Below are 139,471 nucleotides of genomic sequence, written 5' to 3' on the forward strand. Positions count from 1 at the left end.
TTTAACTTAGTGGACTTTGAAAGCGAATAGGGGTGCCTGGAAGAGGATTGCAGCTTCTCTCTCGTATCTCCCCGTATTCCCCTGAACCCAGCTGGCGCTCTGACCTGCCAGGCTGCTGGACAAAACACCCAGGTTTTAGTAGACACGGGGGCCCGCAGGTCCAGCCTCCAAGTGTCGTCTTTCCCTGTTCCCCTTTCTGGCCAGGCGGTTAACGCCGTCGGCATTTCTGATCAAGTCGTACCTCACCCTGTCTCTGAACCCGTCTCCCCTGTACTGGGCCCGTTTCAGAGCAGGGCTCTTTCCTTCTCCGTCCTGCTCCCCCGGAAATCTATTCGGAAGGGATCTCCGGTGCGGGTCGCGCTGCACCATTTTCTGTGCTCCAGATGGGGTTTATCACGAAGTTCCTGCACAGCCAGGAGAGGAGGTGGAAGACCCCCTGCGGGATCCCACCGCCTCCCTCGTGCCTTCTATTCCCCAGCCAGATGCTGATCTTTTGGCCCAGGCACCCAACTGCTTGTGGGCCACCACCCCAAACGAGGTGGGCAGAATATCAGCAGATCCCCTGTACATTTCGGTTAACCCTACTAAGCCCTTGCCCCCTGTTCCTCAGTACCCGCTGAATCCTGCGGCTGGGGCAGGAATTCAACCTGTCATTTCTGACCTCCTGGCCCAGGGGATTCTCACCCCCTGCTCAAGTCCTTGCAACACCCCCATACTGCCCTGAAAGAAACCGCGGAGGGACACCTGCCTTTGAGCGATCAGCTCCCTCGTTATCTCTCAATTGCCTATTACTCCCGACCCAGCCACAATTCTTTCCCCTAGTCCACCAGATTCCACCCACTTGACTGTGTTGCCCTCTCCTCTGCCTTCTCCAGTGTTCCGCTCCATGCCGACTGCCAATGCCTGGCAGCTTTTACTTATAAAGGGCAGCGATACTGCTGGACTCTTCTGCCACAAGGGTTGAGCGATTCTCCCACCTATTTTTCACAGATCCTACATAGGGGCCTTGCTGAGATCACTTTCCCCTCTGGCTCTGCTCTCATTCAGGATGGAGATGATTTGCTTCTGTGCAGCCCGTCCCTCGAGGCAGGCAGAGCAGACTCGCTTCCACTTCTCATTGCCCCAGCCAAAAAAGGGCACAAGGTGTCCAAACGAAAACTTCAACTGTGTCAGCCAAAAGTCAGGTATTTGGGGCAGGATCTCTCAGCAGGCAGCCGTCAGCTCTCTGATAACAGAATCCAGACGACCCTTTCTGCCCCTAGACCTACTACCCCTTCGCAAATCCCTTCTTTCTTAGGCATGGCTGCTATTGTAGGCAATGGATGCCTCACTTTTCTCAACTCACCAAACCGCTCAAGGAGCTTACTCGAAATGCCACCCCCACTCCCATTCCTTGGGGCCCCCAGCAAGGCACTGCTTTCGCCTCCTTAAAACAAGCATTAGCGTCTGCTCCTGCTTTGGGTTTACCTGATTATTCCCAGCCTTTCACTTTGTTCTGTCATGCAAAGGAAGGATGTGCTGTGGGTGTGCTGGTTCAGAGCCATGGTGAGAAATGCGGCCCTCTTGCTGATCATGGTACCTATCTTGATTCTGTGGCTGCTTCTTTTTCTCCTCGCCTTTGTGCAGTTGCAGCTGCAGCACGAATTTTAGAGCCAGCAGAGCCTTTGGTTTTACAATGTCCCTTAACGTTGGCTGTTCCTCACTCAGTGTCTGCGTTGCTCCTGAAAGGAAAAACTCAGCACCGTTCCAATGCTCGTCCTGTTAAATATGAACGGCTCCTTTTTGCCTCTCCTAACGTTTCAGAGGTTCATTGTGCTTCTTTAAATCCCCCTACATGGCTCCCTGCACCCCTCGAGGGGGAGCCACGTGATTGCTTGAAAGTTGTTCAGGCTGTCACTGCTCCTCCACCTGATCTCTCTGGAACCCCCTGGGACAATTCTGACTTTATACTGTATACAGATGGTTCTTGCGTTTATAATCCTTCTGGTACCTCAGTAGCAGGCTCTGCACTTTGTACTGTTTATGATGTTGTGGAATCTGCTCCTCTGCCTTCTGTCTCGTCTGCACAGGTGGCAGAGCTCGTAGCTCTCCCTCGCGCCTGTCGTATCGCAGCAGGGGTTTCTGCCGCTGTCTGTACTGACTCCCGGTGCGCTTTTGGTGGAGTTCATGATTTGGGCAGGCGATGGAAACAGCGAGGTTTTCTCACCTCCTCTGGACACGCTATAAAGAAAGGCCCTTATGTCGCTGCTCTCCTAGATGCTGTACTTTTACCGTCTGCTCTGGCTGTTGTTAAGTGCACAGCTCATTCTGCTTCCTCTGATGAAGCTGCAATAGGGAATGATACGGCCGCTCGGGCTGCCAGGGCAGCTGCCCTATGTCCTCCTCGGGCTGAAGCATTGTACCCCTCCCTTCCGATGCCATCTCCCGCGCCCTCCCTGTCGGAACCGGCCCTCCTGCAAGACCAAGCCCCTGAATCGGGAAAGCGGGAGTGGAGATTGGCAGGGTGCACCTTGCACCCAGACCACTTGTGGCGCAGCTTTGACGGCCACATTGTTGCCCCAGTGGTCCTGTTACCTCACCTGGCTTCCGTGCTCCATGGGCTCTTGCACCTTAACAAAGGGGGGATGGTCGCAACTCTACCACAAAACTGGTTTGCTCCCAAATTCTCCCAAGTAGCCCAAGAGTACAGTCTGGCTTTCCCTGTCGGCCAAGCCCACAACGTGGGCAAACCTGTACAGACAGTTCCGGCAACCAGACCCCCGCCTTTGGGGCCGTTCCTGAATTTGCAGATGGACTTCGTTCAATTGCCTCAACGTAAATCCTTTGAATATGTGCTGGTTATTGTTTGTTTGTTTTCAGGGTGGGTAGAAGCCGATCCACGCAGGAAAGCTGATGCCATCACAGTGGCTAAAAATCTTCTAAATCACCTCATCCCATCCTGGCGAATACCCCTTGTGATCTCCCGTGATGGCGGTACTCACTTCACTGGGCAAGTCATTCAGAACGTGGCAAAGTACCGCTCCATCCGACAGGCGCTACCCTGTCTGCCACACCCGGAGAGCGCGGGAGCAGTGGAAAGACGAAATGGGATTGTAAAGAATCAACTCACCAAAATACGTGAGGACTCTGGTTTAACTTCGGTAGAAGCTTCTCCCGATTGCCCTAATGAATACGAGAGCCGCTCCTAACCGAAAACCTGGGCTGAGTCCAAATGAGATGGTGTGTGGTCGGCCTATGAGACAGCTGAGCAGCCCAGAGATTGACCAGGCTGACATCACACTTGTCAAAGGAAGCACAGTTAGGTAGTGTCAGGAACTGATGAGTTGTGTGCAGTCCTGTCATTCACAGGTCAAGGACGCTTTCCTGGAGGCCCCGACTGAGCCGTGCCATAAACTGCAACCAGGAGATTGGGTCTGTGTCAAGGTCCACCAGCGTAAGACGGCCCTGGAACCCAGGTAGAAGGGCCCCTACCAAGTCCTTTTGACCACCCATACCGCTGTGAAGTGCAAGGTACTGCCCACCTGGATCCACACCTCCCACTGCAAACCAGTTCCAGCTCCTGCAGAGGTTAGTCCTGAAGAGGAGCCCCACAGACCTGGTACCAGCCATCCAGGTCCAGAAGCAGACGAGGATCAGCGCAGGCCTGGTACCAGCAATCCAGGTCCAGAAGCAGACGAACCTGAGGGACCAAGACTACGGTATCAAGGACGACCCAGGAAACCTGCCACAGACAGGTGAAGAAAGCTACCAAGTCCTGAAGAACAGCCAGATGGGGCTGGCCAAACAAATCCTGCTGAACTTATGTTTAGTTTTGTTTTTAATACCTAGCAGCTATAGCCGATGTGGCTTAAATATGGTTCATTAAAAGCATAAACCAAGTTTCCCTAGAATTTAATACGTCAGATTGTTGAATATGTTCTCATAGTTCTGTACATTCAGAAGGAGGGGTCCCAATGATTCCAGCCCTACTAAATAACACTCAGATGAATGGCACATGGTTTGATGAATTGGGTCAGAATGGCACACGGTATGATAAAGAGTTTAACGGCCTAGGGCATGTCTACCTGGCCATAACCTCAGTTGGAGAATACTGCTGGACATGCAGTGGCACAGGAGCCCACAGAATCATGGAGCTGGAAGGGACCTCAGGAGGTGATCTAGTCCAGCCCCCTCTTTCAAACAAGATCAACCCCCACTAAGTCATCCCAGCCAGGACCTTGTCCAGCCAGGACTTAAAAACCTCAAGGGATGGGGAATCCACCACCTCTCTAGGCAACGCATTCCAGTGCTTCACCACCCACCTGGTGAAGTAGTTTTTCCTAATATCTAACCTATACCTCTCCCTCTTCACCTTCAGACCATTACTCCTTGTTCTGCCATCTGACACCACTGAGAACAGTTTCTCACCCTCCTCTTTAGAGCTCCCCTTCAGGAAGTTGAAGGCTGCTATTAAATCACTTCTAAGTCTTCTCTACTGTAAACTGAACAAGCCCAAATCCCTCAGTCTCTCCTCATAGGTCTTGTGCTCCAGCCCCTTAATCATTTTTGTTGCCCTTCGCTGAACCTGCTCCAGCAAATCCACATCCTTTTTATACTGGGGGGCCCAAAACTGGACACAATATTCCAGATGTGGCCTCACCAGTGCCGAATAAAGAGGAATAATTCTCTAAATCTGAGAGTGGGGAAAAGCAAGTGTGAGATAAGCACTGTCCAAAATGGGGTTTGGTGTAAAATTAACACCTGGGAAAAAAATAAAGGCATCTTTGGGTACTACAAGCAGTGGATGATGAAACCCCAATGCGATGAAGCCTTAACAGCTCAGGTCAGCCATTATTTCAAATGTGGCTGAAGAGCATATAAACTCTGTCTACACATTGGAGTGGAACCTGCTATACTGGGGCAGCCTTCTCAGCCATTTGGGTAGTAGACCATCTTCCCGGTGGAAGGGTCTGAAACTACCGAGAGAGAACAAGGGAAACGTATTGGGGAGTCACGACCCCAGGTTTGGGTGTCGCCTTTGCGCTGAAGGAAATCTGGAGGAAGCTTTCGAGAAAGTAGCCAATGCTACAACCAAAGCCCTCCCAGCCATTGATAAGGAATTAGGAGAAGTTAGGCAAATGTTCCTCCAAAACCGAATGGCCCAAGATTACATCCTAGGGAGTAAGGGCGGGGTTTGTGCCGTGGTGGGAAAGGAATGCTGTGTGTATATTACAGACACCGGCAATAAAGTAGAGGAAGATGCCTCAGAAATTGAAAAGGCTGTGATGAGCCTGAAGCAGGAGGAAAGTTGGACCCTCTGGGGTTGGTTGGGAGGTTGGATTGGACATGTGGGAACTTAATTTTGCAAGGAATAGCATTAGTATTAGCAATAATCCTTTGTGTTTATTTCTGTTTCTTGCTGATCAAATGCTGTATTTCCTGTGCTCTAAAAGGAGCCGAGCAGGCTCCTTACCAGCAGGGAAGTGGAGCTAATGATTTTAAGGCATGATGAGCAAAGGAAAGAACAAGAGGTGTATGTAAATACTTTAATGAACATGTATCTATGAAATGGTTTCTGAGATAGCCTTTTTAAAGCTAAAAGGAGAGAGTTGTGGAAACCATCTTGTATAGAAGCCATTTCACATCCCTTACTTCTGCATGCGCAGAAGAGCCTGTACTTTCCTTGACCTGTTTGGGAATGGCGGGGGGCTCTATGGAATGCGTTAACGGACTGTTTGGAGTCAAGACTCCAGCTCCCCGGTACCTGTTTCTCTTTGCTGACAACGGTTTCTCTTTGAGAAGTGATTTAAATTGCCTCTGACACTGGGCTTTGTTTGTGTGACGGTAAAAAAAACAAGCGTGAGCTGCATCAAGCAGCCTTGCTGGACTTGGTTTTACTAGTGTCCAGTTTGGCTCATCCGTTGCCTTACTGAATTCAATAAAGCTGAATGTTCGCCACCTAAACACAGAGAAGTCTTGTACTTCAACAGGCTCCTCAAGGAAGTCATTTTGTGGCACTTGGAGGAGGGGAGAGTGATCAGGAATAGTCAGCATGGATTCATGAAGGGCAAGTCATGCCTGACCAATCTGATTAGTTTCTACGATGAGAAAACTGGCTCCGTGGATAGGGGAAAATCAATGGATGTGATTTATCTTGACTTTAGCAAAGCTTTTGATATGGGCTTCCTCAATATTCTTGTCAGCAAGTTAAGGAATGTGGATTGGATAAATGGACGGTAAGATGGATAGAAAGCTGGCCAGAAGGTCGGGTCCAGTGGGTAGTGATCAACGGCTTGATGTCAGGATGGCGGTCGGTTTCTAGTGGAGTTCCCCAACGTTCGGTTCTGGGTCTGTTCTGTTCAACATATTTATCAATGACCTGGATGAGGGGTTGGACTGCACCCTCAGCAAATTTGCGGATGACACTAAGCTAGGGGGAGAGGTAGATAGGCTGGAGGGTAGGGACAGGGTCCACAGTGACTTAGATAAACTGGAAGACTGGGCCACAAGAAATCTGATGAGGTTCAATAAGGACAAGTCAGAGTCCTGCACTTGGGCCGGAAGAATCCCAAGCATTGTTACAGGCTGGGGTCAGACTGGCTTAGTAGTAGCTCTGCAGAAAAGGACCGGGGAGTTGTCGTGGATGAGAAGCTGGACATGAGTCAACACTGTGCTGCTGTAGCCAAGAAGGCGAATGGCATCAAGAGGAGCGTTGCCAGTAGATCCAGAGAAGTGATTATTCCTCTTTATTTGGCTTTGGTGAGGCCACATCTGCAGTACTGTGTCCTGTTCTGGGCCCCAAAATATAGGAAGGATGTGGACACACTGGAGAGTCCAGCAAAGGGTGACCAAAATAATTAGGGGGCTGGAGCGTATGACCTGTGAAGAAAGGTTGAGGCAGTTGGGTCTGTTTAGTCCGCAGAAGAGAAGACGAAGGGGGAACTTGATAACAGCCTTCAACTTACTGAAGGGAGGCTGAAAAGAGGCTGGAGAGAGGCTGTTCCCCATGGTCACCGATGGCAGAACATGGATCAATGGTCTTAAGTAGTGGTTGGGAAGGTCCAGGTTGAACATCAGGAAAAACTTTTTCACTAGGAGGGTGGTGAAGCATTGGAATCGTCTACGCAGGCAAGTAGTGGAGTCTCCATCCCTGGAGGTGTTTGAGTCTCGGCTCAACAGAGCCCTGGCTGGGCTGATCTGATGGGCTTGGTCCTACCTTGGGCAGGGGGCTGGACTTGTTGTCTTTTTAGGTCTCTTCCAGCTCTATTGTTCTTTGATTCTATGACCACACAGAAAACAGACAACCACCACACAAGAAAGGGGTTGGCTGGGGATGCACCCTCACCCCCACCCCCACCCAGGCCTGTCCCAGCCATGAGCATCCCACCTCCACGTGCCCTTGGGGACAGCTGCAGCTGCCTCCCCCCTAAGTTCATACAGGGACATGGTTGGCTGTTCCCCTCCATCAGGGAGTGAGGAGAAAGTGCACATTTGCTGCATTCCTCTCTGGCTGGGCAGTGCAGCGGACCGGACCGATGACCCTGGCCCTGCCCCAGGTGGGGGACATACACCGGTCCCCGGGTGTTCCTGCTGGAGCTGCCGCAGCCAAGTAGAGATGGATCTCATTTTGGCCCAAAGCTGCTGCAGTGACAGTGGGCTAGGACAATGGTCTCTCTCCAGAGTCCCCATGCACTGACCCCCTCCTCTCCAGACACACCTGGAGCAACAACTCAAGTGAAGCATTTTCAATTTATTTAATAAAAAAAAAAGACACCAAAAATTAATCAAGTTGAGGTTCTGAACAAATACCAGTGTGTCTAGTTCTTTTATAAAAGGAGCATGGGTTAACGTAGGAAGGAGTAGACTTTATTTTAGTTCCTTGAATGTCTCCATAACATCACACCCTTGAGGAATGGAAAGCAGTGGCCGTGTCTACACAAGCCCCAAACTAATAAAGCGGTGAAATGCATATTCAGTGCTTCATTAGCATTCGAGCGGCCGTGGCACTTTGAAATTGATGCGCTTTGCAGCCGCACGGCTTGTCCGAACGGGGCTCCTTTTTCAAAGGACCCCACCTACTTCAAAGGGGACTCTGAAGTAGGAGGGGTCCTTTCAGAAAGGAGCCCCGTCGGGACAAGCCGCACGGCAGCGAGGCATGTCAATTTCAAAGTGCTGCGGCCGCTCGAATGCTAATGAAGTTCTGAATATGCATGTCAGTGCTTCATTAGTAAACTTCGAAATGGCCATTTGCGTGGCCATTTCAACGTGTGGGGCTAGTGTAGACGTAGCCAGTATGTTAGTTAATGTGGTTCTCACTGACTTTTTTTGCGCAGTGGCCCAGCTTCAAAAATTGTGACAAAGAGAGAGTTACCGGACTTCTCTCCTGTGTGAATTCTCTGGTGATCAATAATGTCCAAGCAGCCACTGAAAGTTACCCACGTGAGTGCAATCATTTGGTTTCTCTCTTCTGTGAGCTCTCTGATGATTGACAAGAGGCGAGCGTTTCCGAAACTTGTCCCACACACAGAACAGCTGAAAGGTTCCTCTCTGCTGTGGGTTCTCTGATCTGTAAGATTTTAGTGCTGACGAAAGCTTTTCCCACAGTCAGATCAGCTGAAAGGTTTCTCTGATGATGAACAAGATTTGAGAGCTGACAAAAGATTTTCCCACAGTTGGAGCAGGTGAAGGGTTTCTATCCTGTGTGGGTTCTCCTATGTTTAACAAGGTTTGACCTCTGTGTGAACTTTTTCCCCACAGTCACAGCAGCTATAAGGTCTCTCTCCTGTGTGGATTCTGCAATGACTTTTAAGGCTTGAGGACCATGAGAAGCTTTTCCCACAGTCAGAGCAGCGGAAGGGTTTGTCCCCGGTGTGGGTTTTCTGATGCTGAACAAGATATGAGCGTTGACTGAAGCTTTTCCCGCAATCAGAGCAGAGAAAGGGTTTTCCCCGGGTGTGGATTCTCAGATGTTGATCAAGGCCAGAAATGTCACTAAAGCATCTCCCGCACTCAGAGCAGTTGAAGGGTTTCTCCTCTCTGTGGATACTCTGATGGGTGACCAGGTTTGCACTCCTGCAGAAGCTTTTCCCACACTCAGAGCAGTGGAAGGGTTTCTCTCCAGTGTGGGTTCTCTGATGATCAATAAGAGTTGAGCGCTGACGAAAGCTTTTCCCACACTCAGAGCAGTGGAAGGGTCTCTCTCCTGTGTGGATTCTCCTATGATTAACAAGATGTGACCTGTGTCTGAACCTCTTCCCACAATCAGAACAGTTATAAGGTCTCTCTCCTGTGTGGATTCTGCAATGACTTTTAAGACTTGAGGAGCATGAGAACCGTTTCCCGCACTCAGAGCAGTGGAAGGGTTTCTCTCCAGTGTGGGTTCTCTGATGATTAATAAGACCTGAGAGCAGCTGGAAGCTTCTCCCGCAGTCAGGGCAGATATTGGGCTTCTCTCCTGTGTGGATGGTACAATGACTGTTAAGACTGAAGCTTTTCCCACAGCTTTTCTGTTGTTCGCTCTCTTTAGTGTTTCTCACGCTTCTGCTTCCATGGCTGGAGTTATCCTGCCCCTCCCCTGCATGGTTTCCCTGCTGCCTTTCTGGGCTACGCTGACTCTCACAGGTCTCTCTGTGCTCAGGACTCCGAGAAACACGACCTTCAGATCTTCCCAGGAACATCCCACAGGAGGCCACTTGCTCTGGTTCTTCCAGCTGAAGATTCTCCTCGTCATTCTTGAGCAGCATCACCTCATCTGCTGGGACACAGAGAGAACCAGACAGTGTCACTCTCTGTGCTGAGCTGAAAGGAAAACTCTGAAAGGGAACAGAAAAGCTGGAGCTGATGACAGGCTGAAGGCTCCGTCCGTCTGGATGAAAAGGCCCAAGTGACATGTAGGAGGACACAGAAATCGGTTTCTGAGTCTCTTGAGCTCACTGCTCACCTGTGTGGGGGTGGCTGATGATCTCCCCTTTCTCAGCGCCCTGGAGATCTGGGACCCCCAGCGCCTCCCCTCGCTCCACCCAGGAGATCACATCAGCTTTGGGAGCTGGAAATCCTGCTTGGGGAGCAATTAACCAAGTGCTGATCTTGTTCAGGAAGGCCCAGGCCATTACTTCTTCCAGCCCCAGGATCTGAGCCGCCCACCCAGAGAGGCTCCTTCCCCACCTGGCACAGGCCGGGCTCTGGATGGTACAAGATCCCATGACACACACACCTGGAGTACAGGTGCCTCACCCCTGCCTTGGGAATGGCCCAGCTCATTCCTGGGGGAGCCGAGTGCTCTGCCGCACTCTCTAGGGTAGAACTCAGCCTCCCTCTTGACCTGTTCCACCCCCACCATCCCAGGGCAGGACAGGACCACTCAGCTCAAACAAGTCACTCGATTTGGTGTTGTTTTTGTGGATAAAACTAACACAGCTACGCCCAATGCCTGGCACCAGGCAGGCCCCGAATTTAGCCACATGGAGGGGGAACCCATCAAACCCATGAAAAAACCTGCACAGATACCGACACCATCTTCCTCACCAAGTGCAAATGGATGGACGTCCCACCCAACGGGCTGAAAGTGAAACACTCACTGCAACCGACACACTGCAGGGACTGTGTCGAGAGATTGGTCACACACTCCCACAGACCTGAGGAACCACCTGTTCAGCATCCAGTGCAGCAAACAGGGAAACATCACAAGGAGCTCTCAAGTCTGGAGCCTCTCCTAAAAAACAGCCTCCCACACAAACGCCCATGTGGCTGGACTTTACTGAAAGGAGACAGGAGAGTCACAACACCCACTGCTCTTCTCCACAGGACTGTAAACTCTCTCACCTCCGACTTGCCGCATGGGGCCACAGTAGTGGTACCCGTAACTCACCCGGCAACATTGTCAATCTATCCAACCACACACTCAGCCCAGCAGAGGAGTCTGTCCTATCTCGGGGACTCTCTTTGTGCCCCACTACCCCCACAAACATGACACAGTTCTGTGGGGATCTGGAACCCTGCCCCAGTTTTGCCAGGAATACTTTCCAGGAGCACTTTTCACAAGACTCTGAACAGCCCTACAGGCACCATCACACCTAGAGTACAAGAAGAAGAATTCTGTGTGGAATCCTTCCTGGCAGTCAAAACGACAGACTGGATCGATACCTAGAGCGCTTCCGCTTCTGTGCACAGGCAGAAATTGTGGCAAAGTGACATTGCTTGTCCCACGACCTCAGCTGTGTGGAATGCAGTGTCACCCACAGCCTCAGAAACAGCTCTGGCGTTGTCATCCAAGAGGCTGACAAAGGAGCTGCTGTTGTCATCATGAATACGTCAGACCATGAAAAGGAGACTCCCAGGCAGCTCTCCAATACCACCTTCTACAGGCTACTGTCCTCTGATCCCCCTGAGCAGCACACACAGAAACTGCACCGTCTGCTCAAGACACTCCTGACAAAAGCGCAGGAACAGATCTGCACAGACACACCCCCAGAGCCCCAAGACCCATAAATCTAGACATTCTGGAGGCACCATCAGCTCAGGCATTGGCACTCTCATTGCAGCCTTGTCCAGCTATGGGGACTCTCGACTCAGACCTTATGTTACCAGCACTCCGAGCTATCTTTGAAACACCACCAACTTCCTCAGGAAACTGCTGTGCACTGGTGATCTTCCTGAAAACACCATGCTGGCCACCATGGATGTAGAGATCCCTTTTCACAAAAAACCCACGTGAAGATGGACTTCAAGCTGTCAGGAACAGTTTCCCTGATGATGCCACAGCACAAGTGGTGGTGGAGCTTTGTGAATTTGTCCTCACCCACAAGTACTTCAGATGTGGGGACAATTTATACCTTCAAATCAGTGGCACTGCAATGGGCACCCGCGTGGCCCCCCAGTATCCAACATTTTTATGGCTGACCTGGAACAACTTCCTCAGCTCTCGACCCCTGGCGCCCTCCTCTACTTCAGCTACATTGACATCATCATCATCATCTGGACCCATAAGAAAGAGGCTCTTGAAGAGTTCACTGTGATTTCAACAGTTTCCACACCATCATCAACCTCAGCCTGGAATGGTCCACACAAGAGATCCACTTCCTGGACACTACTGTGCACATAAGTGATGGTCAGATAAACACAACCGTACACCAGAAACCCCAGGACCGCTGTGCTACCTCCATGCCTCCAGCTTCCATCCCGGGCACACCACACGATCCACTGTTTACAGCCAAGCACTAAAGGCACAACCACATTTGCTCCAACCCCTCAGACAGAGACAAACACCTTCAAGACCTTTACCAGGCTCTCCTGAAACTACAATACCCCCCTTAGGAAGTGAAGAAACAGATTGACAGAGCCAGATGTGTACCCAGAAGCCACCTGCTACAAGACAGGCCCAGCAAAGAAAACAACAGAACACCACTGGCCATCAGCTATCGCCTCCAACGTACCATCTGTGCTCTACAACCCACCCTGGACAACGATCCTTCGCTCTCACAGACCTTGGGAGGCAGGGCCTGTCCTCGCCTACAGCCAGCCCACCAACCTGAAACAAATCCTCACCAGCAAGTATAGACCACAACACTGTAACTCACAAACCAAACCTTTCGACAAACCTCGGTGCCAACTCTACCCACCAATGACACCACCACACCTGCTAAACCTGGGGTTGAGTGTTCAATCCTTGAGGAGACCATTTAGGGACTGGGGCAAATAGATGACAGGGTGGTGCGTGGTCCTGCCAAGAGGGCAGGGGACTGGAGTAGATGAACTCCCGAGGTCCCTTCCAGTTCTAGGAGATGTGTATCTCCACTTTTTTTTTTTAATTTTACTTTAACCAGCGGGGCTTATTCGCCTGCACATGTAAACTGGACAGTCTCCATGTAAAAGAATAAATGGATCCAAATCAGATACCAGGAATGGTAACATACAAAACCTCCCGGGATGCTCATGAGCAGATTTAAAAGTAGCCATCCTGCAATGCAAAAATGTCAAAAGCAGACCTCAAAGAGCAACTGCAGAGCTGCAGTTCATTTGCAAATGTGACACCATCCATTTAGGACTGAACAAAGACCAGCAACGGCTGGCCAAGTACAAAAGCAGTTTCTCTGCTCTGGCTGTTCACATCGTCACATCAGCTGCTGGAAGTGGGCCACATCCTCCATGACTGAATTGCTCTCATTTACTCCAGCCTTCTTCTTGAGTGGGACTCCCTCCTTTTCTTGTGCCTGTATATTTCTACTTGCCTCTGGAATTCCTGCTCCAGACATCTGACGAATTGGGCTTTTGCTCACAAAAGCTGATGCTTCAGAAAATCTATTAGTCTATAAGGTGCCACAGGACTTCTATGTGTTTTTGCTCGACTCAAAACGCGAGCTCTGTGAGGGCTGGCAGGGCCAAAACCGAGGCCCCCAGGCAGGGCTCAGACTGCAACTGTCACGTGGCAGGTCACTAGAACTTGGAGAGAAAGGCTCTGGCAGAGCTCTGGCTCCCCAAAGGCTCTGTCCACAAAGCTCCTGGCTGGGGCCTGGTTCCTCTGGCTCTTTGGCTCTGATGCGCTGCTTGAACCAGCAGGACGCAGAGGAAGTTGTCTGAGCAGCGAGGTGAGTCCTGGGCTGGCTGCTTCAGATTCTGCCCAGGCTCCTGCTCTGCGGCCCCTGCCTGCCTCGTCTGGGTGGGCCCTACCAGCAACTCACAAGAGCTGCTGCTCCTGCAGCCGGCCATGGTGGTGTTTGGCTGTGCTGCTCTCTGGGGGATGTGGCTGTTGTTGCAGCTGGGCTCCCCCTCAGCTGCCTCAGTTCTACTCTGCCAGCAGCAGCTTCTCTGCCTGGTTTACCACATTCCTCCTGCAGCACAGGCTTGTTGCTGACTCACTTTCCAGCCGCACCCAGTGCGTTTCCCTCAGTGCGGGAAGGAGACTGGCAGAAGTGCGGCTGGAGGGTGCTAGTTACAGCCCCCGTCTCCGCCTCCCCCACAACCTCCTGCTGAGATTCTAGCTGCATTTTTGCCTTCATAGTTTTACTTCCCACTGCCCAGGTTTGGCCCCACTAGGTGTCACATGACCTAACTGGGCACCTCCCAACCATCTTCAAAAACCCCCATTATGAATGAAGGCCGAGGACACTGGATGAGGTGTGTTATGAGACCTACGGGGAGTGACATTGCATCCAAACTGGGGCACAGGTTTCGCATAACCGGTTTGTCCTGTGTCTGGCACCCACCAGTGACTCCTAAGAAAGCAAACTACTGTACGTGGGAGAGCTGGTACTTCCGTCTGGGAGTTTGTGTTTGATTATTCAAGAACTCCCCCTTAATGGTAAGAGCTAGCAGGGGTGCAGCATGCTGGCCCCAGGGGTACCCTGCAGGCACTGAGAGCAGCCGGACCCAGCCCCACAGCTCTGGTACCCGCCATTCCTGCCTGCACCCCTCCACTCACACCTCTAGCCAAGGAAGATAGTGGGGAAGCACATGTAGACCTGGGCTGTGGGAAGAATCATAGAACACGAGGACTGGAAGGGACCTTGAGAGGCCATCGACTCCAGCTCCCTGCCCCAATGGCAGGACCAAGTACTATTTAAACCATCCCTGAGAGACGTCTATCAAACCTGTTCTTAAATATCTCCAGCGATGGAGATTCCACAACCTCCCTTGGCAATTTATTCCACTGTTTGACCACTCTGACAGTTAGGAACTTTTTCCTAATATGCAACCTAAACCTCCCTTGCTGCAGTTTAAGTCCATTGCCTCTTGTTCTATCCTCAGAGGCCAAGAAGAACAAGTTTTCTCCTTCCTCCTTATGACTCCCATTTAGATACCTGAAAACCGCTATCATGTCTCCTCTCTATCTTCTCTTTTCCAAACTAAACAAGCCCAATTCTTTCAACCTTCTTTCATAGGTCACATTCTCTTGACCTTTAATCATTCTTGTTGCTGTTCTCTGGACCCTCTCTAGTTTCTCGATATCTTTTTTGAACTGCGGTGCCCAGAACTGGACACAACGCTCCAGCTGAGGCCTAATCAGTGCAGAGTAGAGCGGAAGAATGACTTCTCCTGTCTTGTTCACAACACACCTTTTAAGGCATCCCAGAATCATGTTTGCTTTTTTTGCAACAGCATCACACTGTTGATTCGTATTTAGCTTGTTGTCCACTATAATCCCTAGATCCCTTTCTGCTGTACTCATTCCGAGACAGTCTCTCCCCATTCTGTATGTGTGAAACTGATTGTTCCCTCCTAAGTGGAGCACTTTGCATTTGTCCTTATTAAACTTCATCCTGTTTACCTCAGACAATTTCTCCAGTTTATCCAGATCATTTTGAATTATGACCGTACCCTCCAAAGCTGCTGCAACCCCTCCCAACTTGGTATCACCTGCAAACTTAATAAGCGTACTTTCTATGCCAATATCTAAATCATTGATGAAGACATTGAACAGAACCGGTCCTAACACTGACCCCTGCGGAACCCCACTTGTTATACTTTTCCAGCAGGATTGAGAACCATTAAGAACTACTCTCTGGGTATGGTTAAGCAGCCAGTTATGCACCCACCTTTTTGTAGCCTCATCTAAATTGTATTTGCCTAGTTTTTTGATAAGACTATCATGAGAGACCGAATCACAATGCTATCAAAGAACTGCCATGTTCCTGAACCTGCTTCCCCTGGGAGGGGCCGTGGAGGGGACAGTCTCTCACAGGGGAGCCAGTGATTCCTGGGGCTGACACTCCTGACACTGGGGACAGGGGCAGGGAGGGTCCCTGAACCAAAGCCAACCCAGCTGCTGCAGAGCCCACACAGCCTCTGACACCCCCAGGGACAGGACTCCTCACCCAGCCAGCGCACGGTCTGGTAATTGTCCTGCATCACCTCCCTGTAGAGGGCTCTCTGCCCTGGGGCCAGCAGTCCCCATTCCTCCTCAGAGAAACACACAGACACCTCCTCCAAGGTCACCAGCTCCGCCGCCACGGCCATGTCCTTGCTCTGTCTCTGCAGGGCCGGGGCTGCTCTGGAGCCAGACGTGGGGGCTCTGGGCCTGGCAAGGGAGAAGAACAACGGAGACATTTCAGACGGGGCTGGAAGCCGCTCCGCATCCCCCGGCTCCCCACACGCGCTCCCTGGGGCACACGTGCTGCACACGCACATTTGGGGAAACACTCGAGTCTCACAGAACCACCTCGCACAAGTCAGATCCCAAATCCGTCCTCGTTTCTCTCCGGACACGGCCTGAGCCCCAGCACTGCTGCGCACTGGAGTGTGTCCCACAGACACGTCACGTGGTTAGTGACACCCCACGGGGACAAGCCCGGAGGAAGGGAGCAGCTGAAGGGACAATGAGGATCACTGAACTGCACCGCGGGGGAGCACCGGCACCGTGCGACGAGCGCCCGGCCCCACTGGGGAACCGGGGGTGGGGGACACAAGCCCACCCAGAGCTCTCGGATCCCCTGCGGGGGGGGGGGGGTGCAATGGACTCAGGGCCCCAAATCACTGAGGGTAGAGAAAAGAGAAGAAAACCAGGGGGGGGCAGAGGCCCTGGGGCGAAAACAAGGGAGCTGGGGGAGAACCGAGCACAGAGCCCCCAGCACCCACTGGTCCCTGCGGGGTGCAGAGCCCGCGGGCGCCGCCCAGAGACTCCGCCTGGAGGTGCGAGTGGAGCCAGGAGCGAAAACCGGCCCCGAGTCACAGCCCCCGCGGCCGCCTCCGCCCCCCTCCCTTCCGCGGGCGCCCCGGAGCCGGGCGGGGGCGAGTGCGGGGCGCTGGGGCGGCGCCTCTTTGCTCCCCGCGGGGCCCAGCGCCGCGAGTCGCCCGCAGCACGAGGCGAACCAGGCGCCGCTGCCGGGGGGCGGGGCCGCGCGGGCGGCAGGACGAGGCGCAGCGGCCGGAGAACGGGGCGGCCCGGCCGGGACCAGGGGGAGGCGCTGGCGCAGGGGGGGCCCCGCACGGAGCGTCCGAGCGACAAACGGGGGCGGGGGGCGGAGTCAGTTCCCGGCCCGGCCGGGCCCCCCCTCACCCGGCGGCGGCTCCCTGCGGGGGGGCGGGGGGGTGCGATGCCCTCAGGACCCCAAATCACTGAGGGGGGAGAACAGAGAAGAAAAGCGGGGGGGGGGGCAGAGGTGCAGGGAGGGGAACAGCCCTCCGGCCCCGCCCCCCGGGAGAGGCGGGAACCAGACACTGAGCTCCGCCCCCAGCCTCGGGCTCCAGCGCCACGGGGGGGGGCGGGGCGTTTGTCCCCCTCAGCTCAACCCCCCCGCCCGGCCATTCCCGCGGCAGCGCCTCGTGCGGTCAATGGCCCCGCCCAGCTCCTCCCTCGCCCAGCGCGGGCCCGGCCCGGGGGCCAACCGACACCCTCACCGCAACCAGCGTCCTCTGCTGCAGCCCCGCCCCGCTCCCCCATTGGCCGTCACCCTGTCTCCCCGATCCGCCATTGGTCGGTTGGATAACCAATCCCCTTCCGATTTTGACCAGTTAGGATGAGCCTTCGCTGCCATTGGTCGCCCCTTCTGATCCCGCCCTCTGGACAAGAATGTCAATCCAGGCAATTCTCACGACCATTGGCTAGACCGAGTTAATCTCGTTTCCTCATTGGCCAAAACCCCTAATCTCTCTCGCTATTGGCCGTTAGCCACAAGAGTCCGCCTTCGTCTCAGCTCCTGCTCAATCCCTGGAGGGACCCTTCTGCTGGCGTCGGTAGCCCGGGCTCAGGACAGGTTTGGGGGCGGGGCTGTGAGAGCTCTGGATGGGGACACAGGCTGCGGGCGGGGCCGGGCTCAGGACAGGTTTGGGGGCGGGGCTGTGAGAGCTCTGGGTGGGGACACAGGCTGTGGGCGGGGCTGGGCTCGGGACAGGTTAGGGGGCGGGGCGGTGAGAGCTCTGGGTGGGGACACAGGCTGCGGGCGGGGCCGGGCTCAGGACAGGTTTGGGGGCGGGGCTGTGAGAGCTCTGGGTGGGGACACAGGCTGTGGGCGGGGCTGGGCTCGGGACAGGTTAGGGGGCGGGGCTGTGAGAGCTCTGGGTGGGGACACAGGCTGTGGGCGGGGCTGGGCTCGGGACAGGTTAGGGGGCGGGGCAGTGAGAGCTCCGGGCGGGGACACAGGCTGTGGGCGGGGCCGGGCTCGGGACAGGTTTGGGGGCGGGGCTATGAGAGCTCTGGGTGGGGACACAGGCTGTGGGCGGGGCCGGGCTCAGGACAGGTTTGGGGGGTGGGAGCTCCGGGACTCCTGTGATTTCTAGTCATTTCCTTTCCCAGCTGGGCGCTTGTCCGGGGCTTGTCCGGCCGCGGCGTTGCCGGGATTTCCGTGTGTGCGATTCCTGCCCGGCCCCTTGTGGGACCTGGTTGTGCTGGTGACTAGAAGACAACAGGCACCGTCCTGGGCACCTCAGAGACTAACAGACAATTTGGAGCAGGAGCTTTGGTGGCAAAGACCTGCCTGGTCAGGTACATGAATGGGGGGGGGCGTAGAGGAGGATTTAAAGGGGGGTCCCAGTAAAAGGAAGGGGCAGAGCTCACAAGTGTCCTTCCGATAATGGGTCATTTCCACCCTGACTGAATAGATCTTGTCAGCTCTGCCCCTCCCAGGGTGAGTTGGGGGTCTCAGCCCTCACCATGGGGTAAGGAATGGAGAGATGTCGGGGCTGTCCCTGCCCCCAGCTCCCTGATGGGTGGGGGTGTCATGGGGGCCAGGACATGGCACTGGCCTCAGCCCCAGCTCTGGAGTTTGGGGGCCCAACCCAGGTTCAGACTGGGGGGCTGGACCCGGCCCTGCAACAACCTGAGCTTTTTGGGGGAGAGGGTGTGCTGTGGGGTAGCCCCAGCTCTGGGGGAGGGAGGGAGAAGTGCTGCCTTGGGGACATCCCTTCCCCTGAAGCTGGGGTCAGCCCCATGGCACCCCTCCCCCCCAGCTCAGGCCCCAGCCCAGCCCCAAAGCCCTGTGAGCCCCCCACAGCTGGGGACAAGGTCATCCCTTGTCTGGGGCTGGCGCTGGGGTGGGTTCTGAGACAGGCCATGGCCTCTCTGCCCCACCCCGGGCATTCAGGCCATGGCCCAGCCCCAGCTGCAGGGACCTCCCACGACTGAGCCTGGGCTGGGGCTGGGAGCAGGGTGGGCCGCAGCATCCTAGGTACCACCCCCCACAGCTGGGGCCACCCCCCGACTCACCACATTGGTGCTGGGCCCAGCCCTCTATGGTCTGAGCTCCCAGCGGGAGGTGGTGCTGGGGCCCCAGGAGCAGCCCTGGCCTCAGTCCTGGCTTTCGGAGGAGGGGGCAGGGCTGCCATGTGGCTGTGCTGGGCCATGGCCTGAACCCCCCGAGTGGGGCAGGGAGGCTGGGGCCAGGCCCTGTCCTGTGCTCTCTGACCCTCTGTCGGAGGCGGCCGGAAGGCCCTGCTCGGGGTGGGGGCTGGGCTCCTGGCGCAGGCGTCTCTCTCTGCACAGGAGGCCCCTGAGCCACCCTGCCCGGCTCCCCTCCTGGGCTGGGTCCCGCCCGCAGAGGCGCAAGATGGGCCAGCTCCACCCGGCACTCACCGCCGCCTCTCCCGCCTCGGCGCCTGCACCGGCAGCGGGTTGCCTCCGCCAGCAGCTCAGGCAATCGCAGCTCCTGGCCTGCCTGGGAGCTGCCTCCCCGCCCGCGGGGACGGAGGAGCTGCTCTGCTCCTGGGGAAGGCGGCGGCTGGTTCCCGCAGGCTCTGGCTCTGGAGCCACCTTCAGAGCTTTCCTCCTGAGCACCCGCAGGAGCCCGGCCGGCCTGGAACCCAGCAGGGAGCAGGGGTGAGGCTGGGTCAGGGCACCCCTCACTGACGGGCCTTCTCGGTCCCTCCTCATCCCTGCCCCGGCCACAGCAGCCCCTCGGCCCCCCACAGGGGTGGGGAGCGCCACTGCCAGCCTGGCAGGAGTCCATTGCATGGGTGCTCCCAGCCTCCCCCGGCCGCTGCTGCTGCTTCTTCTTCCAGTGAAGTTCAGAATTCCTCGTGACTCAACACCCTGAACCCCCGTTTGTCCGTCACAGAGGGCAGCTGAGCCCCTCCCCCCAGCGTTAGTGACACAGGGGGACCCCAAGGGACAGAGAAGGGAAGCAACCCCAGGGGCCAATCCAGCAGCTGACGGAAGAGCCAGAGAGAGCAGCCGCCAGGCCTGACTTCTCTCCTACCTGAGGCGGAGGAGCTCCGGAGGCAGGGACAGCGCCCAGGAAACCAGAGGGTGGGGACGTTTCCATGGAACCTGTTTTCTGTCCCCAAACCCCATTCCCACAAACCAGTTTGTGACGTCAAACCCCAGCAAGGGTGAAAATTGTTTGCCAAATGTCTTGTGGCCGCACAGAAGCGTCTCCCCTTTGTCACAGGAGAAGAGAAACCGAACAGGAGAGAGCCCCACGGCCCCGGCGGTGCCAAGGGACGAAGCCCCAGGTGGGGGGGACATTCTGCCGCCTTAGCCGAGTGCTCGCCAGGCCGCGCATCCAGCCGGCCCCAGGTGGAGCAGACTGAGCAGGTTCCGGCCCCTCGGAGGCTCTTACCTGCTCGACGGGGACGTCCGCTTGGTCAGGGACAGGAACAATCAAGAACCAATCAGGCGCCGGAGCGGAGCGAGCTCGGCAGAGGCTCCTCCAGGCGCTCGCGGGCGCCACCCAGAGAGCTCTCAGCCCTCGCAGAGACACCTCGAGGGGGAGACTTGCTGAAGCAAAAGCCACAGGGGTCTCCGAGCTCATCCCGGCCTCGCACCTCTTCTCTGCCTGGCTGATGTCACAGTCTCTCTGTGACGTCACCACGCCCCCGCCCAGCTTCCCCTAATGTGCTATGGTCCTGCCCCAGGCCTGTGTGATGTCACTGCCACAGCCACCGCCTCCCTGCAGGGCTGATGTCCTGCCCCTGGCCAGCCCCGCTGGAGGTTTGAGCTATTCCCTGGGGTCGCCCCGCTCAGGGACTGCTCAGTCTAGAATCACAGAACGACATGTCCCCTGTCCCAGGGGTACCAGAACTGAACTTCCAAAACAGAGGGCACCCCTGAGAGGGTGTGTGCCTGTATCTGCACCCACCCGCTCAGGTTGTGCGTGTGACCTTTCTAGCAATGGGAGGCGATTGCCAGAAGCGCTGGGTCCAGTTCCTAGGGGTTTCCATCAATAATGCAACCTGACCAGCTGGAGCCCCTGCCCGGTAACTTGGGACAATCCCACCCTATCTGCTGGGTGCCTGTAAGGGCAGTTCGTCCCCTCACCCAAGCACAGAGTCGGAGCTAGACACAGCGTGTTTGACCCCAGCAGTCTGACATGAATTCACACAGCGATACGTGCAGTACTGCTAACCAAAGGAGAGGAGAACCCCACTGAGCCAGGCACTGTCCACAGAGTCTGCCGAGCCGAGTCCCTGGCTGAGAGTTCTTTACCCCCACGCCGATAAGGCGAGAACGCTGCGTTTGCTGGGAATACAGCACTAGCATGTTATGTGAATGTAACTGTGATAGCACGGGGTTTCTGGGCACAGCTAGAGAAATCAATCCAGGGCACCTTTGCTTAAAATCCAGGAGACTTACAGCCCCTGGCTGGGATTCCCTTCTCGCTAAGGCAAATCCTGCCAGCCACAACCGCACCTCTGCCAGCCCCACTGGCCAGCCAGACGCCACACAAGCAAACCCACAGACTTCCCAGCAGCTGTACCAGCCCAGCCCAGCAACCCCCAACTTAAGGTGAGAGGCTCTTAAGCCTGTTTCACCCAACAAGGCACAGATCCTTCTAGACCCCAAAGGGCCCAGCCCAGACCCTGGTCAATACACACTTGGATCTTACCCAAAGAACACGCTCACCAATTCATTAGATCTAATCTCTTAAGATTTCTCAATACAAGAGGAAGAACAGTGGTAGCGAGAAGACTTGTTGGAGCAATACTTGACACACATCAGCCATAGCTACTGGTGCAGCCAGAGATGTTATCTGCTGATTCCTGAAAGTCTCTGAAAGTTCACTGCAGGTTCCATAGGTGCAGCTGTCAAAGCACTGGAGATCCACCTGGCTGGGGTCCACCTGCTCCACATGGCCCCTTGGAGACCAAAAGACAAAGGATCCAAGATGGACACTGCTACGCCCACAGCCTGGGTCTCTCTCGTGTTGTCTCTCCTGTCCTCTCTCAATGCAGGGACAAAAGCCCGTTCTGCTCCCCGTAGTGCCTTGAGGGCCTCCCCCGCCTGACTCAGGTGGCTGTTGTGGCAAACTGCCATTGGACGAGTCCCAAGAGACAGTTTCAGAGTTCGGAAATGGACCTGTTCCTTCCTTTCAGCCCAGCTCACTTGACCCTCGGGCTGCATCTGTTGGCATGTCCCAAGCATCTGGAATGTGGGTTTGGTGTCTGAGCACCTGGCTTCCGCCCTATTGTTCAGCCCAATGTCCCGGCTGGGGCTGAGCTCACACCTCCGATTGTGAAGCTCAGCACTGAAATATTTTCTAATACAGCTACACATCTAAAATCTTATTACTTTACCTACGTACATGGTACAGACGTGAGAAGCATACAGAGATTCAGGGCATCATAAGCTTTCATTAGACACCTTATATGGTCCCCTTGGCACAAGACTGGGGACCAATAGCCACCCTGGGCATTAAAACAGAAAAGCAGTCAAGTAGCACTTTAAAGACTAACAAAATAATGGATTAGGTGATGAGCTTCCATGGGACAGACCCACTTCTTCAGATCGTAGCCATACCAGAACAGACTCAGTATCTGAAGCACAGAGGTCCAAAAATTATCAGGGTTGACAAATGAGAAAAATTGTTATCAAGGCTGGCAAATCAGAAGAGCAGATGGGCAGTAGGAGGGGACCATGGGGTGGGGAAGTCAAGAGTTAGATAAACCAAAGTATGTAAAAGAGTCCTTATAATGGGCCAGGTAATTGCTCTCCCAGTTCAAACTGTGTGTTAATGTGTCAAATTTGAATATAAAGGAGAGTTGTGAGCACTCGCTCTGAAAACAATTGTTAAAAGTTCCTTTCCAGTAAAACACAGACTTTCACGTCATTAACAGAATGGCCCACTCCATTAAAGTGCTGGCTGACAGGCTTGTGAGTTCAGAGTTTTTTGATGTCTGTTTAACGTCCAGGATCAGAGAGGTAGCCAAAATCCTGTGGCACCTTATAGACTAACAGATATTTGAGAGCATAAGCTTTCTTGGGCAAAGACCCACTTCGTCAGATGCATCCACTAAAGCTCATGCTCCAAAATATCTGTTAGTCTGGAAGGTGCCACAGGACTTCTTGTTGTTTTTTGTCCATTCATTCTTTGTCGAAGAGTGTTACAGTCTGTTCTGCATACATGGTGTGTGGGCATTGCTGGCACATGTTCGCATATAGGATGTTAGTTGAGGAACAGGACAATGTGCCTGTGATTACATGAATAACATGGTCAGGTCCAGTGATGGTATCTCCAGAATAGGTATGTGGACAAAAGTTAACAATGGGTCTTGTTGGAAGGAAAAGTTCCAGGATTGTTGTTATTCTGGTTTAGCCTGTGGTTGCTGGTGAGAATTCACATAAGGTTGGGAGGTTGTCTATAGGAGAGAACAGGCCTGTCACCTAGGGCCTGCTGGAGTGTGGCACCCTGATTAAGGACAGGTTGAAGGTGTTTAATGATGTGTTGCAGTGGTTTGAGTTAGGAGTTGTAGGGAATGACCACTGGTGTCCTGTTGTTGGGGTTTTTTTGGGTCTAACTTGGAGTCGTTGGTTTTTGTGTATTTGTCTGGCCCCGTCGATTTGTTTTTTTACTTCTCCCGGTGGGTAATTCAGGTTTATGAATGTTTGGTAGAAATCTTGTAGTTTTTCTCTCAGACAGTAGGAGCAGAGGAGATGTGATTGTACCTAAGGGCTTGACTGCAAAGGATGGTGTTGTGTGTGCAGGGTGGAAGCTAGAAGCGTGTAAGTATAGTGGTCAGTGGGTTTCCTGTAGAGTGTGGTACTGATCAGGCCATCATTGATTTGGACTGCAGTGTCCAGGAAATATATCTCTCACATGGATTGGCTGAGGCATAACTTGATGGTGGGGTTTGTTTGGAGATTGTTAGAATCTCTGTGGAATTCTTCTAGAGCCTCTTTACTCTGGGTCCAAAAGATAAAGATATCCTCCATGTAAGTGAAAGGAGGGGTAATGGAGATACGATCACTGGACCAAACCATGTTATTCACAGAATCAGGGGCGAGAGTGCTCAGAAGTCCCATTAACATTCAAATTCACCACCCCACACCTCTCTGCTCTTCTGAGTTGCCAACCTTGATAATTTTTCTGATTTGTCCCCCACCTCCTGCCACAGTTTTCATGTGGCAAACATGGCACAGACAGGAAAGGACAGCACCAAAATGCCACAAGTGGAAATCACAGTTGAGAACTGAACACTAACGGTTGGTTTCAAATTTCCCAGCAGTCGCAGGACTTAATGCCTGTTCGCAGGTCAGCTGCTTCCAGAGAGCCATCTACTGGCTGGGGCAGGGCAGAACTACCTGCCTCAGTCGCCCCCCGGAAGTGATTCACAGAGGCTGACGGCCAGTAACAACCTGCTCCTGAGGACAGGGTTGTTATATATGAAATAACCCCAAAGTTAAGTCTCTTTCCTCCAAGCCTCTTCCTGGGCAGAGATCCCCCTCCCTATGCTCTGGGTGTCTCAGGCCTGGCTTCTGTGGCCCGTGCTCTGTCCTGTGGGTGTACAGCACATCCTGGCTACATCTACACGTGCAGCCAACATGGAAATAGCTTATTTCGATGTTGCGACATCGAAATAGTCTATTTCGATGAATAACGTCTACACGTCCTCCAGGGCCGGCAACGTCGATGTTCAACTTCGACGTTGCTCAGCCCAACATCGAAATAGGCGCAGCGAGGGAACGTCTACACGTCAAAGTAGCACACATCGAAATAGGGATGCCAGGCACAGCTGCAGACAGGGTCACAGGGCGGACTCAACAGCCAGCCGCTCCCTTAAAGGGCCCCTCCCAGACACAGTTGCACTAAACAACACAAGATACACAGAGCTGACAACTGGTTGCAGACCCGGTGCCTGCAGCATAGATCCCCAGCTGCCGCAGAAGCAGCCAGAATCCCTGGGCTAAGGGCTGCTGCCCACGGTGACCATAGAGCCCCGCAGGGGCTGGAGAGAGAGCATCTCTCAACCCCCCAGCTGATGGCCGCCATGGAGGACCCAGCAATTTCGACGATGCGGGACGCGGATCGTCTACACGGTCCCTACTTCGACGTTGAACGTCGAAGTAGGGCGCTATTCCTATCTCCTCATGAGGTTAGCGACTTCGACGTCTCGCCGCCTAACGTCGAAGTTAACTTCGAAATAGCGCCCGACGCGTGTAGACGCGACGGGCGCTATTTCGAAGTTGGTGCCGCTACTTCGAAGTAGCGTGCACGTGTAGATGCAGCTCCTATGGCCCAGAGGGAGACCTCAGGCCCTGGCGCTTTCCCTCATGCCCAGCTCGGGCCTGCTAACCTGGCACAGGTGTGCTGTCTCTTCCCGCTTAGAGGGCCAGCCAAGAAAAAGCAAACACACTCCTCCCATGCAGGGTTTATCACCTGGGAGTTAAGCCAGACGGGTCCCTTGCTCTTCTGTAACCCCTTAGCAAGGACACAGAAGTGTGACTGCAAACAGAATTAGGTGCACAGTTAGTTCTCGATCTCACTCACCCATATAAGTTGCTTTGCACTTAACACTATTGAAACTTTGAGGCACACGATGTAAGAAGTCCTCACACTCAAGTCATTACATTGTTTAGAAAATGGAAAATTAGCGTTACCCTCCCAGCCTCCTCTGTGACTCTGCTCTGTCTCACACTGCACGAGGTAAAAATGGCCAAAAATGATGCCAACGTGGGTGCACAAGCGCTGCTGATGTTGACATCTCTTGACTTGGTGCAGAGCTTCCAGGATTTAATACGTTCCAATTCAGCTTTGGGTGTACTGACAGACTTCAGCAGATTGTTCCCAACAGCAAATCCTACTGCCCCGAGGCAGCGTTCCTCTGAACTCAACCCTTCCAGAAGAAAGGGCAGATGGTTTCTTTGCCTGACCCAGCATCTGCCAGACTGGCTTCCTGGAGAGCAGCGCTGTCGACATTTCATTTGTGCAACTGTTGATCTGTGGCAGCTGTTTTGCGTATTGAGTCTGTGTTCGAAAGGACAGGGGCAGATTCAAGTCCCGGACAGATGGTCTGCACATTCCAGTGTCAGGGTAGCCATGCCTGTCTGCTGCAAAGCAGCTCCGGCCACGTGGCGGGGCACCCATAGCTGTGCAGCCAGGCAACTCCAGTCACGCTCCACAGCTTCCCCTGCATCTCTGGCCTGTTCCCAACATTTCCTTGGCCCGCAGTTCCCCCCGCACCCTCCAGCCCAGCCTGCTCCCAACACCGACCCCGCCTGGCTCCCCAAAACCCCCAGCCCACCCTCCCCCAGCTACTGCTGGAACCTCCTCCACTGGAGCCCCCAACTAGCTAGTAGAAGTTTAGTGAAAAAGAGCAGAAATTCCCCACATCGAACATAAAAGCTCAGCAGCTGAAAGGTGATTTTCAAAACAAGCCAGGACCATCTGGCTTCCCTCCTGTGTGAATTCTCATGATCAATAATGTCCAAGCAGCCACTGAAGGTTACCCACGTCAGTGCAGTCATTGGGGTTCTGTCTTCTGTGAACTCTCTGATGATTGACAAGGTGTGAGCGTTCCCGGAACTTGCCCCACAGACAGAACAGCCGAAAGGTTTCTCTCTGCTGTGGGTTCCCTGATCTGTAAGATTTTAGTGCTGACAAAAGCTTTTCCCACAGTCAGATCAGCTGAAAGGTTTCTCTCCAGTGTGGGTTCTCTGATGACAAGTAAGACTTGAGCGCTGACGAAAGCTTTTCCCACAGTCAAAGCAGCTGAAGGGTCTCTCTCCTGTGTGGATTCTCTGATGAGCAACAAGGTTTGGCCTCCGACTGAAGCTTTTCCCACACTCAGAGCAGCTGAAGGGTTTCTCTCCTGTATGGACTGCCCTATGTTTAACCAAGTCTGACCTCTGAAAGAACATTTTCCCACAGTCAGAGCAGCTATAAGGTCTCTCTCCTGTGTGGATTCTGCAATGACTTTTAAGACTTGAGGAGCATGAGAAGCGTTTCCCACAGTCAGAACAGCGGAAGGGTTTCTCTCCAGTGTGGGTTCTCCGATGATGAATAAGACTTGAGTGCTGAGAAAAGCTTTTCCCACACTCAGAGCAGTTGAAGGGTTTCTCTCCTGTGTGGATTCTCCTATGATTAACAAGGTTTGACCTGTGTCTGAACCTTTTTCCACAATCAGGGCAGGTATAAGGTGTCTCTCCTGTGTGGATTCTGCAATGACTTTTAAGCTTTGAGTGCCGCAAGAAGCTTTTGCCACAGTCAGAGCAGCGGAAGGGTTTGTCCCCGGTGTGGGTTTTCTTGTGACTCACAAGATTTGAGCGTCGACTGAAGCTTTTCCCACAGTCAGAGCAGTTGAAGGGTTTCTCCCCTCTGTGGATACTCTGATGTCTGACCAGGTTTGCACTCCCACTGAAGCTTTTCCCACAGGCAGGGTAGTGATAGGGTTTCTCTCTCATGCAAATTTTCTGATGAGTGAGAAGATGTGAATGTTGCCGAAAGCTCTTCTCACAGTCAGTGCAGTGGAAGGGTTTATCTCCAGTGTGGGTTCTATGATGATCAATAAGAGCTGAGCGCTGACGAAAGCTTTTCCCACACTCAGAGCAGTTGAAGGGTCTCTCTCCTGTGTGGATTCTCTGATGAGCAACAAGGCTTGTCCTCTGGCGGAAGCTCTTCCCACACTCAGAGCAGCTGAAGGGTTTCTCTCCTGTGTGGAGTCTCCTATGATTAACAAGGTGTGACCTGTGTCTGAACCTTTTCCCACAGTCAGGGCAGTTATAAGGTCTCTCTCCTGTGTGGGTGCTGCAGTGACGTTTAAGACTTGAGGACCATGAGAAGCTTTTCCCGCACTCAGAGCAGTGGAAGGGTTTCTCTCCAGTGTGGGTTCCCTGGTGATCAATAAGACCTGAGTGCAGCTGGAAGCTTCTCCCGGAGTCAGGGCAGATATTGGGCTTCTCTCCTGTGCGGATGCTACAATGACTGTTAAGACTGAAGTTTTTCCCGCACGTTTTCTGTTGTTCGCTCTCTTTAGTGTTTTTCACACCTCTGCTTCCATGGCTGGGGTTATCCTGCCCCTCCCCTGCATGGTTTCCCTGCTGTCTTTCTGGGCTACGCTGACTCTCACAGGTCTCTCTGTGCTCAGGACTCTGAGACACACGACCTTCAGAGCTTCCCAGGAACATCCCACAGGAGGCCACTTGCTCTGGTTCTTCCAGCTGAAGATTCTCCTCGTTGCTCTTCAGCAGCATCACCTCACCTGCTGGGACACAGAGAGAACCAAACAGCTGAAAAGAAAACTCTGAAGGGGAAACGCAGCCAACGGCTGATGGAAAGATTGAAATCACATGAACTGAGCTGGCTCCTCCTTCCTCACAACCCTTCCCCAGAGGAGGGACCCCAGCCCTGCCCCCACCCTCTGGCTAAGGCTGATGACAGGCTGAAGGCTCAGTCAGTCTGGATGAAAAGCCCCAAGTGACATCTAGGAGGACACAGAAATCGGTTTCTGAGTCTCTTTAGCTCACTGCTCACCTGTGTGGGGGTCGCTGATGATCTCCCCTTTCTCAGCACCCTGGAGATCTGGGACCCCCAGCGCCTCCCCTCGCTCCACCCAGGAGATCACATCAGCTTTGGGAACCTGAAATCCTGCTTGGGGAGCAATTAACCAAGTGCTGATCTTGTTCAGGAAGGTCCAGGCCATTACTTCTTCCAGCCCCAGGATCTGAGCCGCCCACCCAGAGAGGCTCCTTCCCCACCTGGCACAGGCCGGGCTCTGGATGGTACAAGATCCCATGACACACTCACCTGGGGTACAGGTGCCTCACCCCTGCCTCGGGAATGGCCCAGCTCATTCCTGGGGGAGCCCAGTGCTCTGCTGCACTCTCTAGGGTACAACTCAGCCTCCCTCTTGACCTGTTCCACCCCCCCACCCATCCCAGGGCAGGACAGCACCACTCAGCTCAAACAAGTCACTCAATTTGTTGTTGTTTTTGTGGATAAAACTTACACAGCTACGCCCAATGCCTGGCACCAGGCAGGCCCCGAATTTAGCCACATGGAGGGGGAACCCATCAAACCCATGAAAAAACCTGCACAGATACAGACACCATCTTCCTTGCCAACGGGCTGAAGGTGAAACACTCACTGCAACCAACACACTGCAGGGACTGCGTCGAGAGATTGGTCACACACTCCCACAGACCTGAGGAACCACCTGTTCAGCTTCCTGTGCAGCAAACAGGGAAACATCACAAGGAGCTCTCAAGTCTGGAGCCTCTCCTAAAAAACAACCTTCCACACAAACGTCCACGTGGCTGGACTTTACTGAAAGGAGACAGGAGAGTTACAATGCCCACTGCTCTTCTCTACAGGACTGTAAACTCTCTAACCTCCTACTTGCCGCATGGGGCCACAGTAGTGGTACCCGTAACTCACCCGGCAACATTGTCAATCTATCCAACTACACACACAGCCTGGCAGAGGAGTCTGTGCTATCTCGGGGACTCTCTTTGTGCCCCGCCACCCCCACAAATATGACACAGCTCTGTGGGGATCTGGAACCCTGCCCCAGTTTTGCCAGGAATACTTTCAACAAGACTCAGAACAGCCCTACAGGCACCATCACCCCTAGAGTACAAGAAGAAGAATTCTGCATGGAATCCTTCCTGGCAATCAAAACGACAGACTGTGCGCAGGCAGAAATTGTGGCAAAGTGACATTGCTTATCCCATGACCTCAGCCGTGTGGAATGCAATGTCACCCACAGCCTCAGAAACAGCTCTGGCGTTGTCATCCAAGAGGCTGGCAAAGGAGCTGCTGTTGTCATCATGAATAGGTCAGACCATGAAAAGGAGACTCCCAGGCAGCTCTCCAATACCACCTTCTACAGGCTACTGTCCTCTGATCCCACTGAGCAGCGCACACAGAAACTGCACCGTCTGCTCAAGACACTCCTGACAAAAGCGCAGGAACAGATCTGCACAGACACACCCCCAGAGCCCCAAGATCCATAAATCTAGACATTCTGGAGGCACCATCAGCTCAGGCATTGGCACTCTCATTGCAGCCTTGTCCAGCTGTGGGGACTCTCTACTCAGACCTTATGTTACCAGCACTCCGAGCTATCTTTGAAACATCACTGACTTCCTCAGGAAACTGCTAGGCACTGGTGATCTTCCTGAAAACACCATCCTGGTCACCATGGATGTCGAGATCCCTTACACAAAAAAACTCACGTGAAGATGGACTTCAAGCAGGCCTGTTCTTGCCTGCGGCCAGCCTGCCAACCTTAAACAAATTCTCACCAGCAAGTATAGACCACAACACTGTAAATCACAAACCAAACCTTTCGACGAACCTCAGCACCAACTCTACCCACCAATGACACCACCACACCTGCTAAACCGGGGTTGTGAGTTCAATCCTTGACGAGGCTATTTAGCAATTGGGGAAATAGATGCCACAGACAGTGCTTGGTCCTGCCAAGAGGGCAGGGGACTGGACTTAGATAACCTCTCGAGGTCCCTTCCAGTTCTAGGAGATGTGTATCTCCACTTATATTTTAATTTTATTTGAACCAGCGGGGCTTATTTGCCTGCACATCTAAACTGGACAGTCCCTACGTAAAAGAATAAATGGATACAAATAAGACACCAGGAACGGTAACATAAAAAACCTCCCGGGACGCTCAGGAGCAGATTTAAAAGTAGCCATCCTGCAACGCAAAAATGTCAAAAGCAGACCTCAAAGAGCAACTGCAGAGCTGCAGTTCACTTGCAAATGTGACACCATCCATTTAAGACTGAACAAAGACCAGGACCAGCTGGCCAAGTTGAAAAGGAGTTTCTCTACTCTGGCTGTTCACATCGCCACATCCTCCATGACTGAATTGCTCTCACTGACTCCAGCCTTCTTCTTGAGTGGGATTCCCTCCTTTTCTTGTGCCTGTATATTTTTACTGACCTCTGGAATTTCCACGTGGTGCACGTGGTGAATTGGGCCTTTGCCCACAAAAGCTGATGCCCCAGAAAATCCCTTAGTCTATAAGGTGCCACAGGACTTCTCTGTGTTTTTGCTCGACTCAAAATGTGAGCTCTGTGAGGGCTGGTAGGGCTGAAACCGAGGCCCCAGGCAGGGCTCAGACTGCAGCTGCCACATGGCAGGTCACTGTAACTTGTGGAGAAAGGCTCTGGCAGAGCTCTGGCTCCCCAAGGGCTCTGTCCACAAAGCTCCTGGCTGGGGCCTGGTTCCTCCAGCTCTTTGGCTCTGATGCGCTGCTTGAATCAGCAGGAGGCAGAAGAAGTTGTCTGAGCAGTGAGGTGAGTCCTGGGCTGGCTGCTTCAGACACTGCCCAGGCTCCTGCTCTGCGGCCCCTGCCTGCCTCTGACTGGGTGGGCCCTGCCAGCGACCCACAAGAGCTGTTGCTCCTGCAGCCGGCCATGGTGCTGTTTGGCTTTGCTGCTCTCTGGGGGATGTGGCTGTTGTTGCAGTTGGGCTCCCCCTCAGCTGCCTCAGTTCTACTCTGCCAGCAGCAGCTTCTCTGTGTGGTTTACCACTTTCCTCCTGCATCTCGGGCTTGTTGCTGACTCACGTTCCAGCCGCACCCAGTGCGTTTCCCTCGGTGCGGGAAGGAGACTGGCAGAAGTGCAGCTGGAGGGGGTTTGTTACAGCCCCCGTCTCCGCCTCCCCCACAACCTCCTGCTGAGATTCTAGCTGCACTTTTGCCTTCACAACTTTACTACTCACTGCCCAGGTTTGGCCCCACCAGGTGTCACATGACCTAACTGGGCACCTCCCAACCATCTTCAAAACCCCCCCAGTATCGATGAAGGCCGAGGACGCTGGATGAGGTGTGTTACGAGGCCTACGGGGAGTGACACTGAATCCCAACTCCGGCACATGTTACTCATAACCAGTTTGTCCTGTGTCTGGTTCCCACCAGTGACTCCTAAGAAAGCAATCTACTGTACATGGGAGAGCTGGTGCCACTGTCTGGGAGTTTGTGTTTCATTATTCAAGAACTCCCCCTAAACGGTAAGAGCCAGCAGGGGTGCAGCACGCTGGCCCCAGGGGTACCCTGCAGGCATGAAGAACAACCAGCCCCAGCCCCACAGCTCTGGTACCTGCCGTTCCTGCCAGCGCCCCTCCACTGACACCTCCAGACAAGGCAGATGGTGGGAAGCACGTGGAGACCTGGGCTGTGGGAAGAGCAGCACCACTACCATGTTCCTGAATCTGCTTCCCCTGCGAGGGGCTGTGGAGGGGACAGTCTCTCACAGGGGACCCAGTGATTCCTGCAGCTCACACTCCTGACACTGGGGACAGGGGCAGGGAGGGACCCTGAACCAAAGCCAACCCAACCTCTGACACCCCCGGGGACAGGACTCCTCACCCAGCCAGTGCACGGTTTGGTAATTCTCCTCCATCACCTCCCTGTAGAGGGCTCTCTGCCCCGGGGCCAGCAGCCCCCATTCCTCCTGGGAGAAACACACAGACACCTCCTCCAAGGTCACCAGCTCCGCCGCCACTGCCATGTCCTCGCTCTGTCTCTGCAGGTCCAGGGCTGCTCTGGAGCCAGATATGGGGGCTCTGTACCTGGCAGGGGAAAAGGGCAATGAGGGGACACTTCAGACGGGGCTGGAAGCCGCTCCCCATCCCCCGGCTCCCCCACGCTCGCTCCCTGGGGCACACGCGCTGCACACGCACATTTGGGGAAACGCTCGAGTCTCACAGAAGCACCTCGCACAAGTCAGATCCCAAATCCGTCCTCGTTTCTCTCCGGACGCGGCCTGAGCTCCAGCACTGCTGCGCACTGGAGTGTGTCCCACGGAAACGTCACGTGGTTAGTGACACCCCACGGGGACAAGCCCGGAGGAAGGGAGCAGCTGAAGGGACAATGAGGATCACTGAACTGCACCGCGGGGGAGCACAGGCACCGTGCGACGAGCGCCCGGCCCCACTGGGGAACCGGGGGTGGGGGACACAAGCCCACCCAGAGCTCTCGGATCCCCTGCGGGGGGGAGGTGCAATGGACTCAGGACCCCAAATCACTGAGGGGGACAAGGGAGAAGAAAACCAGGGGGGTGCAGAGGCCCTGGGAGGAAAAAAGGGAGCTGGGGGAGAACCGAGCACAGAGCCCCCAGCACCCACTGGTCCCTGCGGGGTGCAGAGCCCGCGGGCGCCGCCCGGAGACTCCGCCTGGAGGTGCGAGTGGAGCCAGGAGCGAAAACCGGCCCCGAGTCACAGCCCCCCCGGCCGCCTCCGCCCCCATCCCCCTCCCCTCTCCTCCCCTCCCCTCCCCTCCCCGGGCGCCCCGGAGCCGGGCGGGGGCGAGTGCGGGGCGCTGGGGCGGCGCCTCTTTGCTCCCCGCGGGGCCCAGCGCCGCGAGCCGCCCGCAGCACTAGGCGAACCAGGCGCCGCTGCGAGGGGGGGGGGCGGGGGCGCGCGGGCGGCAGGACGAGGCGCAGCGGCCGGAGAACGGGGCGGCCCGGCCGGGACCAGGGGAAGGCGCTGGCGCGGGGGAGGGGGGGCCCCGCACGGAGGGTCCGAGACACAAACGGGGGGTGGGTGGAGTCACTTCCCGGCCCGGCCGGGCCCCCCCTCACCTGGCGGCGGCTCGGGGGGCTCCGGGCAGCCGCAGGACGTTCCCGCCGGACCCCGGTTAACCCCTCCGCTGCCGGAGCCGCACACGCGGCCGGCGAGTCCCAGCGCGGCTCCCCCGGACCCCGCCCGCCTCCCGCAGGAGCTGCGCCGGCCAGGCTGAGCGCGGGGGCGGGGCCAGGGCCAGTGGAGAGGAAGTGACGTAATCGGCAGAGAGGCCGGAGGGGGGAGAAACCCCCCGGCTCGCGGGCTGGGTCGGGGCACGTGGGGGCGGAGCGGCGGCTGCTCCTGCTGGGTCTGGACAGGAGCTGCAGTAACGCCCCTTCCGCGCCCGGCCCGGGGGGGGGGGGGGGTCTCTGCGGGTGGGACCGGCCCGTGGGGGAGGGGCAGCGCCGGGCTCTGCTCACACCCACCCCCGCGGGCGGGGCCGCTCCAGCGCCGCCGGGAACGTTCTGGGGCGCGGAGGGGAACAACCTTCCGGCCCCGCCCCCCGGGAGAGGCGGGAACCAGACACTGAGCTCCGCCCCCAGCCTCGGGCTCCAGCGCCACGGGGGGGGGGGGGGGGGGGGGGCGGGGCGTTTGTCCCCCTCAGCTCAGCCCCCCCGCCCGGGCATTCCCGCGGCAGCGCCTCGTGCGGTCAATGGCCCCGCCCAGCTCCTCCCTCGCCCAGCGCGGGCCCGGCCCGGGGGCCAACCGACATCCCCTCCCCTGCGGCAGCGCCTCACCGCAACCAGCGTTCTCTGCTGCAGCCCAGTCCCGCGCGCCTTCGAATTGCCCCGCCCCGCTCCCCCATTGGCCGTCATCCTGCCTCCCCGATCTGCCATTGGTCGGTAGGATAACCAATCCCCTTCCGATTTTGACCAGTTGGCTCAGCCCTCCCTGCCATTGGTCGCCCGTTCTGATCCCGCCCTCTGGACTAGAATGTCAATCCAGGCAATATTCACGACCATTGGCTAGACCGAGCTAATCTCGTTTCCTCATTGGCCAAAAAATCCTAACCTGTCTCGCTATTGGCCGTTAGCCACAAGAGTCCGCCTCCTGGAGGGACCCTTCTGCTGGCGTCGGTTGCCCGGGCTCAGGACAGGTTTGGGGGCGGGGCTGTGAGAGCTCTGGGTGGGGATACAGGCTGTGGGCGGGGCCGGGCTCAGGACAGGTTTGGGGGCGGGGCTGTGAGAGCTCTGGGTGCGGACCAGGCTGTGGGCGGGGCCGGGCTCGGGACAGGTTTGGGGGCGGGGCTGTGACAGCCTGGGTGGGGACACAGGCTGTGGGCGGGGCCGGGCTCGGGACAGGTTTGGGGGCGGGGCTGTGAGAGCTCTGGGTGTGGACACAGGCTGTGGGAGGGGCCGGGCTCAGGACAGGTTTGGGGGCGGGGCTGTGAGAGTCTGTGTGGGGACACGGGCTGTGGGCGGGGCCGGGCTGAGGACAGGTTTGGGGGGTGGGAGCTCCGGGACTCCTGTGATTTCTAGTCATTTCCTTTCCCAGCTGGGCGTGCTCTTTCGTACACATTTGCAAATGACTTACAAGGCGCACAGAATGATTCGCACTGCACTGGCTCACCATTGTGCTGTTCTGGAGAAACCAATGCTTGTGCAGACCGGCGCTTGACCTTTTCACCAGGGAATGGTCTCTCAGAAGCATCAAAGTTACCATCCATGTGCTGACTTTGATTTACCCCTTTCATGCAAAAGTATTCACACAAACCTACCCACACATTCCACTGTCCTAGATCAGCGGGAAACTTCAGCTTCCCAGATTGTTCAACGCAGGTTTCTTCTTAGGTTCCCCACTGGCAATGTCACTGCTGCCTACTAATTCTCAGGTGTCACTTGCCTCTGAAGCCGGGATCACAGTCACCAATGTATCCGTATCCTTTGCAGTGCCCCTGCCTTCACTTCTTGTTTGCCAAGAACAAAAGTCCGTACGTCTCTTTGTCGTAGCTAGCAAAGTCTTCCCTTGATTCTCTTCCTCTTTCTTCGCTTTCACCTTCTCCCACCTACATTTTGGTTTCTTCATTTTACCCTGCATGGGGCAAATAGATTTATGAGTCTCCATCCATGTTTGATATGAAATAATACTATGAGACTACTCGGTATTATATTACTAGCTATTTTGTTAAAACTTTGAAAAAAATCTATCAGATTTTTATATTTAAATGAGACTTTTGTAGGTTAGAATAAGATAATTCCCGTGACAATGTGACCCTTGATGACAATTTATAGCTAAAATGATGACAAATGAATATTTAATATTGTTCTCTTATATATAGTTTAATTTTAAAAAGGACGATTGATCGAAGTGGTAATGATGGACACTCTAGAAAATCTTATCATTCGTAAGACTGTAAAACAGATGACAGATCCAGTGCTTGTTTGGAATGTGATCTTTCTGTTAAACACCAACTTATCTCCATAGCTTATCTTGGTACAAGTTTTCATACACAATCACAGCCTTCCTACTGACATTTACGCTACAGACAATTGAAGGCAATTTGTTCAGAATTGTAAATGCTACACAAATCTGCAGTAATTTACAGGGCTGAGCTAGCAACTATTTTTGCAACCTGTTGTGGATAGAGTATTAAAGTTAACCTACTTATTGAATCAGGTGGCTGCAGAAAAATGCACGAATCTTATAAACGTGCTGTGCAGACTGAACTCGGTTGCGGGTGTTGCGGGTAGAGTCAAAGATTCTCTTAGTAAGAGTTAAAAATTCCCCTACTGCCCACCACTGCCCTGGTGCCATCTATTGAGGTGAAGGGGCAGTAAACGGCCGCGTCTTTAACATGACTTGGGCTCTCTGGAAACACCATCTACCGACAATTGTTCATTATTTTAAACTGAAGGTGTCATTTGGCAACCCCGGGAGCTGGTGATTCCCTGTACATCTGCTGCCCTCAACACACCCACTAGCGAAGGGAGCCGCAGTGGGGCGGAGTACAAGGAATGCCATGATGGAGCGGACTGTTAATGACCAGCCCTTGTATCCCATCATGCACCAGGTTATGGGCAAAGGAGCATTTAATCATGCAAATTCCACCTCCTTGTGGAAACATGGGAATAAATGGCCATCGTCCGACTAGCAGAGCAGGGGCGGCCGCCCGAAGTACATCGGAACTTGGTTTATAAGTGTGAAGCGCAAATTCGCTGCTGGTTGTCCTGTCAGGGCATTTACCCACCATAAGCGACCCAGGCCCGATTCCCACTGGTCCCAACTAGCGGTGATGCTCATTAGTTGGATTCTGAGACAGCACTGGGAATGTCTCGTACAAAAATGGTGCCTGAAGAGTCAAGTGCTGCGCCGCAGAGCAATAGCCCAGCTGTGCCCCTAAGATGTGTGTCCTTCAAAATCAGCTACAAGTTCTCTGCCCCTTCGCAGAGTAACAGAGATTTTGGAGCAGGTACTTTACGTGTCTCTAAAAGAAATTCTACTTGAATGGTTCTGGGCCCGGAACTTCAGTCCCCTCCTTAATAGGGCCCTGGGCACGTCCAGCGCCCTCTCCCCTGCAGCAGCTCCAGCGCCGGCTGCTGACACGTCCCCTCCAGCTGTGTGTTGAGGGCGCCGGGCCTGGAAATCTTCTCCCCCAGCCGGGTGGCATTTTCCTCCCTCCTCCGCCCGATCTCCGGGGCCACCTCTCCCAGCCGGGCCAGCAGGAGGCGCTCTTGTTCAGCCAGGAACTCCCACGCCACCAGCTGCCTCTCCACCTCCCCGCGAGCGCCAGGCCCGGCCGGGTGGGGGTTTTCCTGGACTACGAGGCGGGCGAGGTCTCATTTTACAATGTGACTGACAGGTCCCATCTCTGCACTTTCACCCGCACCTTCTCCGGGCCCCCCCCCACCCTTATTTCTGCCCTGGTACCAACCCCGGGGGGACAAACGCGGCTCCCCTGACAATCTGCCCCCTCCCAGCGCAGCCGCAGGGAATCTCTGTCCCTGGCAGTGACCCCGCGGCACAGACTGACCCCTCCCAGCGCTGCCGCTCCCTCGCCCCAGCCCATGTCGGTGCCGGTCGCTGCTGGTGCCTGGACTTTGGGCGCTGACTGGACACCGCCAGTTTCCTTTTCAACCAGAGGCTCCAGCTCAAAACCGGCGCCCGGGCAGCAGCTCACTCAGGCCCAGAGCTTCCAGGGGGGTTTAAAGTCTAAAGCTGCAGATGGGGCCCAGTGGGATTTCCAGAGGTGCCGGGCGCCAAACCCCCCCGGGAGTGAGGCAGGAGGGGGTTGTCCCGGCCCTTCCCCAGGCTGTGGGGGGATCACATGGTCGTTGGGCCCCCAGGCCCCTCTCACCAGTCACCTCGGCTGCTCGCCTGGAGCAAAGCGATCGCCCAGCGCGAGCACCTGTGCGCAGCTGTCAGGCAGGTGTGTGATGCCGAAGAAAAGCCCCCGCTGGGCTGCAGTACAAGGCTGGGGAGCCTGAGCAGGTGAGGGGCCCAGCCTGGACTGGGCCCAGTGCTGGGAGCCGTGTGGCTGTTCCCCTCCCAGCGCACACGCCAGCACCCAGCAGTCACCCAGATAACAGGCTGCTTCTCCGCGGAGCTCCAAGGCCTTGGGGCCCATCGCGGCGGCTTTACACCCATAAGTGCGGGGGGATCGCCGGGCCCAGAGCTCGTAGAACTCAGCTCTGTGTGTCCGACAGCGAGGACGACGCTTCACCCCCAGCATCACTCCAGACGTTACCGGTGTGGAGCTAGCGCCGGCCGGGTACCCTGGGAGAGCGGCTTCCCCTCGGCTCCCCGGGAGCGACGCCCGTCACTGGCCATTGCAGAGCCGGGATGCTTTAGCTCTGGCCTCTGTGGGCGCAGAGCGGCCGGGGGGAGAGCGATGGCCCATTCCCAAGGCAGGCGGGACGGTCTGTGGGCAGTGCCGGGAGCTGCACACAAAAGGGGGTTCAGATTCCAGCTGCACGTTCTGATTCGCTCCCCCATGTGCGCGTGAGGGCCGCGGCCGGACCCAGGGGTGGGGGCTGAGGCGCACAGACGGGCTGCGGCTCCACCGCTCAGCAAGGGCTCGAGCACAAACCGGAATCGGCTGCGGCGATGCTCCCGGGGACGCCTGTGCCTCCCGCTGAGCCCTAGGGCGGAGCATGTGCAGGGGCAGGACCAGCTGCTGAGCCGGGGAGGAGGGACTGGGCGGAGCGCTGGGCGGTCCCTGGGGGGCGGAGCTGCCTCGTGCTCACAGCTTCGCTTTCCCCTGGGCTTGTGCTGTGACTCTGCAAAGCCCTGGGGATTGTTTTAAATGCGCAGATTGTGCAAAGGCCCCGACTGCTCCTTCGGAACGGACTTTTCATTGGTGTTTAATAGTAACAACCGCCCATAGGTGGGGGGTGCGGCGGCGGGAACGCAACGCTGCTGCAGGCTGGGAGGGGCGTGTCCGCCAGAGCTCATCTGCATGGGGATGCAAAGGGCGCGTGTGTGACACCTGCCAGGCAAAGCCGCGTGGGGAGCGAGTCAGCCCTGAGATCTGCTCCCTTGTAAACACCTCGTTGTGAAACCACAATTTATGGTGACCCTCAGTGTGGGAGCTGTGAGACCTCCCCAAGGCTCTGGGTTGCTGTGGGGGACCGGGCAGTCGCCATCGCTGCATCAGACATTGATTACACGGGGCTCCCTCGTGTAAAACATTCCGGTTGTAGTGATGTTGGTTCCTGTAGTGAGTCAGTTTGGCCTCCTGCACCTATTGGTGTTCCTGGGGGAGGTGTGGGCAGGCATGTCCTGCCCACGGCTGAAAGGCCCCTCTCACAGTGAGGGGGGGCCCACTAAAAACACCCAGTCACCAAATGAATACGGGGGACAACGAAGGAAAAAAACAGGGACGGGAGTGAGGGTCAAAGGTTTAGAACGAGGGAGCCGGAAGGGGATACCGAGCAGAGGGCCCCGGACAGCGCCCACCGCTCCTCGAAGGTGTCCAGGGAGTTGGTGGACGCCGCCCAGAGGAACTCCGCTCGGATTCGTGAGCGAAGGGAGGAACGGAAGTAGGCCCCACAGTCGCAGGTCGCCCCCTCCGCCAGCCTCCTCTCCCTGGTTTTGTAGATGGCCATTTTGGCCGTGGCCAGGAGGAGGCAGACGAGGAGGTCCCGCGACTTTGTGGGGCCGCGGATAGGGTGTGACAGGATAAGGAGGTGCGGGGAAAAGTGCAGCCAGAACCTCAAGAGGAGGTTCTGGAGGAGCCGGAAGAGGGGCTGCAGCCTGGCGCACTCAACGTAGATGTGCGCCAGGTTCTCCCTCATGCCGCAGAAGGTGCAGGTGTCTGGGATGGGGGTGAACCGCGCCAGGTACACGCCCGTGCTCACCGCTCCATGGAGGATTCTCCAGCTGACGTCCCCGGTGGGCCGCGGGACCAGGGTGGAGTAGAGGCTGGCCCACCGGGGCTCCCCACCCTCCGATGGCGGCAAGAGGTCCCGCCACTTGTGGTCGGGGCGGGACACGAGGGTGGGGAAGTGGAGCGTGTGAAGCACGAGCGCGTACAGAAAATGCCTAGGCGCGGTTCGGAAGGGGACCGGCTGCATGGTATGCAGCCGGCTGAGGTGGTGGAGGGGAGGGGGGCGGGCAGGATCGCGAAGCCGGGGGCCCACGGAGAGGTCCGGAGGGCTAGGAGTGAGAGGGGGGCGGGGTGCACCCTCTCGCAGGACCCGGCCGAGGTAAACGTGAGCAGTGGGCGGCAGGGCGGCCTTCACCTCCTCGAGTACGCGACGGGGGGAACGTAGGCTGGAGAGCCCCATGCGCTGGGCGAGCGCCGGGGCCTCCATCCAGTCTCCCCGGTCGTAGTCCAGGAGGTCTCCGACCCTGGTGATTCCACCTAGGACCAACCTCCGGCGCACCACGGGAGACTCCGCCACCTGCACACGAAGGTGGGGGTTGTGTAGCAGGGGCTCCGCGAGGAGGTCTTCCCCCGTGGTGGCCCCTAAAGACCTGGAGGCTGCGAGCAGCCGCCAAGTGCGGAGGAGGTCCTGGTAGAAGGCCGGCAGCTCCGAGAGGCCTCGCGGACGGTCTCTCCAAGATAAATAAAGGAGCTGCCGGTCGTATCGGAGCCCTCGGTGACGGCGGAGGAAAGCATGCGCCAGCGTACTCCATGCCGGACTATCTGCACTGTTGGTGTTGGCGTTGAGAAGTCCCTGCAGGGCCCGGAGGCGGAGGACATGGACCTGAGTGCGCATGCAAGTCAGGCCCTGTCCTCCCTCCTCCGGGGGGAGGTGGAGTACCCCTGCAGAGACCCAGTGCAGTCCTGGCCAGAAAAACTCCAGGATTAACTTCTGGAGCTGGTCCAGGAACTTCGGGGGTGGGACCAGGGTGCTGAGGCGGTACCAGAGCATGGACAGGACGAGTTGGTTCAGCACCAGTGCTCTCCCCCGCAGGGAGAGGCACTGGAGCAGCCCTGTCCACCTCCGTAACCGCTCAGCGACCCTGCCCTCTAAACCCTGCCAGTTTTCCGGCGGAGAGGGATGCGTGGCGGATAGAAAGACGCCTAGATAGAGCAGCGGACCCGCGCTCCACCGGATGGCCTGAAGCGCGGGCGGGAGGCGGCTCGTCTGCCATCCAGTCCCGACCACCAGGCCAGAGCTCTTGACCCAGTTGACCCGGGCGGAGGAGGCCGCCGAGTAGATAGCTTGGCAAGCCTCCAGACGCGCCAGGTCTCCCGGGTCCTGAACCACGAGGAGCACGTCGTCGGCGTACGCCGACAGGACTAGCCGCAGCCCTGCCTCTGGAAGCACCATCCCCATCAACCGTCGACGAAGGAGACAGAGGAAGGGCTCGATGGCCAGAGCGTACAGCTGTCCTGAGAGCGGGCAGCCTTGTCGTACTCCCCGTCCGAAGCTGACCGGAGCGGTCAGGGTCCAGTTGAGCTTGACCATGCACTCCGAGGCAGCGTACAGCACCCGGAGAAACCCGACGAAGCGGGGTCCGAAGCCGAAGGCCTGCAGGGTGCCCAGGAGATACCCGTGGTCCACCCTGTCGAACGCCTTCTCCTGATCCAAGGACAGGAGGGCGAACGACAGGCCGTCCCTACACCCAAGCTCTAAGAGATCCCGGACCAAGGACAGATTATGGAGGATGGTACGGCCCGGGACGGTGTAGGTCTGGTCGGGGTGGACCACGTCCTGCAGCACGGACCCCAAGCGACGGGAGATGGCTTTAGCGATGATCTTGTAGTCCGTGCTGAGGAGCGAGATGGGACGCCAGTTCCTGAGGTCGCGGGGGTCCCCCTTCTTGGGCAGCAGGGCGAGGACGGCACGCCTGCATGACAGGGGGAGGACCCCGCTTTGCAAGGCCTCGGCCCAGACGCTGAGCAGGTCTGGGCCGAGGACGTCCCAAAACACGCGGTAAAACTCCACGGTCAGCCCGTCCATGCCCGGGGATTTGTTGGTGGGCATGAGGCGGAGGGCTTCCGAGAGCTCGGCCAGAGTGAGAGGAAGCTCTAGCCGGTCCCGGTCGCCCGTGCTGACCGACGGCAGTTGGTCCCAGAGCACCCTGCAGGCGTCGGCGTCGGTCGGATCCGGGGAGAAAAGGGTGGCGTAGAAGGCGCGGGCCCTCTCGCGCATCTCCACCGGATCCGTAAGAGGGGTGCCGTCCTCCGCAAGAAGGCAGAGGATGTGTTTTTCGGCACCCCTCTTTTTCTCCAAGGCGTAGAAGAAGCGGGAGCCGCGGTCCATCTCCCGGAGGAGTTGGATTCGCGACCTCACCAAGGCCCCCTGTGCCCGGAGGGCGTCGAGGGCCCTGAGCTCGTCCCTCTTCTCCTGGTACGTGCCGCAGAGGGATGGATCGCTGGGGCTGGCGGCTAGACGCCTCTCCAGCTCAAGAACCTCCCGTTCCAGCTGCCCTATCAGCGCATCCCGCCGCCGGCTGGCCCCCCGAGTATAGTCGCGGCAGAAAAGCCGCGCGCGCACCTTTCCTAGATCCCACCACCGCCGTGCCGAGGGAAAGGCACGCCGTTGCTCGCGCCAGGCCAGCCAGAACTCCCGGAAGGACGCCTCGAAGCCCACGTCCTCCAGCAGGCTGTTATTGAAGTGCCAGTAGGCCGACCCCCGCTTCCCCAGCGAGAGGGAAGCCTTCACGGCCACTAGGTGGTGGTCCGAGAAGGGGGCCGGCCGCACGCTGGAGGCGTGGGCCCGGGAGAGATGGTGCCGTGAGATGTAAATGCGGTCCAACCGGGAGTGTACAGATTTATGGCCCACCACTCGGACGCAGGTGAAACCAGCGTCGTCGTCCGAGTGGTGGCTGCGCCAGACGTCCACCAGGGAGCGATGGATGAGAAGCTCCCTGAGGACGCCCGCGGCGGCCTGGCCATGCTCGGTCCCCGTGCGGTCCCGCTCCTCGAGGGTGCAGTTGAAATCCCCGCCGAGGACCAGGCACTCGCGAGGATCGATGGTGTCGAGGAAGGCCGCCGCCTGCCGGAAGAAGGGAGTTCTCTCCGGGTGGCGTGTCGGGGCATAGACATTAACGAGATGGAGAGGCAGCCCCTCCACCCGCACCCGGAGATACAGCAGGCGGCCGGGCACAACCTCGACGCTCCCCAGCACCTCGGGCCGCAGGTCTGGGGAGAACAGGGTCGCCACCCCGGCCCGGTGGGCCGAAAGGTGACTAAAGTGGACCCCGTCTCCCCACTCCAGCCGCCACTTCGCTTCGGCGGCTGGGGTAGTGTAGGTCTCCTGTAGGAAGGTGACCGAGTACCCCCCCTCCCGAAGGAAGGAGAGCACTCGGCACCTACGGAGACCCGACCCGCAGCCCCTGGCGTTTAAAGTGGCAAAGATGATCGGCGCCATTTGGAGGGCTGGGGAGGATCCTCGCCGGAGGGAGTACCGACGGCTCCGGTGGGGCCACGCAGCAAACCGTGACCAACCCCGAAGGCGACGAGGGCGTCACGGAAGCTGCGGGCCCGTTGGTAAGCCGAGGCATCCCTCCTCCCGGTCCCCTTGCCCTCCTTAAGAAGGGCCCTCACGGATTTCAGGATGGTGTGGAAGTCCCCCCAGCGCTGGAGGGCGAGAGCAACCTTGTTCTTGGAGCCACGAATGTCCTCCAAGAACCGGCGCATCTCTCCCACCAGCGCATGGGGTGCCGAGGCCTCGGGGTCTCCAGTACCCGTCGGCCTCGTGTACCCTTGGGCCCCACGGCCAGAGAAAGGATTGGGGTGGGGACTGGGGTCTGGTTTTGGGGGGGATGAGGGCGGCGGAGGGAGAGCAGCCCCGGAAGTGCTGGGAGAGGGCGATGTAGGGGGGGCCTCCTGAAGGATTACGGTTTCGGGGGCAGGTATGAGTGGGCAGGGGTCGAGGGGAGGGGTAGGAGGAGGGGGGGTGGGGGGGAGGGCAGGGGGGATGGGACTCATCAAGGGAGGGGAAGGTTCATGAGGGGGAGGGAGGGGGGGCAGTGGGGGAGGGGGAGGAGGAAGTGGAGGGGGAGGAGGGTCTGGAGGGGGTAGGATTGCAGGTTCTGGGGCGGGGTGTTGGCTGGGAGAAGGTGCGGGGATAATGGCGGGTGGTGGGGCTAAGATGGGAGCAGGAGCGGGGATATGGAGAGAAGGTGTCTCGGGAGGAGGGGCTTCCTCGGATGGTGGGGCGGGGGAGGGGGATAGGGGCGAGGTGCCGACATACTCGGCAGGAAGTGCCAACTGGTCGAGGGGGTGGGTGTTGGGGTCCTCGGTTTCGGGGCCAAAGGTGGGGGGCATGGGGAACTCTGCTTCCCCCAGGGTGCCCAGGGGCTGGCCAACTCCCGTGGGGAGGTCATCTCTGATTAAGGGGGGGGTCGCCTCCTGCGACGTCCCAAGGCAGAGGGAGGCGGTGGTTGAGGGATCACTGGTAGACGGTGAGGGGGAGAATGGAGGGGGTGGGGGTGAGTGGATGGACGGCCCACAGGCCTCCAGTAGGAGGCTGTCCACGTCCAGGGCCACCGGGGTGAGGCCTAGGGCCTCGACCTCCTGCGAGAGGAGGGCGAGGCCGGGGCTCACCTCCTCCGGACGCTCCACAGCAGTAGTCTGGGTCGCGGCCGGAGGGGTGTCAGGGGAGGGCGCGGGTGTGCAAAAAACCCTCTCAGCTTCCTGAGGCTCTGGCTCCGGGGCGGAGGGGGTGTTGCCGTTCTCAGCCGCCACCGCGGCAGCCCCCGTCGCCCCCGGCAGATGATCGGCAGCCGGGGGTTCGGCAGGTGGGTCTGGGCTGGCGGCTCTTTTTAGCGCTTTGCGCGGCGCCTCCACCCCGTCCTCCGACAGGGTGGGGCGCCGGGTGCGCGCACTTGTTTTCTTTCGTTTCCCCCCCACCAGCACCCAGCCCTCCGAGGAGGCGGGCTGGGCAGTAGAGGAGGAGGGGCCAGGGGACAGGGCCGACGAGGAGGAAGGGAGGTAAGAAGGGGGCGGGGCGGCAAGGGGGGGGGACGACCCGCCCCGGGACGGGCCCTCTTCTGGTCCTGCCGCCGGCCCCTCCTCCCTCTCCTCCGCAGGCCCGGCTCTTGTGCCCGCTCGGGCGCCAGCGCCTGCTTCTTCTTGCCCGGCACCATGCGGCCGGGCATCCTCCGACGCCCGAGCGGCGATGGATCCGTCCGGGACGAGAGGAGGAGGGTCGGTCCCGGGGCCTGTCGCGGTCGGGGCGCCGCCGATCTCGTGGCTGACGCCCCCCGGGTCGGAGGAGGTCCCGGGCTCCCCTTCGTGCCGGGCCAGGGGGCAATCCCTCCGGACGTGCCCCGCCGCCCGGCACATAAAGCACCGGGCCTCCCCCAGGGTGTAAAAGACCCGGTACTGGGCCCCTTGATGGGGCACCAGTATAGTCCCCTCCTGGGCCACCCCGCCCCGTGCTGCCGCCGGCGGCAGTTGGACCCGGGCCTGCCGGCGGAAGGAGAGCACGTGCCGGAGGGCGGGGTCTTTACAGCCTAGGGGGAGGGGACTCAGGACCGTCAAAGGCCGGCCCAGGGCAGTGAGGAAAGGCAGAAGGGCAGAGTTGGGAAGGAAGGGTGGGACAGAAGAAAAAACCACCCGCACGCCCAGGTCCTCCAGCGGCTCCAGGGGCACGTGCACGCCCCCAACCGCCAGGCCCCTCTCCACCGCCTCCTGGGCGGCGGCCTCCGAAGCCAGGAAGAACACGATCTTCCCGAACATCCGGGAGGCCGCCACCACGGCCGCGGGCCCCACCACCCGTGCCAACGCCCGCACGTAGGTCTCCACGTGGGGCGAGGCAGCCACCAGGAGGCAGCGGACTCCGTGCCTCCTGGTGAGCGCGGGGAAGGGGCCGCGACCGTTGGGGATGGTAGTCCCGGCAGAGGCGGCAGGAGTAGGGTACGAGGCGGCGGCCGCCGCCTGGGCGTACGACCTGGGGGCCGAGAGGTCGGGGCCCCCAGGAGCGGTGGAGGGAACAGGGGGAAGGGGAGAAGGGGAGGCTGCACTGGATGTTTGGGCAGCCTGGGGGAGAGTCCCCGCCACGGGAGGTTTGGCCTTCCGGGCGGGGCTCTTGCCCTTTCTTTTCCCCTGGCCCCTCCTGCCCTTTTGGGGGGGGGGGTTTGGGGCTGGGTCGCCAGGGGGCGCCGCGGCGGAGGCAGTAGGAGCCCCGGAGCCTGCGCCCGCGCCCTCAGCCGACGTGGTTGTGATGTTCTGGGCAGCCCTGGACGAGTGGGCCGCCATTTCGGGGATAGGAGGGGTGACAGTGGAGGGGAGAGGGAGGGAGGGGTCACCAGATGACCCTCCAGTGGGCGTGGGGGCCATATTGGTGGGTTTGAGGGGGAAAAAGTTCATTGGGGGCGGGGGCCTTTAAGAGAAAGCGGGGGAGGGGGAGGAGAGTGGAAGGGAAGGAAGGAGTGAGGCGTGGCTGCCCCTCCCCCACCGGCCGGGCTGAGGACCCAGTCAGATGGGGGAAGGGCAGGGCAAGGGCAGCAAGGTCAGGGAAAGGGAGACACAAAAGAAAGACCACAACTCCCAGCACAAGAGGGTAAGATGGCTCCTGTTTCTGCACTGGGGTGTGGAGGGAGTCAAAGTTTGTGTGTGTGTGTGTGTGTGGGTTGTGGGGGGGCCTCAGGCGCTTGAGTAAACAGAAAAAGGGGGGGGGAAGGGGCGTGGGCACGTGGGGGGGCAGGGAGGAGGCACAGCCCGCTTAAGGGGGATGGCGGGGTTAATGGGGGGAGGGGTGTGCCCACGTGCGCCTGAGGGGTGGGCCCGTAGCAGCTGCTGCTGCAGAGCCTCGAGATGGCAGGGGAGAAGGCAGGGGCAGCTGATTGGAGGGGCCCAGGTGGAGGGGCCCCAGCGGCAGCTGGGTGTGGGGGGGGCAGTAGGAGGGGGGGGGTGGCTGCAGGGGTGGGGCAGGGGCCACGCCCTAACACCCCACCCCTGGCTATGCAGCTCCCCCCCGGAGCCCCGGTGGAGAGGGGCCCTGCCCAAGCTCACCCCTCCCCAAGCCACTCCACAGGAGGCTGTGTGGAGGGAGCCCAACCGCCGCTTTGAGAGAGCCCCCTACCTTCTCCAGGTGGTGAGGATGCAGCAGCTGCTGGATGGAAGGTGGGCCCAAATGGGGGCCAGCAGTGTCTCCCCCAAAAGATGGAAGAAGGGGGGGGGGGGGCCCCTGCTGTAGGGCAGGGGGCAAGAAGCCCCCACCCTCCACCCACTCAGCAGTTCCTAAAAGGACTGGGTGAGGGTTGGGGGGAGAAGATAGACCCTGCCTGCCCGAGGCAGGAGGGAGGCTGACCCCAGAAAGGGGGGGGGGGGGAAGGCAGCCCTGTGGGGGCTTCAGCCAGCCAAGGCCCGCCAGCCCCCAGATGCTCGCCTTCCAGCCGTGGGAGAGGGTCCCACGGCGGCGGCGGCAGCGGCAGCAGCAGCAGCAGCCCTGCAGGAGCACCTGCAGCTGGCCTCCTGCACCTATTGGTGTTCCTGGGGGGAGAGGTGTGGGCAGGCATGTCCTGCCCACGGCTAAAAGGCCCCTCTCACAGTGAGGGGGGGCCCACTAAAAACCCAGTCACCAAATAAATACGGGGGACAACAAAGGAAAAAAACAGGGATGGGAGTGAGGGTCAAAGGTTTAGAACGAGGGAGCCGGAAGGGGATACCGAGCAGAGGGCCCCGGACAGCGCCCACCGCTCCCTGAAGGTGTCCAGGGAGTTGGTGGACGCCGCCCAGAGGAACTCCGCTCGGATTCGTGAGCGAAGGGAGGAACGGAAGTAGGCCCCACAGTCGCAGGTCGCCCCCTCTGCCAGCCTCCTCTCCCTGGTTTTGTAGATGGCCATTTTGGCCGTGGCCAGGAGGAGGCAGACGAGGAGGTCCCGCGACTTTGTGGGGCCGCGGATAGGGTGTGACAGGATAAGGAGGTGCGGGGAGAAGTGCAGCCAGAACCTCAAGAGGAGGTTCTGGAGGAGCCGGAAGAGGGGCTGCAGCCTGGCGCACTCAACGTAGATGTGCGCCAGGTTCTCCCTCATGCCGCAGAAGGTGCAGGTGTCTGGGATGGGGGTGAACCGCGCCAGGTACACGCCCGTGCTCACCGCTCCATGGAGGATTCTCCAGCTGATGTCCCCGGTGGGCCGCGGGACCAGGGTGGAATAGAGGCTGGCCCACCGGGGCTCCCCACCCTCCGATGGCGGCAAGAGGTCCCGCCACTTGTGGTCGGGGCGGGACACGAGGGTGGGGAAGTGGAGCGTGTGAAGCACGAGCGCGTACAAAAGGTGTCTAGGCGCGGTTCGGAAGGGGACCGGCTGCAAGGTTTGCAGCCGGCTGGGGTGGTGGAGGGGAGGGGGGCGGGCAGGATCGCGAAGCCGGGGGCCCACGGAGAGGTCCGGAGGGCTAGGAGTGAGAGGGGGGCGGGGCGCACCCTCTCGCAGGACCCGGCCGAGGTAGACGTGAGCAGTGGGCGGCAGGGCGGCCTTCACCTCCTCGAGTACGCGACGGGGGGAGCGTAGGCAGGAGAGCCCCATGCGCTGGGCGAGCGCCGGGGCCTCCATCCAGTCTCCCCGGTCGTAGTCCAGGAGGTCTCCGACCCTGGTGATTCCACCTAGGACCAACCTCCGGCGCACCACGGGAGACTCCGCCGCCTGCACACGAAGGTGGGGGTTGTGTAGCAGGGGCTCCGCGAGGAGGTCTTCCCCCGGGGTGGCCCCTAAGGACCTGGAGGCTGCGAGCAGCCGCCAAGTGCGGAGGAGGTCCTGGTAGAAGGCCGGCAGCTCCGAGAGGCCTCGCGGACGGTCTCTCCAAGATAAATAAAAGAGCTGCCGGTCGTATCGGAGCCCTCGGTGACGGCGGAGGAAAGCGTGCGCCAGCGTACTCCATGCCGGACTATCTGCACTGTTGGTGTTGGCGTTGAGAAGTCCCTGCAGGGCCCGGAGGCGGAAGACATGGACCTGAGTGCGCATGCAGGTCAGGCCCTGTCCTCCCTCCTCCGGGGGGAGGTGGAGTACCCCTGCAGAGACCCAGTGCAGTTCTGGCCAGAAAAACTCCAGGATTAACTTCTGGAGCTGGTCCAGGAACTTCGGGGGTGGGACCAGGGTGCTGAGGCGGTACCAGAGCATGGACAGGACGAGTTGGTTCAGCACCAGTGCTCTCCCCCGTAGGGAGAGACACCGGAGCAGCCCTGTCCACCTCCGTAACCGCTCAGCGACCCTGCCCTCTAAACCCTGCCAGTTTTCCGGCGGAGAGGGGTGCGTGGCAGATAGAAAGACGCCTAGATAGAGCAGCGGACCCGCGCTCCACCGGATGGCCTGAAGCGCGGGCGGGAGGCGGCTCGTCTGCCATCCAGTCCCGACCACCAGGCCAGAGCTCTTGACCCAGTTGACCCGGGCGGAGGAGGCTGCCGAGTAGATAGCTTGGCAGGCCTCCAGACGCGCCAGGTCTCCCGGGTCCTGAACCACAAGGAGCACGTCGTCGGCGTACGCCGACAGGACTAGCCGCAGCCCTGCCTCTGGAAGCACCAACCCCATCAACCGTCGACGAAGGAGACAGAGGAAGGGCTCGATGGCCAGAGCGTACAGCTGTCCTGAGAGCGGGCAGCCTTGTCGTACTCCCCGTCCGAAGCTGACCGGAGCGGTCAGGGTCCAGTTGAGCTTGACCATGCACTCCGAGGCAGCGTACAGCACCCGGAGAAACCCGACGAAGCGGGGTCCGAAGCCGAAGGCCCGCAGGGTGCCCAGGAGATACCCGTGGTCCACCCTGTCGAACGCCTTCTCCTGATCCAAGGAGAGGAGGGCGAACGACAGGCCGTCCCTACACCCAAGCTCTAGGAGATCCCGGACCAAGGACAGATTATGGAGGATGGTGCGGCCCGGGACGGTGTAGGTCTGGTCGGGGTGGACCACGTCCTGCAGCACGGACCCCAAGCGACGGGAGATGGCTTTGGCGATGATCTTGTAGTCCGTGCTGAGGAGCGAGATGGGACGCCAGTTCCTGAGGTCGCGGGGGTCCCCCTTCTTGGGCAGCAGGGCAAGGACGGCACGCCTGCATGACAGGGGGAGGACCCCGCTTTGCAAGGCCTCGGCCCAGACGCTGAGCAGGTCTGGGCCGAGGACGTCCCAAAACACGCGGTAAAACTCCACGGTCAGCCCGTCCATGCCCGGGGATTTGTTGGTGGGCATGAGGCGGAGGGCTTCCGAGAGCTCGGCCAGAGTGAGAGGGAGCTCCAGCCGGTCCCGGTCGCCCGTGCTGACCGACGGCAGTCGGTCCCAGAGCACCCTGCAGGCGTCAGCGTCGGTCGGATCCGGGGAGAAAAGGGTGGCATAGAAGGCGCGGGCCCTCTCGCGCATCTCCACCGGATCCGTAAGAGGGGTGCCGTCCTCCGCAAGAAGGCAGAGGATGTGTTTTTCGGCACCCCTCTTTTTCTCCAAGGCGTAGAAGAAGCGGGAGCCGCGGTCCATCTCCCGGAGGAGTTGGATTCGCGACCTCACCAAGGCCCCCTGTGCCCGGAGGGCGTCGAGGGCCCTGAGCTCGTCCCTCTTCTCCTGGTACGTGCCACAGAGGGATGGATCGTTGGGGCTGGCGGCTAGACGCCTCTCCAGCTCAAGAACCTCCCGTTCCAGCTGCCCTATCAGCGCATCCCGCCGCCGGCTGGCCCCCCGAGTATAGTCGCGGCAGAAGAGCCGCGCGCGCACCTTTCCCAGATCCCACCACCGCCGCGCCGAGGGAAAGGCACGCCGTTGCTCGCGCCAGGCCAGCCAGAACTCCCGGAAGGACGCCACGAAGCCCACGTCCTCCAGCAGGCTGTTATTGAAGTGCCAGTAGGCCGACCCCCGCTTCCCCAGCGAGAGGGAAGCCTTCACGGCCACCAGGTGGTGGTCCGAGAAGGGGGCCGGCCGCACGCTGGAGGCGTGGGCCCGGAAGAGATGGTGCCGTGAGATGTAAATGCGGTCCAACCGGGAGTGTACAGATGTATGGCCCACCACTCGGACGCAGGTGAAACCAGCGTCGTCGTCCGAGTGGTGGCTGCGCCAGACGTCCACCAGGGAGCGATGGATGAGAAGCTCCCTGAGGACGCCCGCAGCGGCCTGGCCATGCTCGGTCCCCGTGCGGTCCCGCTCCTCGAGGGTGCAGTTGAAATCCCCGCCGAGGACCAGGCACTCGCGAGGATCGATGGTGTCGAGGAAGGCCGCCGCCTGCCGGAAGAAGGGGGTTCTCTCCGGGCGGCGTGTCGGGGCATAGACATTAACGAGATGGAGAGGCAGCCCCTCCACCCGCACCCGGAGATACAGCAGGCGGCCGGGCACAACCTCGACGCTCCCCAGCACCTCGGGCCGCAGGTCTGGGGAGAACAGGGTCGCCACCCCGGCCCGGTGGGCCGAGAGGTGACTGAAGTGGACCCCGTCTCCCCACTCCAGCCGCCACTTCGCTTCGGCGGCTGGGGTAGTGTAGGTCTCCTGTAGGAAGGTGACCGAGTACCCCCCCTCCCGAAGGAAGGAGAGCACTCGGCACCTACGGAGACCCGACCCGCAGCCCCTGGCATTTAAAGTGGCAAAGATGATCGGCGCCATTTGGAGGGCTGGGGAGGATCCTCGCCGGAGGGAGTACCGACGGCTCCGGTGGGGCCACGCAGCAAACCGTGACCAACCCCGAAGGCGACGAGGGCGTCACGGAAGCTGCGGGCCCGTTGGTAAGCCGAGGCATCCCTCCTCCCGGTCCCCTTGCCCTCCTTAAGAAGGGCCCTCACGGATTTCAGGATGGTGTGGAAGTCCCCCCAGCGCTGGAGGGCGAGAGCAACCTTGTTCTTGGAGCCACGAATGTCCTCCAAGAACCGGCGCATCTCTCCCACCAGCGCATGGGGTACCGAGGCCTCGGGGTCTCCAGTACCCATCGGCCTCGTGTACCCTTGGGCCCCACGGCCAGAGAAAGGATTGGGGTGGGGACTGGGGTCTGGTTTTAGGGGGGATGAGGGCGGCGGAGGGAGAGCAGCCCCGGAAGTGCTGGGAGAGGGCGATGTAGGGGGGGCCTCCCGAAGGATTACGGTTTCGGGGGCAGGTATGAGTGGGCAGGGGTCGAGGGGAGGGGTAGGAGGAGGGGGGGTGGGGGGGAGGGCAGGGGGGATGGGACTCATCAAGGGAGGGGAAGGTTCATGAGGGGGAGGGAGGGGGGGCAGTGGGGGAGGGGGGGGAGGAAGTGGAGGGGGAGGAGGGTCTGGAGGGGGTAGGATTGCAGGTTCTGGGACGGGGTGTTGGCTGGGAGAAGGTGCGGGGATAATGGCGGGTGGTGGGGCTAAGATGGGAGCAGGAGCGGGGATATGGAGAGAAGGTGTCTCGGGAGGAGGGGCTTCCTCGGATGGTGGGGCGGGGGAGGGGGATAGGGGCGAGGTGCCGACATACTCGGCAGGAAGTGCCAACTGGTCGAGGGGGTGGGTGTTGGGGTCCTCGGTTTCGGGGCCAATGGTGGGGGGCATGGGGAACTCTGCTTCCCCCAGGGTGCCCAGGGGCTGGCCAACTCCCGTGGGGAGGTCATCTCTGATTAAGGGGGGGGTCGCCTCCTGCGACGTCCCAAGGCAGAGGGAGGCGGTGGTTGAGGGATCACTGGTAGACGGTGAGGGGGAGAATGGAGGGGGTGGGGGTGAGTGGATGGACGGCCCACAGGCCTCCAGTAGGAGGCTGTCCACGTCCAGGGCCACCGGGGTGAGGCCTAGGGCCTCGACCTCCTGCGAGAGGAGGGCGAGGCCGGGGCTCACCTCCTCCGGACGCTCCACAGCAGTAGTCTGGGTCGCGGCCGGAGGGGTGTCAGGGGAGGGCGCGGGTGTGCAAAAAACCCTCTCAGCTTCCTGAGGCTCTGGCTCCGGGGCGGAGGGGGTGTTGCCGTTCTCAGCCGCCACCGCGGCAGCCCCCGTCGCCCCCGGCAGACGATCGGCAGCCGGGGGTTCGGCAGGTGGGTCTGGGCTGGCGGCTCTTTTTAGCGCTTTGCGCGGCGCCTCCACCCCGTCCTCCGACAGGGTGGGGGTGCCGGGTGCGCGCACTTTTTTCTTTCGTTTCCCCCCCACCAGCACCCAGCCCTCCGAGGAGGCGGGCTGGGCAGTAGAGGAGGAGGGGCCAGGGGACAGGGCCGACGAGGAGGAAGGGAGGTAAGAAGGGGGCGGGGCGGCAAGGGGGGGGGACGACCCGCCCCGGGACGGGCCCTCTTCTGGTCCTGCCGCCGGCCCCTCCTCCCTCTCCTCCGCAGGCCCGGCTCTTGTGCCCGCTCGGGCGCCAGCGCCTGCTTCTTCTTGCCCGGCACCATGCGGCCGGGCATCCTCCGACGCCCGAGCGGCGATGGATCCGTCCGGGACGAGAGGAGGAGGGTCGGTCCCGGGGCCTGTCGCGGTCGGGGCGCCGCCGATCTCGTGGCTGACGCCCCCCGGGTCGGAGGAGGTCCCGGGCTCCCCTTCGTGCCGGGCCAGGGGGCAATCCCTCCGGACATGCCCCGCCGCCCGGCACATAAAGCACCGGGCCTCCCCCAGGGTGTAAAAGACCCGGTACTGGGCCCCTTGATGGGGCACCAGTATAGTCCCCTCCTGGGCCACCCCGCCCCGTGCTGCCGCCGGCGGCAGTTGGACCCGGGCCTGCCGGCGGAAGGAGAGCACGTGTCGGAGGGCGGGGTCTTTACAGCCTAGGGGGAGGGGACTCAGGACCGTCAAAGGCCGGCCCAGGGCGGTGAGGAAGGGCAGAAGGGCAGAGTTGGGAAGGAAGGGTGGAACAGAAGAAAAAACCACCCGCACGCCCAGGTCTTCCAGCGGCTCCAGGGGCACGTGCACGCCCCCAACCGCCAGGCCCCTCTCCACCGCCTCCTGGGCGGCGGCCTCCGAAGCCAGGAAGAAAACGATCTTCCCGAACATCCGGGAGGCCGCCACCACGGCCGCGGGCCCCACCACCCGTGCCAACGCCCGCACGTAGGTCTCCACGTGGGGCGAGGCAGCCACCAGGAGGCAGCGGACTCCGTGCCTCCTGGTGAGCGCGGGGAAGGGGCCGCGACCGTTGGGGATGGTAGTCCCGGCGGAGGCAGCAGGAGCAGGGTGCGAGGCGGCGGCCGCCGCCTGGGCGTATGACCTGGGGGCCGAGAGATCGGGGCCCCCAGGAGCGGTGGAGGGAACAGGGGGAAGGGGAGAAGGGGAGGCTGCACTGGATGTTTGGGCAGCCTGGGGGAGAGTCCCCGCCACGGGAGGTTTGGCCTTCCGGGCGGGGCTCTTGCCCTTTCTTTTCCCCTGGCCCCTCCTGCCCTTTTGGGGGGGGGGGTTTGGGGCTGGGTCGCCAGGGGGCGCCGCGGCGGAGGCAGTAGGAGCCCCGGAGCCTGCGCCCGCGCCCTCAGCCGACGTGGTTGTGATGTTCTGGGCAGCCCTGGACGAGTGGGCCGCCATTTCGGGGATAGGAGGGGTGACAGTGGAGGGGAGAGGGAGGGAGGAGTCACCAGATGACCCTCCAGTGGGCGTGGGGGCCATATTGGTGGGTCTGGAGAGGGATAAAGTTTATTGGGGGTGGGGGCCTTTAAGAGAAAGCGGGGGAGGGGGAGGAGAGTGGAAGGGAAGGAAGGAGTGAGGCGTGGCTGCCCCTCCCCCACCGGCTGGGCTGAGGACCCAGTCAGACGGGGGAAGGGCAGGGCAAGGGGAGTGAGGGTAGGGAAAGGGAGACACAAAAGAAAGACCACAACTCCCAGCACAAGAGGGTAAGATGGCTCCTGTTTCTGCACTGGGGTATGGGGGGAGTCAAAGTTTGTGTGTGTGTGTGTGTGTGGGTTGTGGGGGGGCCTCAGGCGCTTGAGTAAACAGAAAAAGGGGGGGGGAAGGGGCGTGGGCACGTGGGGGGGCAGGGAGGAGGCACAGCCCACTTAAGGGGGATGGCGGGGTTAATGAGGGGAAGGGTGTGCCCACGTGCGCCTGAGGGGTGGGCCCGTAGCAGCTGCTGCTGCAGAGCCTCGAGATGGCAGGGGAGAAGGCAGGGGCAGCTGATTGGAGGGGCCCAGGTGGAGGGGCCCCAGCGGCAGCTGGGTGTGGGGGGGGCAGTAGGAGGGGGGGGTGGCTGCAGGGGTGGGGCAGGGGCCACGCCCTAACACCCCACCCCTGGCTATGCAGCTCCCCCCCGGAGCCCCGGTGGAGAGGGGCCCTGCCCAAGCTCACCCCTCCCCAAGCCACTCCACAGGAGGCTGTGTGGAGGGAGCCCAACCGCCGCTTTGAGAGAGCCCCCTACCTTCTCCAGGTGGTGAGGATGCAGCAGCTGCTGGATGGAAGGTGGGCCCAAATGGGGGGCCAGCAGTTTCTCCCCCAAAAGATGGAAGAAGGGGGGGGGGGGCCCCCTGCTGTAGGGCAGGGGGCAAGAGGCCCCCACCCTCCACCCACTCAGCAGTTCCTAAAAGGACTGGGTGGGGGTTGGGGGGAGAAGATAGACCCTGCCTGCCCGAGGCAGGAGGGAGGCTGACCCCAGAAAGGGGGGGGGGGGGGGAAGGCAGCCCTGTGGGGGCTTCAGCCAGCCAAGGCCCGCCAGCCCCCAGATGCTCGCCTTCCAGCCGTGGGAGAGGGTCCCGCGGCGGCGGCGGTAGCAGCAGCAGCAGCCCTGCAGGAGCACCTGCAGCTGGCCTCCTGCACCTATTGGTGTTCCTGGGAGGGAGGTGTGGGCAGGCATGTCCTGCCCACGGCTAAAAGGCCCCTCTCACAGTGAGGGGGGGCCCACTAAAAACACCCAGTCACCAAATAAATACGGGGGACAACAAAGGAAAAAAACAGGGATGGGAGTGAGGGTCAAAGGTTTAGAACGAGGGAGCCGGAAGGGGATACCGAGCAGAGGGCCCCGGACAGCGCCCACCGCTCCTCGAAGGTGTCCAGGGAGTTGGTGGACGCCGCCCAGAGGAACTCCGCTCGGATTCGTGAGCGAAGGGAGGAACGGAAGTAGGCCCCACAGTCGCAGGTCGCCCCCTCTGCCAGCCTCCTCTCCCTGGTTTTGTAGATGGCCATTTTGGCCGTGGCCAGGAGGAGGCAGACGAGGAGGTCCCGCGACTTTGTGGGGCCGCGGATAGGGTGTGACAGGATAAGGAGGTGCGGGGAGAAGTGCAGCCAGAACCTCAAGAGGAGGTTCTGGAGGAGCCGGAAGAGGGGCTGCAGCCTGGCGCACTCAACGTAGATGTGCGCCAGGTTCTCCCTCATACCGCAAAAGGTGCAAGTGTCTGGGATGGGGGTGAACCGCGCCAGGTACACGCCCGTGCTCACCGTTCCATGGAGGATTCTCCAGCTGATATCCCCGGTGGGCCGCGGGACCAGGGTGGAATAGAGGCTGGCCCACCGGGGCTCCCCACCCTCCGATGGCGGCAAGAGGTCCCGCCACTTGTGGTCGGGGCGGGACACGAGGGTGGGGAAGTGGAGCGTGTGAAGCACGAGCGCGTACAGAAAATGCCTAGGCGCGGTTCGGAAGGGGACCGGCTGCATGGTATGCAGCCGGCTGAGGTGGTGGAGGGGAGGGGGGCGGGCAGGATCGCGAAGCCGGGGGCCCACGGAGAGGTCCGGAGGGCTAGGAGTGAGAGGGGGGCGGGGCGCACCCTCTCGCAGGACCCGGCCGAGGTAAACATGAGCAGTGGGCGGCAGGGCGGCCTTCACCTCCTCGAGTACGCGACGGGGGGAGCGTAGGCAGGAGAGCCCCATGCGCTGGGCGAGCGCCGGGGCCTCCATCCAGTCTCCCCGGTCGTAGTCCAGGAGGTCTCCGACCCTGGTGATTCCACCTAGGACCAACCTCCGGCGCACCACGGGAGACTCCGCCGCCTGCACACGAAGGTGGGGGTTGTGTAGCAGGGGCTCCGCGAGGAGGTCTTCCCCCGTGGTGGCCCCTAAAGACCTGGAGGCTGCGAGCAGCCGCCAAGTGCGGAGGAGGTCCTGGTAGAAGGCCGGCAGCTCCGAGAGGCCTCGCGGACGGTCTCTCCAAGATAAATAAAGGAGCTGCCGGTCGTATCGGAGCCCTCGGTGACGGCGGAGGAAAGCATGCGCCAGCGTACTCCATGCCGGACTATCTGCACTGTTGGTGTTGGCGTTGAGAAGTCCCTGCAGGGCCCGGAGGCGGAGGACATGGACCTGAGTGCGCATGCAAGTCAGGCCCTGTCCTCCCTCCTCCGGGGGGAGGTGGAGTACCCCTGCAGAGACCCAGTGCAGTCCTGGCCAGAAAAACTCCAGGATTAACTTCTGGAGCTGGTCCAGGAACTTCGGGGGTGGGACCAGGGTGCTGAGGCGGTACCAGAGCATGGACAGGACGAGTTGGTTCAGCACCAGTGCTCTCCCCCGCAGGGAGAGGCACCGGAGCAGCCCTGTCCACCTCCGTAACCGCTCAGCGACCCTGCCCTCTAAACCCTGCCAGTTTTCCGGCGGAGAGGGATGCGTGGCGGATAGAAAGACGCCTAGATAGAGCAGCGGACCCGCGCTCCACCGGATGGCCTGAAGCGCGGGCGGGAGGCGGCTCGTCTGCCATCCAGTCCCGACCACCAGGCCAGAGCTCTTGACCCAGTTGACCCGGGCGGAGGAGGCCGCCGAGTAGATAGCTCGGCAAGCCTCCAGACGCGCCAGGTCTCCCGGGTCCTGAACCACGAGGAGCACGTCGTCGGCGTACGCCGACAGGACTAGCCGCAGCCCTGCCTCTGGAAGCACCATCCCCATCAACCGTCGACGAAGGAGACAGAGGAAGGGCTCGATGGCCAGAGCGTACAGCTGTCCTGAGAGCGGGCAGCCTTGTCGTACTCCCCGTCCGAAGCTGACCGGAGCGGTCAGGGTCCAGTTGAGCTTGACCATGCACTCCGAGGCAGCGTACAGCACCCGGAGAAACCCGACGAAGCGGGGTCCGAAGCCGAAGGCCTGCAGGGTGCCCAGGAGATACCCGTGGTCCACCCTGTCGAACGCCTTCTCCTGATCCAAGGACAGGAGGGCGAACGACAGGCCGTCCCTACACCCAAGCTCTAAGAGATCCCGGACCAAGGACAGATTATGGAGGATGGTACGGCCCGGGACGGTGTAGGTCTGGTCGGGGTGGACCACGTCCTGCAGCACGGACCCCAAGCGACGGGAGATGGCTTTAGCGATGATCTTGTAGTCCGTGCTGAGGAGCGAGATGGGACGCCAGTTCCTGAGGTCGCGGGGGTCCCCCTTCTTGGGCAGCAGGGCGAGGACGGCACGCCTGCATGACAGGGGGAGGACCCCGCTTTGCAAGGCCTCGGCCCAGACGCTGAGCAGGTCTGGGCCGAGGACGTCCCAAAACACGCGGTAAAACTCCACGGTCAGCCCGTCCATGCCCGGGGATTTGTTGGTGGGCATGAGGCGGAGGGCTTCCGAGAGCTCGGCCAGAGTGAGAGGAAGCTCTAGCCGGTCCCGGTCGCCCGTGCTGACCGACGGCAGTTGGTCCCAGAGCACCCTGCAGGCGTCGGCGTCGGTCGGATCCGGGGAGAAAAGGGTGGCGTAGAAGGCGCGGGCCCTCTCGCGCATCTCCACCGGATCCGTAAGAGGGGTGCCGTCCTCCGCAAGAAGGCAGAGGATGTATTTTTCGGCACCCCTCTTTTTCTCCAAGGCGTAGAAGAAGCGGGAGCCGCGGTCCATCTCCCGGAGGAGTTGGATTCGCGACCTCACCAAGGCCCCCTGTGCCCGGAGGGCGTCGAGGGCCCTGAGCTCGTCCCTCTTCTCCTGGTACGTGCCACAGAGGGATGGATCGTTGGGGCTGGCGGCTAGACGCCTCTCCAGCTCAAGAACCTCCCGTTCCAGCTGCCCTATCAGCGCATCCCGCCGCCGGCTGGCCCCCCGAGTATAGTCGCGGCAGAAGAGCCGCGCGCGCACCTTTCCCAGATCCCACCACCGCCGCGCCGAGGGAAAGGCACGCCATTGCTCGCGCCAGGCCAGCCAGAACTCCCGGAAGGACGCCACGAAGCCCACGTCCTCCAGCAGGCTGTTATTGAAGTGCCAGTAGGCCGACCCCCGCTTCCCCAGCGAGAGGGAAGCCTTCACGGCCACCAGGTGGTGGTCCGAGAAGGGGGCCGGCCGCACGCTGGAGGCGTGGGCCCGGAAGAGATGGTGCCGTGAGATGTAAATGCGGTCCAACCGGGAGTGTACAGATGTATGGCCCACCACTCGGACGCAGGTGAAACCAGCGTCGTCGTCCGAGTGGTGGCTGCGCCAGACGTCCACCAGGGAGCGATGGATGAGAAGCTCCCTGAGGACGCCCGCAGCGGCCTGGCCATGCTCGGTCCCCGTGCGGTCCCGCTCCTCGAGGGTGCAGTTGAAATCCCCGCCGAGGACCAGGCACTCGCGAGGATCGATGGTGTCGAGGAAGGCCGCCGCCTGCCGGAAGAAGAGGGTTCTCTCCGGGCGGCGTGTTGGGGCATAGACATTAACGAGATGGAGAGGCAGCCCCTCCACCCGCACCCGGAGATACAGCAGGCGGCCGGGCACAACCTCGACGCTCCCCAGCACCTCGGGCCGCAGGTCTGGGGAGAACAGGGTCGCCACCCCGGCCCGGTGGGCCGAGAGGTGACTGAGGTGGACCCCGTCTCCCCACTCCAGCCGCCACTTCGCTTCGGCGGCTGGGGTAGTGTAGGTCTCCTGTAGGAAGGTGACCGAGTACCCCCCCTCCCGAAGGAAGGAGAGCACTCGGCACCTACGGAGACCCGACCCGCAGCCCCTGGCATTTAAAGTGGCAAAGATGATCGGCGCCATTTGGAGGGCTGGGGAGGATCCTCGCCGGAGGGAGTACCGACGGCTCCGGTGGGGCCACGCAGCAAACCGTGACCAACCCCGAAGGCGACGAGGGCGTCACGGAAGCTGCGGGCCCGTTGGTAAGCCGAGGCATCCCTCCTCCCGGTCCCCTTGCCCTCCTTGAGAAGGGCCCTCACGGATTCCAGGATGGTGTGGAAGTCCCCCCAGCGCTGGAGGGCGAGAGCAACCTTGTTCTTGGAGCCACGAATGTCCTCCAAGAACCGGCGCATCTCTCCCACCAGCGCATGGGGTGCCGAGGCCTCGGGGTCTCCAGTACCCATCGGCCTCGTGTACCCTTGGGCCCCACGGCCAGAGAAAGGATTGGGGTGGGGACTGGGGTCTGGTTTTGGGGGGGATGAGGGCGGCGGAGGGAGAGCAGCCCCGGAAGTGCTGGGAGAGGGCGATGTAGGGGGGGCCTCCCGAAGGATTACGGTTTCGGGGGCAGGTATGAGTGGGCAGGGGTCGAGGGGAGGGGTAGGAGGAGGGGGGGTGGGGGGGAGGGCAGGGGGGATGGGACTCATCAAGGGAGGGGAAGGTTCATGAGGGGGAGGGAGGGGGGGCAGTGGGGGAGGGGGAGGAGGAAGTGGAGGGGGAGGAGGGTCTGGAGGGGGTAGGATTGCAGGTTCTGGGGCGGGGTGTTGGCTGGGAGAAGGTGCGGGGATAATGGCGGGTGGTGGGGCTAAGATGGGAGCAGGAGCGGGGATATGGAGAGAAGGTGTCTCGGGAGGAGGGGCTTCCTCGGATGGTGGGGCGGGGGAGGGGGATAGGGGCGAGGTGCCGACATACTCGGCAGGAAGTGCCAACTGGTCGAGGGGGTGGGTGTTGGGGTCCTCGGTTTCGGGGCCAAAAGTGGGGGGCATGGGGAACTCTGCTTCCCCCAGGGTGCCCAGGGGCTGGCCAACTCCCGTGGGGAGGTCATCTCTGATTAAGGGGGGGGTCGCCTCCTGCGACGTCCCAAGGCAGAGGGAGGCGGTGGTTGAGGGATCACTGGTAGACGGTGAGGGGGAGAATGGAGGGGGTGGGGGTGAGTGGATGGACGGCCCACAGGCCTCCAGTAGGAGGCTGTCCACGTCCAGGGCCACCGGGGTGAGGCCTAGGGCCTCGACCTCCTGCGAGAGGAGGGCGAGGCCGGGGCTCACCTCCTCCGGACGCTCCACAGCAGTAGTCTGGGTCGCGGCCGGAGGGGTGTCAGGGGAGGGCGCGGGTGTGCAAAAAACCCTCTCAGCTTCCTGAGGCTCTGGCTCCGGGGCGGAGGGGGTGTTGCCGTTCTCAGCCGCCACCGCGGCAGCCCCCGTCGCCCCCGGCAGATGATCGGCAGCCGGGGGTTCGGCAGGTGGGTCTGGGCTGGCGGCTCTTTTTAGCGCTTTGCGCGGCGCCTCCACCCCGTCCTCCGACAGGGTGGGGTGCCGGGTGCGCGCACTTCTTTTCTTTCGTTTCCCCCCCACCAGCACCCAGCCCTCCGAGGAGGCGGGCTGGGCAGTAGAGGAGGAGGGGCCAGGGGACAGGGCCGACGAGGAGGAAGGGAGGTAAGAAGGGGGCGGGGCGGCAAGGGGGGGGGACGACCCGCCCCGGGACGGGCCCTCTTCTGGTCCTGCCGCCGGCCCCTCCTCCCTCTCCTCCGCAGGCCCGGCTCTTGTGCCCGCTCGGGCGCCAGCGCCTGCTTCTTCTTGCCCGGCACCATGCGGCCGGGCATCCTCCGACGCCCGAGCGGCGATGGATCCGTCCGGGACGAGAGGAGGAGGGTCGGTCCCGGGGCCTGTCGCGGTCGGGGCGCCGCCGATCTCGTGGCTGACGCCCCCCGGGTCGGAGGAGGTCCCGGGCTCCCCTTCGTGCCGGGCCAGGGGGCAATCCCTCCGGACGTGCCCCGCCGCCCGGCACATAAAGCACCGGGCCTCCCCCAGGGTGTAAAAGACCCGGTACTGGGCCCCTTGATGGGGCACCAGTATAGTCCCCTCCTGGGCCACCCCGCCCCGTGCTGCCGCCGGCGGCAGTTGGACCCGGGCCTGCCGGCGGAAGGAAAGCACGTGCCGGAGGGCGGGGTCTTTGCAGCCTAGGGGGAGGGGACTCAGGACCGTCAAAGGCCGGCCCAGGGCAGTGAGGAAAGGCAGAAGGGCAGAGTTGGGAAGGAAGGGTGGGACAGAAGAAAAAACCACCCGCACGCCCAGGTCCTCCAGCGGCTCCAGGGGCACGTGCACACCCCCAACCGCCAGGCCCCTCTCCACCGCCTCCTGGGCGGCGGCCTCCGAAGCCAGGAAGAACACGATCTTCCCGAACATCCGGGAGGCCGCCACCACGGCCGCGGGCCCCACCACCCGTGCCAACGCCCGCACGTAGGTCTCCACGTGGGGCGAGGCAGCCACCAGGAGGCAGCGGACTCCGTGCCTCCTGGTGAGCGCGGGGAAGGGGCCGCGACCGTTGGGGATGGTAGTCCCGGCAGAGGCGGCAGGAGTAGGGTGCGAGGCGGCGGCCGCCGCCTGGGCGTACGACCTGGGGGCCGAGAGGTCGGGGCCCCCAGGAGCGGTGGAGGGAACAGGGGGAAGGGGAGAAGGGGAGGCTGCACTGGATGTTTGGGCAGCCTGGGGGAGAGTCCCCGCCACGGGAGGTTTGGCCTTCCGGGCGGGGCTCTTGCCCTTTCTTTTCCCCTGGCCCCTCCTGCCCTTTTGGGGGGGGGGGTTTGGGGCTGGGTCGCCAGGGGGCGCCGCGGCGGAGGCAGTAGGAGCCCCGGAGCCTGCGCCCGCGCCCTCAGCCGACGTGGTTGTGATGTCCTGGGCAGCCCTGGACGAGTGGGCCGCCATTTCGGGGATAGGAGGGGTGACAGTGGAGGGGAGAGGGAGGGAGGGGTCACCAGATGACCCTCCAGTGGGCGTGGGGGCCATATTGGTGGGTTTGAGGGGGAAAAAGTTCATTGGGGGTGGGGGCCTTTAAGAGAAAGCGGGGGAGGGGGAGGAGAGTGGAAGGGAAGGAAGGAGTGAGGCGTGGCTGCCCCTCCCCCACCGGCTGGGCTGAGGACCCAGTCAGATGGGGGAAGGGCAGGGCAAGGGGAGTGAGGGCAGGGAAAGGGAGACACAAAAGAAAGACCACAACTCCCAGCACAAGAGGGTAAGATGGCTCCTGTTTCTGCACTGGGGTGTGGAGGGAGTCAAAGTTTGTGTGTGTGTGTGTGTGTGGGTTGTGGGGGGGGCCTCAGGCGCTTGAGTAAACAGAAGAAGGGGGGGGAAGGGGCGTGGGCACGTGGGGGGGCAGGGAGGAGGCACAGCCCACTTAAGGGGGATGGCGGGGTTAATGGGGGGAGGGGTGTGCCCACGTGCGCCTGAGGGGTGGGCCCGTAGCAGCTGCTGCTGCAGAGCCTCGAGATGGCAGGGGAGAAGGCAGGGGCAGCTGATTGGAGGGGCCCAGGCGGAGGGGGCCCCAGCGGCAGCTGGGTGTGGGGGGGGCAGTAGGAGGGGGGGGTGGCTGCAGGGGTGGGGCAGGGGCCACGCCCTAACACCCCACCCCTGGCTATGCAGCTCCCCCCCGGAGCCCCGGTGGAGAGGGGCCCTGCCCAAGCTCACCCCTCCCCAAGCCACTCCACAGGAGGCTGTGTGGAGGGAGCCCAACCGCCGCTTTGAGAGAGCCCCCTACCTTCTCCAGGTGGTGAGGATGCAGCAGCTGCTGGATGGAAGGTGGGCCCAAATGGGGGGCCAGCAGTTTCTCCCCCAAAAGATGGAAGAAGGGGGGGGGCCCCCCGCTGTAGGGCAGGGGGCAAGAGGCCCCCACCCTCCACCCACTCAGCAGTTCCTAAAAGGACTGGGTGAGGGTTGGGGGGAGAAGATAGACCCTGCCTGCCCGAGGCAGGAGGGAGGCTGACCCCAGAAAGGGGGGGGGGGTGGGGAAGGCAGCCCTGTGGGGGCTTCAGCCAGCCAAGGCCCACCAGCCCCCAGATGCTCGCCTTCCAGCCGTGGGAGAGGGTCCCACGGCGGCGGCGGCGGCAGCAGCAGCAGCAGCAGCCCTGCAGGAGCACCTGCAGCTGGCCTCCTGCACCTATTGGTGTTCCTGGGGGAGAGGTGTGGGCAGGCATGTCCTGCCCACGGCTAAAAGGCCCCTCTCACAGTGAGGGGGGGCCCACTAAAAACCCAGTCACCAAATAAATACGGGGGACAACAAAGGAAAAAAAACAGGGATGGGAGTGAGGGTCAAAGGTTTAGAACGAGGGAGCCGGAAGGGGATACCGAGCAGAGGGCCCCGGACAGCGCCCACCGCTCCTCGAAGGTGTCCAGGGAGTTGGTGGACGCCGCCCAGAGGAACTCCGCTCGGATTCGTGAGCGAAGGGAGGAACGGAAGTAGGCCCCACAGTCGCAGGTCGCCCCCTCTGCCAGCCTCCTCTCCCTGGTTTTGTAGATGGCCATTTTGGCCGTGGCCAGGAGGAGGCAGACGAGGAGGTCCCGCGACTTTGTGGGGCCGCGGACAGGGTGTGACAGGATAAGGAGGTGCGGGGAGAAGTGCAGCCAGAACCTCAAGAGGAGGTTCTGGAGGAGCCGGAAGAGGGGCTGCAGCCTGGCGCACTCAACGTAGATGTGCGCCAGGTTCTCCCTCATGCCGCAGAAGGTGCAGGTGTCTGGGATGGGGGTGAACCGTGCCAGGTACACGCCCGTGCTCACCGCTCCATGGAGGATTCTCCAGCTGATGTCCCCGGTGGGCCGCGGGACCAGGGTGGAATAGAGGCTGGCCCACCGGGGCTCCCCACCCTCCGATGGCGGCAAGAGGTCCCGCCACTTGTGGTCGGGGCGGGACACGAGGGTGGGGAAGTGGAGCGTGTGAAGCACGAGCGCGTACAGAAGGTGTCTAGGCGCGGTTCGGAAGGGGACCGGCTGCAAGGTATGCAGCCGGCTGGGGTGGTGGAGGGGAGGGGGGCGGGCAGGATCGCGAAGCCGGGGGCCCACGGAGAGGTCCGGAGGGCTAGGAGTGAGAGGGGGGCGGGGCGCACCCTCTCGCAGGACCCGGCCGAGGTAGACGTGAGCAGTGGGCGGCAGGGCGGCCTTCACCTCCTCGAGTACGCGACGGGGAGAGCGTAGGCAGGAGAGCCCCATGCGCTGAGCGAGCGCCGGGGCCTCCATCCAGTCTCTCCGGTCGTAGTCCAGGAGGTCTCCGACCCTGGTGATTCCACCTAGGACCAACCTCCGGCGCACCACGGGAGACTCCGCCGCCTGCACACGAAGGTGGGGGTTGTGTAGCAGGGGCTCCGCGAGGAGGTCTTCCCCCGTGGTGGCCCCTAAAGACCTGGAGGCTGCGAGCAGCCGCCAAGTGCGGAGGAGGTCCTGGTAGAAGGCCGGCAGCTCCGAGAGGCCTCGCGGACGGTCTCTCCAAGATAAATAAAGGAGCTGCCGGTCGTATCGGAGCCCTCGGTGACGGCGGAGGAAAGCATGCGCCAGCGTACTCCATGCCGGACTATCTGCACTGTTGGTGTTGGCGTTGAGAAGTCCCTGCAGGGCCCGGAGGCGGAGGACATGGACCTGAGTGCGCATGCAAGTCAGGCCCTGTCCTCCCTCCTCCGGGGGGAGGTGGAGTACCCCTGCAGAGACCCAGTGCAGTCCTGGCCAGAAAAACTCCAGGATTAACTTCTGGAGCTGGTCCAGGAACTTCGGGGGTGGGACCAGGGTGCTGAGGCGGTACCAGAGCATGGACAGGACGAGTTGGTTCAGCACCAGTGCTCTCCCCCGCAGGGAGAGGCACTGGAGCAGCCCTGTCCACCTCCGTAACCGCTCAGCGACCCTGCCCTCTAAACCCTGCCAGTTTTCCGGCGGAGAGGGATGCGTGGCGGATAGAAAGACGCCTAGATAGAGCAGCGGACCCGCGCTCCACCGGATGGCCTGAAGCGCGGGCGGGAGGCGGCTCGTCTGCCATCCAGTCCCGACCACCAGGCCAGAGCTCTTGACCCAGTTGACCCGGGCGGAGGAGGCCGCCGAGTAGATAGCTTGGCAAGCCTCCAGACGCGCCAGGTCTCCCGGGTCCTGAACCACGAGGAGCACGTCGTCGGCGTACGCCGACAGGACTAGCCGCAGCCCTGCCTCTGGAAGCACCATCCCCATCAACCGTCGACGAAGGAGACAGAGGAAGGGCTCGATGGCCAGAGCGTACAGCTGTCCTGAGAGCGGGCAGCCTTGTCGTACTCCCCGTCCGAAGCTGACCGGAGCGGTCAGGGTCCAGTTGAGCTTGACCATGCACTCCGAGGCAGCGTACAGCACCCGGAGAAACCCGACGAAGCGGGGTCCGAAGCCGAAGGCCTGCAGGGTGCCCAGGAGATACCCGTGGTCCACCCTGTCGAACGCCTTCTCCTGATCCAAGGACAGGAGGGCGAACGACAGGCCGTCCCTACACCCAAGCTCTAAGAGATCCCGGACCAAGGACAGATTATGGAGGATGGTACGGCCCGGGACGGTGTAGGTCTGGTCGGGGTGGACCACGTCCTGCAGCACGGACCCCAAGCGACGGGAGATGGCTTTAGCGATGATCTTGTAGTCCGTGCTGAGGAGCGAGATGGGACGCCAGTTCCTGAGGTCGCGGGGGTCCCCCTTCTTGGGCAGCAGGGCGAGGACGGCACGCCTGCATGACAGGGGGAGGACCCCGCTTTGCAAGGCCTCGGCCCAGACGCTGAGCAGGTCTGGGCCGAGGACGTCCCAAAACACGCGGTAAAACTCCACGGTCAGCCCGTCCATGCCCGGGGATTTGTTGGTGGGCATGAGGCGGAGGGCTTCCGAGAGCTCGGCCAGAGTGAGAGGAAGCTCTAGCCGGTCCCGGTCGCCCGTGCTGACCGACGGCAGTTGGTCCCAGAGCACCCTGCAGGCGTCGGCGTCGGTCGGATCCGGGGAGAAAAGGGTGGCGTAGAAGGCGCGGGCCCTCTCGCGCATCTCCACCGGATCCGTAAGAGGGGTGCCGTCCTCCGCAAGAAGGCAGAGGATGTATTTTTCGGCACCCCTCTTTTTCTCCAGGGCGTAGAAGAAGCGGGAGCCGCGGTCCATCTCCCGGAGGAGTTGGATTCGCGACCTCACCAAGGCCCCCTGTGCCCGGAGGGCGTCGAGGGCCCTGAGCTCGTCCCTCTTCTCCTGGTACGTGCCGCAGAGGGATGGATCGCTGGGGCTGGCGGCTAGACGCCTCTCCAGCTCAAGAACCTCCCGTTCCAGCTGCCCTATCAGCGCATCCCGCCGCCGGCTGGCCCCCCGAGTATAGTCGCGGCAGAAAAGCCGCGCGCGCACCTTTCCCAGATCCCACCACCGCCGTGCCGAGGGAAAGGCACGCCGTTGCTCGCGCCAGGCCAGCCAGAACTCCCGGAAGGACGCCACGAAGCCCACGTCCTCCAGCAGGCTGTTATTGAAGTGCCAGTAGGCCGACCCCCGCTTCCCCAGCGAGAGGGAAGCCTTCACGGCCACCAGGTGGTGGTCCGAGAAGGGGGCCGGCCGCACGCTGGAGGCGTGGGCCCGGAAGAGATGGTGCCGTGAGATGTAAATGCGGTCCAACCGGGAGTGTACAGATGTATGGCCCACCACTCGGACGCAGGTGAAACCAGCGTCGTCGTCCGAGTGGTGGCTGCGCCAGACGTCCACCAGGGAGCGATGGATGAGAAGCTCCCTGAGGACGCCCGCGGCGGCCTGGCCATGCTCGGTCCCCGTGCGGTCCCGCTCCTCGAGGGTGCAGTTGAAATCCCCGCCGAGGACCAGGCACTCGCGAGGATCGATGGTGTCGAGGAAGGCTGCCGCCTGCCGGAAGAAGGGAGTTCTCTCCGGGTGGCGTGTCGGGGCATAGACATTGACGAGATGGAGAGGCAGCCCCTCCACCCGCACCCGGAGATACAGCAGGCGGCCGGGCACAACCTCGACGCTCCCCAGCACCTCGGGCCGCAGGTCTGGGGAGAACAGGGTCGCCACCCCGGCCCGGTGGGCCGAAAGGTGACTAAAGTGGACCCCGTCTCCCCACTCCAGCCGCCACTTAGCTTCGGCGGCTGGGGTAGTGTAGGTCTCCTGTAGGAAGGTGACCGAGTACCCCCCCTCCCGAAGGAAGGAGAGCACTCGGCACCTACGGAGACCCGACCCGCAGCCCCTGGCATTTAAAGTGGCAAAGATGATCGGCGCCATTTGGAGGGCTGGGGAGGATCCTCGCCGGAGGGAGTACCGACGGCTCCGGTAGGGCCACGCAGCAAACCGTGACCAACCCCGAAGGCGACGAGGGCGTCACGGAAGCTGCGGGCCCGTTGGTAAGCCGAGGCATCCCTCCTCCCGGTCCCCTTGCCCTCCTTAAGAAGGGCCCTCACGGATTTCAGGATGGTGTGGAAGTCCCCCCAGCGCTGGAGGGCGAGAGCAACCTTGTTCTTGGAGCCACGAATGTCCTCCAAGAACCGGCGCATCTCTCCCACCAGCGCATGGGGTGCCGAGGCCTCGGGGTCTCCAGTACCCATCGGCCTCGTGTACCCTTGGGCCCCACGGCCAGAGAAAGGATTGGGGTGGGGACTGGGGTCTGGTTTTGGGGGGGATGAGGGCGGCGGAGGGAGAGCAGCCCCGGAAGTGCTGGGAGAGGGCGATGTAGGGGGGGCCTCCCGAAGGATTACGGTTTCGGGGGCAGGTATGAGTGGGCAGGGGTCGAGGGGAGGGGTAGGAGGAGGGGGGGTGGGACTCATCAAGGGAGGGGAAGGTTCATGAGGGGGAGGGAGGGGGGGCAGTGGGGGAGGGGGAGGAGGAAGTGGAGGGGGAGGAGGGTCTGGAGGGGGTAGGATTGCAGGTTCTGGGGCGGGGTGTTGGCTGGGAGAAGGTGCGGGGATAATGGCGGGTGGTGGGGCTAAGATGGGAGCAGGAGCGGGGATATGGAGAGAAGGTGTCTCGGGAGGAGGGGCTTCCTCGGATGGTGGGGCGGGGGAGGGGGATAGGGGCGAGGTGCCGACATACTCGGCAGGAAGTGCCAACTGGTCGAGGGGGTGGGTGTTGGGGTCCTCGGGTTCGGGGCCAAAGGTGGGGGGCATGGGGAACTCTGCTTCCCCCAGGGTGCCCAGGGGCTGGCCAACTCCCGTGGGGAGGTCATCTCTGATTAAGGGGGGGGTCGCCTCCTGCGACGTCCCAAGGCAGAGGGAGGCGGTGGTTGAGGGATCACTGGTAGACGGTGAGGGGGAGAATGGAGGGGGTGGGGGTGAGTGGATGGACGGCCCACAGGCCTCCAGTAGGAGGCTGTCCACGTCCAGGGCCACCGGGGTGAGGCCTAGGGCCTCGACCTCCTGCGAGAGGAGGGCGAGGCCGGGGCTCACCTCCTCCGGACGCTCCACAGCAGTAGTCTGGGTCGCGGCCGGAGGGGTGTCAGGGGAGGGCGCGGGTGTGCAAAAAACCCTCTCAGCTTCCTGAGGCTCTGGCTCCGGGGCGGAGGGGGTGTTGCCGTTCTCAGCCGCCACCGCGGCAGCCCCCGTCGCCCCCGGCAGAGGATCGGCAGCCGGGGGTTCGGCAGGTGGGTCTGGGCTGGCGGCTCTTTTTAGCGCTTTGCGCGGCGCCTCCACCCCGTCCTCCGACAGGGTGGGGGTGCCGGGTGCGCGCACTTTTTTCTTTCGTTTCCCCCTCACCAGCACCCAGCCCTCCGAGGAGGCGGGCTGGGCAGTAGAGGAGGAGGGGCCAGGGGACAGGGCCGACGAGGAGGAAGGGAGGTAAGAAGGGGGCGGGGCGGCAAGGGGGGGGGACGACCCGCCCCGGGACGGGCCCTCTTCTGGTCCTGCCGCCGGCCCCTCCTCCCTCTCCTCCGCAGGCCCGGCTCTTGTGCCCGCTCGGGCGCCAGCGCCTGCTTCTTCTTGCCCGGCACCATGCGGCCGGGCATCCTCCGACGCCCGAGCGGCGATGGATCCGTCCGGGACGAGAGGAGGAGGGTCGGTCCCGGGGCCTGTCGCGGTCGGGGCGCCGCCGATCTCGTGGCTGACGCCCCCCGGGTCGGAGGAGGTCCCGGGCTCCCCTTCGTGCCGGGCCAGGGGGCAATCCCTCCGGACGTGCCCCGCCGCCCGGCACATAAAGCACCGGGCCTCCCCCAGGGTGTAAAAGACCCGGTACTGGGCCCCTTGATGGGGCACCAGTATAGTCCCCTCCTGGGCCACCCCGCCCCGTGCTGCCGCCGGCGGCAGTTGGACCCGGGCCTGCCGGCGGAAGGAGAGCACGTGCCGGAGGGCGGGGTCTTTACAGCCTAGGGGGAGGGGACTCAGGACCGTCAAAGGCCGGCCCAGGGCAGTGAGGAAAGGCAGAAGGGCAGAGTTGGGAAGGAAGGGTGGGACAGAAGAAAAAACCACCCGCACGCCCAGGTCTTCCAGCGGCTCCAGGGGCACGTGCACGCCCCCAACCGCCAGGCCCCTCTCCACCGCCTCCTGGGCGGCGGCCTCCGAAGCCAGGAAGAACACGATCTTCCCGAACATCCGGGAGGCCGCCACCACGGCCGCGGGCCCCACCACCCGTGCCAACGCCCGCACGTAGGTCTCCACGTGGGGCGAGGCAGCCACCAGGAGGCAGCGGACTCCGTGCCTCCTGGTGAGCGCGGGGAAGGGGCCGCGACCGTTGGGGATGGTAGTCCCGGCGGAGGCGGCAGGAGTAGGGTGCGAGGCGGCGGCCGCCGCCTGGGCGTACGACCTGGGGGCCGAGAGGTCGGGGCCCCCAGGAGCGGTGGAGGGAACAGGGGGAAGGGGAGAAGGGGAGGCTGCACTGGATGTTTGGGCAGCCTGGGGGAGAGTCCCCGCCACGGGAGGTTTGGCCTTCCGGGCGGGGCTCTTGCCCTTTCTTTTCCCCTGGCCCCTCCTGCCCTTTTGGGGGGGGGGGTTTGGGGCTGGGTCGCCAGGGGGCGCCGCGGCGGAGGCAGTAGGAGCCCCGGAGCCTGCGCCCGCGCCCTCAGCCGACGTGGTTGTGATGTTCTGGGCAGCCCTGGACGAGTGGGCCGCCATTTCGGGGATAGGAGGGGTGACAGTGGAGGGGAGAGGGAGGGAGGGGTCACCAGATGACCCTCCAGTGGGCGTGGGGGCCATATTGGTGGGTTTGAGGGGGAAAAAGTTCATTGGGGGTGGGGGCCTTTAAGAGAAAGCGGGGGAGGGGGAGGAGAGTGGAAGGGAAGGAAGGAGTGAGGCGTGGCTGCCCCTCCCCCACCGGCTGGGCTGAGGACCCAGTCAGATGGGGGAAGGGCAGGGCAAGGGGAGTGAGGGCAGGGAAAAGGAGACACAGAAGAGAGACCACAACTCCCAGCACAAGAGGGTAAGATGGCTCCTGTTTCTGCACTGGGGTGTGGAGGGAGTCAAAGTTTGTGTGTGTGTGTGTGGGTTGTGGGGGGGCCTCAGGCGCTTGAGTAAACAGAAAAAGGGGGGGGGAAGGGGCGTGGGCGCGTGGGGGGGCAGGGAGGAGGCACAGCCCGCTTAAGGGGGATGGCGGGGTTAATGGGGGGAGGGGTGTGCCCACGTGCGCCTGAGGGGTGGGCCCGTAGCAGCTGCTGCTGCAGAGCCTCGAGATGGCAGGGGAGAAGGCAGGGGCAGCTGATTGGAGGGGCCCAGGTGGAGGGGCCCCAGCGGCAGCTGGGTGTGGGGGGGGCAGTAGGAGGGGGGGGTGGCTGCAGGGGTGGGGCAGGGGCCACGCCCTAACACCCCACCCCCGGCTATGCAGCTCCCCCCCGGAGCCCCGGCGGAGAGGGGCCCTGCCCAAGCTCACCCCTCCCCAAGCCACTCCACAGGAGGCTGTGTGGAGGGAGCCCAACCGCCGCTTTGAGAGAGCCCCCTACCTTCTCCAGGTGGTGAGGATGCAGCAGCTGCTGGATGGAAGGTGGGCCCAAATGGGGGCCAGCAGTTTCTCCCCCAAAAGATGGAAGAAGGGGGGGTTGCCCCCTGCTGTAGGGCAGGGGGCAAGAGGCCCCCACCCTCCACCCACTCAGCAGTTCCTAAAAGGACTGGGTGAGGGTTGGGGGGAGAAGATAGACCCTGCCCGCCCGAGGCAGGAGGGAGGCTGACCCCAGAAAGGGGAGGGGGGTGGGGAAGGCAGCCCTGTGGGGGCTTCAGCCAGCCAAGGCCCGCCAGCCCCCAGATGCTCGCCTTCCAGCCGTGGGAGAGGGTCCCACGGCGGCGGCGGCGGCAGCAGCAGCAGCAGCAGCCCTGCAGGAGCACCTGCAGCTGGCCTCCTGCACCTATTGGTGTTCCTGGGGGGGAGGTGTGGGCAGGCATGTCCTGCCCACGGCTAAAAGGCCCCTCTCACAGTGAGGGGGGGCCCACTAAAAACACCCAGTCACCAAATAAATACGGGGGACAACAAAGGAAAAAAACAGGGATGGGAGTGAGGGTCAAAGGTTTAGAACGAGGGAGCCGGAAGGGGATACCGAGCAGAGGGCCCCGGACAGCGCCCACCGCTCCTCGAAGGTGTCCAGGGAGTTGGTGGACGCCGCCCAGAGGAACTCCGCTCGGATTCGTGAGCGAAGGGAGGAACGGAAGTAGGCCCCACAGTCGCAGGTCGCCCCCTCTGCCAGCCTCCTCTCCCTGGTTTTGTAGATGGCCATTTTGGCCGTGGCCAGGAGGAGGCAGACGAGGAGGTCCCGCGACTTTGTGGGGCCGCGGATAGGGTGTGACAGGATAAGGAGGTGCGGGGAGAAGTGCAGCCAGAACCTCAAGAGGAGGTTCTGGAGGAGCCGGAAGAGGGGCTGCAGCCTGGCGCACTCAACGTAGATGTGCGCCAGGTTCTCCCTCATGCCGCAAAAGGTGCAAGTGTCTGGGATGGGGGTGAACCGCGCCAGGTACACGCCCGTGCTCACCGCTCCATGGAGGATTCTCCAGCTGATATCCCCGGTGGGCCGCGGGACCAGGGTGGAATAGAGGCTGGCCCACCGGGGCTCCCCACCCTCCGATGGCGGCAAGAGGTCCCGCCACTTGTGATCGGGGCGGGACACGAGGGTGGGGAAGTGGAGCGTGTGAAGCACGAGCGCGTACAGAAGGTGTCTAGGCGCGGTTCGGAAGGGGACCGGCTGCAAGGTATGCAGCCGGCTGGGGTGGTGGAGGGGAGGGGGGCGGGCAGGATCGCGAAGCCGGGGGCCCACGGAGAGGTCCGGAGGGCTAGGAGTGAGAGGGGGGCGGGGCGCACCCTCTCGCAGGACCCGGCCGAGGTAGACGTGAGCAGTGGGCGGCAGGGCGGCCTTCACCTCCTCGAGTACGCGACGGGGGGAGCGTAGGCAGGAGAGCCCCATGCGCTGGGCGAGCGCCGGGGCCTCCATCCAGTCTCCCCGGTCGTAGTCCAGGAGGTCTCCGACCCTGGTGATTCCACCTAGGACCAACCTCCGGCGCACCACGGGAGACTCCGCCGCCTGCACACGAAGGTGGGGGTTGTGTAGCAGGGGCTCCGCGAGGAGGTCTTCCCCCGGGGTGGCCCCTAAGGACCTGGAGGCTGCGAGCAGCCGCCAAGTGCGGAGGAGGTCCTGGTAGAAGGCCGGCAGCTCCGAGAGGCCTCGCGGACGGTCTCTCCAAGATAAATAAAAGAGCTGCCGGTCGTATCGGAGCCCTCGGTGACGGCGGAGGAAAGCGTGCGCCAGCGTACTCCATGCCGGACTATCTGCACTGTTGGTGTTGGCGTTGAGAAGTCCCTGCAGGGCCCGGAGGCGGAAGACATGGACCTGAGTGCGCATGCAGGTCAGGCCCTGTCCTCCCTCCTCCGGGGGGAGGTGGAGTACCCCTGCAGAGACCCAGTGCAGTCCTGGCCAGAAAAACTCCAGGATTAACTTCTGGAGCTGGTCCAGGAACTTCGGGGGTGGGACCAGGGTGCTGAGGCGGTACCAGAGCATGGACAGGACGAGTTGGTTCAGCACCAGTGCTCTCCCCCGTAGGGAGAGACACCGGAGCAGCCCTGTCCACCTCCGTAACCGCTCAGCGACCCTGCCCTCTAAACCCTGCCAGTTTTCCGGCGGAGAGGGGTGCGTGGCAGATAGAAAGACGCCTAGATAGAGCAGCGGACCCGCGCTCCACCGGATGGCCTGAAGCGCGGGCGGGAGGCGGCTCGTCTGCCATCCAGTCCCGACCACCAGGCCAGAGCTCTTGACCCAGTTGACCCGGGCGGAGGAGGCTGCCGAGTAGATAGCTTGGCAGGCCTCCAGACGCGCCAGGTCTCCCGGGTCCTGAACCACGAGGAGCACGTCGTCGGCGTACGCCGACAGGACTAGCCGCAGCCCTGCCTCTGGAAGCACCAACCCCATCAACCGTCGACGAAGGAGACAGAGGAAGGGCTCGATGGCCAGAGCGTACAGCTGTCCTGAGAGCGGGCAGCCTTGTCGTACTCCCCGTCCGAAGCTGACCGGAGCGGTCAGGGTCCAGTTGAGCTTGACCATGCACTCCGAGGCAGCGTACAGCACCCGGAGAAACCCGACGAAGCGGGGTCCGAAGCCGAAGGCCCGCAGGGTGCCCAGGAGATACCCGTGGTCCACCCTGTCGAACGCCTTCTCCTGATCCAAGGAGAGGAGGGCGAACGACAGGCCGTCCCTACACCCAAGCTCTAGGAGATCCCGGACCAAGGACAGATTATGGAGGATGGTGCGGCCCGGGACGGTGTAGGTCTGGTCGGGGTGGACCACGTCCTGCAGCACGGACCCCAAGCGACGGGAGATGGCTTTGGCGATGATCTTGTAGTCCGTGCTGAGGAGCGAGATGGGACGCCAGTTCCTGAGGTCGCGGGGGTCCCCCTTCTTGGACAGCAGGGCAAGGACGGCACGCCTGCATGACAGGGGGAGGACCCCGCTTTGCAAGGCCTCGGCCCAGACGCTGAGCAGGTCTGGGCCGAGGACGTCCCAAAACACGCGGTAAAACTCCACGGTCAGCCCGTCCATGCCCGGGGATTTGTTGGTGGGCATGAGGCGGAGGGCTTCCGAGAGCTCGGCCAGAGTGAGAGGGAGCTCCAGCCGGTCCCGGTCGCCCGTGCTGACCGACGGCAGTCGGTCCCAGAGCACCCTGCAGGCGTCAGCGTCGGTCGGATCCGGGGAGAAAAGGGTGGCGTAGAAGGCGCGGGCCCTCTCGCGCATCTCCACCGGATCCGTAAGAGGGGTGCCGTCCTCCGCAAGAAGGCAGAGGATGTGTTTTTCGGCACCCCTCTTTTTCTCCAGGGCGTAGAAGAAGCGGGAGCCGCGGTCCATCTCCCGGAGGAGTTGGATTCGCGACCTCACCAAGGCCCCCTGTGCCCGGAGGGCGTCGAGGGCCCTGAGCTCGTCCCTCTTCTCCTGGTACGTGCCGCAGAGGGATGGATCGCTGGGGCTGGCGGCTAGACGCCTCTCCAGCTCAAGAACCTCCCGTTCCAGCTGCCCTATCAGCGCATCCCGCCGCCGGCTGGCCCCCCGAGTATAGTCGCGGCAGAAAAGCCGCGCGCGCACCTTTCCCAGATCCCACCACCGCCGTGCCGAGGGAAAGGCACGCCGTTGCTCGCGCCAGGCCAGCCAGAACTCCCGGAAGGACGCCTCGAAGCCCACGTCCCCCAGCAGGCTGTTATTGAAGTGCCAGTAGGCCGACCCCCGCTTCCCCAGCGAGAGGGAAGCCTTCACGGCCACCAGGTGGTGGTCCGAGAAGGGGGCCGGCCGCACGCTGGAGGCGTGGGCCCGGGAGAGATGGTGCCGTGAGATGTAAATGCGGTCCAACCGGGAGTGTACAGATTTATGGCCCACCACTCGGACGCAGGTGAAACCAGCGTCGTCGTCCGAGTGGTGGCTGCGCCAGACGTCCACCAGGGAGCGATGGATGAGAAGCTCCCTGAGGACGCCCGCGGCGGCCTGGCCATGCTCGGTCCCCGTGCGGTCCCGCTCCTCGAGGGTGCAGTTGAAATCCCCGCCGAGGACCAGGCACTCGCGAGGATCGATGGTGTCGAGGAAGGCTGCCGCCTGCCGGAAGAAGGGAGTTCTCTCCGGGTGGCGTGTCGGGGCATAGACATTGACGAGATGGAGAGGCAGCCCCTCCACCCGCACCCGGAGATACAGCAGGCGGCCGGGCACAACCTCGACGCTCCCCAGCACCTCGGGCCGCAGGTCTGGGGAGAACAGGGTCGCCACCCCGGCCCGGTGGGCCGAAAGGTGACTAAAGTGGACCCCGTCTCCCCACTCCAGCCGCCACTTAGCTTCGGCGGCTGGGGTAGTGTAGGTCTCCTGTAGGAAGGTGACCGAGTACCCCCCCTCCCGAAGGAAGGAGAGCACTCGGCACCTACGGAGACCCGACCCGCAGCCCCTGGCATTTACAGTGGCAAAGAGGATCGGCGCCATTTGGAGGGCTGGGGAGGATCCTCGCCGGAGGGAGTACCGACGGTTCCCGTGGGGCCACGCAGCAAACCGTGACCAACCCCGAAGGCGACGAGGGCGTCACGGAAGCTGCGGGCCCGTTGGTAAGCCGAGGCGTCCCTCCTCCCGGTCCCCCTGCCCTCCTTGAGAAGGGCCCTCACGGATTCCAGGATGGTGTGGAAGTCCCCCCAGCGCTGGAGGGCGAGAGCAACCTTGTTCTTGGAGCCACGAATGTCCTCCAAGAACCGGCGCATCTCTCCCACCAGCGCATGGGGTGCCGAGGCCTCGGGGTCTCCAGTACCCATCGGCCTCGTGTACCCTTGGGCCCCACGGCCAGAGAAAGGATTGGGGTGGGGACTGGGGTCTGGTTTTGGGGGGGATGAGGGCGGCGGAGGGAGAGCAGCCCCGGAAGTGCTGGGAGAGGGCGATGTAGGGGGGGCCTCCCGAAGGATTACGGTTTCGGGGGCAGGTATGAGTGGGCAGGGGTCGAGGGGAGGGGTAGGAGGAGGGGGGGTGGGGGGGAGGGCAGGGGGGATGGGACTCATCAAGGGAGGGGAAGGTTCATGAGGGGGAGGGAGGGGGGGCAGTGGGGGAGGGGGAGGAGGAAGTGGAGGGGGAGGAGGGTCTGGAGGGGGTAGGATTGCAGGTTCTGGGGCGGGGTGTTGGCTGGGAGAAGGTGCGGGGATAATGGCGGGTGGTGGGGCTAAGATGGGAGCAGGAGCGGGGATATGGAGAGAAGGTGTCTCGGGAGGAGGGGCTTCCTCGGATGGTGGGGCGGGGGGGGGGGATAGGGGCGAGGTGCCGACATACTCGGCAGGAAGTGCCAACTGGTCGAGGGGGTAGGTGTTGGGGTCCTCGGTTTCGGGGCCAAAGGTGGGGGGCATGGGGAACTCTGCTTCCCCCAGGGTGCCCAGGGGCTGGCCAACTCCCGTGGGGAGGTCATCTCTGATTAAGGGGGGGGTCGCCTCCTGCGACGTCCCAAGGCAGAGGGAGGCGGTGGTTGAAGGATCACTGGTAGACGGTGAGGGGGAGAATGGAGGGGGTGGGGGTGAGTGGATGGACGGCCCACAGGCCTCCAGTAGGAGGCTGTCCACGTCCAGGGCCACCGGGGTGAGGCCTAGGGCCTCGACCTCCTGCGAGAGGAGGGCGAGGCCGGGGCTCACCTCCTCCGGACGCTCCACAGCAGTAGTCTGGGTCGCGGCCGGAGGGGTGTCAGGGGAGGGCGCGGGTGTGCAAAAAACCCTCTCAGCTTCCTGAGGCTCTGGCTCCGGGGCGGAGGGGGTGTTGCCGTTCTCAGCCGCCACCGCGGCAGCCCCCGTCGCCCCCGGCAGATGATCGGCAGCCGGGGGTTCGGCAGGTGGGTCTGGGCTGGCGGCTCTTTTTAGCGCTTTGCGCGGCGCCTCCACCCCGTCCTCCGACAGGGTGGGGGTGCCGGGTGCGCGCACTTTTTTCTTTCGTTTCCCCCTCACCAGCACCCAGCCCTCCGAGGAGGCGGGCTGGGCAGTAGAGGAGGAGGGGCCAGGGGACAGGGCCGACGAGGAGGAAGGGAGGTAAGAAGGGGGCGGGGCGGCAAGGGGGGGGGACGACCCGCCCCGGGACGGGCCCTCTTCTGGTCCTGCCGCCGGCCCCTCCTCCCTCTCCTCCGCAGGCCCGGCTCTTGTGCCCGCTCGGGCGCCAGCGCCTGCTTCTTCTTGCCCGGCACCATGCGGCCGGGCATCCTCCGACGCCCGAGCGGCGATGGATCCGTCCGGGACGAGAGGAGGAGGGTCGGTCCCGGGGCCTGTCGCGGTCGGGGCGCCGCCGATCTCGTGGCTGACGCCCCCCGGGTCGGAGGAGGTCCCGGGCTCCCCTTCGTGCCGGGCCAGGGGGCAATCCCTCCGGACGTGCCCCGCCGCCCGGCACATAAAGCACCGGGCCTCCCCCAGGGTGTAAAAGACCCGGTACTGGGCCCCTTGATGGGGCACCAGTATAGTCCCCTCCTGGGCCACCCCGCCCCGTGCTGCCGCCGGCGGCAGTTGGACCCGGGCCTGCCGGCGGAAGGAGAGCACGTGTCGGAGGGCGGGGTCTTTACAGCCTAGGGGGAGGGGACTCAGGACCGTCAAAGGCCGGCCCAGGGCGGTGAGGAAGGGCAGAAGGGCAGAGTTGGGAAGGAAGGGTGGAACAGAAGAAAAAACCACCCGCACGCCCAGGTCTTCCAGCGGCTCCAGGGGCACGTGCACGCCCCCAACCGCCAGGCCCCTCTCCACCGCCTCCTGGGCGGCGGCCTCCGAAGCCAGGAAGAAAACGATCTTCCCGAACATCCGGGAGGCCGCCACCACGGCCGCGGGCCCCACCACCCGTGCCAACGCCCGCACGTAGGTCTCCACGTGGGGCGAGGCAGCCACCAGGAGGCAGCGGACTCCGTGCCTCCTGGTGAGCGCGGGGAAGGGGCCGCGACCGTTGGGGATGGTAGTCCCGGCGGAGGCAGCAGGAGCAGGGTGCGAGGCGGCGGCCGCCGCCTGGGCGTATGACCTGGGGGCCGAGAGATCGGGGCCCCCAGGAGCGGTGGAGGGAACAGGGGGAAGGGGAGAAGGGGAGGCTGCACTGGATGTTTGGGCAGCCTGGGGGAGAGTCCCCGCCACGGGAGGTTTGGCCTTCCGGGCGGGGCTCTTGCCCTTTCTTTTCCCCTGGCCCCTCCTGCCCTTTTGGGGGGGGGGGTTTGGGGCTGGGTCGCCAGGGGGCGCCGCGGCGGAGGCAGTAGGAGCCCCGGAGCCTGCGCCCGCGCCCTCAGCCGACGTGGTTGTGATGTTCTGGGCAGCCCTGGACGAGTGGGCCGCCATTTCGGGGATAGGAGGGGTGACAGTGGAGGGGAGAGGGAGGGAGGAGTCACCAGATGACCCTCCAGTGGGCGTGGGGGCCATATTGGTGGGTCTGGAGAGGGATAAAGTTTATTGGGGGTGGGGGCCTTTAAGAGAAAGCGGGGGAGGGGGAGGAGAGTGGAAGGGAAGGAAGGAGTGAGGCGTGGCTGCCCCTCCCCCACCGGCTGGGCTGAGGACCCAGTCAGACGGGGGAAGGGCAGGGCAAGGGGAGTGAGGGTAGGGAAAGGGAGACACAAAAGAAAGACCACAACTCCCAGCACAAGAGGGTAAGATGGCTCCTGTTTCTGCACTGGGGTATGGGGGGAGTCAAAGTTTGTGTGTGTGTGTGTGTGTGGGTTGTGGGGGGGCCTCAGGCGCTTGAGTAAACAGAAAAAGGGGGGGGGAAGGGGCGTGGGCACGTGGGGGGGCAGGGAGGAGGCACAGCCCACTTAAGGGGGATGGCGGGGTTAATGAGGGGAAGGGTGTGCCCACGTGCGCCTGAGGGGTGGGCCCGTAGCAGCTGCTGCTGCAGAGCCTCGAGATGGCAGGGGAGAAGGCAGGGGCAGCTGATTGGAGGGGCCCAGGTGGAGGGGCCCCAGCGGCAGCTGGGTGTGGGGGGGGCAGTAGGAGGGGGGGGTGGCTGCAGGGGTGGGGCAGGGGCCACGCCCTAACACCCCACCCCTGGCTATGCAGCTCCCCCCCGGAGCCCCGGTGGAGAGGGGCCCTGCCCAAGCTCACCCCTCCCCAAGCCACTCCACAGGAGGCTGTGTGGAGGGAGCCCAACCGCCGCTTTGAGAGAGCCCCCTACCTTCTCCAGGTGGTGAGGATGCAGCAGCTGCTGGATGGAAGGTGGGCCCAAATGGGGGGCCAGCAGTTTCTCCCCCAAAAGATGGAAGAAGGGGGGGGGGGCCCCCTGCTGTAGGGCAGGGGGCAAGAGGCCCCCACCCTCCACCCACTCAGCAGTTCCTAAAAGGACTGGGTGGGGGTTGGGGGGAGAAGATAGACCCTGCCTGCCCGAGGCAGGAGGGAGGCTGACCCCAGAAAGGGGGGGGGGGGGGGGAAGGCAGCCCTGTGGGGGCTTCAGCCAGCCAAGGCCCGCCAGCCCCCAGATGCTCGCCTTCCAGCCGTGGGAGAGGGTCCCGCGGCGGCGGCGGTAGCAGCAGCAGCAGCCCTGCAGGAGCACCTGCAGCTGGCCTCCTGCACCTATTGGTGTTCCTGGGAGGGAGGTGTGGGCAGGCATGTCCTGCCCACGGCTAAAAGGCCCCTCTCACAGTGAGGGGGGGCCCACTAAAAACACCCAGTCACCAAATAAATACGGGGGACAACAAAGGAAAAAAACAGGGATGGGAGTGAGGGTCAAAGGTTTAGAACGAGGGAGCCGGAAGGGGATACCGAGCAGAGGGCCCCGGACAGCGCCCACCGCTCCTCGAAGGTGTCCAGGGAGTTGGTGGACGCCGCCCAGAGGAACTCCGCTCGGATTCGTGAGCGAAGGGAGGAACGGAAGTAGGCCCCACAGTCGCAGGTCGCCCCCTCTGCCAGCCTCCTCTCCCTGGTTTTGTAGATGGCCATTTTGGCCGTGGCCAGGAGGAGGCAGACGAGGAGGTCCCGCGACTTTGTGGGGCCGCGGATAGGGTGTGACAGGATAAGGAGGTGCGGGGAGAAGTGCAGCCAGAACCTCAAGAGGAGGTTCTGGAGGAGCCGGAAGAGGGGCTGCAGCCTGGCGCACTCAACGTAGATGTGCGCCAGGTTCTCCCTCATACCGCAAAAGGTGCAAGTGTCTGGGATGGGGGTGAACCGCGCCAGGTACACGCCCGTGCTCACCGTTCCATGGAGGATTCTCCAGCTGATATCCCCGGTGGGCCGCGGGACCAGGGTGGAATAGAGGCTGGCCCACCGGGGCTCCCCACCCTCCGATGGCGGCAAGAGGTCCCGCCACTTGTGGTCGGGGCGGGACACGAGGGTGGGGAAGTGGAGCGTGTGAAGCACGAGCGCGTACAGAAAATGCCTAGGCGCGGTTCGGAAGGGGACCGGCTGCATGGTATGCAGCCGGCTGAGGTGGTGGAGGGGAGGGGGGCGGGCAGGATCGCGAAGCCGGGGGCCCACGGAGAGGTCCGGAGGGCTAGGAGTGAGAGGGGGGCGGGGCGCACCCTCTCGCAGGACCCGGCCGAGGTAAACATGAGCAGTGGGCGGCAGGGCGGCCTTCACCTCCTCGAGTACGCGACGGGGGGAGCGTAGGCAGGAGAGCCCCATGCGCTGGGCGAGCGCCGGGGCCTCCATCCAGTCTCCCCGGTCGTAGTCCAGGAGGTCTCCGACCCTGGTGATTCCACCTAGGACCAACCTCCGGCGCACCACGGGAGACTCCGCCGCCTGCACACGAAGGTGGGGGTTGTGTAGCAGGGGCTCCGCGAGGAGGTCTTCCCCCGTGGTGGCCCCTAAAGACCTGGAGGCTGCGAGCAGCCGCCAAGTGCGGAGGAGGTCCTGGTAGAAGGCCGGCAGCTCCGAGAGGCCTCGCGGACGGTCTCTCCAAGATAAATAAAGGAGCTGCCGGTCGTATCGGAGCCCTCGGTGACGGCGGAGGAAAGCATGCGCCAGCGTACTCCATGCCGGACTATCTGCACTGTTGGTGTTGGCGTTGAGAAGTCCCTGCAGGGCCCGGAGGCGGAGGACATGGACCTGAGTGCGCATGCAAGTCAGGCCCTGTCCTCCCTCCTCCGGGGGGAGGTGGAGTACCCCTGCAGAGACCCAGTGCAGTCCTGGCCAGAAAAACTCCAGGATTAACTTCTGGAGCTGGTCCAGGAACTTCGGGGGTGGGACCAGGGTGCTGAGGCGGTACCAGAGCATGGACAGGACGAGTTGGTTCAGCACCAGTGCTCTCCCCCGCAGGGAGAGGCACCGGAGCAGCCCTGTCCACCTCCGTAACCGCTCAGCGACCCTGCCCTCTAAACCCTGCCAGTTTTCCGGCGGAGAGGGATGCGTGGCGGATAGAAAGACGCCTAGATAGAGCAGCGGACCCGCGCTCCACCGGATGGCCTGAAGCGCGGGCGGGAGGCGGCTCGTCTGCCATCCAGTCCCGACCACCAGGCCAGAGCTCTTGACCCAGTTGACCCGGGCGGAGGAGGCCGCCGAGTAGATAGCTCGGCAAGCCTCCAGACGCGCCAGGTCTCCCGGGTCCTGAACCACGAGGAGCACGTCGTCGGCGTACGCCGACAGGACTAGCCGCAGCCCTGCCTCTGGAAGCACCATCCCCATCAACCGTCGACGAAGGAGACAGAGGAAGGGCTCGATGGCCAGAGCGTACAGCTGTCCTGAGAGCGGGCAGCCTTGTCGTACTCCCCGTCCGAAGCTGACCGGAGCGGTCAGGGTCCAGTTGAGCTTGACCATGCACTCCGAGGCAGCGTACAGCACCCGGAGAAACCCGACGAAGCGGGGTCCGAAGCCGAAGGCCTGCAGGGTGCCCAGGAGATACCCGTGGTCCACCCTGTCGAACGCCTTCTCCTGATCCAAGGACAGGAGGGCGAACGACAGGCCGTCCCTACACCCAAGCTCTAAGAGATCCCGGACCAAGGACAGATTATGGAGGATGGTACGGCCCGGGACGGTGTAGGTCTGGTCGGGGTGGACCACGTCCTGCAGCACGGACCCCAAGCGACGGGAGATGGCTTTAGCGATGATCTTGTAGTCCGTGCTGAGGAGCGAGATGGGACGCCAGTTCCTGAGGTCGCGGGGGTCCCCCTTCTTGGGCAGCAGGGCGAGGACGGCACGCCTGCATGACAGGGGGAGGACCCCGCTTTGCAAGGCCTCGGCCCAGACGCTGAGCAGGTCTGGGCCGAGGACGTCCCAAAACACGCGGTAAAACTCCACGGTCAGCCCGTCCATGCCCGGGGATTTGTTGGTGGGCATGAGGCGGAGGGCTTCCGAGAGCTCGGCCAGAGTGAGAGGAAGCTCTAGCCGGTCCCGGTCGCCCGTGCTGACCGACGGCAGTTGGTCCCAGAGCACCCTGCAGGCGTCGGCGTCGGTCGGATCCGGGGAGAAAAGGGTGGCGTAGAAGGCGCGGGCCCTCTCGCGCATCTCCACCGGATCCGTAAGAGGGGTGCCGTCCTCCGCAAGAAGGCAGAGGATGTATTTTTCGGCACCCCTCTTTTTCTCCAAGGCGTAGAAGAAGCGGGAGCCGCGGTCCATCTCCCGGAGGAGTTGGATTCGCGACCTCACCAAGGCCCCCTGTGCCCGGAGGGCGTCGAGGGCCCTGAGCTCGTCCCTCTTCTCCTGGTACGTGCCACAGAGGGATGGATCGTTGGGGCTGGCGGCTAGACGCCTCTCCAGCTCAAGAACCTCCCGTTCCAGCTGCCCTATCAGCGCATCCCGCCGCCGGCTGGCCCCCCGAGTATAGTCGCGGCAGAAGAGCCGCGCGCGCACCTTTCCCAGATCCCACCACCGCCGCGCCGAGGGAAAGGCACGCCATTGCTCGCGCCAGGCCAGCCAGAACTCCCGGAAGGACGCCACGAAGCCCACGTCCTCCAGCAGGCTGTTATTGAAGTGCCAGTAGGCCGACCCCCGCTTCCCCAGCGAGAGGGAAGCCTTCACGGCCACCAGGTGGTGGTCCGAGAAGGGGGCCGGCCGCACGCTGGAGGCGTGGGCCCGGAAGAGATGGTGCCGTGAGATGTAAATGCGGTCCAACCGGGAGTGTACAGATGTATGGCCCACCACTCGGACGCAGGTGAAACCAGCGTCGTCGTCCGAGTGGTGGCTGCGCCAGACGTCCACCAGGGAGCGATGGATGAGAAGCTCCCTGAGGACGCCCGCAGCGGCCTGGCCATGCTCGGTCCCCGTGCGGTCCCGCTCCTCGAGGGTGCAGTTGAAATCCCCGCCGAGGACCAGGCACTCGCGAGGATCGATGGTGTCGAGGAAGGCCGCCGCCTGCCGGAAGAAGAGGGTTCTCTCCGGGCGGCGTGTTGGGGCATAGACATTAACGAGATGGAGAGGCAGCCCCTCCACCCGCACCCGGAGATACAGCAGGCGGCCGGGCACAACCTCGACGCTCCCCAGCACCTCGGGCCGCAGGTCTGGGGAGAACAGGGTCGCCACCCCGGCCCGGTGGGCCGAGAGGTGACTGAGGTGGACCCCGTCTCCCCACTCCAGCCGCCACTTCGCTTCGGCGGCTGGGGTAGTGTAGGTCTCCTGTAGGAAGGTGACCGAGTACCCCCCCTCCCGAAGGAAGGAGAGCACTCGGCACCTACGGAGACCCGACCCGCAGCCCCTGGCATTTAAAGTGGCAAAGATGATCGGCGCCATTTGGAGGGCTGGGGAGGATCCTCGCCGGAGGGAGTACCGACGGCTCCGGTGGGGCCACGCAGCAAACCGTGACCAACCCCGAAGGCGACGAGGGCGTCACGGAAGCTGCGGGCCCGTTGGTAAGCCGAGGCATCCCTCCTCCCGGTCCCCTTGCCCTCCTTGAGAAGGGCCCTCACGGATTCCAGGATGGTGTGGAAGTCCCCCCAGCGCTGGAGGGCGAGAGCAACCTTGTTCTTGGAGCCACGAATGTCCTCCAAGAACCGGCGCATCTCTCCCACCAGCGCATGGGGTGCCGAGGCCTCGGGGTCTCCAGTACCCATCGGCCTCGTGTACCCTTGGGCCCCACGGCCAGAGAAAGGATTGGGGTGGGGACTGGGGTCTGGTTTTGGGGGGGATGAGGGCGGCGGAGGGAGAGCAGCCCCGGAAGTGCTGGGAGAGGGCGATGTAGGGGGGGCCTCCCGAAGGATTACGGTTTCGGGGGCAGGTATGAGTGGGCAGGGGTCGAGGGGAGGGGTAGGAGGAGGGGGGGTGGGGGGGAGGGCAGGGGGGATGGGACTCATCAAGGGAGGGGAAGGTTCATGAGGGGGAGGGAGGGGGGGCAGTGGGGGAGGGGGAGGAGGAAGTGGAGGGGGAGGAGGGTCTGGAGGGGGTAGGATTGCAGGTTCTGGGGCGGGGTGTTGGCTGGGAGAAGGTGCGGGGATAATGGCGGGTGGTGGGGCTAAGATGGGAGCAGGAGCGGGGATATGGAGAGAAGGTGTCTCGGGAGGAGGGGCTTCCTCGGATGGTGGGGCGGGGGAGGGGGATAGGGGCGAGGTGCCGACATACTCGGCAGGAAGTGCCAACTGGTCGAGGGGGTGGGTGTTGGGGTCCTCGGTTTCGGGGCCAAAAGTGGGGGGCATGGGGAACTCTGCTTCCCCCAGGGTGCCCAGGGGCTGGCCAACTCCCGTGGGGAGGTCATCTCTGATTAAGGGGGGGGTCGCCTCCTGCGACGTCCCAAGGCAGAGGGAGGCGGTGGTTGAGGGATCACTGGTAGACGGTGAGGGGGAGAATGGAGGGGGTGGGGGTGAGTGGATGGACGGCCCACAGGCCTCCAGTAGGAGGCTGTCCACGTCCAGGGCCACCGGGGTGAGGCCTAGGGCCTCGACCTCCTGCGAGAGGAGGGCGAGGCCGGGGCTCACCTCCTCCGGACGCTCCACAGCAGTAGTCTGGGTCGCGGCCGGAGGGGTGTCAGGGGAGGGCGCGGGTGTGCAAAAAACCCTCTCAGCTTCCTGAGGCTCTGGCTCCGGGGCGGAGGGGGTGTTGCCGTTCTCAGCCGCCACCGCGGCAGCCCCCGTCGCCCCCGGCAGATGATCGGCAGCCGGGGGTTCGGCAGGTGGGTCTGGGCTGGCGGCTCTTTTTAGCGCTTTGCGCGGCGCCTCCACCCCGTCCTCCGACAGGGTGGGGTGCCGGGTGCGCGCACTTCTTTTCTTTCGTTTCCCCCCCACCAGCACCCAGCCCTCCGAGGAGGCGGGCTGGGCAGTAGAGGAGGAGGGGCCAGGGGACAGGGCCGACGAGGAGGAAGGGAGGTAAGAAGGGGGCGGGGCGGCAAGGGGGGGGGACGACCCGCCCCGGGACGGGCCCTCTTCTGGTCCTGCCGCCGGCCCCTCCTCCCTCTCCTCCGCAGGCCCGGCTCTTGTGCCCGCTCGGGCGCCAGCGCCTGCTTCTTCTTGCCCGGCACCATGCGGCCGGGCATCCTCCGACGCCCGAGCGGCGATGGATCCGTCCGGGACGAGAGGAGGAGGGTCGGTCCCGGGGCCTGTCGCGGTCGGGGCGCCGCCGATCTCGTGGCTGACGCCCCCCGGGTCGGAGGAGGTCCCGGGCTCCCCTTCGTGCCGGGCCAGGGGGCAATCCCTCCGGACGTGCCCCGCCGCCCGGCACATAAAGCACCGGGCCTCCCCCAGGGTGTAAAAGACCCGGTACTGGGCCCCTTGATGGGGCACCAGTATAGTCCCCTCCTGGGCCACCCCGCCCCGTGCTGCCGCCGGCGGCAGTTGGACCCGGGCCTGCCGGCGGAAGGAAAGCACGTGCCGGAGGGCGGGGTCTTTGCAGCCTAGGGGGAGGGGACTCAGGACCGTCAAAGGCCGGCCCAGGGCAGTGAGGAAAGGCAGAAGGGCAGAGTTGGGAAGGAAGGGTGGGACAGAAGAAAAAACCACCCGCACGCCCAGGTCCTCCAGCGGCTCCAGGGGCACGTGCACACCCCCAACCGCCAGGCCCCTCTCCACCGCCTCCTGGGCGGCGGCCTCCGAAGCCAGGAAGAACACGATCTTCCCGAACATCCGGGAGGCCGCCACCACGGCCGCGGGCCCCACCACCCGTGCCAACGCCCGCACGTAGGTCTCCACGTGGGGCGAGGCAGCCACCAGGAGGCAGCGGACTCCGTGCCTCCTGGTGAGCGCGGGGAAGGGGCCGCGACCGTTGGGGATGGTAGTCCCGGCAGAGGCGGCAGGAGTAGGGTGCGAGGCGGCGGCCGCCGCCTGGGCGTACGACCTGGGGGCCGAGAGGTCGGGGCCCCCAGGAGCGGTGGAGGGAACAGGGGGAAGGGGAGAAGGGGAGGCTGCACTGGATGTTTGGGCAGCCTGGGGGAGAGTCCCCGCCACGGGAGGTTTGGCCTTCCGGGCGGGGCTCTTGCCCTTTCTTTTCCCCTGGCCCCTCCTGCCCTTTTGGGGGGGGGGGTTTGGGGCTGGGTCGCCAGGGGGCGCCGCGGCGGAGGCAGTAGGAGCCCCGGAGCCTGCGCCCGCGCCCTCAGCCGACGTGGTTGTGATGTCCTGGGCAGCCCTGGACGAGTGGGCCGCCATTTCGGGGATAGGAGGGGTGACAGTGGAGGGGAGAGGGAGGGAGGGGTCACCAGATGACCCTCCAGTGGGCGTGGGGGCCATATTGGTGGGTTTGAGGGGGAAAAAGTTCATTGGGGGTGGGGGCCTTTAAGAGAAAGCGGGGGAGGGGGAGGAGAGTGGAAGGGAAGGAAGGAGTGAGGCGTGGCTGCCCCTCCCCCACCGGCTGGGCTGAGGACCCAGTCAGATGGGGGAAGGGCAGGGCAAGGGGAGTGAGGGCAGGGAAAGGGAGACACAAAAGAAAGACCACAACTCCCAGCACAAGAGGGTAAGATGGCTCCTGTTTCTGCACTGGGGTGTGGAGGGAGTCAAAGTTTGTGTGTGTGTGTGTGTGTGGGTTGTGGGGGGGGCCTCAGGCGCTTGAGTAAACAGAAGAAGGGGGGGGAAGGGGCGTGGGCACGTGGGGGGGCAGGGAGGAGGCACAGCCCACTTAAGGGGGATGGCGGGGTTAATGGGGGGAGGGGTGTGCCCACGTGCGCCTGAGGGGTGGGCCCGTAGCAGCTGCTGCTGCAGAGCCTCGAGATGGCAGGGGAGAAGGCAGGGGCAGCTGATTGGAGGGGCCCAGGCGGAGGGGGCCCCAGCGGCAGCTGGGTGTGGGGGGGGCAGTAGGAGGGGGGGGTGGCTGCAGGGGTGGGGCAGGGGCCACGCCCTAACACCCCACCCCTGGCTATGCAGCTCCCCCCCGGAGCCCCGGTGGAGAGGGGCCCTGCCCAAGCTCACCCCTCCCCAAGCCACTCCACAGGAGGCTGTGTGGAGGGAGCCCAACCGCCGCTTTGAGAGAGCCCCCTACCTTCTCCAGGTGGTGAGGATGCAGCAGCTGCTGGATGGAAGGTGGGCCCAAATGGGGGGCCAGCAGTTTCTCCCCCAAAAGATGGAAGAAGGGGGGGGGCCCCCCGCTGTAGGGCAGGGGGCAAGAGGCCCCCACCCTCCACCCACTCAGCAGTTCCTAAAAGGACTGGGTGAGGGTTGGGGGGAGAAGATAGACCCTGCCTGCCCGAGGCAGGAGGGAGGCTGACCCCAGAAAGGGGGGGGGGGGTGGGGAAGGCAGCCCTGTGGGGGCTTCAGCCAGCCAAGGCCCACCAGCCCCCAGATGCTCGCCTTCCAGCCGTGGGAGAGGGTCCCACGGCGGCGGCGGCGGCAGCAGCAGCAGCAGCAGCCCTGCAGGAGCACCTGCAGCTGGCCTCCTGCACCTATTGGTGTTCCTGGGGGAGAGGTGTGGGCAGGCATGTCCTGCCCACGGCTAAAAGGCCCCTCTCACAGTGAGGGGGGGCCCACTAAAAACCCAGTCACCAAATAAATACGGGGGACAACAAAGGAAAAAAAACAGGGATGGGAGTGAGGGTCAAAGGTTTAGAACGAGGGAGCCGGAAGGGGATACCGAGCAGAGGGCCCCGGACAGCGCCCACCGCTCCTCGAAGGTGTCCAGGGAGTTGGTGGACGCCGCCCAGAGGAACTCCGCTCGGATTCGTGAGCGAAGGGAGGAACGGAAGTAGGCCCCACAGTCGCAGGTCGCCCCCTCTGCCAGCCTCCTCTCCCTGGTTTTGTAGATGGCCATTTTGGCCGTGGCCAGGAGGAGGCAGACGAGGAGGTCCCGCGACTTTGTGGGGCCGCGGACAGGGTGTGACAGGATAAGGAGGTGCGGGGAGAAGTGCAGCCAGAACCTCAAGAGGAGGTTCTGGAGGAGCCGGAAGAGGGGCTGCAGCCTGGCGCACTCAACGTAGATGTGCGCCAGGTTCTCCCTCATGCCGCAGAAGGTGCAGGTGTCTGGGATGGGGGTGAACCGTGCCAGGTACACGCCCGTGCTCACCGCTCCATGGAGGATTCTCCAGCTGATGTCCCCGGTGGGCCGCGGGACCAGGGTGGAATAGAGGCTGGCCCACCGGGGCTCCCCACCCTCCGATGGCGGCAAGAGGTCCCGCCACTTGTGGTCGGGGCGGGACACGAGGGTGGGGAAGTGGAGCGTGTGAAGCACGAGCGCGTACAGAAGGTGTCTAGGCGCGGTTCGGAAGGGGACCGGCTGCAAGGTATGCAGCCGGCTGGGGTGGTGGAGGGGAGGGGGGCGGGCAGGATCGCGAAGCCGGGGGCCCACGGAGAGGTCCGGAGGGCTAGGAGTGAGAGGGGGGCGGGGCGCACCCTCTCGCAGGACCCGGCCGAGGTAGACGTGAGCAGTGGGCGGCAGGGCGGCCTTCACCTCCTCGAGTACGCGACGGGGAGAGCGTAGGCAGGAGAGCCCCATGCGCTGAGCGAGCGCCGGGGCCTCCATCCAGTCTCTCCGGTCGTAGTCCAGGAGGTCTCCGACCCTGGTGATTCCACCTAGGACCAACCTCCGGCGCACCACGGGAGACTCCGCCGCCTGCACACGAAGGTGGGGGTTGTGTAGCAGGGGCTCCGCGAGGAGGTCTTCCCCCGTGGTGGCCCCTAAAGACCTGGAGGCTGCGAGCAGCCGCCAAGTGCGGAGGAGGTCCTGGTAGAAGGCCGGCAGCTCCGAGAGGCCTCGCGGACGGTCTCTCCAAGATAAATAAAGGAGCTGCCGGTCGTATCGGAGCCCTCGGTGACGGCGGAGGAAAGCATGCGCCAGCGTACTCCATGCCGGACTATCTGCACTGTTGGTGTTGGCGTTGAGAAGTCCCTGCAGGGCCCGGAGGCGGAGGACATGGACCTGAGTGCGCATGCAAGTCAGGCCCTGTCCTCCCTCCTCCGGGGGGAGGTGGAGTACCCCTGCAGAGACCCAGTGCAGTCCTGGCCAGAAAAACTCCAGGATTAACTTCTGGAGCTGGTCCAGGAACTTCGGGGGTGGGACCAGGGTGCTGAGGCGGTACCAGAGCATGGACAGGACGAGTTGGTTCAGCACCAGTGCTCTCCCCCGCAGGGAGAGGCACTGGAGCAGCCCTGTCCACCTCCGTAACCGCTCAGCGACCCTGCCCTCTAAACCCTGCCAGTTTTCCGGCGGAGAGGGATGCGTGGCGGATAGAAAGACGCCTAGATAGAGCAGCGGACCCGCGCTCCACCGGATGGCCTGAAGCGCGGGCGGGAGGCGGCTCGTCTGCCATCCAGTCCCGACCACCAGGCCAGAGCTCTTGACCCAGTTGACCCGGGCGGAGGAGGCCGCCGAGTAGATAGCTTGGCAAGCCTCCAGACGCGCCAGGTCTCCCGGGTCCTGAACCACGAGGAGCACGTCGTCGGCGTACGCCGACAGGACTAGCCGCAGCCCTGCCTCTGGAAGCACCATCCCCATCAACCGTCGACGAAGGAGACAGAGGAAGGGCTCGATGGCCAGAGCGTACAGCTGTCCTGAGAGCGGGCAGCCTTGTCGTACTCCCCGTCCGAAGCTGACCGGAGCGGTCAGGGTCCAGTTGAGCTTGACCATGCACTCCGAGGCAGCGTACAGCACCCGGAGAAACCCGACGAAGCGGGGTCCGAAGCCGAAGGCCTGCAGGGTGCCCAGGAGATACCCGTGGTCCACCCTGTCGAACGCCTTCTCCTGATCCAAGGACAGGAGGGCGAACGACAGGCCGTCCCTACACCCAAGCTCTAAGAGATCCCGGACCAAGGACAGATTATGGAGGATGGTACGGCCCGGGACGGTGTAGGTCTGGTCGGGGTGGACCACGTCCTGCAGCACGGACCCCAAGCGACGGGAGATGGCTTTAGCGATGATCTTGTAGTCCGTGCTGAGGAGCGAGATGGGACGCCAGTTCCTGAGGTCGCGGGGGTCCCCCTTCTTGGGCAGCAGGGCGAGGACGGCACGCCTGCATGACAGGGGGAGGACCCCGCTTTGCAAGGCCTCGGCCCAGACGCTGAGCAGGTCTGGGCCGAGGACGTCCCAAAACACGCGGTAAAACTCCACGGTCAGCCCGTCCATGCCCGGGGATTTGTTGGTGGGCATGAGGCGGAGGGCTTCCGAGAGCTCGGCCAGAGTGAGAGGAAGCTCTAGCCGGTCCCGGTCGCCCGTGCTGACCGACGGCAGTTGGTCCCAGAGCACCCTGCAGGCGTCGGCGTCGGTCGGATCCGGGGAGAAAAGGGTGGCGTAGAAGGCGCGGGCCCTCTCGCGCATCTCCACCGGATCCGTAAGAGGGGTGCCGTCCTCCGCAAGAAGGCAGAGGATGTATTTTTCGGCACCCCTCTTTTTCTCCAGGGCGTAGAAGAAGCGGGAGCCGCGGTCCATCTCCCGGAGGAGTTGGATTCGCGACCTCACCAAGGCCCCCTGTGCCCGGAGGGCGTCGAGGGCCCTGAGCTCGTCCCTCTTCTCCTGGTACGTGCCGCAGAGGGATGGATCGCTGGGGCTGGCGGCTAGACGCCTCTCCAGCTCAAGAACCTCCCGTTCCAGCTGCCCTATCAGCGCATCCCGCCGCCGGCTGGCCCCCCGAGTATAGTCGCGGCAGAAAAGCCGCGCGCGCACCTTTCCCAGATCCCACCACCGCCGTGCCGAGGGAAAGGCACGCCGTTGCTCGCGCCAGGCCAGCCAGAACTCCCGGAAGGACGCCACGAAGCCCACGTCCTCCAGCAGGCTGTTATTGAAGTGCCAGTAGGCCGACCCCCGCTTCCCCAGCGAGAGGGAAGCCTTCACGGCCACCAGGTGGTGGTCCGAGAAGGGGGCCGGCCGCACGCTGGAGGCGTGGGCCCGGAAGAGATGGTGCCGTGAGATGTAAATGCGGTCCAACCGGGAGTGTACAGATGTATGGCCCACCACTCGGACGCAGGTGAAACCAGCGTCGTCGTCCGAGTGGTGGCTGCGCCAGACGTCCACCAGGGAGCGATGGATGAGAAGCTCCCTGAGGACGCCCGCGGCGGCCTGGCCATGCTCGGTCCCCGTGCGGTCCCGCTCCTCGAGGGTGCAGTTGAAATCCCCGCCGAGGACCAGGCACTCGCGAGGATCGATGGTGTCGAGGAAGGCTGCCGCCTGCCGGAAGAAGGGAGTTCTCTCCGGGTGGCGTGTCGGGGCATAGACATTGACGAGATGGAGAGGCAGCCCCTCCACCCGCACCCGGAGATACAGCAGGCGGCCGGGCACAACCTCGACGCTCCCCAGCACCTCGGGCCGCAGGTCTGGGGAGAACAGGGTCGCCACCCCGGCCCGGTGGGCCGAAAGGTGACTAAAGTGGACCCCGTCTCCCCACTCCAGCCGCCACTTAGCTTCGGCGGCTGGGGTAGTGTAGGTCTCCTGTAGGAAGGTGACCGAGTACCCCCCCTCCCGAAGGAAGGAGAGCACTCGGCACCTACGGAGACCCGACCCGCAGCCCCTGGCATTTAAAGTGGCAAAGATGATCGGCGCCATTTGGAGGGCTGGGGAGGATCCTCGCCGGAGGGAGTACCGACGGCTCCGGTAGGGCCACGCAGCAAACCGTGACCAACCCCGAAGGCGACGAGGGCGTCACGGAAGCTGCGGGCCCGTTGGTAAGCCGAGGCATCCCTCCTCCCGGTCCCCTTGCCCTCCTTAAGAAGGGCCCTCACGGATTTCAGGATGGTGTGGAAGTCCCCCCAGCGCTGGAGGGCGAGAGCAACCTTGTTCTTGGAGCCACGAATGTCCTCCAAGAACCGGCGCATCTCTCCCACCAGCGCATGGGGTGCCGAGGCCTCGGGGTCTCCAGTACCCATCGGCCTCGTGTACCCTTGGGCCCCACGGCCAGAGAAAGGATTGGGGTGGGGACTGGGGTCTGGTTTTGGGGGGGATGAGGGCGGCGGAGGGAGAGCAGCCCCGGAAGTGCTGGGAGAGGGCGATGTAGGGGGGGCCTCCCGAAGGATTACGGTTTCGGGGGCAGGTATGAGTGGGCAGGGGTCGAGGGGAGGGGTAGGAGGAGGGGGGGTGGGACTCATCAAGGGAGGGGAAGGTTCATGAGGGGGAGGGAGGGGGGGCAGTGGGGGAGGGGGAGGAGGAAGTGGAGGGGGAGGAGGGTCTGGAGGGGGTAGGATTGCAGGTTCTGGGGCGGGGTGTTGGCTGGGAGAAGGTGCGGGGATAATGGCGGGTGGTGGGGCTAAGATGGGAGCAGGAGCGGGGATATGGAGAGAAGGTGTCTCGGGAGGAGGGGCTTCCTCGGATGGTGGGGCGGGGGAGGGGGATAGGGGCGAGGTGCCGACATACTCGGCAGGAAGTGCCAACTGGTCGAGGGGGTGGGTGTTGGGGTCCTCGGGTTCGGGGCCAAAGGTGGGGGGCATGGGGAACTCTGCTTCCCCCAGGGTGCCCAGGGGCTGGCCAACTCCCGTGGGGAGGTCATCTCTGATTAAGGGGGGGGTCGCCTCCTGCGACGTCCCAAGGCAGAGGGAGGCGGTGGTTGAGGGATCACTGGTAGACGGTGAGGGGGAGAATGGAGGGGGTGGGGGTGAGCCAGCCCCCAGATGCTCGCCTTCCAGCCGTGGGTCCCACGGCGGCAGCAGCAGCAGCCCTGCAGGAGCACCTGCAGCTGGCCTCCTGCAGACCCGGAGGCAGGGGAAGCTCTGCAGAGGCCCTGGTGGGTGGGGCCAGAGTCAGGAGACCAGAGGTCCGCCCCTCAGAGGGTGGGGCCAAGGGCTAGAAGAGCCAAAGGCGGGACCCAGGAACCATTCGGGGCTGGGCCTCTGGGCAGGGAGGACGGGCCTGTAGGAGCTCCTCGGGGCCCAAGGGAGAGGGCCTGTGGCTACCTGGCCAGGCCGGAGGAACAGGCCCCCAGAGGTTCCACGCAATCCCTGATCTGTATGCCCCAAGGAGACTTCCTGGACCTACCAGGACCTTCAGGCTGGTGGAGACCCCCCGCCTTGGAAGAGGCCCCGGGAGCGGCTGTCCCGGGGGACCCTTACAGTGCTCAGACCCAGGACTGCCCTGCGCCTCCTGTATTGCCGCTGCCTGACTACCCTAACGACGTTGTTATGGACGATTGGCTGGAGCCCCCAAAGGTGGATGACCCAGAGGAGACCGACCTAGGAGGACCCCTCGACCAGATGGACTGGGACCTGCCGCCAACAGAGGGTGAGGTAGGAAGTGGCCCGGGGAATGTCGCTCGGGAACCAATGGCAGCGTGTTGCAGTCTGGATCCCCACTGCCGGGGTTGCATGTGAGCGACCCCCTGGGCCGGGTCACAGTGGAGTGGGAGGGCCTGCGACCCCCTACCCCCTCCCTGACAGGCTCAGCCCCCGCTGAGCCTGTCTGTAACCCTTGTGTTGCTGCCCCGCCCCAAACTGAGGGCTGGGCTGGTGCTTAACTCTTGTGAACTGCTGCCCTGCACTGGACTGAGGGCCGGGCCCAGAACTGTATTATTACGTGGGACTGCTGCCCTGCCCTGGACTGAGGGCTGGGCCCAGAACTATACAACTCTTCTGAACTGCTGCCCCGCCCTAGACGGAGGGCTGGGGGCCCGTATGGTGGTAGCGGTGAGCAGCTAACTGCCCGAACTGAGTACGGGCTGGTGCCCTAACCCCCTTTTTGTTTGTTGCCGCCCGCCCTAGACCAAGGGGCTGGGCGTCGTGGGAGGTGTTACAGGGAGATACATCCACTTCCGGGCCAGGTGACGGATGGTCTTGTCTGCTTTATTCAAGGGGACCTTGGCGACCGCAGAGCCATGGAGGGTAAAGCAGATGCGTGGGATGAGGAATGTATTGAGTGCATCGATCTTCTGCCCTGGTGTGAGGAGGGAATCATGGAGGCGTTCGGCGTCCTTCAAAATCCCGCAGATGATGCCCTCAGGCGTGCCCTGGATCCGGACCCCCGTCGGCGTGCCCAGGTGTTGGTAAAACTGGCCCTCCTCCAGGGGGATCATGGGCTGGCCCTGTACAGAGAACACGGTGGGCCTAGCGAGTGTCTTCAGGCTGCCGTCGACATGGAGGGAGGCGCATTTTTTTTGCATTGAAGCGCAAACCCATCCACTTGGCAGCCAGACCGGCGACGTGGAGCACTCGCTGGAGAGCCTCATCGCTGTCAGCAATCAGGACCAGGTCCTCTGCGTATGCCAGCACGTCGACCCGGACGCCGAAAAGGTCCAGCCCGTCCCCACCGCTGGAGATGGCCCGCAAAAGCGGCTCCATGGCCAAGTTAAAAATAATCGGGCTGAGAGGACAACCCTGCTTGACGCCCCGATAGATGTGGATGGGGGCGGCCTCTCCGGTAGCCGCGAGGATGGTTGTAACACAGTCCTTATAAAGATCACGGAGGATGATCAGGAAGCTGTCTGGGATCCCAAACTCTGCGAGAACATCGAAAATGTGCTGATGAGGAACGGAGCCAAAGGCATTAGCCAAGTGCAGCCAGGCCACGGCACACTGGCCCCGGGATCTCCTCGTCTCCGCAATGGCCGCCTGGAGCAAAAAGTTATGCTCGTAACAGCCCTCACAAGAAAGGAAGCCCTTCTGCGCGGAGCTGAGAGCACCGCCACCAACTGCCCAATCCGTAACCCTGGCGGCTAAGCAGCTGGCATATAGTTTGTAAAGGGCGCTGCTTAGCGTGATGGGCCTCCAATTGCCAGGGTCATCGCGGTCGCCCCTCTTGTAAAGGAGGATGGTCATTGACCGCTTCCAGGCCTCCGGGATACGCCGCAACTTCTTGCAGGTGGTAAAAAGGGCAGCAAGGACCAGGCATCCGGGATCACGTTGTTTAAGGCGGGAATAGCGGATGCCATCCTTTCCCGGGGCCGTATTTGCAGTCCGTTGCAGTCTAGCCAGCACCTCATGGGGCGTGAAATCCACTTCCAGGGCGTTATCGGCGTGGATCCTCGGCAGCTGGGGGAGGCAGTCTGGCCTTGGCTGGTCACGGGGAGGCCCCCCTTCGAAGACGGCCGAGAAGTAGGAGTGGAGCTCCTCTGCAGGGACGGAGCAGTGCATCGGGGCTCCCTCCAGGATCTCCCTCATAGCCCTCCGACGGGCAGAGCGATAGAGGCCTTGCAGGCGAGTGGCAGTGACCGGGTCGTCCTGGCGGCCGGCGTCTCCTCGTCTGCCAGCCCTGCCGCCAGGGGCCAGTCTAGGGGTCATGGGCTGGTGTGGATGATGGGCAACCTCCTGGTGGCGCTTGCGGCCGTCCACTATGCCTGCGGAGAGGTCTTGTGTCAGGCGCTCTGTGAGAATTACTAGGTCCTCATAGGTACGGACAGCCACCAACTCCTGTAGCCAAAGAAGTTGCCACGCCGTGGCAGCCCGCTTGCGGGTGCGCGTACGCTCTGGATGAGACGTGGGCTCGGGTTCAGGCACGGCAGGCGGTGGACTCACGGAGGTGCAGGCAGCTTGGCTGGGCGCTGCAGCGGCGGGCTCCAGTGGTGAGGCTGCAGCATCAGGGGATCTAAGGCCAGAACTAAGACCCTCAGATACGCCAAGAGTCCTGGGGTGGTTATTGGACTTCCTCTGGGAGGGGTCCGGCCGGGAAAGGACCCGAGAGGAGCAGTTCTTAGCAGCGTTGCGAGATCTTGCGGATATCCCAGTGGAGGCTGAGGAGGGGCACGGGGAAGAGTCGTGCGGGGCAGTCAACAACCTCTGACCAGCGGTCTGCGGAGGGAGGCTGGGTCTGCCAGTGGACGGTCGAGGCTCGGTCACCCGCGAAGAAGCACTGATCCTGCATGAACCAGTTGTCTTCCGGACATGGGAAAGGAGCTGGTCCAAGCGGTCGGAGAGGTTCTGGACAATCAGCGATGGAGGTGCACGCTGGCCAGCGGAGGCGAGGATGGGAATCCCCGAGGGCGGGCTGGTTCCCAGTGTAGCAGCAGGGAGCGAGGAACTAGATCCCACCGCCTGGCTGGAGCACACAGGGGCAGCCCGTACCTCTGGGACGTTGGTGGAGGAACCGGATAGCGGGATGGAAGCGACGGGTCGCACAGTGGAGGAGCTCAGGTCTGACTGGAGGACGGCTCCAGCTTGCCGCAGGTGCTCCTTTGGAAGAGTTGTTGTCGGCACCAGACGAATCGGAACCGTGGGGGGCACACGAGCACTATGGCCTCGGCAGGTGGTGAGCAGGTGCCGCTTACACTGCTTCTGTGTATCAAATAGCTCGTGGCAGGAGCCGCAACGGAAGGCGATCCTCTTCTTGTGCGCCGCTCGCACGTGCTTGCTGAGGGCCCCCAGTGTCCGCACTCCACGGAAGGGGAAGCAGTCCGGGCAGAGGAGGGTGTGATCCGGGATAGGGAAGTCGAGATACAGAGGCTCCGGACCAGTGACCTGCTGTGCTACTGGGGCGGCACTGCAAGGGCCAGTGGGCGCTGGCGCCAGGTCTGGCGATGAAGATTGCGAAGCAATTGCTCCTCCCAGGTTAGCAGGGCACAGAGCAGCTCCCAGGTCCAGGGTCGTTGTTGTTGGAGTGGTGACAGGGCAACAGACAGGAGGTAGGTCTGACGGGAGGGGTCCCTTCACAACTGATTCTCCTGAGGTAGCAGGGCGCAGAACAGCCTCCGGATCCAGGAGTGCAGCCAAGCGGGCAGTAGGACGGCAAGCAGGAGACCCAGCCGATGGAGGAGGTACTGCCGTGGCCCGTCCTCCTGGGGTAACAGAGCTTGGAGCAGTTTCTCGGTCCAGAGGCGACGTGGAACAGAGAGGAGGCAAGTCCAGCCCAGGAGATTTCTCAGGGATCCCTCCTCTGGGGACAGCGAGGCACAGGGTAGCTCCTGGGTCTGGATGAGAAGCCAAAGGAGCAGCAGCAGAACAGGCAGCATCTGCATCCCAAGGGGATCCTCTGGCTGCCATCCTGTCTGAAGCAGGAGAGTCTGGAGCAGCAACTGGGATCTTCGGCAGGGAAGCAGAACAGCCCTGGTCCAGCAAAATGTGTTCCACGAGAGTCGTCTTCGCAGAGACAGTAGTTTCCGAGTCTCCAGGTTCTGTCCCTTGAAGATCTCCATCACACAGCAACCCTGGAGATAGAAAATCACGACCACAGCTCCCAATACTGCTGGCGTTGATCATTGAAGTTCTCATGCTGGTGTTACTGGATACCGCACCGCAGAATCTTCTTGTTCTTGCAGATGTGCTTTTACAGATCCTCACCTTTGTAGTTCCCTTCCGAGTGACAGCCATACTAGCCATACTACGCTTGATCTGAGCCCACAAGAGGCCGAGAAGCGATACACTTTTGTGAAAATTTTACACAGCCCACCCATCTGGACACTTTTAAACATCACAATGACTCAGCCCAATGGATCACACGTGAGCATTGCAACAAGATTTTCACAGATGGGCAAGTACACCTACTTTCTTCATCCTGCAGCTCCTTTCTAGCTGCTCAAAGCAAAACCTCTCCCACCTCATAATTCAGCTTTAAAACTAGAAACACCTAATTAAAACACCTAATCTGCATGCAGCCCGCCCCCTGGCTGCAGCGCGCTGACACCGTAGAGCCATTGAAGAGCCAGGGGCCGATGGTTCGGCACTCAGTAAACTCAACACATCTGCCGTAGTCTTTCCTTCCCGTGCCAAGAAGGCGATAACCTTCTCCTCAACCCCGGCACGTGAGGCAGGGCCCCTTGCAAAGGCCTTGCTGATCACAACTTTCAGTGTGCCAATGGGAGTCTCTCTCACTTGGGATCTGCAAAGAGTCCACAGCCACTGGCAGTTCACACAGCACCACAAAGGCTGTGTCCTCTACTTGAGGTCTACGCCCCTGTATGTGACACCTCGTTAGAGAATCAATGGCTTTTGTTAGAAGGGCCTCAATTGGGCCATCTTCCGTACCCTCAGGTATCCCCAATACTCATATACAGTTCCGAGGATCGGCACTCAACTCCTCACACCAGTCTTCTAGCACACAGCCAGCCATGGTGTAAACTCTAACTTATCCTGCAACAACAGAACTGGGCTTCTTACCATGTTATATATATGTGCTTGTGAGGGGTACTACCCAGCAAAAGACATCCTGGACGAGTCCCCACTTATGGAACCCTTCTATTCATGCCAGGTGCCTGCCAGAAGGGCCAGGTTTAACTCCTGGGGGGGTTTCCTGTCAAGGATACAACCAACCGGCTCCAGCCCCCACCCAGTGGCCTGGGATAATTTCACCCCACTTGCTGGGTGCCTGTAAGGAGGTTTCCCCCCCCCCCCCCCCCCCGCTGCCCACAAGCACAGATCACTCTCTCGTTTGCTCCAAGCTCAAGCTGAGACCCAAGAAGCTGTACCGCTGTAAACCTGCTGGAAGGCCCCGCATTGACGCCAGAAAGACGGCAAACTCGGAGAAAGCTGAAAAGTTCAGAGAGACCCACCAGGAAAATCTGTGCAACGGCCATGGGGGCGTCGATGCGACATCCAAATGGCAACATCTGAGGGATACAGTTTACAACACGGCCTTGTCGGTGTTTGGAAGAAGAGCTAGAAACACGAACGACTGGTTCGAAGCTAACTCCGATGAGATGATTCCAGCCATTGAAAAGCAGCGCGCTGCACTCCTGGAGTACAAACGCTCACCGAGCCAGAGTACCCAGCAAGCGCTTAGAGAGGCCAGAAGAACAGTACAGCAGACAGCCAGGCGCTGTGCCAACAACCACTGGCTCCAGCTATGCAGCAGCATCCAGACCTGTGCCGACTTTGGTAATCTCAGAGGAATGTACGAGGGTATGAGGAAGGTATTAGGACCCACCCAGAACAAGGTGGCACCTCTGAAATCCAAATCTGGTGAAGTCATCGCTGACAAAGCCAAACAGATGGAGCGCTGGGTCGAGCGCTGCTCCGAGCTGTACTCACGCGAGAATGTTGTGGTTGACGCAGCCCTCGATGCCGTCGAGCTCCTACCAGTAATGGACGAACTGGATCAAGAACCGACTGTGGATGAACTGAAGACAGCCATCGACAGCATTGCAGCAGGAAAGGCCCCAGGCCAGGATGGTACCACCAGAGGTGATCAAGTGTGCCGCGGTCACACTCCTGGAACCCCTGCATGAGCTGCTGTGCCTGTGCTGGAAAGAGGGTGAGGTTCCACAGGATATGCCTGACGCTAACATTGTAACATTGTATAAGAACAAAGGAGACAGAAGCGACTGCAACAACTACCGTGGAATCTCCCTCCTAAGCGTCACTGGTAAACTGTTTGCTCGCGTCATCCTTGGCAGACTCCAGAAGATTGCTGAGAGGGTGTACCCCGAATCGCAGTGCGGATTCCGTGCAGAGAGGTCTACCGTTGACATGGTCTTCTCTCTAAGGCAGCTGCAGGAGAAGTGCAGGGAGCAGAGAAAGCCACTCTACATAGCCTTCATCGACTTGACCAAGGCTTTTGACTTGGTCAGCAAGGATGGTCTGTTCAAACTGCTCCACAAGATAGGCTGTCCTCCACGGTTACTCAAGATGATCCAGTCGTTCCACGAAAACATGAGGAACCATCCAATATGACGGCGCATTATCGGATGCTTTCAGAATCAGGAGCGGCGTCAAACAAGGATGCGTGCTTGCTCCGACATTGTTCGGGATCTTCTTCGCACTCCTCCTGAAGCAGCCTTTGGATCTTCAACAGAGGGCATCTTGCTGCACACAAGATCTGATGGGAAACTGTTTAATCTTGCAAGGCTGAGAGCTAAGACTAAGGTGCGAGAAGTCCTCATCAGAGACATGCTGTTCGCAGACAATGCTGCTGTAGTGTCTCACACAGAAGACCAGCTTCAAAAACTGCTGGATCGGTTCTCCAAAGCGTGCAAGGACTTTGGGCTTACCATCAGCCTAAAGAATTCAAATGTACTTGGTCAAGATGTTGCTGAATCCCCATCAATCAGCATTGACAACTATACATTAGAGGTTGTCCATGAGTTCGTTTACCTCGGGTCCACCATCACTGACACCCTGTCGTTGGACACTGAGCGAAATAGGAGGATCGGAAAAGCGGCCACAACTCTGTCCAGACTCAGCAAGAGAGTGGAATAACAACAAGCTGTACACTCACACCAAAATGCAAGTCTACAGAGCCTGCATCCTCAGCACCCTCCTTTATGGCAGCGAGACTTGGACCCTGTATGCCCGCCAGGAAAAGAGGCTGAACGTCTTCCACTTGCGCTGCCTCAGGCGCATCCTTGGAATATCATGGAAGGACAGAGTTACCAACACTGCCGCTCTCGAGCAAGCTGGAATCCCAACCATGCACACCCTCCTCAGGCAGCGTCGGCTCCGCTGGCTTGGCCACGTCCACAGGATGAACGATGGAAGGATTCCAAAAGTCATCCTGTATGGTGAGCTAGCCTCTGGCAAAAGACCCCCTGGACGCCCCCAGTTGTGTTACAAAGATGTCTGCAAGAGAGACCTCAGAGAGGTAGACATCGAGCTGGACAACTGGGAAGAACTAGCAGATGACCGCAGCAGATGGGGGCAGGGGTTACACAAGGGCCTTCAGAAGGGTGAGCTGAAGATCAGACAGCTAGCAGAGGAGAAGCGAGCGCACAGAAAGCACAATAAGGACTTGCCAGACACCCACTACATCTGCAAGAGATGCAGCAAGGACTGTCACTCTCATGTGGGTCTTTATAGTCACAATAGACGCTGTAAATGAAGTCTTCAATTGAAACTTTAAAGGGCGCGATCCATAGTCTGTGCAGACTGAAGGATGCCTACTACTACTACTACTACTACTACTTGCTGGGTGCCTGTAAGGAGGTTCTTCCCCCCACCGCCCACAAGCACAGAGTCTAAGATAGAAACAGCTTATTTAATGACCATAACCCACCCCAAGGTTACAGTAACGAAGGGTCCTGTGGCACCTTATAGACTAACAGAAAAGTTTAGAGCATGAGCTTTCGTGAGTTAACTCACTTCTTCAGATGCTGGTCCTGGAAATCTGCAAGGCCAGGTAGAAATAGGCCAGAGCAAGGCTGGGGGTAACGAGGTTAGCTCAGTCAGGCAGGCTGAGTTGTTTTGTCATCAGTAGATCTGGAGGTGTGAACTCCAAGAGAGGGGAAGCTGCTTTTGTATTTAGCCAGCCATTCACAGTCTTTGTTTAATCCTGAGCTGAGGGTATTGACTTTGCAGATGAATTGTAGCTCAGCAATTTCTCTTTGGAGTCTGGTCTTGACATTTCTTTGCTGCAGGATAGCTACTTTTAAATCTGCTACTGTGTGTCCTGGGAGATTGAAGTGCTCTCCTATGGGTTTTTGTATATTGCCATTTCTGATGTCGGATTTGTGTGCATTTATTCTTTTACGTAGAGACTGTCCAGTTTGTCCGATGTCTATGACAGAGGGGCATTGCTGGCACATGATGGCATAAATTACATTGGTAGATGTGCAGCTGAATGAGCCCACGATGGTGTGGCTGATCCGGTTAGGTCCTGTAATGATGTTGCTGGTGTGTATATGTGGGCAGAGCTGGCAATGAGGTTTGTTGCATGGGTGGGTCCCTGAGATAGAGTGACTGTGGTGCGGTGTATAGTTGCTTGTTAGGGTTTGTTTTAGGTTGGCAGGTTGTCTGTGAGCAATGATAGGTCTGCCTCCCAAGGCCTGTGAAAGTGGGGGATCATTGTCCAGGATGGGTTGTAGATCCCTGATGATGCGCTGTAGAGGTTTTAGCTGAGGACTGTAGGTGATGGCTAGTGGTGTTCTGTTGGTTTCTCTCTTGGGCTTGTCCTGTAGTAGGAGGCTTCGTGGCACACGTCTGGCTCTGTTGATTTGTTTTCTCACTTCCTCAGGTGGGTATTGCAGTCTCAGGAATGTTTGGTGCAGATCCTGTGGGTGTTTGTCTGTGTCGGAGGGGTTGGAACAAATGCGGTTATATCTAAGTGCTAGGCTGTAAACGATGGATCGTGTGGTGTGTCTGGGATGGAAGCTGGAGGCATGGAGGTAGGCGTAGCGCTCAGTGGGTTTACGGTACAGGGTGGTACTGATGTGTCCATTGTGTATAAGCACGGTAGTGTCAAGGAAGTGGATCTCCTGTGTAGATTGGTCCAGGCTGAGCTTGATGTTGGGGTGGAAGTTGTTGAAGTCCCGGTGGAATTCCTCCAGAGTCTCCTTCCCATGGGTCCAGATGATGAAGATGTCGTCAATGTAGCACAAATAGAGCCGGGGTGTTAGTGGACGAGAGTTGAGGAAGCGTTGTTCTAGGTCAGCCATGAAAATATTGGCATATTGAGGGGCCATGCGGGTACCCATAGCTGTGCCGCTGATTTGAAGGTATATATTGTCACCGAATCTGAAATAGTTGTGTGTGAGTATAAAGTTGCAGAGCTCAGCCACCAGATGTGCTGTAGCATCATCAGGGATACTGTTCCGGACAGCATTTATTCCATCTTTGTGTGGGATGTTGGTATACAGAGCCTCTACATCCATGGTTGCTAGGATAGTGTTTTCTGGTAGGTCACCAACGTATTGCAGCCTTCTCAGGAAGTCAGTGGTGTCGCGGAGGTAGTTGGGGGTGTTGGTGACATAGGGTCTGAGGAGAGAGTCCACATAACAAGACAGTCCTTCAGTGAGAGTGCCAATACTGGAGATGATGGGGTGTCCAGGATTTCCAGGCTTGTGGATCTTGGGTAGTAAGTAGAATAACCCTGGACGGGGCTCTGGAGGTGTGTTGGTGTAGATCTGTTCTTGTGCTTGTGTAGGGAGTGTCCTGAGCAGACAGTGTAGCTTTTTAGTGTATTCCTCGGTGGGGTCTGAGGAAAGTAGCCTGTAAAATCTGGTATTGCAGAGTTGTCTGGAAGCCTCCTTCTGGTAGTCAGACCTGATTAATCAAAGAGGCAGATAAGAGAGGAGCTACTGTCATCATGGACAGCCACACCATCGTGGGTTCATTCAGCTGCACATCTACCAATGTAGTTTATGCCATCATGTGCCAGCAATGCCCCTCTGCCATATACATCGGACAAACTGGAAAGTCTCTACGTAAAAATTGCCCTGCACAGCAGACCCCCGAGTTATGGGTCGGTTACATTCCTGAGCAACCACATGTCCAATTCTGAATAAGTCAGGACCTGGGAGGGGAGGGGTCCTATCACCATCAGGTCCCCCAGTCCTGGCTGCACCAGGCTCCCTGCACCTGTGAGCGATGGGGAGCCCAGAGCCAGGTACAGGTACAGCAGTGCTGGTCAGTTTCCCGACTTCAGCAAGCAGAGGGGAGCTGGGAGCAAAGCTGCCGCCTGGTTCCCGGCTCCCCTCCACTCATGATTTCGACTCCTGTTATTGCAAGAAACTTGTAAATAGAAACCATGTAAATCGGGGGTCTCCTGAGTTTTCAGCTCCAGCCTCCCCCTGCTGGGCAGCTGCTGTCAATGCAGTGGAGCGGGAGCAGGCCACCTTAAAAACATCTTGTCCCTGTCGGCTTCTGCTTAGAAAGCTTCCCAAGGTCACAGGTTGCCTGACCTGGGAGGTAGCTGCCACCACCCAAGTGAGAAACCCCACTTTAGAACCCCAGCAGACACACTTGGGATGTCTCCCTGTGGGGCAACCCCAAGCTCTGACCCCTCTCTTGGGAGAGAGCTGGAAACAAATAGGAAGAAATTAAGCTGCAATCTGATAGCTGCCCTTTCAGTCTTGGGTCTGTATATACCCAGACCCTGCTCTAGGATACAGGATCAGACGCAGAAAAGAACAGGTGATTCATTAACAAAACAAAAGAGTTACGTGATAAAGCACACTTAGGGGGCGTCTACACTTGGAACTAACTTGGAAGTTAGGCACTACACCAAAGTAGCCGGCCACTTCGAAGTCCTCACTCCATTCCTGGGAATGGAGCAGTGCCCGACTTCGAAGTTTAAATTTGAAGTAAGGTGTGTGGAGATGCTCAGCTTGGGTGTTTACTTCCAAGTAAGCAACTTCGAAGCTATTTTTGTAGCATGGACACAGCCTTAATTGCTCTGGAACACCAGGCAACTAAAGAAAGGGAGAATACAGCAGAGAGAATTGTCTCCCTGGGATTCAGTTTAAAAGTTAGAGTGGACAGTGAGTGTCCATCACCCAGCCTGAGACGTCCTGCACCAACCCCAAGCTAAAAATAACCTGATCACATCTGACAAAACATTTCCTTGCTACTTACATGTCTGTCTGCCCAGATCACCTTGTGGCCTGGCTAGTTACTGACCTCCTTAAACCCTGTTCAGGCTTAAATGTCTCTCTCTCTCTCCCCTGACCCCAGCAAAAAAGGCCTCTCGGCAGGTAACTGCTTCAAATAAAAAATCCCCCCTCTTTTCCCATTGGCTCACCGGGCTGCTTGCCAACAGGGCACCCACTCTCTGGGTTTAACCCCTCACAGGCTTTAATGATGCGCTCCCATTTGAGCAGCTGTGTATTGTGCACTGAGCAAGGAGCGAACCGAGAGATTGTGAAAGGAGAAAAGCTACAGGGAGAGCGTGTGTGTGTGTGTGCGCGTGCACACGTGCTGTTTGAGAACAAAGACACAGGACTGGTGTGATGTGCCTTTGGAGTGGGAAGCGGTTTAGGGTGAGCAGGACTTGGTTAGACAGGAGACCAGCTCGTTAGTTAAGACTCAGCCCCAGAAAATGTTTAATTTTATTTTAGAGATAATCATTTGTTCCCAGGGTTTCTCTTTGCCACTGTGGGAATCTGGGTGCTGCATGTGATGCTCTTCCACTGCACCGCCCTAAGGACAGATCCCAGCGAAGCGGGCGTGGAGCTGACGCTCACGTGGAGTTTAGGGGGTGGAACGACTGGAAGCAGCAGCTGGGTGACCTGTGACCAGGGTTGGACACTCCAGGCGGACGCTGACCAGTGAAGGGAGCTAACTGGTGACCTGCAGCGTGAGAGCTGGGTCTGCACGGTCTAGTGCTGGGGTACACCCAGGGGGAGGCCCCCTTGGGCTGCTGGGTCTCAGGCTCATCCATCTCATTAAAACTGGTGAAATCTGTTACTGTTTTTGTGTCTGTGTATTCACATTTATACACCGATTCACAACGTGTTTACCGGCTGCAGACGGATTTTCGTACAGGTGCCAAAGGTCACTTTTTGATAGGAACATAACCGAAATTGCCATCATTTGGGGTGATGTTAGGTGGCTTGGAAGGGCCCTGCTAGCTCCAGGGATGAGAAGTGGGACCCAGCGTGAAAAGTTTCCTTGTTCCTGGTCTGGGGGAGGGTGCGGGAGGCGTGGGAGGGGAAGGAGGTGCGTGTAGCTGTCAAGCTGACTCAGGGCTGGAACAGACAAGGTTTCATGCTAGGGGCGGGTGACGGCCAGGTGCCTCCCAGCCCTGACTACCTGGGGACCCCACACCGAGCAGTAACTCACTGCAGGTTTAGGCAGGTATAAATCACACCCCGAAGCCCCAGCCCAGTGAGAAGGACCGCGGGAAGGTGCTGTGCCTGTGTGGGGCGGCCGAGTCCCAGTGAACTCGGCGCTCTGCCTAAGGCCACAATCCTGCCCCGTGAGACTAAACCCAGGGTGCGTGGGAGACACAACCCAGCTCCTCCACCCCCGTCTATATCACAGCAGCTTCCTTCTGGCAGATCCACTTGAGCTCAGCGCCACATGCCTCAGACTGAATGTGGCCGCCTCTCATCCGCCTGCAGCTGCTCCTGGCCCCCGAGTCGGGGATTGGGAAGCTGCAGAGGGAAACAGTCAGTGTCACAGTGTGTCTCTGTACCAGGGACAGGCCCAGAGCTGATACTGTTCCTCCCCCTCCCCCTCAGGGGCAGCTCGGCTCCAGTATTGTCCATTGTCTGTCACTTTCCTGCCCAGCTACAGCTGAGACAACAGCCCAGAGGAGCGTGGGGTTAAGGGGCCGGGCCAGGGATGAACTAGACCAGGGCTCATCAAACTTTCTGAGGCAGAGGGCCGAAATTTGACCTTTTGACCTCTCCGTATGGTCGGATGCAGGTGATGCTTTTTAAAGTCACCAACCGTCCTACTCACACCAGCCTCCTTCAGAAATAAATGAAGCTGCAGAGCTTTACCGGCCAGGTGGGCCTTTGTTAACCAACAAGGTGCCAGTCGCCTGAGCAGGTCACCTGTCCGTGGCCTTGTTGGGCAATCTGCCATTGCCTGTCTCCTGGGTTACAGGGCCACAGCCAAACCCCTCAGCTGGGCACTGGAATCTGCTATGGGACTGTCTCTGTCACAGACTTCTTCCCAGGGCTAAGGCCCCTCTCACAATAGGTCACCCCCGAGCCTCTCATTGTGCTCACCTAGAAATTTAAAATTTCAAATACAATCCCAGAGCCAATACTTGTTACCGGTCGAGTTACAATTGTACAAACATCTGAGCCGAATAAAGAGATTCAGCCAATCACCAGACACCTCCCTTGGCCTCGTTGGCAGAAGATTTGGTACAAGCAGAGAAGAGCAGTTGCCATCATATTTTGCATGTTCATTTTACATTGCAGTAATGCCCCACCTCAGCACAGGGACGTGCTGGTCTGTTCCCTGTTGGGGCTGGGGGGATCCGAGTGAGCAGGGAACCAAACCCACCACTCTGCCCCCAGCAACTGATGCCAGGAAATGAAAAAGCAACAAACATATCAGAATTGTCTTTCCTGCTTTATTTACTGTAAATACCTGACAGACCCCAGTGAGATCTAAGAACACAGATCGGTACAAATTGCATCCAGCTCCTGCTCCTGCACAACCCTCATTAATTAATTGTGTCCTGCCCCCGCAGTAGCCTGGCTGTTAGTTCTGCCCCTGCCCAGCCCCATATCTGCCTCTCAAGGCCCCTCTGCCAGCCCCAGGGGATCATCTCTCTCCCCCTCCTGTCCCTGGGGCTGCAGGGAGGGACGAGGAAGGGGCATCCAGGGATCACAGAGCTGAGCCAGGGGCTAGGGAGATGGGAGTCTCCAAGGTCATAGAGACTGAGGCTAGAGAGGCTGATTTCAGGGACACAGTCGGAGCCGGGAGCTACGGTCCCACACCCCCAGCCAGGGCTGGATTCTCCCCCCAGGGATGGAGCCCGGCGGGAAAGCGAAGATCGGGGCCTCGGCATCAGCATCGATAAATGTCACCTGCCCCCAGTCACAGTCCAGACACACCCGGATCCTGCGGGGGGCCCGGCACAGAGGCAGGGGGGTCACAGGGGAGGTGAGAGCCTGGAACTGACCGTTCCACCGCCGCACAGCCCAGATCCCCCCTCAGGGCTGAGGCTGATCCATCCCTTCCTCTTCACAGACTCTCTGGCCACCCCCAGAGCCCAGGACCACCCATCCCCCACCTCCACCTCCCAGCAATGTCTCCCCGAGGTGAACCCCTCACAGCCCAGCACACAGGGCTCAGTGTCGAATCTCTCTGGGTTGTTGGGCAGTTGCTGCCGTGTGTCTGCCCGTCTCACACTTTTCCCACCCTCAGACAGGACGAGGTGGGGATGAGCCGTGTCTGGATCCAGAGTCACATTGGCTGCAGGGGAGAGAATCAGAGTGTGAGGGGCAGAGCTCAGCCCTGGGGGAGGGTTTGATGGTCAGTGACAGAATCGGGCCCAGCTGGAGAGTGACTCAGGGAATCTCCTTCCCCCAGGCTGTGCCCGACAGCTCTCAGATCTCAGCCCAGGGCTGGGGAGAGTCACTCACAGGCAGGGCCGGGTCAGGGACAGGGTGAAAGGATCGGCTGGGCCAGGCCTGGGGCTCAGGATCTTTCCCCTCCTGCCCCCACCTCTCCCTGGGGAGGGACCAGAGACTCTGGGAGCCCCGGCAGATGGTCCAACTCAGTGACCATTGACAGAGCTCCCCTCCCCCAAACACACCTTAAATCTCCCTGTGCCCAGCTGCCCCTGGGCTGGACTTTGCTCTGGGGCCTCCCCACTGCACCCAGCCTGCTGGGAAATGTCACAGCTCAGGGAATAACAGGCCACACGCGACCAGGATAGATCCTGCCCTGAATATCACAGCTCAGCAGCAGAAGAGTCCATTAGCCTGGGGCAGGGCGGGAGGGATTAACACCGGGGAAGGGGTTTGGTGGTGGAATGAGACAGAAGCTACGAGTGTGGTGGGGAGAAGGGGGATTAGGTTTCTGTGGGGCCCTGGGTCAGAACATGGGGGCGTCCCCTTCCCACCTCCTGTCCCTCAATTCCTCATGTTTGTCATGTTTCTGTCATGGGGTCAGGGCACAGGGCAGGTCCCAATCCACCTACCCAGCGCTCCAACTGGAGACTGGGCAACTCCCTCACCCTGGCTGCGCCCCCTGGCTGGAGTGCTGGGTGGGCAGCAGGCAGAGCTGGCCTGGGGCTGTAGATGCTCATTTTTCCTGGGCTCCACAGCCAGCCAGGGGCTCCGATCCCTGTCCCTGTTCTCCCAGTGGGTAATTACCCGTTGCAGAGGGAGGGGGAGTGTAGAACAGCGGCTGGTGGAAAGAGGGAGAGGGCCATGCTAGCGATGGGAGGAAAGTGATGCCCTGTGTACCAGAGACAGGCGCAGGCTGGGATCATGGTGGGTGCAGAGAGGCAAAAAGTAAGAAGCTCCCAGCTCTGCTCACAGGCGCTCCCCAGGGGTGTGTAATGGCCCCAGGAGAGCCCCCGCCTCTGATCCCGGCTCCGTCCCTCTGCTTGTGTCTGCAGCAGGGATCACCCACAGACACAGTCCCTGCTCATCCCATCAGTGTGGGGTCACTGCAGAGCTCATGGCTTTCTTCAGAGGGGAGAATGGAAGGAAAAAACAAGTGCCCCTGACTGTATTCCAACTGAGCGTTCCCCCCATTTGAACAAGTTGCACAAACCTCTCCAAAAAGCAAAGCAGGTAAATGAACAGCCAATGTCTCATATCGCAACAAAATCATAAAAGTGACATTGAAAACGGAAAACTTCCACACAAATGCAAGAAGCTGCCGCAGGAGGATCTGATTTGGGACAAACATTTCTTGTCAGTGGAAGGAGAATGACACTTACCGATGCCCATATGCGGTTTGCCTAAAGATGAAAGAGACACACACACGTTAGGGGTTTCCCACTTGTAATGTTTTTATTTCCCTTTATCCTCACCACAGCAGTTCCGACTGAGGAATTATTTCCACACACTCTCCCCTGAAGGAGCTCAGACTGGACAGGTTGTGTTTAGGGTTTTCCTGTCCAACCCCCGCCCTCCCCTTTCCGGTAATGGAACCGGTCTGTGCCCTTCCCCCCACTGCTGAACAACTGGCTCTGCAGAGGAGTTTGGGCTGAAAGCAGAGCCAGGGGAGGAGCAGAGCTACAGCTGGGGAGGGAGTTGCACTGGGGGCAGAGTGGAGCTGTGACTGGGATGGGAGCTGGGCTGGGGGCAGAGTGGGAGCAGGAAGTGCTCCCTCTGCACCCCCATGTGGGCTGGCCTTGGCCTCCTGAATATTCCTGCATGTACCCCTAGGAAGGTGGGTCCCACTGTTTGGGGGTCACTTGAGTGGAGGATTTGTCAATCCTTCTGGCCTTACGCTCTGTGTCTCTATTGCTGAACTGACCATCGGTTTTTCTATTTGCTTTTGGTGGGAAATTTATCCGGTCTAGTCAATCCCCACATTTTACAAAGTTACATGAAAAACAACTCACAGCTCCAAACAGAAAGGTAATAATAAAAAAGCACGTCCGCAAACAAACAGAAAAGGGATTTGTTTGGAACAAGATAAATTTATGCAAAAACCTCCCAACAGGAGGATCTAATTTTCTTACAAAACCTTCTCAGAAGAAGGAGAATGACACTTACTTATTTCTTCATTCAGTTTGTCTGAAATTGAAGAGAAATAAATGTTATATATAATATAGATGCACGTGTCTGTTAGGCAGTTCCCTTTTCTTATGCCTCATTTCTCTTTATCATTAATAAAAAAAATGAAGACAGAGAACTCAACATCTCCTTCGGGACATTAGACAAAAACATTCATTGGTCCCTTCTGGTCTTGAGCTCTGTGATTCTATTGCTCTACCAGTTTTTCAAATTAGCTTTTGCTACAAAATAGATCAAAAGTGGCGCTTCCCCACATCTTCGTCCTGCTGGAACTGGACTTGATGGCCTCTCAAGGTCCCTTCCAGTTCTGTGATTCTACTGTATATTTTAGAGAGTTTGTCTGTTTGTATCCTCCTAAATGGGAACAGGTAGGACCTCCAAATTCAGTATATGGATTCCTCTTATCAGAATTTAAAGCAATATAAGGGTTTGGTTGTGTCAGGAAAATGAGATGTGCCTGGAATGGGATTTATTCTCATAAAACCAAACAGGATCACTGAATCCAGGACAGTCCTCAAAATTAACAACCGAGTAAATGTTGAAAGAGACTGAACCAAGATGAGCCAGAAAAATTTAGGATGAACCTGGAATAGGCTTGTTTCTTAATAAACCTTCCAGAAATTTCGAAGAATGTTCTGTTTCAACACACCTAAATCAATGCTTAAGGTTTGAAAACAAAAAGAAAATGTTACTAGAAACCACATTAACTGCTGCCTTTTTTTTGTTAACACACTGAAGAAAAAGAGAATTTAAAGCAACAAAAAATAAATACACTTCATGAAATTCCCCTCTATAAAATGTATGAAAAAATTCAATGGAAATGTGTTAATCATTTTTTTTTTCAAAAAAAGTCCAGAATAAAAATTAACTTCATCAAAACAACATTGTAATTTTGAAAAACACAACTATTTCAGTGAAGGATGGACTTTTCCGTTTACTGTCAAACAACCCCAAATTGAGTTAAGGACCTGAGCAATGCTGGGTGAATCTGCTAGTGAAGTTATAATCAGGATGTACAGAACATTTCAGCTGTCATAGGGTTAGTTAGAGCATCAGAGGGGAAATGCAGCATGACCTGCCTATGCCCCAAGAGAAGGGAACTGGGAAGTATTTCTGTCCAAGCGTCTGTCATTTCTCACTCTAGTGGTAACATGACACAATCCATCATTTACAGTCAAGCCCTGAGATACAGTCACATCTGCTCTGATCCTACTGACAGAAACCGAAAACTCCAAGATCTCCACCAAACATTCAGAAACCTGAATTACCCACCAGGAGAAATAAAAAACAAATCGACAGGGCCAGACGAATACCCAGAAACCAACCCCTCCAAGACAGGCCCAAAAAAGCCAAAAACAGAACACCACGGGTGCGTCTACACTTGGAACTAACTTTGAAGTTAACTTCAAAGTTATGCACTACATCAAAGTAGCCAGTAGAGAGTCTACACACATTTTCCCTTCCTTCAAAGTCCTTACTCCATTCCTGGGAATGGAGCAGTGCCCATCTTCAAAGTTTAACTTTGAAGCAGGGTGTGGGAAGATGCTCAACTATGAAGTAAGCAACTTCGAAGTTATTTTCATAGTTTAGACACAGCCCACTTGTTTACCTGCAGCCCCCAACTCAAACCCCTGCAACACATCATTAAAGACCTACGACCTATCTTAAATCAGGATACCGCTCTCCAGAAGACCCTAGGTGACTGGTCTGTTCTTTCCTATAGGCAACCTCCAAACCTAATGAGGATTCCCACCAGCAACCACAGTCGATACCACAATAATATTAATCCTGGAACTTTTCCATGCAACAAGCCCCATTGCCAACTTTCTCCACATATCTATTCTGGAGATACCACCACTGGACCTAACCACGTTAATTACAGAATCACAGGCACATTCTTCTGTTCCTCAGCTAACATCATGTATGCCATCATATGCCAACAATGCCCACGCACCCTGTATATAGGACAGACGGCAAACACTCTTCCACAAAGAATGAATGGACATAGAACAGACATCAAACAACTCCAAATACACAAACCCGTCAGCCAGCACTTTAATGGAGCGGGTCATCCTGTTAAAGACCTGAAAGTTTGTGTTCTACTGAAAAGGGACTTTAACAACTGCCTGCAGGGGGAATGCTCAGAACTAACATTCATAGAACCATAGAATACTCGGACTGGAAGGGACCTGGGAGGTCATCGAGTCCAGCCCCCTGCCCTCATGGCAGGACCTAGTACTGCCTAGACCGTCCCCGATAGACATTTATCGAACCTGTTCTTAAATCTCTCTAGAGATGGAAATTCCACAACCTGCCTAGGCAATTTATTCCAGTGTTTGACCACCCTGACAGTTAGGAACTTTTTCCTAATGTCCAACCTAAACCTTTCTTACTGCAGTTTAAGCCCATTGCCTCTTGTTCTATCCTCAGAGGCCAAGCAAAACAATTTTTCTCAGTCCTCCTTATGACACCCTTTTAGATACCTGAAAACTTTTATCACGTCCCGCCTCAATCTTCTCTTTTCCAAACTAAACAAGCCCAGTTCTTTCAGCCTTTCTTCATAGGTCATGTTCTCCAGACTTTTGATCATTCTTGTTGCTCTTTTCTGCACCCTTTCCAATTTCTCCACATCTTTCTTGAAATGCGGTGCCCAGAACTGGACACAATGCTCCATCTGAGGCCTAACCAGCACAGACTAGAGCAGAATGACTTCTTGTGTCTTGCTCGCAACACACCTGTTAATGCAGCCCAGAATCATGTCTGCTTTTTTTGTTACAGCATCACACTGTTGACTCATATTTAGCTTGTGGTCCACTATAATCCCTAGATACCTTTCTGCCATACTCCTTCCAAGACAGCCGCTTCCAACTCTGTATGTGTGAAACTGATTGTATCTTCCTAAGTGGAGCACTTTGCATTTGTCTTTATTAAACTTCATCCTGCTTACCTCAGGGCATTTCTCCAATTTGTCCAGATCATTTTGAATTTTGACCCTATCCTCCAAAGCAGTTGCAACCCCTCCCAGCTTGGTATCTTCTGCGAACTTAATAAGCGTACTTTCTATGCCAATATCTAAATCATGGATGAAGATATTAAACAGAACCGGTCACAAGATCCCTGCGGAACCCCACTTGTTACACCTTTCCAGCAGGAATGAGAACCATTTATAACTACTCTCTGAGTACAGTTATCCAGCCAGTTTTGCACCCACCTTATTGTAGCCCCTCTAAGTTGTATTTGCCTAGTTGATTGATAAGAATATCGTTCAAGACCATACCAGAGGCCTTGCTAAAGTCTAGGTATACCACATTGTGGCAGGGTGGGGCCAGGAGAGGGGAGACAGGAGTGAAAACAGAGGGGAGACAGAGCTGGCAATCAAAGTGGGAGCAGCTGAGGAGTAGGCTGCCCTAAATCAATTAGGGCCAGCTGATCCTGCTCAGGGCTGCCTTTATAAGCTCTTCTCCACGCAGGGCAAACGGGAAGGGTGGGGAAGGAGAGTTTGGGTTCATACGGTGGGGACAGTGGACTAAACAGGGCAGCTGCGGCCCAGGAGTGCGACTGACTCCGCCACGCGCATCCACTTCTTCTCCCTTATCCACAAGGCTCGTTATCCTATCAAAGAAAGTTCTCAGATTGGTTTGACATGATTTGTTCTTTACAAATCCATGCCGGCTGTTCCTTATCACCTTCCACTTTCCAAATGTTCACAGATGATTTCCTTAATTACTTGTCCCATTATCTTTCCTGGCACAGAAGTTAAGCTGACTGGTTTGTAGTTTCCTGGGTTGTTCTTATTCCTCTGCTTATAGATGGGCACTAGATTTGCCTTTTTCCAGTCTTCTGGAATTTCTCCTGTCTCCCTTGATTTTCCAAAGATGATGGCTAAAGGCTCAGCTACCTCCTCTATCAGCTCCTTGAGTATTCTAGGGTGCATTTCATCAGGTCCTGGTGACTTGCAGACATCTAACTTTTCTACATGATTTTTAACTTGTTCTTTTTTATTTTATCTTCTAAAGCCATCCCTTTCCCAGAAGCACTCACTACATTAGGCATTCCTTCCTCAGACTTCCCACTGAAGATTGCAACAAAGAAGTCATTAAACATCTCTGCCATTTCCAAGCTTCCTGTTACTGTTTCTCCCTCCTCACTGTGTAATTCAAACTCACTAAATATGAGGACTAGAAGGGACCTCAGAAGGTCATGGAGTCCAGCTCCCTGCCCTCAAGGCAGCACCAAGCACTACCTAGACCATCCCTGGAAGACATTTATCTAACCTGTTCTTAAATATCTCCAGAGATGGAGATTCCACAACCTCCCTAAGCAATTTATTCCAGTGTTTGACCACCCTGACAGTTAGGAGCTTTTTCCTAATGTCCAACCTAAACCTCCCTAGCTGCAGTTTAAGCTTATTGCTTCTTGTTCTATCAAATTCATATTCAAATTTGACAGATTAACATGTGGTTTGAACAGCAACAGCAATTACCTGAGCTGTTATAAGGACTCTTTTACATACTTCAATGTTTTTTCTAACTCTTAACTTCCCCACCTTACATACACCCACACACCCCACTGTCCATCTGCTCTTCTGATTTACCAACCTGAAGAACAATTATTCTGATTTGTTAACCTTGGTAACAATTTTTGGACCTCATATATCGAGTCTGTTCTGGTATGGCTATGGTCTGAAGAAGAGGGTCTGTCCCACAAAAGCTTGTCACCTAATAAATTATTTTGTTAGCCTTTAAAGCACTACATGACTAGTGTTTTGTTTTGATAGAATACAGACTAACACCACTATCTCTCTCTCTCTCTAATGGTAACTCTAATGGCACAAGATACTTTTGGAACAAATAAGATTTTTAATCAATCAACCTGTGTGTGGTCGACCCCAAGTTTGTGCCATTTTCACCCAGCAATTAAATAGAAGCACAACCTAATTGTGAATCAATTGAACAGAGCCTTTCACATTCCATTAACTCACTTTCCCCTCCTAGATCCCTTGTAGGTACCTTTGAACTTGCTCAGAGTCTTGGAGAGAGCAGTAGTTTTCATGGAGAAACCACTGACTTGTCCTTCCAGTTCAGGGGAGATCTCCGCTGGCGGCTGGAACTTCCCCTTCTCACACCTGGACAGAAACAATGTCAGATGGTGATACGGCATTTAGTGACTTGGTTCTTCAGTTCTTGCCAGTGAGTCGCTGCTCTGAGGGGCTGGGAGTTAGAATCCCTCGGCCTCTCCCAGCCTGAGAGCAGGTGCAGCACAGCCCAGGGCCCTGCAACTGCCACTCGAAGGCCCTATTAATATTCTTGAAATCCGGCCTGGAGAGACCAGCTCTGGGGACAAAAGGGGAATTGCGTCTCCATGGCCCATTCACGCCTTGGCCTCCAGGCTCTGAGGGACAGGATGCTGCCAGTGGAAGTGCTGTACAAATCTGCCCACTAGGAACTAGACTCAGACACCAATTCACCCAATGCCCAGCAGTGACAAGCCGATGTTCCAGCCTCATAGTCCTGGGGCAGCCAGTCCCCCAGGAAGGTGACACCTCTAGGGAATACCTGAGGTCAGACTTTGCCATTGAGGGGATAATTGTAAAGTCTCTGCAAGGGTGAGACCCTCAGGCTCGAGATGATCAGGGATATTTGTAGCTTAGATGTGACCCTCCCCTAACATCTCACTGTAGAGCCCTGGGGAGATTCGGTGCTAACATCATCTCTCAGCTCTTTCCCAACACTGAGAGGTGGGAGGGGAGTGAGAGCCACGTACCTCCTCAAGGTGCTTCTGACGTCCTACAGGGGAAGGAGAGAAAAGAGTCTCAGTCCCACACAACACACACAGGGGATCCTGGGAAGGGATTTTGCAAATTTGGGGAAGAGGGGCCCCAGGGCCTTGGATTCCCTGAGCTACTGGGGCTTTGCCATCTCTAACATCTCTGTGTCTATAACTCGAGACTTCTGACTGCTGGACCCCAGAGCTTATGATTCAGGAACCTCCCTTCCCTGTGAGGGGAGCTGGGATGTTTGTAACCATCGGCACCAGCTTCCCCTTCTCCCAGGGGATGCAGAACCCCACTCCCACTCCACCCCCTCCGGCAATGCCACTCTTCGCCCCACCTCTTCCTGCCCCCACACTTCCCCTTCCCCACCTGTGCCCATCCCCTCCCTCCAGCACACCCTGGACCTGATCCTTTTCTCCCCCCAGCTGACTGTGGCAGGCAGGACGTGCAGGGAGAAGTGGAGGAGCTGTGGCTGGTGGGTGCAAAGCAACAACTTAACTTTTTCTCTGGGATCTCCAGCCCTGGGGCACACACAGAGTCTCTGTGTCTCCCTCAGTCTCACCTGCAGGAATTCACTCGCTGGCTTCTGACACTTCCCCTCCAGCTCACCCATCAGCTCACTGAGACGGGAAATCTGCGCAGAGAGTTCACTGACACTGTCATTCTGGATCCTCACAATCTCCTCCTCCAGCTTCTCCAGCCGGGCCAGCAGGAGTCGCTCTTGTTCCTCCAGGAACTGCCGCAGCTGCTGGAATTCCCACACGATTTTCTGCCTCTCGGTTTGTGTCCGTCTCTGTAGGAAGACAGGGGACGGGCTGGTCAGGGCCATGGGTGGAGCCTGGGCCCTGTCATGGGGGGCTGAGTGCGCAGGAGGGAGAACGTCTGTGAAAATCCTGATATCTGACGCTTGACTCTATTCTGTGCACACAAGGCAGAGGATTCTCTCACAGTTTCCCCCTTTGTCCCCTGTTATCGCTGTAAGGGAGGTTTCTAGGCCTGTGATGCTCAACATATTATGTTATCCGAGGACTCTGGGAGTTCAGGCGGCAGGAGGCCGGGCTCAGCGCCGCACTGACAGAGACGCAAGTGGAGAAAAAAGAAGGAAGTGTGTGTGAACAAAAGGAGCAGACGCAGCAGGCAGCACTGCCTGGGGACAGTCCGTTCCCTTGGGGAGGGTTTGTGGGAAAGGCACAAGGGACAGATACTAACTCATCCCCTGCAGTGGAACCCCTGCCCTGAGCCATTTACACTCTAGCTGCAATGGAAGCTCAGGGCTTGTCTGCACACGGCTCTAACCCAGCAATCCCTGATCACAGAGACACTCACTAGCCCTCCTTCACCAAGGCCACGCAGGAGTCTGCCTCCAAACAGACCTCCCTCTGCCAGCCCTGATGGTTCATAACAACAGGCACCTACCAGGCACTCCCGGCTTTTCTCTTCTCCAGTCGCTTTCAGTCCCAGCAGCTTTTCTCTCTCTTCCCTCAGAGTCTTCAAATGGGCCTGGATTTTTCCCTGAGGAAACACAAAGGATTTGGGAGGTTTTACTTTGGGTTGAGAGGGGGGTGGCGCTGGGTGTTCCCCCCCAGAACTCAAGATAACTGTTAATCTTTGTGAGGTCAATACTCCCCAGCAGAGGACACGTTATTAATGCAGCCCCAGGGCTGGTCACAGCCAGACGTGTTACAAATTCACGTTAGGGCTTTTTAGTAATTTGTGTGAGATCTGGATTCTGCCCAAGCTTTGTGGGTACTTGCGAATTGCTGAGTGGTGCAGCACATTCCAGGACACTGGAGTCACACGGGGGTGAATCAGCTGCTCCATCTGAGCCCTGTTGTGGGTGAGCTGAGGGTACCTGAGGCCCATACAGCATTCAGCCCAGTGACCTCCTCTAGTGCCGGCCGCAGCATCTGAGTTTAACCCCTCGTGGAGCTGCGCAGGAGTTCAGCCTCCCAGTGGGAACCTCCTCTCCCTGTTGGGCCTGGGGCCTTCAGCAGCGCGTCTTTCCCTCCCAACGGCTGCTCCTCTTCACTGCTCAGTGCTGGTGAGATGGGCCTCATAGCCTAGTGGTTGGATACGGGACTTGGCCTTGGAAAATTGGGGGTTTATACCCAGCTCTGCCACTGACCTGCTGAGTGGGCTTGGACAAGTCACTTCCTCTCCACGTGCCTCAGATTCTCTTCCCACCCTTTGTCTGTCTTGACCAGTTAGAGTGTAAATGGCTCAGGGCAGGGATTGTCCCTCACTAGGTTCTGTGCAGGGCCCCACACACCCAAGGGCAGATCGCATCTGGGGTCTGTAGAAGCTGCTGAGGTGCCAATTACAACAATAAACCCTGTGATAGAATTGGCAATAAGAGCCACAACTTGTAACTCGCCCTTCTGCAGTCTGAAGGCAGCTCTCTCACCTAGAACAGCCTCCGGCTCCTGAGAGTCAAACTTCACAGACCATTGAGCAGCTCCTGGTCTGTGCAGAGTGCCCATGGGTCCCTGGGGAGCAGGGTTTGAAAGGGATCCCACTCCCATTTTACAACAGCCGCTATAAAAGGCAGGCAGCCAGTAAAGACCCACGTGGAGCCAGCTGCCTTCTGCAAAGATGAGTGAGTGAGGGCTGGGGGATGAGGTGGATGAGGTTATATGGGGGACTGGAGATGGCTGTCTTCAGTGATGGGGACGGGGATGAGGATGGGGATGGGGTAAGAGCAGGGGGCTGGAGGTACCTGGCTTTGTGGGAGGGGAGGGCCCCTGGCAGTTGGCTCGTGGGGCTTGCGGTGCTCAGGCGGCTGGCCCTGGCAGATTGGGGATTGGGCAGCTGACCCTGGCAATGGGCAGCTCGGGCGTCTTGGGCTGGTGGGTGGGCAGCTGGCCCCAGCAGCACAGGGCTTATATGGCTGGGGCTGGCAGGTGGGTGGCTGGCCCCAACACCATGAGGCCCAGATGGCTGGCCCCAGCAGCGTGGGGCTTGGGCATCTCAAGATGGTGGGCAGGTGGCTGACCCTGCCAGTGTGGTGCTTGGGTGGGCAGCTGGCCTGCAGCTGGGGCAGGTGGGTGAGTTGCTGGCCCTAGCAGTGCGGGGCTCAGGCAGGCGGCTCTGGCAGTGCAGGTCTTGGGCTGGCAGGCGGCTGGCATGGGGCTCAGGCAGCTGGCCAGCTGGGGCTGCACCAGGCACCTGCAAGGGGCCAGGAAAAACTATTTGTACTTATTTTTAACTTCAAATGACATTTCTGTATCAAGTTGTTGTGTTTATTTGAATTGATGTATTGCATTTTTTCTTAAAAGGGGGTTTGGATGATGGCAAAAAGAAGTAGGGGGTGAAGGAGTCTCTAAAATATAAATAGGGGCATGATGCCAAAAAGTTTGGGAACCACTGCTTTAAACCAACCACCCCCCAACCTACAGAACTGAAAGCCATTTACAAGCCCTCAGGGTAATTGCTCAGTCATGAGGAAAACTAACCCCTGAACAGAAAGAGAGAGAGAGAGCCTATAATGACCTAAAAATTCCTATCCCCGTTCAAACCAGGTGCTTTTTAGGTCATTATAGGGGCTCTTTTGCATACTTGGCTTAATCTAATTCTTGACACCCCCCCCCCCACCTTCTGCCCCTCTGCTCTCCGATTTGCTCACCTTGATCATTTTTTTTTCTGATTTCTCAACCTTGATTGCTATTTTTGGTTCTCTGTGCCTTAAATATTGAGTCTGTTCTGGTCTGGCTGTGGGCTGAAGAAATGGGTTTGTCCCACAAAAGCTCATCTCCTAATAAACTATTTTGTTAGTCTGTAGAGTGCTATTGCACTGCTTTTTTGTTTTAACCTCAATCTCCAGCAATGGCCGTTATTAGCACCTCTAACTCTCAACAAGCACACAGGGCATATTTCCAGCTACACACAACAATTACACACTCAGCAGGTCAGAATGTTAAAAATAATCAATGACAAAATAATCTTTCGTTCAAAGCATCTCTAAGTTATGCATATTGACAGTCACAGCCCATCTTCCATACAGCATTCGGGGGAGGGGTGTCCCTCACAAGACAAACTTAAAAACTTAAAAACTTCCTTTGTTGCCTTTTTGCCAGACTGGAGCATCACTAATTTGTACAGCAACTTTCAGGCCCTGAAGGCTGCACACACCGGAATGGTGCCATTGACTTGTCAGTAAAATGCAAAGTTATTACCCATCAGCCTGGACAGCAGCTCTGTACCTTGTACTCCTGGGCAGCCTCCTGGATGGGAACCACAGTGTGAGCGCGGTGAGCTTTGGATCTATCACACACCACACAGATGGGGGTTTGATCCTCTTCACAGAACAGCTTCAGAGCCTCCTGGTGCTCCCCACACACCCCGTCCCCGCCTGCTCCCTTCGCTGCCTGCAAACTCAGACGTTTGGTTATTTCTACCATGTTTGCCAGCTGCCTGTTGGTCTGGAGGCTTCTCTGCTGCACAGTCTCTCTGCACTGAGGGCAGCAGGCGGCTGGGTCGGGTCCCTCCCAGCACTGGCTGATGCAGGCTCGGCAGAAGTTGTGCCCACACTCCAGAGTGACCGGGGCTGTGAAATACTCCAGACAGACGGGACATGTGGCTTCTTCCTGGAGACTTTGCAGGGGGCTCCCTGCAGCCATGGCTCCCTCCGGGCTGGGAACAGGGTTGGTTTCGCTTCCCTGAGCTCAGGAACAGGCTCATGCGCTGCAGCGAGTGGGTGTTTCCCTGCCTGGATCTGACTCAGGCTGTTTGCTGGGCTGGGAGGAGCTCACCGGTAACACCGGGGCCCTGGGACTCCCACGAGCTCATTGACTGGCCTAAGCGCTCATGGGCGGCCGGAGAACAAACAAACTCTGTTTATCTTCCAGGTGCCGCAGCCTCTGAAACAGACTAACAGGCCCCCACTGAAGTCAGAGCCCTGGAGGCTGTTGCGGGAAAGGGGCCACTCGGGCCAGTTTCAGGTGTGGGGAGTCACTGCCAGGGGTGCTGGTGCCTGCGGGGGAGGGCGCAGGGAGGCCACCCAGAGGGGCCGGGAGGGGCCGGGGACACCCACTTGGCAGTTACAGTTGTGGTGGGGGCAGCGCGTCTCTGGAGTGCTCCCTCCCCGCACCTGTGCTCACAGAGGCTCCCCCGGACGTCAGCCTCCCCCTGTGGCGCAGGGCAGGGGCAGGGGCCGTGTGTGTCTAAGGGGGCCGCCAGTCTGGCAGAATTCACGGCTCTGCTTGGAGGGGGACACGGGTGTTTCTTTGTCAGCATTTCTCATTATTTCGGGGTGAAATGTTCTCAGCTGCACAGAATAAAGGGCCCTAAGTGGTTTTTAAAGATTTTTTCCCTCCCTTTCACAGTTGTGGGAAATACCTGGGGGCTCAGACAATCGGGCATCAGGGAATTGTCGTTCAGTGACCGGAGACACGGAGATGCAGAAAGTTTCTCTCTCCATTTGATCCAACATTTCAAGAGCACGTGTCCTTTTCTAGGTAGTGCGGGGGCTTTAGTTGGGGGCTTTTAGATGTTCACCGTTTTTCACAAATAATCAGGCGGTTTACTTTTTTTCTCACTTGGCAATTACAACATCGGCAGCCACCAAGAAGTCCTTAAGGAGCACCAACCACGTGGCTCCGGAGCCACAAGTAGCAGCCTCCTGCCCTGGGGAGAGGAGATTCCCTGAGTCACTCTCCAGCTGGGCCCGATTCTGTCACTGACCCATCAAACCCTCCCCCAGGGCTGAGCTCTGCCCCTCACGCTCTGATTCAGAGAGTCTGTGAGCAGGAAGGGACGGATCAGCCTCAGCCCTGAAGGGAGATCTGGGCTGTGGAAAGGGGCTGGGATCAGCTTCTGGCTCTCACCTCCCCTGTGACCCCCCCTGCCCCTGAGCCGGGCCCCCTGCAGGATCCGGGTGTGTCTGGACTGTGACCGGGGGCAGGTGACATTTATCGATGCTGCTACTCAGGCCCTGATCTTCACTTTCCCACCGGGCTCCGTCCCTGGAGAGAGAATCCGGCCCTGGCTGTGGCTGTGGGGCCACAGTGGGGCCACAGTGGGGCTGTGGGGCTGATGTGTTAGGTGATGAGCTTCCCTGGGACGGACCCACTTCTGCAGGTCTCTGTCTCACACATACCTGTATCCAGCTCTGTCTCTGCATCCCACAGTGAGGAGTGGTGAGTGGGATTCACACCAGAATTCGGTGTCTGAGGGGTTAATTTACGCTGTGGGGGAGGGGAAGAGAATCAGGAACCAACAGTCAATGGAATAAAACACCCGGTGCTGGGACCGGGGACGTCGCAGTGGGCAGGAAGCCCAGCCCCAGCCCAGCGCCCTGCACACCCCACACGCTCAGCCCCCGGCCGGAGAGCTCTGCCCTCGGGGAGCGCCGGGTGGCGTCCGTCAGGGCGGCGGGTGCTCAGGACCTGCGGCCGTTGGCCTGCGGGGAGCCCTCGGGGGGCGCTGAGGAGTCCCTGGGCGGTGGGAGCGGAGGGAGGCAGCGGCTGGGCGGCGGGGGCAGGGGTGCGGATGGGGCGTGAGGGGACAGACGGGCGGGTGGGAGGACGATCTCCTCCTTCCCCTCCCTTGGCAGGCAGCAGCCGGCCGGCGCTGGGCAGCGTGACGCCCGCGCTGGCTCTGCCCTGGGCCAGACAGCGCTGCTGCTGCGGGGGTGGGGGCAGAGCCGGGCAGCCGCCCTGGGACGTCCGTCCATCCGCCCGTCCGTCCCCGGCTCTGACAGACGCCTGGGGGGAACCTGCCCCTGGCGCCCTGGGGGGCAAACAGCTCTGAGGGGATGGAACGCTGAGGGAAAAGGGCGGGAAAAACCGGTTAGTTCCGGCTCCAGCCGCCAGCGCCCGACACCCCCCCCCCTTCCCCCCCCGCACAGCTGCGCCCAGGGGGGTCCCGGTCAGGTGCTCCGGCTCCATTGGGAGTGCGACAACCCAGTGACCACAACCACAGATGAGGCCACGGACACGTGTTCAACACAACCCCCCAGCGGGTGTGTCCGCAGCGCGCGGGGAGCCCAGTAACAGAGAGGAAGCCCCGCTCGTCTCTACACTATCGAAACAAAACGCGGCCAAGTCGCACTTCACCTTCTCTGACGGACCTGAGGGTTGGGATTTGTGCCTCGAGTCCTTTCACCTTCTCTTCTAAAATGGCTCCCAGCTCACCCCTGGGCCAGAGAAAATCCTCTCTATCATTCGGGAGGAAGACAAACACGGCACATGCCCCGCAGGTCACAGCACCAGAGCTCTCCCCAGCCACGTCACTCCCCATTGCTCCCTTGACAGAGATCCCTTATTTGTTTCCAGTGCCGCCTTGGAGGGCACAAGAGAAACCCCGTACGAGAAAGGTGAGAACAGGTGTGTGGCTCCTCCCAAAGGCGAGCTGCCTGGGAGCTGCTCCTGTTCGCTGCTCCTCACAGGAGTCGCTGGGGCTGCCTCCTTTCGGGGCTGCGAGCTGGCTAGGCCCGGCTGAGTTGTGAATGAAAAGCCCCGGGCAGCGCGGAACAGCCCACGTCCTGCGTCCCTCTCCCCGTGGCCAGCCCGGCCCCTCTGCGCACCCCAGCGGCAGACGGCCGTGGAGAGGCAGCTGGTGGCGTGGGAGTTCCTGGCTGAACAACAGCGCCTCCTGCTGGCACGGCTGGGAGAGCTGGCCCAGGAGATCGGGCCGAGGGGGGAGGAAAATGCCACCCGGCTGGGGGAGAAGATTTCCTGGACTGGCGCCCTCAACACACAGCTGGAGGGGACGTGTCAGCAGCCGGCGCTGGAGCTGCTGCAGGGGAGAGGGCGCTGGACGTGCCCAGGGCCCTATTAAGGAGGGGACTGAGGTGCCTGAAGCTCCAGGCCCAGAACAATTCAGACAGAATTTTTTGAGAGACATTTTGAAGCATCTGCTCCAAAATCTCTGTGAGTCTCTAAGGGGCCACCAAGTCCTGGTGCCTTTGGCCTGGTGCACCTATGACACAGGCCTCACAATCTTCAAAAAGCTTTTCCCTGAGGCAGTGCTTGAGGACAGCATACACAGCATCGCCTACAATCAAACGCAGACCTTTTTTACACTGACGATGGGGGACTGGCTCAGCCGCTTCCATACCAAGCCTCTTCCTAAATTCCTCATCGCCGTCGTCCTTGGCATTATCTTCAGTGGTTCGTATCGGTGCTGAGCAAAACCAAGGTGGGCCCATTTCATCTTCGTTCTCTGACACAACGTCGTCCTGGGGCTCTGGGTCCTCAAGGAAGGCCCTGTCGAGCTCTGGAGAGATTCCCAGAAAGAAAATAATGCAAGATCCTGGGGTCGTTTCAGGTTTTCACAAAATCCCATGACACCGCCCCCCCACCTCGCTCATTCGTTTCTTCCCTCTTTGGCTTCTTTTCCGTTCTCCTTGTCCGACTCCTGCAAGCTGCGGCCGCCTTCCTCCGTAGGGGAGGACAGAGAGAGGCCGTCTACCTTGTCGGGCCGCCTCGAGAGCGGTTGGGTTTCGGGGTCGGGTTCCGGTGTATCCGTCAACAAGGGTTGGGCCAAAGGGCTCCCCTCGGAGCTGCCGCGGATGCGGCGCTTTCTCCACGTGCGGCGGAGACCCGTCGGCACATGAACAACGTCCGAACTCCTGGCAGGGGTGCTGAAAGTGTCCCTCTTCCCGCTCAGCGTTTGCACAGTTCTGAACCACGCGCTCTTGGAGCCAGATGGCCTCTTTGTGGGGGTAGCGCTGCGCTCCGGTTGGTAGAGCGTGGCGGGGCGAGTCCTTCGAGGGGTCGCATGACACCCTTTCCTTCCAGGCACGTGTCTCACTTGACCCGGATGTACTCCTGCCCCCCAAGGGCACGTCTGCCGGTGACAGGGGGCGGGCCTAAAAAGGTTGGGGTGGAACTTCTGGTGACAGAAGGGAGGGTCGAAAGGGTTAAGGGGGTGGGACTTCTGGTGAAAGGGGTGGGCGGAGCTAAAAGGGCTGGGGCGTGGCTGAAGGGAAAAGGCGTTGTGGCGAAGGTTTGATTTTGGTAGGCCACACCCCCGGAAGTGACGCACCAGGGCACGACTGCCAAGGACAGGTGGGCAGAGCTGGGACGGAGCAGCTGGGGAAAGGGGCGTGGCTCAAGGGAAAGAGGGCGTGGCTAAAGTTTGATTGATGGCAGACCCCGGAAACTACTCAGGGCTTTGCAGCAGGGCACCTGGCTCACACCAGACTGGGGGGTGCCGGGGGCGGGGGGTGGATGCATTGTGGGCGGGGGTCTGGATCAGGCAAGGCTGGAAGGCGGTGGAGGGGCTCTGGGTCAGATCACGCTGGGGCGGGGGGCGGGGGGCGGGAAATGTCTGGGTCACACCAGGTGCTGGGAGGGTCTGGTCAGCCCGGGCGGCTGCTTCGGTGGCTTCAGCTCCCTGCCGGCAGTGACCACCTGCGGCCGCCAGGGGGCGCGCTAAAGCCGCCCGCGCCCGCGGGCTCTCCCGAGCCGTGGTTCGAGCCCGGCACCCTCCGCCGCTGCCGCGCTGGGGCCGCCCCTGCAGCTCCCGCGCGCCTGGGGGAGCGGGACGCGAAGGGGACGTGCCCCGCCCCGCCCCGCCCCGCCCCGCCCGGCTGCTGCTCCGGGAGTAACGGGGCTCCCCGGCCAGCCCCTCCCGGGGCGCTGAGCTCACGGGGCGTTGGCCGCTGTGCGGGGAGCTCGGCGCTGGGCTGTGCCGGGGCCGGGCCTCCTGGCGGGGGCGAGGAGCTGGGGCTGCTCCCGGGGGTGGGGGACACGTGGCGCCGCTTAGCCCCGCTGGGGGTGAACGCTGCTCTCGGAGGTCACCTGGGGCGACGTCCCCTGCAAGCAGGGCGCTGCGGGACCCAACTGGCCCGAGCCTGCCGCTGTCAGGGGAAAGGCGCCCCAGCCTGGCAGGGACCTGCTGCAGCTGGGGAACCCCCCGGCCCAGGGGAGCCCCCGCCAGCCCCAGACCCACTGAGGGCAGGGGAGGAATGCCGATCTCCCAGCCCAGCCCCACGTGGCGCCTCCCCCTGCCTCAGCCTGGGGGCTGTGTTGGGGGGAGAGCTGGGGTGGGGTCCTCTCTGCTGTACCCGGAGCCAGCCGGCACCCGAAGCCCTTCAGACCTGGCTCCACCCCAGAGCCCGCACGCCCAGGCAGCACCCTCATCCCCAACCCTCTGCACCAGCCCTGAGCCCCCCTCCCACACGCCGAACCCCTTGACCTCACCCCCCCCCCGCGCTTTGTCAGACTGCTGATATGGAGGGGACGTGTCACATTTCCCATGAGGGGTGCACGGAACAAATTCATTCCACAGGTGCCTGGGAAAAGTTAACGGGAAGGCTGAGTCTGAGCCCGGGTTTTACAGAGGAAGCACCAACTCAGCTGGGCCAACATCCCAGCCTTGTTCCCAAGGGGTGACCAACAGCTGGGGGGAGCGGGGGCGGGGAGGGGGACAAGCAGGAGCAGAGCGCATGAGAGAGGGGACTTGCATTTCGCTCAGGGTTAATACCCCCTTGGGACTGCCCTGCCGTGCACTGTAAGAAAAACAAGTCCTGGGGCACCTCAGAGACTAACATTCTGGAGCATAAGCTCTCGTGGGCAAAGCCCCGCTTCATCCCAGAGTGCGCCAGCCTTTCTAGGTGGCAATGCGCCCACTGCTCGCCTTTTCCCTCTCACTCTACAGGCTCGTCTTCTATTGGCCCAGCCTGCTACTGCTGACTGAGGACTGTTTCTCACCGCCTCTCTCCTTCTCTAGAGTTGCCCACTGCTCACCTTGTAATGATCTGCAGCACGAAGGGTCTGTCCTGATCGCTTCCTGGAACGTCTGGTGACAGTCTCGCACACGTACAGCATCCATTCTCACTCACACAACAATGAGCTTTCATTAGCACAGATACAATCAGTACTGAGACTGAACAGCAAGTTAATTTCAAAACCATCACACTGAATTCAATGTCAGATACAGGTGAACATTACAGAGAACTGAAAGAGTTTTATACTACAGGGGTGCAGCTTGCTTCCTTTTAGGCCCTTTTAGGCCCCATGGAAAAACTGCCAACTGTCTTCAGTTGCGTCTCCTCTTTGTCTTAAACCTGCACAATCAAATAGTTTCAATCTGTTCTTCATGGTTAACCAAACCAGGTCTGGCCAGGGGGGCTGGAACAATTTTTCTCATGGGAGTGCTGATGAAGGGGACTTGCAGCCCTCTGCTTTCACCAGCCCTGGAGGCCTGCTGACCTAGAGCAGACCTGCCTCTTACAAACACACGGATTCTTTTCTCTGCAAAAAAAAGAGCAGTCTATGACCATTTTAAAGGCTAACAAAATAATTTATTAAGCGGTGAGCTTTTCTGGAATAGACCTACATCTTCAGACCATAACACTCAATATTTAAGGCACAGACAACCAAAAGTAGTCATCAAGGTTGACAAATCGGAATCAAAGTGGGCACATCAGAAGAGCGGTAGGAAGGGGAGAAATCCAGAGTCACATCAAACAAAGTGGCTATGTCTACACTAGCCCAAAACTTCAAAGTGTCCATGCAAATCGCCATTTTGAAGATTACTAATGAGACTCTCTTTAGAATGCGGGGGGCGGGGTGGGGGGCAGCACTTGGAAATTGCAGCGGCTCGCGCTGCGCAGCTGGTCCAGATGTGGAAATCCCCTTATTTTAATTTGCTGATAGGAATAAGGGGATTTCGAAGTTGCCGGGGTTCTTTTGAAAAAGACCCCCATCTAGACCAGCGCTGCAATTCCAAAGTGCCCGAGCCACGCACTTGCTAATGAGGTGCTAAATATGCATTTAACTGCTTTTACAGATGATAAATAGCAAAACAAAAAGCAGTCAAGTAGCGCTTTAAAGACTAGCAAAATGGTTTATTAGGTGAGCTTTCCTGGGACAGACCCACTTCTTCAGACCATAGCCAGACCAGAACAGACTCAAGATTTAAGGCACAGAGAACCAAAACGGTAAGCAAGGAGGACAAATCGGAAAAAGATAATCAAGGTGAGCAAATCAGAGAGCGGAGGGGTGGTGGGGGGGAAGGCCAAGAATTAGATTGAGCCAAGTATGCAGACAAGCCCCTATAGTGACTCAGAAAGTTCCCATCATGATTGAAACCATGTGTTAATGTGCCGAATTTGAATAGAAAAGCCAGTTCAGATGTTTCTCTTTCCAAAGCGGAGCAAGAATTGCTTTTCTGCAACACACATCCCTTGAGGTCATCGACAGAATGCCCCGTTCCATGAAAAGGTTGACTAACTGGTTTGTGGATCTGGAGCGTTTTGATGTCTGTTTTGTGCCCATTGACCCTTTGTCTAAGGGAGTTAGAAGTCCGCCCAATATACGAAGCACCTGGGCACTGTTGGCATATATGATGTTAGTAGAGGAGCATGAGAAAGTGCCCGTGATTCTGTGAGTAACCTGATTAGGTCCAGTGAGGGTATTTCCAGAGAAGAGATGTGGAGAAAGCGAGCAGCGGGCTTTGTTGCAGGGAAAGGTTCCAGGACCGCTATTCCTGGGTTTATAGACTGTGGCTGTTAGTGAGAAACCTCGTAAGGTTGGGAGATTGTCTGAAACAACAAACAGGCATGTCACCCAGGAGCTTCTGTCATTATTCCAAATGTTAAACACGTATTTCAGCGCTTCCTGAGTAATGCTTAAAGTAGCCATTTATATAGTAATCTGAAAGATCACAGCAAATAAAAACACAACCTAGAAGCAAAACCGTAAATGATTCTTTGAATAAGTTTGCATATTAAGAACCCTGTTTTTGGTTCAGAAAAACGAGATCTTCACACTCAAAATCTATTTTTTCACCAAATGCATTTCCCTCAAAAGGGAAGTGCACCGCTCCTGGAAGCACTGCAATACCAGAGAGATGCATGGAGTGGATGGAGCAAGCCCCTATTCCATGTCCCTCTTCCAAAAATCTATTTAATATAGAGTTCTCAGATAGAGACCATATCAGATATTAAACTGATAAGAACAGATACTACACTTGATCTGAGCCCACAAAAGGCCGAGAAGCGATACCATTTTCAAACAATTTTACACAGCCCACCCATCTGGACACTTTTCGATGGCATGACGACTCACCCGAATGCAACACACGTGAGCATTGCAACAAGATCTTTACAGATCGGCAAGTACACCTGCTCTCTTCATCCTGCAGCTCCTTTCTAGCTGGTCAAAGCAAAACCTCTCCCACCAGAGAATTCAGCTTTAAAATGACTTATTCCACCAGACCTGCGAGCTGCCTTTGTGGTGGCTGTTTCGCTCCCTAAGCGATCACCTAATCTGCATGAAGCCTGTCCCCTCGCTGCAGCATGCTGACGCCATCGAGCTGTTAACCCTGGATGGACTGCAGAACCAAAACAAAAAGCAGTCAAGTAGCACTGTAAAGACTAGCAAAAGAATTTGGAAACCTTCTGTTCATGCCACATGCCTGCCAGAAGGGCCGGGTTCAACTCTTGTGGGGTTTTCCTGTCAAGGATACAACCAACCAGCTCGAGCCCCCACCCAGTGGCCTGGGACAATTTCACCCCCATGCGGGGTGCCTGGAAGGCGGTTCTCCCCCCTCGCAAGCACAGAGTCTGAGATAGAAATGGCTTCTTTAAGGACCATTACCTACCCCAAGGTTACAGTGACAGATGCAGTATATCTAAGCAAAGAAGAGACAAACCCCCTTTACCCAGCTACCATCCCCATATGCAGTAGAACCCAGTCTCTTGCTGGGGCTCTTGGCCCTTTACCCCATACACACAGTTACAGGGTGTACCTTCTGCAGTGCAGTCCCGAACCCAAAGCCCGCAGATACATTCATTACCAGGGCAGTACCAGCTGTCCACTTGTCTGCAGCCTCCCCTTGCTGCCACAAGCCACCCACCCTCATCTGATGGGCTTCTGACCAGCCTCCCACTGTCACCCAACACCACTCCTACCAGCCACCCACCATGGTTCCCAACCCCACTGTTTGGGCTCCCCCAAAGGCAGAACCCTCTGATTTTACCTCAGCATGGCCTCAGCTGCCACTTTGGCATTAGAGCTCCTGGTATTTCTCAGAGAGGGTTTTACAAACATCCTCGTCACCACCTTTACCTTTCAACAGCAGGGAAGGACTAGCCAAGCCAGACTTAGAGCCACACAGCCAAGGCACTGAGAAAAGTGACTTAACCACTGCACCGCCACCTTTTTTCTTACAAGTCTTTAAACCAGGGAGCCCTGTGTAATCAATGTCTTATGCAGCTATGGCGACTGCCCTGTCCCCCACAACAACACACAGCTGGAGGGGACGTGTCAGCAGCCGGCGCTGGAGCTGCTGCAGGTGAGAGGGCGCTGGATGTGCCCAGGGCCCTATTAAGGAGGGGACTGAGGTGCCTGAAGCTCCAAGCCCAGAACAATTCAGACAGAATTTTTTGAGAGACGTTTTGAAGCATCTGCTCCAAAATCTCTGTTAGTCTCTAAGGAGCCACCAAGTCCTGGTGCCTTTGGCCTGGTGCACCTATGACACAGGCCTCACAATCTTCAAAAAGCTTTTCCCTGAGGCAGTGCTTAAGGACAGCATAAACAGCAACGCGTACAATCGAACGCAGACCTTTTTTACACTGATGATGGGGCACTGGCTCAGCCGCTTCCATACCAAGCCTCTTCCTAAATTCCTCATCGCCGTCGTTCTTGGCATTATCTTCAGTGGTTTGTATCGGTGCTGAGCAAAACCAAGGTGGGCCCATTTCATCTTCGTTCTCTGACACAACGTCGTCCTGGGGCTCTGGGTCCTCAAGGAAGGCCCTGTCGAGCTCTGGAGAGGTTCCCAGAAAGAAAATAATGCAAGATCCTGGGGTCTTTTTAGGTTTTTACAAAATCCCATGACACCGCCCCCCCCACCTCGCTCATTCGTTTCTTCCCTCTTTGGCTTCTTTTCCGTTCTCCTTGTCCGACTCCTGTAAGCTGCAGCCGCCTTCCTCCGTAGGGGTGGACAGAGAGAGGCCGTCTACCTTGTCGGGCCGCCTCGAGAGCGGTTGGGTTTCGGGGTCGGGTTCCGGTGTATCCGTCAACAAGGGTTGGGCCAAAGGGCTCCCCTCGGCTACCGCCTCCCCCTCGGAGCTGTCGCGGATGCGGCGCTTTCTCCACGTGCGGCGGAGACCCGTCGGCACATGAACAACGTCCGAACTCCTGGCAGGGGTGGTGAAAGTGTCCCTCTTCCCGTTCAGCGTTTGCACAGTTCTGAACCACGCGCTCTTGGAGCCAGATGGCCTCTTTGTGGGGGTAGCGCTGCGCTCCGGTTGGTAGAGGGTGGCGGGGCGAGTCCTTCGAGGGGTCGCATGACACCCTTTCCTTCCAGGCACGTGTCTCACTTGACCCCGATGTACTCCTGCCCCCCAAGGGCACGTCTGCCGGTGACAGGGGGCGGGCCTAAAAAGGTTGGGGTGGAATGTCTGGTGACAGGAGGGAGGGTCGAAAGGGTTAAGGGGGTGGGACTTCTGGTGAAAGGGGTGGGCGGAGCTAAAAGGGCTGAGGCGTGGCTGAAGGGAAAAGGCGTTGTGGCGAAGGTTTGATTTTGGTAGGCCTCACCCCCGGAAGTGACGCACCAGGGCACGACTGCCAAGAACAGGTGGGCAGAGCTGGGACGGAACAGCTGGGGAAAGGGGCGTGGCTCAAGGGAAAGAGGGCGTGGCTAAAGTTTGATTGATGGCAGACCCCGGAAACTACTCAGGGCTTTGCAGCAGGGCACCTGGCTCACACCAGACTGGGGGGTGCCGGGGGGGGGGTGGATGCATTGTGGGCGGGGGTCTGGATCGGGCAAGGCTGGAAGGCGGTGGAGGGGCTCTGGGTCAGATCACGCTGGGGCGGGGGGCGGGGGGCGGGAAATGTCTGGGTCACACCAGGTGCTGGGAGGGTCTGGTCAGCCCGGGCGGCTGCTTCGGTGGCTTCAGCTCCCTGCCGGCAGTGACCACCTGCGGCCGCCAGGGGGCGCGCTAAAGCCGCCCGCGCCCGCGGGCTCCCCCGAGCCGAGGTTCGAGCCCGGCGCCCTCCGTCGCTGCCGCGCTGGGGCCGCCCCTGCAGCTCCCGCGCGCCTGGGGGAGCGGGACGCGAAGGGGACGTGCCCCGCCCCGCCCCGCCCCGCCCGGCTGCTGCTCCGGGAGTAACGGGGCTCCCCGGCCAGCCCCTCCCTGGGCGCTGAGCTCACGGGGCGTTGGCCGCTGTGCGGGGAGCTCGGCGCTGGGCTGTGCCGGGGCCGGGCCTCCTGGCGGGGGCGAGGAGCTGGGGCTGCTCCCGGGGGTGGGGGACACGTGGCGCCGCTTAGCCCCGCTGGGGGTGAACGCTGCTCTCGGAGGTCACCTGGGGCGACGTCCCCTGCAAGCAGGGCGCTGCGGGACCCAACTGGCCCGAGCCTGCCGCTGTCAGGGGAAAGGCGCCCCAGCCTGGCAGGGACCTGCTGCAGCTGGGGAACCCCCCGGCCCAGGGGAGCCCCCGCCAGCCCCAGACCCACTGAGGGCAGGGGAGGGATGCCGATCTCCCAGCCCAGCCCCACGTGGCGCCTCCCCCTGCCTCAGCCTGGGGGCTGTGTTGGGGGGAGAGCTGGGGTGGGGTCCTCTCTGCTGTAGCCCGGAGCCAGCCGGCACCCGAAGCCCTTCAGACCTGGCTCCACCCCAGAGCCCGCACGCCCAGGCAGCACCCTCACCCCCAACCCTCTGCACCAGCCCTGAGCCCCCCTCCCACACGCCGAACCCCTTGACCTCACCCCCCCCCGCGCTTTGTCAGACTACTGATATGGAGGGGACGTGTCACATTTCCCATGAGGGGTGCACGGAACAAATTCATTCCACAGGTGCCTGGGAAAAGTTAACGGGAAGCTTTAGTTTAATTTAATGCTGAGTCTGAGCCCGGGTTTTACAGAGGAAGCACCAGCTCAGCTGGGCCAACATCCCAGCCTTGTTCCCAAGGGGTGACCAACAGCTGGGGGGAGCGGGGGCGGGGAGGAGGACAAGCGGGAGCAGAGCGCATGAGAGAGGGGACTTGCATTTCGCTCAGGGTTAATACCCCCTTGGGACTGCCCTGCAGTGCCCTGTAAGCAAAACAAGTCCTGGGGCACCTCAGAGACTAACATTCTGGAGCATAAGCTCTCGTGGGCAAAGCCCCGCTTCATCCCAGAGTGCGCCAGCCTTTCTAGGTGGCAATGCGCCCACTGCTCACCTTTTCCCTCTCACTCTACAGGCTCGTCTTCTATTGGCCCAGCCTGCTACTGCTGACTGAGGACTGTTTCTCACCGCCTCTCTCCTTCTCTAGAGTTGCCCACTGCTCACCTTGTAATGATCTGCAGCACGAAGGGTCTGTCCTGATCGCTTCCGGGAACGTCTGGTGACAGTCTCGCATACGTACAGCATCCATTCTCACTCACACAACAAGGAGCTTTCATTCGCACAGCTACAATCAGCACTGAGACTGAACAGCAAGTTAATTTCAAAACCATCACACTGAATTCAATGTCAGATACAGGTGAACATTACACAGAACTGAAAGAGTTTTATACTACAGGGGTGCAGCTTGCTTGCATTTAGGCCCTTTTAGGCCCCATGGAAAAACTGCCAACTGTCTTCAGTTGCGTCTCCTCTTTGTCTTAAACCTGCACAATCAAAAAGTTTCAATCTGTTCTTAATGGTTAACCAAACCAGGTCTGGCCAGGGGGGCTGGAACAATTTTTATCATGGGAGTGCTGATGAAGGGGAGTTGCAGCCCTCTGCTTTCACCAGCCCTGGAGGCCTGCTGACCTAGAGCAGACCTGCCTCTTACAAACACTTGGATTCTTTTCTCTGCAAAAAAAAGGGCAGTCTATGAGCATTTTAAAGGCTAACAAAATAATTTATTAAGGGGTGAGCTTTTCTGGAATAGACCTACATCTTCAGACCATAAGACTCAATATTTAAGGCACAGACAACCAAAAGTAGTCATCAAGGTTGACAAATCAGAATCAAAGTGGGCACATCAGAAGAGCGGTACGAAGGGGAGAAATCAAGAGTCACATCAAACAACGTGGCTATGTCTACACTAGCCCAAAACTTCAAAATGTCCATGCAAATCGCCATTTTGAAGATTACGAATGAGACCCTCTTTAGAATGCGGGGGGCGGGGTGGGGGGCAGCACTTGGAAATTGCAGCGGCTCGCGCTGCGCAGCTGGTCCAGATGTGGAAATCCCCTTCCTTTAATTTGCTGATAGGAATAAGGGGATTTCGAAGTTGCCGGGGTTCTTTTGAAAAGGACCCCCATCTAGACCGGCGCTGCAATTCCAAAGTGCCCCAGCCACGCACTTGCTAATGAGGTGCTAAATATGCATTTGACTGCTTTTAAAGATGATAAATAGCAAAACAAAAAGCAGTCAAGTAGCACTTTAAAGCACTTTAAAGCACTGAGAAGAAGCACTTTAAAGACTAGCAAAATGGTTTATTAGGTGAGCTTTCCTGGGACAGACCCACTTCTTCAGACCAGAGCCAGACCAGAACAGACTCAAGATTTAAGGCACAGAGAACCAAAACAGTAAGCAAGGAGGACAAATCAGAAAAAGATAATCAAGGGGAGCAAATCAGAGAGCGGAGGGGTGGGGGGGAAGGTCAAGAATTAGATTGAGCCAAGTATGCAGACAAGCCCCTATAGTGACTCAGAAAGTTCCCATCATGATTGAAACCATGTGTTAATGTGCCGAATTTGAATAGAAAAGCCAGTTCAGATGTTTCTCTTTCCAAAACTGAGCAAGAATTGCTTTTCTGCAACACACATCCCTTGAGGTCACCGACAGAATGCCCCATGCCATGAAAATGTTGACTAACTGGTTTGTGGATCTGGAGCGTTTTGATGTCTGTTTTGTGCCCATTGACCCTTTGTCTAAGGGAGTTAGAAGTCCGCCCAATATACGAAGCACCTGGGCACTGTTGGCATATATGATGTTAGTAGAGGAGCATGAGAAAGTGCCCGTGATTCTGTGAGTAACCTGATTAGGTCCAGTGAGGGTATTTCCAGAGAAGAGATGTGGAGAAAGCGAGCAGCGGGCTTTGTTGCAGGGAAAGGTTCCAGGACTGCTATTCCTGGGCTTATAGACTGTGGCTGTTAGTGAGAAACCTCGTAAGGTTGGGAGATTGTCTGAAACAACAAACAGGCATGTCACCCAGGAGCTTCTGTCATTATTCCAAATGTTAAACACGTATTTCACCACTTCCTGAGTAATTTTTAAAGGAGCCATTTATATAGTAACTTGGAAAATCACAGCAAATAAAAACACAACCTGTAAGCAAAACCGTAAATGATTTTTTGAACAAGCCGGCATGTTAAGAGCTCTGGTTTTGATTCAGCAAAACGAGACCTTCACACTCAAAATCTATTTTTTCACCCAACGCATTTCCCCCAAAGGGAAGGGCACCGCTCCTGGAAGCACTGCAATACCAGGTCGATGCATGGAGTGGATGGAGCAAGCCCCTATTCCACCTCCCTGTTCCAAAAATCCATTTAATATATAGTTCTCAGATAGAGAACATATCAGATATTAAACTGATAAGAACAGATTAAATGAGTTTTATTGAGGGAATGTTTCAAGTACAGCAAGGAGCATAACAAATTAACATACACAGGGATATATCATCTGAGAAACTAGAACAGGTTATGGAGCATAATATACAGTAAACAGCATCTTAGTATTTACACAAGAAACCCAACTAGTCTCAGATAAGACAAAAAAACACAGTTACAAAAAAGAGATAATATAAAATATCGGCCTTTTAACCAATCCCTACCCTGAGAAGCAAGAAGGGGAAAATACTTTAAAGTAACAGACAATATGAGATATTGGTCTTTGGATCAATCCCCATCCCTAGGGGAAAATCAAAAAGGGGAGTATTTTACAGATACTAGACAATAAACAATAATCGGCTTATCAGCCAGTCCCTGAGAAAAAAAGAAGTCTTTGAACATAAAACTCTCCGACCCATGAAGTATCAGGGAGCATAAAATAAAATAAAAATAAAAATAAATAATTAAATAAAAAAGTTACAATAGGAGAACAGAATAAAAAATAGATAAAATAAGGGAAAAAAAAAAAAAAAAAAGGAAAACACAAAGGCGCTTGGTAATCAGCTGTCAGAATATTGGCGATGGCCCGTGATATGCTCTGTGTAGATGTCCCTGGACCACCTAATGGCATCGGACACCATCAGCCTGCGCATCATTCGAGCATAATAGCGACTGACCTCGCAGGCTTCCAGGACCTCATCATTCAGGGGGTCCCAGGCACCCAATGCCCCCATGAGCAACGCATGGACCTCCACCGAGTAGCCCCGGGACTGCAAGGTGTCCGCCAACGGGGCATACTTTTGCAGTTTCTTGGCCCGGGCATCGTGGAAGGCCGCCATGCGGTTCTCAAAGGGCACCGTAATGTCCACGATGAGGATCTTCTTAGACCGCTCGTCCGTCACGACGATGTCCGGCCGCAGAAGGCTGTCAGTGCCAGGGATGGAAGAGTCTACGGTAACGGATCCAAGGGTCGGAGGTAGCGCTTTCACCAGCCGGTCTTGGATGGCGTTATGGCGGCGCTGCCAAGCCGCCGAATGCACCATGCAGCCACAGAGGACGTGGGGAAGAGTCTCCAGCGGATATCCGCAACGCCTGCACCTTTTATCGCGGGTCCCGTGGCGGACAGCGCCGTTGAGCGGGACGCAATTAAGGCGCGCTCGGTGGATGAAGCGCCAGTCCGCAAAACGGGTAAAGTTGCCAGCCCGGAGGAAGTGGTTACTGGCATCCCAGCGGCTGGTCACGTCAAACACCTTCCCCTGATCAGGTTTCTTCCGCAGGGCCTCGGCATATTGGTGGCGAATGGTGCTCTTTAGCAGGCGCTCCAGCAGGGTCCGGGCGGACGGGGTGACGATGGTATGTCCCTCGGTGGCAATGCGGGGAATCAGGATGCCCAGTTCCCGTCGTTCCTCGCTCCACACCCAACGGCAGCCGATCCTCTTGCCCAGGCGACGGGAGGCGTTACGGGCACGCGACCAGAGAGATGACAGGTCGCGTCCGTCCCTCCCGAACTCGCCTTCGAGGGAGCCGCTCAGGTAGGTGGCCAGGTCTTGAGCAGTGGGAGCTCTGCCGATCCTTCTCTGTGTCGTGCCCCTCAGGGCATTCTCCGCAACGGTCCGCACTCTTGGGTCCGCACAGGTCAGGAGACGAAAGGCATGGGTAATCGATGTCACATCGCACAGGTCCCCCATCCGCGGGACGTTAGCGCCTCCTTGCCGGTTGGAGATGTAAATAATGTCCGTGGCAGCCCTCGTGGGGAGATACATCCACTTCCGGACCAGGTGACGGATGGTCTTGTCTGCTTTATTCAAGGGGACCTTGGCGACCGCAGAGCCACGGAGGGTAAAGCAGATGCGTGGGATGAGGAATGTATTGAGTGCATCGATCTTCTGCCATGGTGCGAGGAGGGAATCATCGAGGCGTTCGGCGTCCTTCAAAATCCCGCAGATGGTGCCCTCAGGCATGCCCTGGATCCGGACCCCCGTCGGCGTGCCCAGGTGTTGGTAAAACTGGCCCTCCTCCAGGGGGATCATGGGCTGGTCCTGTACAGAGAACACGGTGGGCCTAGCGAGTGTGTTCAGGCTGCCGTCGACATGGAGGGAGGCGCATTTTTTTGCATTGAAGCGCAAACCCATCCACTTGGCAGCCAGACCGGCGACGTGGAGCATTCGCTGGAGAGCCTCATCGCTGTCAGCAATCAGGACCAGGTCGTCCGCGTACGCCAGCACATCGACCCGGACACCGAAGAGGTCCAGCCCGTCCCCACCGCTGGAGATGGCCCGCAAAAGCGGCTCCATGGCCAAGTTAAAAATAATCGGGCTGAGAGGACAACCCTGCTTCACGCCCCGATAGATGTGGATGGGGGCGGTCTCTCCGGTAGCCGCGCGGATGGTCGTAACACAGTCCTTATAAAGATCACGGAGGATGGTCAGGAAGCTGTCTGGGATCCCAAACTCTGCGAGAACATCGAAAATGTGCTGGTGAGGAACGGAGCCAAAGGCATTAGCCAAGTCCAGCCAGGCCACGGCACACTGGCCCCGGGATCTCCTCGTCTCCGCAATGGCTGCCTGGAGCAAAAAGTTATGCTCGTAACAGCCCTCACAAGAAAGGAAGCCCTTCTGCGCGGAGCTGAGAGCACCGCCACCAACTGCCCAATCCGTAACCCTGGCGGCTAAGCAGCTGGCATATAGTTTGTAAAGGGTCCTGCTTAGCGTGATGGGCCTCCAATTGCCAGGGTCATCGCGGTCGCCCCTCTTGTAAAGGAGGACGGTCATTGACCGCTTCCAGGCCTCCGGGATACGCCGCAACTTCTTGCAGGCGGTAAAAAGGGCAGCAAGGACCAGGCATCCGGGATCACGTTGTTTAAGACGGGAATAGCGGATGCCATCCTTTCCCGGGGCAGTATTTGCAGTCCGTTGCAGTCTAGCCAGCACCTCATGGGGCGTGAAATCCACGTCCAGGGCGTTATCGGCGTGGATCCTCGGCAGGTGCGGGAGGCAGTCTGGCCTTGGCTGGTCACGGGGAGGCCCCCCTTCGAAGATGGCCGAGAAGTAGGAGTGGAGCTCCTCTGCAGGGACGGAGCAGTGCATCGGGACTCCCTCCAGGATCTCCCTCATAGCCCTCCGACCATCAGAACGATAGAGGCCCTGCAGGCAAGTGGCAGTGACCAGGTCGTCCTGGCAGCTGGCGTCTCCTCGTCTGCCAGCACTACTGCCAGGGGCCAGTCTAGGGGTCATGGGTCGGTGTGGATGATGGGCAATCTCCTGGTGGCACTTGCAGCTGTCCACTATGCCTGCAGAGAGATCTTGTGTCAGGGGCTCAGTGATAATTACTAGGTCCTCATAGGTACTGACAGCCACCAACTCCTGTAGCCAAAGAAGTTGCCACGCTGTGGCAGCCCGCTTGCGGGTGCGCGTATGCTCTGGATGAGAAGTAGGCTCAGGTTCAGGCACAGCACACAGTGGACTCACAGAGGTGCAGGCAGCTGAGCCCACAAAAGGCCGAGAAGGGATACCATTTGGGCAAAATTTTACACAGCCCACCCATCTGGACACTTTTCGATGGCATGACGACTCACCCGAATGCAACACATGTGAGCATTGCAACAAGATCTTTACAGATCGGCAAGTACACCTGCTCTCTTCATCCTGCAGCTCCTTTCTAGCTGGTCAAAGCAAAACCTCTCCCACCTGATCATTCAGCTTTAAAACGAGTTATTCCACCAGACCTGCGAGCTGCCTCTGTGGTGGCTGTTTCGCTCCCAAAGCGATCACCTAATCTGCATGAAGCCTGTCCCCTCGCTG

At 59.5% G+C, this 139,471-nt stretch overlaps 2 protein-coding genes, 1 non-coding gene and 1 pseudogene across 3 annotated transcripts; all 4 read right to left on the reverse strand.

The window, feature by feature from the left end:
* Positions 1-8,212: 8,212 nt before the first annotated feature.
* On the reverse strand, positions 8,213-20,657 carry LOC142024607 (uncharacterized). Its single transcript, XM_075016738.1, is given in 6 exon segments — positions 8,213-8,731; positions 8,733-9,519; positions 15,893-15,991; positions 16,629-17,028; positions 19,481-19,700; positions 20,466-20,657. Coding segments are annotated over 6 exon segments (2,001 nt in total). The 3' UTR covers positions 8,213-8,428.
* A 5,942-nt stretch (positions 20,658-26,599) lies between these two features.
* LOC142024608 (uncharacterized) lies at positions 26,600-120,811 on the reverse strand. The gene is given in 16 exon segments (XM_075016739.1): positions 26,600-27,453; positions 27,538-28,320; positions 28,593-28,706; positions 32,452-32,627; positions 90,136-90,152; positions 94,418-94,705; positions 94,833-97,095; positions 107,631-107,874; positions 107,877-108,137; positions 109,618-109,638; positions 110,402-110,422; positions 115,432-115,547; positions 116,186-116,208; positions 116,758-116,988; positions 117,612-117,707; positions 120,395-120,811. Coding segments are annotated over 16 exon segments (5,781 nt in total). The 3' UTR covers positions 26,600-26,743.
* An 8,141-nt stretch (positions 120,812-128,952) lies between these two features.
* On the reverse strand, positions 128,953-129,146 carry LOC142025401 (U2 spliceosomal RNA). Its single transcript, XR_012648672.1, has one exon. It is a non-coding gene; the product is annotated as a U2 spliceosomal RNA (small nuclear RNA).
* Positions 129,147-135,514: 6,368 nt separating this feature from the next.
* On the reverse strand, positions 135,515-135,690 carry LOC142025321 (U2 spliceosomal RNA; annotated as a pseudogene).
* Positions 135,691-139,471: the final 3,781 nt, after the last annotated feature.

Source organism: Carettochelys insculpta, chromosome 22, assembly GCF_033958435.1.
Source record: "Carettochelys insculpta isolate YL-2023 chromosome 22, ASM3395843v1, whole genome shotgun sequence".
NCBI lineage: Eukaryota > Metazoa > Chordata > Testudines > Carettochelyidae > Carettochelys > Carettochelys insculpta.